This window comes from Phalacrocorax carbo, chromosome 21, assembly GCF_963921805.1.
Source record: "Phalacrocorax carbo chromosome 21, bPhaCar2.1, whole genome shotgun sequence".
Classification (NCBI taxonomy): Eukaryota; Metazoa; Chordata; class Aves; order Suliformes; family Phalacrocoracidae; genus Phalacrocorax; species Phalacrocorax carbo.
The window spans coordinates 4,536,501-4,679,898 of NC_087533.1; the positions used below are offsets into that span (position 1 = coordinate 4,536,501).

At 44.4% G+C, this 143,398-nt stretch overlaps 3 protein-coding genes across 3 annotated transcripts; all 3 read right to left on the reverse strand.

The window, feature by feature from the left end:
- Positions 1-7,616: 7,616 nt before the first annotated feature.
- JHY (junctional cadherin complex regulator) lies at positions 7,617-27,418 on the reverse strand. The gene is made up of 9 exons (XM_064470892.1): positions 27,215-27,418; positions 26,299-26,725; positions 22,875-23,373; positions 18,810-18,920; positions 15,571-16,187; positions 14,465-14,750; positions 12,472-12,552; positions 11,099-11,224; positions 7,617-8,711 (listed from the first exon to the last, which is right to left on the reverse strand). Exons 2-9 carry the CDS (start codon positions 26,691-26,693, stop codon positions 8,508-8,510), a joined length of 2,319 nt encoding a protein of 772 aa, XP_064326962.1. The 5' UTR covers positions 26,694-26,725; positions 27,215-27,418; the 3' UTR covers positions 7,617-8,507.
- An 811-nt stretch (positions 27,419-28,229) lies between these two features.
- On the reverse strand, positions 28,230-43,053 carry CRTAM (cytotoxic and regulatory T cell molecule). The gene is made up of 11 exons (XM_064470706.1): positions 43,005-43,053; positions 39,626-39,772; positions 36,893-37,045; positions 36,550-36,681; positions 33,397-33,567; positions 32,785-32,856; positions 32,248-32,400; positions 30,854-30,958; positions 30,300-30,446; positions 29,845-29,928; positions 28,230-29,103 (listed from the first exon to the last, which is right to left on the reverse strand). The coding sequence occupies exons 1-11, from the start codon at positions 43,051-43,053 to the stop codon at positions 28,973-28,975; spliced, it is 1,344 nt and encodes a 447-aa protein (XP_064326776.1). The 3' UTR covers positions 28,230-28,972.
- Positions 43,054-45,014: 1,961 nt separating this feature from the next.
- Positions 45,015-120,712, reverse strand: UBASH3B (ubiquitin associated and SH3 domain containing B). Its single transcript, XM_064470732.1, has 14 exons — positions 120,300-120,712; positions 71,949-72,002; positions 71,175-71,361; positions 70,450-70,648; positions 68,035-68,204; positions 65,601-65,809; positions 59,575-59,710; positions 59,051-59,171; positions 57,976-58,098; positions 55,891-55,983; positions 54,989-55,133; positions 52,137-52,243; positions 51,080-51,189; positions 45,015-50,200 (listed from the first exon to the last, which is right to left on the reverse strand). Exons 1-14 carry the CDS (start codon positions 120,458-120,460, stop codon positions 50,063-50,065), a joined length of 1,953 nt encoding a protein of 650 aa, XP_064326802.1. The 5' UTR covers positions 120,461-120,712; the 3' UTR covers positions 45,015-50,062.
- Between the last annotated feature and the right edge of the window lie 22,686 nt (positions 120,713-143,398).

The following is a 143,398-nucleotide window of genomic DNA, read 5'->3' on the forward strand; positions in this document are numbered from 1 at the left end:
TCAGTGCCCCAGCGAGCGGTGCGGGAGGTCGGGTTTGATCCGGGGCAGAGCTTCCAGGGCATGCATGTACTAAAAAAAACCCCAAAACAACAACAAAAAAAACCGTCCTCCCAAGAAACAGGTAAGACCAAAATTACCGTTTATTTAATTCCGGGAAGGGAAGGGAAGGGGGGAGCGTCACGAATAACTCGATCCTGCCGGAGCTGCTCGGAGCAAAGGCAATCCCAGCGAGAAAAGAGATTTTTCTACAGCTTGGAGAACCACCTGCAATCGGCAGCGTGATTCCTTCACGGCTCCCAGGTGTGAATCACCCTCCGGATACTTTTCTTTTCCTCTCAAAGGGCCCCAGACCCGGTCCCACGTTTGCCTCCTGTTCCCCTCACCCCCGCCTGCAGCTGCCCCAGTGCGTCCCAGAGCTCCCTGTTGCCGTCAGATAGAGCAGTCACCGTCCGTGCTCGCTTTGCCTTTATCTTCCTGCCAAGGAAATGGTTTTAATTTCCAGGTAAATTAAGATTTTTTTTTTTTTCATTTTTGCTTTTCCTCTGGGGTGAGCTGCTGGCTGGTAAATGCGCTGCGAGAGCGGCGGAGGCTCCGCATCTCCAGGGAAGGGCTGGGGCTTTCCTGGGTAAAAACCTGGAGGAGAGGCTGTGCTTGCTCAGATGGTGCCTGTGCAGCCCCCGCTGCACCAGCAACCCGGTAGCATGTCGGTGTCTCGATAGGTTTTTTTAATTTATTTTTTCCTTATGTATTCTTTTTAACGGGAAGTTAATTTGGTTGTCTGGTGCCGTTAGCACTTCGAGGGCATTTTTGGACTACAGGACATGCGGTTTTGTGAGGGAAAATGTGTCCCTGTTTAATATATAAAATATAGATGATTGAAATGTCTGTTTGCTTCCTTTTCGTGGGTTTCCCTTTACATTTTTAACACGTAAAATAATAAAGATCACGCGCTGGGGGGCGGGGGGAAACAGCCAACACCTAACAATTCGTCCAGAAAATGGCTAGTTGTCTTTTACAGGGTGTTTATAAACAATTCCCGGGCAATTATTTTCACCAACAAATTTTGCTAAAAGGCCACCCACCTCCCTAAAAACGTACGATTCAGAGGGCAAACCGACCGCTTTCCTCCTGACGCCTTGGTGCCATTGGAAGCGCGGGGGAGAGCCAAGGGTACAGCAGGTCACTTCGCGGTGCCACGCCGCTGGCTGGAGGCGCTTTTCCCAGCTCCGTGGCTCTTCCCCTCTCTCAGCACCTACCTGGCCGTAGGCAGGGGGGCGATGGAAACTCTCTCAAAAACCTTCCTCCTCGGTGCCGCCGTTCATTTCCGTCCGTACTCAGTCGCCCACTGGTGTTTTGTTCAATTCGCTCTGTGCTGATTGTCAGCCTGCCCCTGAGCACGCATTTCATTAGGAACTATTAAAAGTGACATAAAAGAGAAGCTCTACCGTGATATTTACACGATAGTTTGGTTTTGGTTTTTTTTTTTTTCTGAGCCTGTCTGCTGCTGCTGCTGTTGCCGGGCTGGGCGCTGCGCACCGCGGCGTGCGGTGCGGTGCGGTGCGGTGCGGACGCCGGTCTCGGAGCCAGCCGGGCGAGTCGCGCTCTGCTGCGGGGGTCCGTGACTTCACACCAGTCACTCAGGTGGACTTGCCTTCGGTAATAGGATTGGGCAGCAGGGCATTCAGAGAAACGCACGAGAAATCCTTTTAGTTTAGTGAGAGAGAATATTAGGAGCAAGTATAAAGACGCAATCGTTAAAAAAACTTGCACCCGAATGAAAAGGGGTATTAAAAATCCCGTTTCTTTACTTTTGTGTGTGTTTCCTTTTATTTGTGCAAAGAATTGTTCATTCTTTCCTATTATTATTTCTAAAGACAAAGGCAGGTAAAAATACTCTGAGCTGGAAAGGACAGAAAGAAAAAAGGCGGGAGAAAGTAAAAGCAGGAGATTAAGGTGCACAAATGACAAGTGTTGGGGTTCAGACATGCAAAAGCAACTCTGTGCATTTATGCCGCTCTTTCGCGAGGCATCCGGTAGACGTCAAGCAAATGGTGGTGTCATCCAGTGGGCACTGCCAGGCTCTGCCCTCCCAACACAGAGCGAGGACTGTGACCAGATGCTGTGTGACCAAGTAGGTTCCCTCTGCACCAAACACCCCGAAAGCTCCTGTTCATCTCCGTTGCAGTAGCAGGGCCTGGGGCATTTGCACACCCATGGGCTGGCGATATTTATAGTCTGGTGGTGGTTCTTGATGGAGGGAAGGATCCTGGGATTCAGGTGCAGGCACTGGGAGTATGTCCAGGAAGAAGTTCTGCAGCACAGGACCTTTACTGTGCCACAAGCCAGGCAGCGCTGCAGGTGACAGCTAGTGAGGTCGGGGCAGCTAAAACCCACGTGAATCCTCACCTCAGTCCCCTGGGCAGGGCTGTTTGTGGGACCCCCTTAGCAGCGAGGTGCCACAGTTTCTCTGAGGCACAGAGGTGTGACAAAGAGCCCGTTCCCCTTTCTGCTACTGGCATTATCACGCTGGGGACATGCCAGGTTGATGAGGAAGGCTCAGAATATGAATCAAATAACACGCCAGTTTCTGCTGCCTCTCCCCTGCCACTATAGGAACATCCTTCTTCACAAAGTATTTATGCTAATCAATAAAAAAAATCCACGAACGCCCACCTACCTTCACCTCTGCGGTTCTAGGCAACTTGGGTAACATTTAAAACTACAGAGATGGTTAAAACCAAAGCCACTAATTGCTAGCAACCTCAGGGACAAGCACATGCAGAATGTGAACCACCCAACGCCAGGGAAGTCCCCATCCCAGCCCGGGCACCGCAGCGGTGTGCGCAGAGGCTTGCAGGCGGCAGGAGGCGGCTTTGGGAACAGGCTGCTTATCCCGGGAAGTTTGGTGCAACACGTGCAAAACCCCCTGAGACTGAGACAGAGGAAGGAAATAGTCGCTACCCAAGACATCCCCTCCCTCGCCAGCCAGCTCCTTCCAGGCTGGGAAGCAATGCCTGCCAGGCTGGTGACGGGAGGCTGCAGTTGCTGGACCATCAAGGCAAGCTCTTGGGAAGAGGTTGTCCTGTGTTTGGGGAGTAGAGAAGAAGGAGGGGCTGGGGAGGCGTTTTGTTTGTTTATTTCAGAGATTTTTCTCTTTTAAAAAATGATATGAGTTTTTATTCCTGGGCCCTGACCTATTCAGTGACAACTGCTGACTTTTTCATGCTCTCCCCAAGAAGCTTGGGGAGTAGGGGAGAGATTGTTTACAGCTGCCTTTTTTTTTTAAATATTTATGCATTTGTTTGGGAAATGCTGCGGAGGAAATGGCTTGCAGGAAATAATTGCTGGAAATAGGAAATCTTGGTGGATTTCCTATTTTTCAAGAAATCCACTGAAGTATTGATTTTCATTAAAATTCTTGGTTTTTGAAATGAAATTGTTTCCTGTTAATTTAACACTTAAGGGGTTGCTTTCATTAGAGAAAATAAAAAAAAAAAGGTCTATAAAATCCTTCCATGAACCTTTGCTTCCTGTTTTGGTTTTGAGCATTTTCCTGTCTGCTGCCCTTATCATTTTTAACTTTTATGGGACTGGAAAGCAGTTCCAGCCCAAGTTTTTTTTCCTTCTGTGGCCAGAGCTATGTAAAAGCCGATCAGACAGACAGGCAGGCAGTATGGGCACTTATAGAGCAAATCAGGTGCAAACTCTTGCTATTACACACATGTGTAGCGTCAGCCCTGCAAGTACCATGGGCTTCACTTGGTGAGGGTGTAAATAACCTACGGCCAGGCCCAGCAAGCGATCCAGGCACTGCGTGCGCTACGTAAAATCCTTTCTACAGCTTCCTCTTGTTGTTTCTCCCTGCTGGCTGATGTTTTTCTGAAGTGAAGTTCCTGCAGGCGTGGGCCTTGCTGAGGAGCAGAGTAGAGAGGAGGCTGACCACAGCACTGCAAGCTCCTGAGCGTTGTCGCCTCCTTGACTTCTAGTCGCAGTAACAAACAGCAGCACCTTAATTTACGGCAAACTGCTGCTCAGGTGGTCTTACTCGGCTTAAAAAGTGGCTTATTTCTGTCTTGGATTTGTCTTGTTTCTATAGCATAATAAGCTTAGATGAAACACTTCTAGCTCCACTGCTAGAAGTGCCTTGGGGTGGCTACAGCTACTGACATAGTCTGTATCCATGCAGCAGCAGCAGCACGTTGCACTTGGTGGTAAAGGCAGGTGGGTGTAAAGTTCACCCTTAGGAAAAGAAAGGGTGATCCCCCAGCAGACTGCAGTGCTTATTCTACCTGTTAGGGTACAGACAGTCTTTCAAGGAAGAAGTTGGTTTTAACTCACAGTAATGAGGTAACTCTATGATGCGGGTTTCTGAAATGCCAGGAGCAAAGGCAAACTGACCAAATTTTGTGACTCACTTCGTTCAGCTATTGCTGAGACCGCTCAGCTTGCTCTCCTGAAGTAAAGACTCAGTACTCTCGAGTGTTGTGTATCTTGTTGGCTTTGCTGTGACTGCTGGAACAGACCCTTCAGTGCTCCTACGACACAGGAACGACTAGCCCCGTGGTATTACCTGCAGCTGCCCGCTCTGCGCTCACGATTATGCAAAGCTCTTGCTGAGCTGCTGGATGCTTCTTTAGCATCTGCTCTATCCAGGTTTTTGGCTCAGTATCACTTCTGTTCAAAGCAGCCTCTTCTGTAAGGCAGGCTGCTTTAACTCACCCTTGCCAGCTGTCACCAGTGGAGATTCACTGCCTTTACCTATCGCTGGGGCTTTGTGCATCTAGAGCCCTTTCTCACACCACGCAGGCGGTCACCAGCGTTGGTCCTTTCTTCACACGCCTGCTTTTTCTCACGCAGGAAGCACTTAGGTTTGGGCAACGTGCAAAATAATAATAATAAAAAGCATATTCTTTGTGGTATTATCATTTACTGTAGAGTTGATCCCTAACAGGAGATGTCAACCATCAAAAGCTTGGCTCGTGGGCTGTTTGGAGGTGGTAGCTTGCTCATGCCTATTTGAAGTATTCACTGACTACAGGAGTTAGACATAATCTCATCTGGTTTACAGTCCTCATCTTTGACAGTTTGTCTTTAGAGAAGTAATGCTAGAACATGGCTTTTAGGCTCTGCCTTATTTAATGTTTTTAGCAGCTAAACCAGTATGTTTTTTGCCAGAGCCAGCAGCCTGTGAACCCACCTGTTGATACCTTCCCTGAGATGGTGGGGGGAAGCTGACTTCACTTATCTTCCAAAGAAACGTGATGGTGATGTTATTGGGCAGCATTGCTCCTAAGCAGAACTGACCCCAGGTCTTTGACCACTGGAGGACATCTCAGCTTCTACAGTTCCTGAATCCAAAATATTAAGAAGTGGTGGCACTAGAATGGGCCCGCCAAGCAAATGTTGAGAAGTTCTGTTGGGGGGTGTACACAAATACATTTCCACCCCTGTGAAGGCAGCCTGTGCTCATGGTGAGTAACACTGCGCTCTGTGATAGCTGTGTTGGAGCCGTGGGACTAAGCCAGGCAGGTTCTACTCCAGCTCAATCTCTCCCTGAATGCTTAATGCAAAATTCAAGGCCTATTTCTTATTTAAATTCCTTGCCTTCCTAATTTGAAAGACATTAAGTTTTGGCCTTTGCTTTTAAGCAGATGGATGCTCATCATTCACTTGTACGGCTCCTTTTTGTGCCATCATATCTGTTAGGTGCAGGAAAAATTTGCATTAGTATTGAGGTAGATCAAAAGATTTTCTTTCCACGTATGCTGCAAATAATGTCTTTTTCTGGGAGGAAAAAAAAAACAACCCAGGCCTTTCCAAATAGTTTGTGAGATGATCATGACCAGTGTTTTTAAAAAATATCTATCCCCCTGCCCCACGATGCAGCATCATCTAAGTATAGAAGGCTTCTAGTTTAGCATGGGTTTAGTATTTAAATGTTTCCTAAAAGTTCATTGTTTTACTGAAAAAAAAGCCCCAAACAAAACACACCACCCACCCAGACAGACCACCCTAATTTACGGGAGCTCTAAAAGGTAGCAGGATGACAGATAGGGAGGAAGGTGATCAATTAAGACATTAAGCATTTTGCACCACATGGACGCATCTGCATGTCAGCCAAATAATAAGGCCATCAGCTCATTTTCAGGGGGCTGTTGCCTACTTCAACTCAATCCTCAGATCAAAGAGAAAATGTCTGCTTGCATTTTCTAATCAGAAAAGGGATGCTAATTTAGGTTCCTTAATGTGTGGTGGTAAGAGACTTCTTCAATTAACTGAATTCTATAGCTCAGAAAATAAAAAAGGGGGATACAAAGGGAGTCAGGCTGGAAAGGCAGAAGTTCTCATTAAATCAAAGGTCCAATATTCATTACCTCCAGCATCTGGGGCTAAGCACTAAACATGGAGATCATCAAAGGGGGTTTAATGGGTTAAATTGAGAATATAATCTAATTAAAATATTAGATACGAGTAAATAGCTCTTTGATATTCATCTGAAGGTTTCATTAAAATAGGTACTTGAGGTTTGTATTAAGGGGGGATTATCACTTTTAAGCAGAAACAACAAGTTGAGGTTCCCTAATCAGAAATGCTTCAAAGTGTTACCATTCGGTTTAAAAATAAAAGTAGACAAGCAGCAACTGGCAGAGCATGGAGACATTTACCCAGCCCAGCTTGATGGATCATACCACAGGCATGCACCTTCTACAAAGAGGGGGCAAATGCAGTTCCCAAAGGCGAGGAGAAAGGAGGCTGAGGCAGAGGACGGTCCCATTGCAGAAGGCGCAGTGGACTTCTGAAGACATCCACAGCTGCACTTTGATATGCAAAACATTTCCCCTGCAACCTGACCCATGCAACACGAACCATGCCCTCACTGGAAGACACGTCTTCCACCAACTTTCCCACAGGGATTGTGTACGTCACAAACTTCTACCTGCGAAGTCCAATTCAGCACATGTGGCGGGAAGCAACCGACAGGGTGGAGAGCTTCCTACCTCTCAGGTGGGCCAGGAGGGCTTTAAAGAAAGGAACATGCCCTTTTTCCACGATGGAGAGATGCAGTATGGTGATCAGTTTTTCCCACATTAGCTTGGGAGCCTGACTGGAGATCCTGCAGGGTGTATTTCAGCAACTAACCCACTTTCAGGAGGACTGAGGCATCCTGAGGACTGTAGGTTCTAGGTCAAACTCCCCCAGGAGTCTATAAAATGAAAGGGATAGGACTTTTCCAGCAATATATGTCATATGTCCGATGCCTTAACTTCACTGTACACCTACTGGAAAAATTACCTTTCCTGTGAGACATCCAGTGAATGAAACGTTAACTCAGAAATGTGTTAAGTCTTACACATTCTACCTTTAACAAATCTATTCTATCTTTAACATATCTATATTCTTTAACAACAGGTGCGTCTAGAAAAAAAAAAGAGCCATTTCAGAGATACTCTCTCTTTTATTCCCCACCTTACCTTTCCATTATTAGCCTCCTTCAAGGAGACTCAAACCCTTTTTTTTGCCCAAAGTCTAATTCTCTCTCTTCTCCCACACAAAAAGGGACCTAATACATTGGATAAAGCAATTACACATAATCACAAGGTTGTTGTGGGTTTTTTTCCTTTTAACTACCCTATTTTTGAAGAGATTATAGTGTGTTTTCTTCAAAATTCCCTTGCTGTGTGTTCTAATCACATTTCATATGCTGACTTAAATCATAATTTACTAAGTTAAAGAAACGGAACCATCGTAAGAAACCCATCTGTTTGTTGTTATTTTTATAGATTTAATCTGTTAAAAGCTGTCTCCTCTCAAACATGTAGCTCTCAATTATCCTTAGTTACTCAATATATTTTCCAACTGCTTCTGGCTAATAACAGATTGTCTGCATGATCAGCCAAGACTTGTTTGGAATTTTCTTGTCCCAGATGAAGCTTCAAAATTTTGGTCTTGATGAGACAACTATTCACCAACAGATAACAGACTAACATTCGAATAATTAGCGTTGTACCATTACCAACTGCAATGTTCGGTGCACATTTTTGTTCTCTTTCTTACCAGCAATGGATTATTTTTGGCTTTATTTCTGGACAGTCTGCCAAAGTCTCCTCTGCACTTCAAAAAGAGAAACATTGCTGGTATTAAGATCATCAGATGAAACGGATGTTTATTTTTAATGTTTTGTAGATATGCCCATGTTGGACGTGTCTAAAAATGATCCAGCTGTGACAAGCCAACAGCTGATTAGTCTGGAAGACGCAACTGCTAGATCAGTCAGCTGACTTCAGAGAAACAACAACAGAGATGGCCATACTTAAAATGCTACATATGAAACTGTTTACATTTTTAAAATTAGGGACAGTAGAATTGGTTCTAAAATTTAACAATGATTAAACTTAAGCCACTTTATATTTCAATGGAATGGTAAATCAATATGTGATGGTCATAGCTCATAATTAAATAGTTCGGACACTTTTGCCTTGAAGACATCCCTAATAATTTCAAGATACTTATAAGATATGAAGGGTTCTGAAAGCAGCAACAACTTGCTTCTCCTTCTCGTGTCTATTTTGCAAAGTTTCCAAGGATGCAATTTCAGGTAAACTGTCTCCATTTAAAGTCTGTGGCAGAACTCTTTCCTCTTTTACCTCTTCATCTGATGGTCTTGCTGTGAAAGTCTTTGGTCTAGGAATCTTCTTAGCATATTCCAGTGCCTAAAAACATGAAAATTGGGGTAACTGATTAAGAGAAAACCTGACCAATATTTCTCAGAGAATGTAGGTGTTTCGATGTTGAGTCAAATTAATAGTTCTCCTAATTCCTGATCTTGTTTCTGACAGTGTTCAATACTAGATGCTTCAGTGCCAACTGCAAGAAACCTCCGCAGTGGGCAAAATAACCCATCTCAAGGAGATTTGCTTTCTGATACTTACCACTGGAGGCCACCTTAAATACAGAAGCAGTGTCTTTTTCTTTAAGAAAGAAAAAGCAGCATGAGTCTATTAAGTTTATAAACTTTTTTTTTCGGTCTCATTAAGTTCTTGTCCTCAGTCATATCTTATAGCAGGGAGTTCTGCAGGTTAGTATGACAAGGATGGAAACTGAGCCCTCCTGTGACAAATTCTAAGGAACTGATGTATTGAAAGCCCTAAAATGTTAAAACAAGTTTTGAAGGGAAGTCTAGGTAATTGTTTTAAATTCTCTGGAACCTGATTTAATATAACCCCATGCCACATTCCTTTCTTGTTATTTTCAAAGCTAACACAGTTCTGAACAAGAAAAGATTCCAGAAGAAGTGAGGATGGTATTAGAGATGCCAACCCTTAACAGAGAACTGTTTCAGAGTAAAGAAAGAATTGCCTCTCACAGAATTCTGTTACAACCATGCATATTCTGTTGTGACTGGAAACGTCTTTACCAGTAACACCCAGTCGGCACAGAACCCACACATACTATACTGTGGGTATGAACATGAATATAAACAGCAGCATGAAATATATCACCATTCCAATTCTTTTCTGCTTCAGACACTCTGAATGTGTCTATACTGAACAAATATGCCGTGAAGCAGAGAGAAAGGAGGGCAGTAACGGAACACTGACAAGGAAAGCGTATTTTGAAGAACTGTACCTCCCACACTGGTCGAGTGTTTGCTTTTATGCTGTGTTTTTCCAAGTATGTATTTCTGTAGCAGGATGTAGGTAAACTTGCACGTGTGAATGTGAGACATAGGTAAAGACTATATTGCACGAACCAGAAGTACTTAAGTTCTGTTTAACTGGGCTTAGGTCCTACTGCGTGATAGGCTTAACTATCAAAATTAAAAAGAAAAATGGGAAGCTGTTGTTCTAGATCTGACGTGTCTCACTGAAGCTGAGCAGGGCCATGCTGAAAAAGGAATGCCAAGCACATACCTGCAAGAGTGTCAAATGGTATGGAATGACGTATGGAACCTGGAAGGCTGTCTTGCAGGGGGAATGGAAACAGTATTACAGAAATCCTGAAACTGAGAGTGCCCTGCTTTAACCTGGGACATTTTTTGGTGTCTGTGTTTCAGTCGCATGTATTTGGAAACACCTGTTATTCTCAAGTGGAAGTTGCATTATCTCACGTTCTTGGTGAAAGAGTGTCTGGGAAGTCTTCTGAAGGAATCCAAAGCCCTTTTGACATCCAAAGAATGCAGTGTCATCTCTGTGGTTTATGTGAGGTTTTGAAATAAATGCAAGTAACTGAGGAATTCAACTGATATTAAACTCCAAAACTTTCTTCCTGAAGCATGCAGCTCTCATTCATCACCTTGGAGTAATACCTGTTAGCATGCTTTCAGCACCAGGCAGGTGAGCTCCTGCAGAACTGATTGGATAAAATACATGCTATTTCCAGAGCTTTATTACTTCCTGCAACAGGGAAAAGGTGCTCCCTTTGTTTGTTTATGTATGCCACTGTCATGTAGTCAGTCGTTGCTCATTTGGGCTATTTTTGACGGCCAGTGAAGGCTAAAGTGATGTTGTATGGGCTTGAAAAATAAGACCAATTACTGTAGCTATGCAACTGAAGTGAAAAGAGTTTGTGAGTGAGACTGACAGGCAGGTGGATAATAGACTAACAAGAGGATATCTGTGGTCCATTAGATGAGTGCACTCTGCAGTAGTGTGGCCTCTACCGCTGATGTGAAGCAGAGCATGTGCTGCACTGGGTAATGTTCCTAGGTGGGTCCCACTCTCCATTATTCCCACCCTTTCTGCAGGAAAACATCACTAGCTGTTTAAGCCAAGTTGAGTGCTGGTAGCTTGGATGGCGTACTGCTCCGTTTCCACTCGGTACACTGCCATGAAGAGCAAGGCAGATGCATGGACTGAAGACTGCTGTTGGCAAAGAAACGAGCAACTCTTGACATACATCTACAGCCATAACAGAATAGATGCACAGATGAGCACTTGCCAGGATCCCATGAAAGCAGGAGTCCTGAGAGTTGTTAAAAGGAAAATCAAAATGCAGAAACTATTTTAGCCTACTGTGAGTTATATTTATGCTTTTCCCTTTCTTTGTGCAAAGTCCAGAATCTCTCCCTGCATGCATTTTAAAGGGACTCTGCTCTTACCTTCTGTCTTGAGACTGAAGATATGACCTGGGGTTTTGTAGGTAACCTCTGAACCGAAGCAATGCTTTTCATATTGTGTTCCTTAATTTGCCTTGCATATTCCTTTTGTTGCTTTAACTTTTCTTTCTGACAAAAGCAAAAAAGTGTATGGTTAATTTAATGTCTCAGTGGATCCATCAATGAAACACTTTTTCCACCAGAGTCTTCCATTTTCACCTTTGTTGCTGTTTAACCTGGCTACGCTATTGATCATTCCTCAGCAGAACACAACAGGAAATCCTGATAAGTGGCACAGCTTTTTTCGTCACTCTTCATTTTTAAGAGCTTTTTCTTGGACCGTATTGAGGATAGAGCTCAACTTAAATGCAACAGATGCATCTTTATTCTGAATGTTTCAATATATCTGTTCAGTTCTACAATGGCTGTGCTAATTTCTGTCAGCTTTTGCAATGACTTTTAAAACCTCTGCACTACTTTTAAGGCCCTGAATGATGTGCTTCATTACTTAACTGATATTCTGTGTCTTTACATTTCCAGCAATGCATTATGCTCAAATTCAGCAGTATGCTCTACCTTGCCCCTGTATTCAGCCAATGTCAATTATTTCCATTCAATGCAATGATAGCCCAGTGGCACGCCCGGTTCCAGAAGTGCTATGATGGTGTTAAAAACACAGAGTCCTGGGCTATGCACCACTCTGTCCATTCCAACTTCAGATCTCTGATCTGTTTCATTTATGGCACGGAGGAAGGAAATACAGGGGCTTCTCGACGACTCCAAAGGGATGATCATTTTACCATTTTCCTTCCTGCTCTCCTGCACTGTTTCTATAAAGAACGCCATATAAAGCACCTGTTGTCAGATTAATAGGGTCTCAAAGCATGCAGGATGGAGTTTGCAGCACCTTAGACATGCATCTGCTACCAGACCCTCATTATCAGCAGAGAACAGGTCAAACGATACCGATTGTTCAGATACTTGTTCTGTCTCCATTTCAACAGGGTAATGTGCATCCAGCTATTCTCTTCTTGTGTTTACACAACTTCCTCTTTTACTTCCACTTTGAAGGTTAGGAAAACCTTCTATACTGGGAATCACAAGGCAACTGTCACATGAGTGTATAGTTTACTGAGGTACAATTAGCGCTGTTGAATTCTGTGAACTGCTCCCTGTTTCTGGAACTACAAAATTAGAGGGATAAAATTATCCACACTACAATTGTCTTTCCTTCTATTTGAATCTCCCCTTAGAATCTCAAGGTAGACCTAGAGTCAAGGACACCAAGTACCAGCCAGGGAGTTCTTGGCCATTCCCCCCTGCCTAAGTTCCCTTTGCACAACTGAAAAGTAGATCACGTAATAGGGACCACTTACTTTCTCTTTGATTGCTTCATAGTCAGGTCCAAGGCCTCCAAGCTTCACATTCAGATTTATGTAGGCTTTTGAGCTGCACGGCTGGAAAACAAACAGCAGTGACAGATTTTCCTTTACGTGATTTCACAGAGAGCATAATTAAAGCAAGTCTTGTAGCGGACACCCAAGATAAGAGCAGGGTTCAACTTGCAGTCTCAGTCTTACCTTTGGCATGTCTCCTTTAAGGATTGTAAGTGACCAAAAGATTGAGTTAATTGCACAAGTCAAATAACACTGTATTTCCTTTGAATCTAGGTGGGTAATTGCCAATCATCCAAATCACAAAGCAATACTTTCTCAATGTCAAAAATGATCTTTTGTAAGCTTTACTTTTAAACAGCTTGAAGTGACCTGTTTGATTTTTGTTAGAATGAAACTCCAAAGAAACTGTTATAAGAGAAGCAGATAAAAGTACCTCATTTTGGTGGTAAAAAAATTAGGCAGTAGTAACCTTTCTTTGTTCTCAAAATGGCAATGTAAAATTGTTCACAAAGAGTTGAAGAATACGTGCCTCGCAGCACAGCAAAAGCTTTACAAGTGCATAGGGAAGACGGGTGATGAGTGATGTGTGATGCCATTTCAATACATTGTAACATTACTACAAAGACCCCAATACTTCCAGAATCTTTTAAATCTCTTTCAAGGACACTAGATTTATTTTTAGAAGTGGACTACGTTTTAAAAACTTGTCAGTGGAAACACATTATGATCAGCTCTGTAGTAATTTCAATCACAGAGTAATGCAGAAACACCAAGAAACCTGTATATGCAAATAAAATGTGCATTACTTCAAGGGGCACGTTCAAATTAAACTCAACTGCAGAGACACTAATACTATGCACCCAATTTTCTATTTGATGTTTCTTTGTGTCAGTTATCCCTATATTCTTTGGTGATATACTTACACCTAGTTTTTAATTTAAGGTACTGTAAAGAGTTAATCATTTAGCTGCCTACAGTAAAATCAGGGTTTTCTCACTTCATGCGATGAGTATGACTGCACTTGTTTATTAGGAAAAGCTGGATTTTTCTGTGCGATATAAACAGTCTTATTCTTTCGGCATTCCTTACATACGAAGCATGAGAAAGCTACTGAAAATACAGGACAGAAACAATGGTTTGAACTCAGGGCAACAGAAAGGGAAGGAAATCTGCCCTTCAGTTACTATCATAATCCAGATAATTCTTCTTAGAGGCATTCGAGCAGCAATACACAAACTGCCTCCTAGATGAAACCCATGAGTAATTATTCCAGCTTAGTTTGTCTGCCCTGAGACTTGGAGCTGGCTTCTTAAACATTTAATTTGTCATGGACACACAGGGATATCAATATGCTATTCCACTGCATCTGTGTTAACTGGTTACAGTATGCAAGTGGACACACAGGGAAGACAAAAAGAACCAAGTTTTAATAAGGACCGAAATGGGATCATCAGGAGACTTGTACTAGTGTTTACGCCGTTACCTTTACAAATCCTCTAAGTTTGTTGTTGTTCAGTTTGATTCCCTTGGAAACCAAGAGATTTGAGTTGGATACCAAATGAGCATGACCAGGATAATGGTTTGCTCAGATCTGAGGTCTGGCTACCTGCTGCTTTATACAAACAGCTTTATTCTAAATCATTTTATCACTGGATAACTTAAAGGACAAACACTGCTCTGTGTGTTCTTAGAGCTAATCAGGACTGAAAGTGACAGAGGGAGAGGTGGCGGTGAACCGCCTTGCTCTTTAGACTAAAATGATTTTAGTGTCTGCTTCCACCTTTGTTCCTTGGTTTTTAATGCTCTGGGCAAGTCTGTGTGTGTCAGCGTGCTCTCCGTAACAATGAAATATTTCTCAGTCCCCATTCCTTTTTTTTTTTTTGTGAAGATCTTTGGATTATTAAGAAAAAATATATTAATCAGAGGGGGAAATAGAAATGTAAAACCATCCAATCCACATCTACTTGCCTACCTTCTTGCTGATTTTAGGCTGTTTTTGCTTTTCCATTTGCATGAGATATCCTTCTGAGTAGCTTCGGCTTATTTTCTCTCGGTTTCCTTCACCATTCTCTGGATCTACATCTGAACGACTTTCTACCTGTGGGATTATAGGTGGAAGTAGGCTGAACACGTGCCTGTCAGCTAAGTGAGCTTCTGTCAGATGAGTGATGTCTTGGTGATATCGCTCCATCATTTGTGTAAATTGGGAGGCTCTACAAGGGGCTGTTGGTGAACTGTGAACAGAAGATTGAGAAGACCTCAAAAAAGAAAGAGGGGGGGGAAAAAAAGAATTTATTTGATATAGCAGATAGCTCAACAAGCAGTCTGTATATGGAATGGTTCTTGCTCACAGAATATACTGGGAACATGAAGAGGGAAAGACGGATAATTCACAATGACTGACTTTGTCTGCACCGGAGTGTATGGAAACTGTTTAAAATAAATTGAAAAAATATAGATAGGGAAACTCTCAGTCCGATGCAAAGCTAGCTTAAGCCAATGAAAACTGCCTTTAAACAGCTTTGGATCGGGCCTGCTGAGTACTGAAAGAATTAAATGTCTATGTGAAATAAAACCTTCGTTTTTATCAAGGCAGGTGAAATTCTACATAACTAAGGATGTTCATGCCCTTCCCCATGTACAGCGAGCCAGAACTGGCACTGGAATGACTCTGGGTATTCATCCTGCAAGGCAAGTTTTGATAGGACTCGATGCAGCTAGCAGTAGACTGTTTATTCACAGTGCTCTCTGCTATTTATTTTTTCACAGAATCAAAGAATCATTTTAAACCTCTCCTCCTAGCCTTTCAGAAGGAAACTTTCAGTTGTGGAAAATTCTATAGGCAAAAGAGCCTGGAGTACAGAACTGCTCTTTTCCAACACCATATTTAAAAATCAATAGTTATAATGAATCCTAAGTTAGTAGTAATCTATAGTGGCAAGTTTGTAGTAAAATCATTTTATACTATGGACTTTAAAACATTTTCTTGGCCTTTTATATTTTTTCTGGGCACCATAGTGTTATGATAATACTGTTTTATATCCTTACAATAAACTACTGAGAGCACAGTTCTGATACCTTTTATCTGCATACATGTGTCTCTCACAATCCTGAAGTGATACTTGATCCTTCACCAAGTCTTGAAAAATTGCATTAAAAATACATGAAATATTCCTCTGATTTGGATGTGCTTGACCATTGGTCCCGTTACCTCTTGCAAAAAGCTTCACAGTGTTGTATAAATGTTGCTGGTCATGTGGAAGTCCATTCAGAGAATCATCCTGATATTTCTTGTTCTTCTTGCTGGTATGTGCTGGAGATACAGCCTCTGCTGGGTTAAATCTGTGTGATGTTGGATGAAAGGGATAGGTAGATGTGGTAAAATCCTGATTAACAAAATGTCTTGAATTTGGGAAATTATTTAAGCAAGTATCTGAATTTGCTTCTGTATTAGTGTCAGGGCCAAGAGAAGGACTTGGATACAGCCATTTCTGCAGCGCGCTGCTGTTGCCTTGCTCCACTGCCTGCATGGGAGCAGTCTGAAATTCCGATGTTTGGTGGTGCCTGTGGTGCCACAGCTTTGGTTCTGCTGGTCCTCCTGGCGGTTGTTTGCTACCATTCCTTAGGAAAGCTTTCCCTTTGAGGGTCAGGTTGGATTTTATTTTATTCCTCTGGGAGGACTTATTTTGGTGATCCTAAAATGAGTTATCAAAAGTGAGGTGAATTTCAGTGGTTGCTACTTTTTATATTCATTAAGATCAACAATATACAACTGTTTGGGTAAGTTTGCCTGTTACAATGCCTTTCGTGTAGCTATTTCTTAGAATTCTACAAATTAACTGATGTTTTGACTAGATTACCTCATGTCCTATGATTCTAATTCAGGACAATGTTCTTATTTAGACAGCCCTTAAATAGCTGCGCAGGTTACAATGAGGCTGAGTTCTGAACATGTACTGAACTTTGAACATGTGTTGATGTGGTGCCTTGAACAGGCCTGAACAGGCTGGAGTGCATCATCATTCGTCCCTTTAAAAACCAGGGAGGTATGGAGCCAGCCACCCCTGTTTAATGCACACTCACAACTAGAAAAGGGTTATAGCAATGTTTTATACGGCTGAATGAGTATCGTGATGGAAATTAGTTCTAAAAGTGAGCTCTTAGCAGACAGTGAAGTGTAAAAGGAAAAGCATCTGTGTTCTGAGGTCTAGTATGATAGGGAGACCAGTCTTCCTTTGTGGCGTTTGTAAGGCTTTGAGTTTGGGGTTCTTGAATTAACAAAACATGTCCTGATAGAAGGGCCCTTAAAGAGACCTAGGTATGGTGTCGGTCCTTCACAACTATGCCAGCAGTTTTTTAACATACTGATAATGAGACAGCCCAGTTTGCATAAGTTTGATTAGACCCATTAAAACCACTCCGTGCTGCTTGTACCTAACGCTGAGTCAGTAAGTTATGCTCGTCGCTAGACCAGGTGATGGCCTGGCTAGACTTAATTAAAAATTAAAATATGTAGGAACCCCTAGCCGAGAACAGAAGCACAGATGTCATTTAGGTGTTGCACAGACCATGCATAATACTGCATCAAAACTTTCCTTAATGGCCTGAGACACATTCTGAAGCAGAATGCTATAAAAATGGCTCCTTATAGATGCAGACCATATCTAAGAAAAGATGCTGTGGTAAATATGGAATGAGGGAGTTTTATCTGAATGAGATGCAAAAATAGGTGCCCTTAAATGCACAGGACTACTTGTTTCTAATCCTGTAGACAAGTGGTAGCTCACTGTCAACCATCTGGGGAAAATGCTTTGAAAATCAAATCAGTTCCTACCCTCTAACGGACGTAAACTGGACTAAATTTCAGGAAAAGATGGCTATGTACACACTATTAGACTGGTCCACAGTAGAAACAGACTCATGTCAATGATTTAAATGATTTAATTTCTAAACTAGCACTCTCCCCTGCCCTGTATCCTGCAAAACATTATCCGAATGCTAAGAAACAATTTCAGAATTTAAGCACACCAGGACTACTGTCTTGAGCTAAACTGACATACTCGAAATCTGGAGTTTATTTAAGATTTATTGCTTTCCAATTACAGCATCAGGTGTTGCCCATTTTAAGGAAAGACATGGCTTTCCTTCTAGGGAATATACAAATCCATTCGCAGTCCATTTAATCTTTGTCAGCGCTAAAATCCTCCGTTTCATCCCCCTGTCTCTCTAGGGTTCTTTTGTTAGCAACACTTGCAATCACTACATAGTATATGCACTCAGAATAACTACTTAATGGTAGGTATTAAATCCACATATAGAGCAGAATGTTTTGGCGAAAGCTTTAGCACTGGGGAATCCTGACTCCTGGTGCCAAGATGATGATTTGTTAGCTCGACCTCTGCTGTAACGATTAATGTTCTGGCATACTGTGCCACTGGTGGAAAGCATGAACTGCTGCCAAACTGGGACCAGGCCAGTACTTTTCCCATTTAAACAGAATGAGCAGCCCTGTAAAATACCTCCTTCCTTCTGAAATTCCATACATAAAGCACATTGCTCACAATGAATAGCAGCGTAACATCGTGTTTCTCCTTTACAGAAGTGCAGCTTCCAGTCTTAAGTGAACAGCAGGGAATTTAAACAGTCTGCGTGAATTACTTCAAATACTTGTAAAACAGAGAGTAGTAACTCAGTTACTACTAAGTTTGCCAATAACAGTTCCAGTTGGCTTGAAGTTCTGGTTCTGAAGTTCTTGGTTTTTCACCAGTGGTGATAACCTGGTCTCTTTTATTGCTCCAGAGACTATCCCACAGCATTGGTTTGAAAGGCCAGCATAAAACAGATCTATAGACTTATGGGTATGGAGGAGGTCAGTGCAACTTTCCCTGCTTGTAACATTTTCTGTTTCATGGTAACCCCTTGATGTTCACAGGGATTTTAGGGGACAAGTAATGCAACAGCAGTTAAGTTCTAGCTCAGAATCCTCATGAACCATCGAACACAACCCTGTGCTAGTTTGCGCTGTTACAACATTATCAACCAAATAAGGTCCTAAATAGATAAGATTCTTTGAGCTCAGCATTTCTTGGGATTTGGGATCCATTTGGGATTTGGGATCTAAATTTTGATTTTAAATAATTCAGTATATAAAGCAGCATATGCATTAAATTTTGGTGATTAGCTACTTATATACATCTCTCTAAGGATTTATTGTCAGTAATTGGTAATTTAAAAGTAATGAGGTTACAGCTTTAAATATTCAGACTTCAATGCTTTCACATATATATTTCAATTATCATGTTCTGTTGAAAAGGGACCTTGAGCTGCTGTGCTTTCAGGTACCATTTGTCTTCAGGCTCTGTTTTCACAGTCTGGAATGGTAGGGCACTCTGAACTGGTTCCTCATGGACAGTTTTAGGATCTGCAACCTAAAAACCGAGAATGTTTATGGCCACAGTCCAGACAAATGAAAGGATTTAGAAATCTTGGGGAAAGAATGAGAAATTATTTGCCTCCTATTAAAGCTAAAATGCTAAAGTTAGGCATTTTATAACAGATACCAAGAAAATGAATGGCTAAAAGAGAAAAGGAAAAAGGAAGCAAAAAACCAACTAACAGTGGTGTGGTGGTACAGGGTATTCCTTCTACTTTTATGAAGAAGGGAGGAAAAGAAAGTTGCAGGAAGTATGCACACAGAAACCTACTTGTAACCCTCAAATGTCTGGCCTTCTCCATTTATATGAGAGCTAGCGGATATATACTTAGTAGCAGAAAAGCAACTAGACAATCATCGCTGTCCAAGCAATCAGCCAGTGTACCAAGATATTGATGGATGACACACACCGCAGCAAGGTCTTGAACAAGGGAGTCATGCAGAAAAAGATGGCAAAACACAGTAACATTGCTAGAAACGTACAAGGAGTAGCTGCAGAAATAAAACATCTAATACACATAGCCTGGCAACAGTATCAAACAGCTTGTGCAAAACAGCAAGCCCACAAACAAGAACATCAACTTCACGTGGCCACACTCATGGTAGCACGATGGCTGGAAATAAAATTTCAGCGATTTTTTGAGGGTGGCTGCTGGCATTACAGATTTCAAAGCCAAGAGATATCCTTATAAATAGAGCAATAATGAAATTTTTTCTTGAAAGGACCAAACTTTTTTTCCCAATCTTCACACAAAAAAACCCTTTTAAATTTTTTTTATTTACACTTGTATTGTCCCAAACTGTCCCGTTAAGTACTGTAGCAGGTGTGACCTCAACTAAGTGTGCAGTTAGGCAGCCTCACCATACAGAGGCTACGTGCTGGGCTCACGCTGGTGGCAGAAGTACCTACGCACCACTGCAGACACTGGCTAACGCAGGAGAACTTGCACTGAGAAGGTATTTGTGACCAAGAGAATTATTAATGGAAAATCATAATGGTGAAAACAGTGTGAAGGAAGTGTTACATCCTCCTGGGGAGCTGAGCCTCTCGTCTTTGGGGGTGAGAGATTAGGACAACTAGGAAAAGGTAGGTAGGGTCTGTTGCTGAGTTTTCAGGTGATCCCATTGCTCCAAAGGGCGATGCAGATTCTGTCGGTTATGACTAGAAAAGTTCACAAATTAAGTTACTGCACAGGTTTCCTGAACTGTGGATAGATACAGCTTTGCAGTCAGTAAGATGTTTTTCGTGGAACCAACGGACTCACTGTATTGATAGTTTACTGGGCAGGTAAAGCATACTTCTACATTATCTCTTTGAAAGAGGAACAGGACACAACCTCTGCCAGCATTTTTTGTGAACTATTCTATTAATACCAATCAAATTGAGAAAATGATCAAATGAAATTGCATTTTGAGCATCATAAGCTGTGTAATGCCTATTCTGTTAAATTGAGGCCCATAATTGCTTCTCTACTGAAAAGATACAACAAAGACAGCAATCATGGCATGTCATTATCCCAGACTAGAAAACCGGCCTTTGCAGTGAGGACTTCAAAGGCTTGTGGTTCTCGAATTGCATTCGGCTGCTATTGTTGAAGCGCAGGCAATCTTGATTAGGTGTTTACACTGAGGTAAGGCGCAGTGCACAGAGAGTCTGAGTGCCTTGGTCTAGAGCCATTAAAAAATTGTACATTATGTTCCTTGCTTTGAAGTAAGGGGCTTGTAGGTAGGAAAGCAACTCATATTGAGTACAGCTGAGCTAGATTGGGCCACTACTACTCTCTCTTTCTCTCTCTCTCTCTCAAAGAAAGTCATCATCAGGTTCTTAAAGAATCAGGCAACACTGCAAAGAACTTGATGCTTTATAAAATGCCATATAAATTAGTAAATATACAGATCAACACACATTTATTATATGTTTTGGTACATACAGCCTGCTGTCTGTATGCAGAGAGATAACAGCTGTAAATTGTGCAAGAACGAGGCTGCAAATATTTTATTGTTATGTCAGTTGAAAAAAGCTGTATACAAAGTAATTACTGTAGTGCAAATGCTATTTCACCACCAATGTACCTGACAGCCAACAGTGATCGTATCAATAAAAACAGCTTCAACATTCTGCAAAACTCAAAATAATCCAGTTTAGGCAAATATAGGATTCAGAACATGTTTGATTGCTCCAGCAGAAGACATGTGGCTTGTTTGCTTCTTCGTGCGGTTGGTGCTTTTGCACTTTTGATACAGTTTCCCAGGTGAGGTGACCAAAGTTGGCTCATGGACCACCTCTGGTCAACAAAATGCTCCCGTTAGGCCTTCTTTCACCCCCTCCAACAGGATGGAGCAATGGATGTCTTGATTAAGAACAAGAGAGGTAAGTACTTCTGCCTATGCCTATCTGCAGCACACACAAAGCTAGCTGACAGTGGGTGGTGATGCTGTTGAGGCGGTATCAACTTGTGGAGGAAAAAAACCACGCCTTTCTACACACACACCACCTGGATCCTGCTGTGTCACAGCTCTGCTGTCCCCATGGCTACTTCAGCAAGGTAATCTCAGAACATAGCCCTGATTTCAACAGATATTTCATTTTCTGTTACATATCTTTGAATAGTGTCTACACAATGAAGTCCTGATCCCTGGCTCCATTACTTACATATGAAACATTTTCAGAATTCCCCAAATAGTAAACATAATCATATCAACACAGCTTTAATTAGGATCAATCTACACTAATTATTTTTACCATCAACCAAATTATAACTGAAAAAACCAAGTGCTCTTAATAGCTCTGCTAGAAAAAAGCTCGTGCACCGTTACACTCATGGTAACGCAGTCAGCAGATGCCCTCTAGTGTTGTGTCAACTCTTCATTAGCCTTGGAAAATGTGTCACTTGAAGCAGAAAGTCTCTGTAGTTTTTGGAAGTTAAGAATTTTCTACGGTACAACTCGTGGAGTGATCCAATGACTCCCACCTTCCTATTATGCATAGTAAGTAGCAAGTAAAAGCAACAAACTAATGTATAATCGTTCATTAGGAACTGCAATTACATTTCCACTTAAACCTTAACACAAGTTGACTGACATTTCACAGTCAGTCATAAGAAAGCTAGGCCTTCAAATCCAAGTATTGTACATGACTCGTATCTGCTGACTGATTTCAAATATAAGGTTTGGTCTGGCTGAGAAAGCAATTAGGGGGAAAGGGTTGTCTGAGCACCCAAATCTGCCACATATTTCTTGGGTATTCCTACAGGTGTGGCCCTAAATGACAGTGATAAGCAAGACCGTGCACAGCCCTTGAAAGCAGTGTGACCACAACATGTTTTCCCGTTCTCAAACTCAATTGTAACTTCACATATACTTTTTTGTTATCGTCAGTGCAGGTGAAAGAACACTAATGCAGCTTTCTAGGCCACATAGTGACATCAAGGTTTCCTACTGCAGTTAAAAAATTTTGAGTGTTCTGCTATTAGAAGCAATTTGCATTTGCTGCATTGAGCAAAACTGGGAATATGGTATTCGCAGGGATGATCACTACCAAATTCATGTTGGCCAAGCACAGAAAAATCAGAGGCATTAAAAAAAGAACCACTGTTAAGGTGCAAAGAAGATTCCATAGGAAGGAAGACAGCATTTCTTCCGCATCAGAATTAAAAACTAGTGAGAGATCACTTCTGTGACCATGCAGACATGCTTCAGGGCCAAGAATAGGTGCAGCTTAACTAGGCTTGTACAAGGCCATCACTGGGGCTGTAACTGAGGACTTGTCAATTATTCCACAAAAGATGAACAAGAGTCTCACTGGAAATCCTAGGTTATCAGTTGCATGATAGATTGTAAATCTACTTACCTCCTCTGCAAACCTGATCATGCAGCTATTCCATTTTAACACTAGACAGTCCTCACTTTATACCAATTAGAAAACACGTAATAGCAACTGGAAACCTACCTGCTCTTGAAGAACTTCTTGCTTTTTATTGTGTAATAGAAGATAGGAATTTATCTTCTCTGAACGTAATCCTAGAGTCCGTTTATTTTTTTCCACAAAGTCTTTTTTTTCTCTTTGTGGTCGATCTTCTTGCATCTGAAGAGAAAAAGCACTGCCATATGTACCGGGACTATCTTTGAAATGACAGCCATCTGCAGATTCCTCCCCTTTGGTATGTAGCCTAAAAGGTTCACTGCTGACCATGGCATTTTGTTCATGAAAGCTCAGTAATTCTGTACCAAACTCTGAGAATGAATCTTGCGACTTTGCCTCCTGTTGATTCCTTTCTTCTGGGGAGCCATTGGAATGCAGGTAAAATGAATCTTGTGAAAAGTTCACACTGCTTCCTCCAGCAACTTGACACACTCTTTCTGCCTCAGAAAATTCTGCTACCTCTTTTGCGTTCTTCCAGTTAGGATTGTATCTTAGGCTGAAATATTTGTCCACAGACTGTTGTTTCCTATTTAAAAAAGAAACACAAAGTTATTTATGTATAAATTGTATAAATTCTATACTATTTCAGCATGCACTGTGAGCCAACAAATGTCCTGCAAATATGCTCAACTGAATTATTTCAGTGCACACAGTATGGCCATTTGTGGGATCGGGAACAGAATAGTTTTATCAAACATTTTTTTTAGTAGAAAATTCAGGCAGGGCCTCCTCATCTTTCATTGTCATTATCATTGAATGATAAATTGGCCTAACATTCAGATAACAGTAGAATACTGTCTTTATCCTAAATCTAGCATAGAAATCATAAGCACTAGTAGAATCAACTAAAAGATGAAATTATAACATACTGCTTCTGTTGTTTTCTTTAAAATGATGTAGCCTACAAATACAGTATGTGTTGCTCATGCTTCAGAGACTCTGCTGTATGAAAGAAGAGTCATATTCCTGGTAAAACCCCTCTCAAATATCAGTAGAACTGGCTGACGGAGCAAGAACAGCCTACAGCTCTCTACAAAAGATTTAAAGTAACTTCTCATTAAAACACAGGCTGTAATTGAGATAAAAGTAGAAAAACATAAATCAGGAAAACGTAAATCAGAAAGGTTTGTGGGTTTGGCATTTGTGGTTGGTTGTGTTTTGTTTTGTTTTGTTTTGTTAAAAACCAGCGTCCAAATCATTGCTCTGAACTACATTGGTCATAAAGCAAAGATGGTCTGAATTTAAAAAAACCCACAACTGATTTTGTTTATGATTTATGCTCTGATCCAACAGGAGGAAAACCAACTGCAGGAGACAAATACATACAAACTGACTTCCACGAGACATGAGGGCAGTGGCAGGAGTAAGAAACATTGGGGAAAAACACTTTAAACACTTTTTTCTGAACTGAACATGCAGTATAGTCCTGGTTTCTCAGACACTGGCAAACAGTGAGCCCTTCAAAGGGACATTTATAGGCACGGAAACCTGGTTGACTCTTCAGCCCCCATTTAAAGAAATGGACTGATCTGCTGGATTCTCCAAACTGTGGCATAGTTAATTATATTAAAATTACCACAAATCATTTATTCATCCTTTCTAAATTAGTTACAGGCCTATGCCTGTATTTCAGGCGGCTCCTAATAATAAAATTATCTGTTTCTCTAGCAATGGTTTTCATTTCAGGTAAGCAGCATTACTGCCGTGGTATCCTGTATGCTAGAGATAGATGACTTCCATCAGTGAAAACATCATTATTCCTAGTTGTCATATACCGCAGGTAACCAGAAATAGGTGACCATATTTTGAAATGAGTACAGAAATATGTGATATAATTGCAATGATTCAAATAACAGAGTATAATGCTAAAGAGTTCTATTGTGCTGAAATGTGTGCACAGCAGCTCAATTGTATTATGCAGGCCAGGTCACTGCACGGGAACAAAATGAGTGTGAAGAGCTCCTTCATCTCTCATCATCTGCAGACAAAAAGTGCACCTTTTATTCCTCCCCCCAACTTGATATAAAGGTTAGATGGACTCTGTGCTCATCAACAAAAGTGTTGTATGTAGACAACAGATGCAGCATTTCCTCTTCAAATTCCGAGGTTAGTAATGGATGTAGAGAGGGGGTTTCATATGTATATGCTGTGATATTTGCTCCGGTTAATGGACTGTATTTGAGTACTTACTAGGCTAAGTTCAAACAAAATAAAATCAAATTTCCATTTAATGAAGAGCCTCACATTCAGCATAGTATTCAGTCAAAAAAATTACTAAAAATTAGAGCATGTTTCTAGTACAATTAACATCATTTGCACTCACAATAAAATATTCAATAACTGGCCATTTTGCCTGTTGAGGAGGTGAATAAAAGCATGCTATTAATCATTTAGCCTTCATTTGTTTGCCATTTTATTTTAAGTAGACAATTAAATTGAAACTGCACATTATTATTACTTCATGTTTAATTTAATCCCTTTAAACTTGAGAATTATTCCCAATTTATACAATGTTAAAGCTTTTATGCATATGACGACAAATTTTATGTACCGAGTTAACGCTTTCTAAAGAATGTTTAAAGGTGACAGTAACCCTTGAAATTTTAATTTTAGATTTATTCATCTATCGGGACAAAACTGCATTCACTCAACCCACCAATTTTTGCCTCTAAGTTTTGTTACAGGAAGTGGCTTGGTTTGCTCAGCACAGGTCTTCCTGTAAGGGATGAAGAGAGAATGTGTTGGTACCGGTCCTTGTTTTCTCTCTGGTCTTTTTTCACAGCTCAGCTCCAGAAACCCTCTAGCCCATGATCTCGGAGCTGCTGCACCATCTGAAGGTCTGACCGTTACACGGCAGTGGCTGCCTGTTTGAGATGGTGGCCAGCATGTACTGTTGAATATTGTAGTGCCTGGTCCGCAGCCCATCACAGTTATGGGACTGCTTCCACCGACTGCAGCTCTGATCAAGTAGACAGGAGCGAGAGGGGATCTACATTTAACAGGCCCTTACCAGAAGCTCCCCTAATAACTTACCCAGAAATGTTTAAGAGTAGGGGTTAGCATATATCTGTTCACCACTTCCTACCTTCTTGCCTGCCTGTTTTAGAGGCACCTAAATAGACATGTAGTGTTTGCCTCTGTGTGCAGTGTCTAGAACCAGCACATGCGGAGCCTGTAACGTCTGTGAGGGATGTTTTCTTTTCCATCTTACCCTCCTACACTGCTGTTTTAACTAATAAACAGTTGAGGCTATGCTGAGAAATGGGCATAATGATTATGAATGTGGGTAAGATGAAACAATACGTCTTTGTGTGCAACTAAGACCTTAGGCGCTCTTTGTATCACTTTGGCAATATAAATTGGCTTCAAATATGTAACGTATATTCTGAGGAGCGTAAGGTTTTAAAGTGTCAGAACTATTCTACTCATCTACTAAAATCCTATGCCTTACCTTATATTACCATCATTCTTTTGTATTCCATTTGTATATTGATTTGTGTCACACTCGGCTCCTCCTCGTTCTTCTAAACTCGTCTCCTCCAGGCTATCTTCTTCTAAGCTGTCATTCTCCAGCTCCTCAGAATACACTCCTACCAGCTCTTCGTTTTCACAGATCCGTTGCTGGAGTTCTAACTGATACCGTCTCTCCTGAGCAAGGCTTTCAGAATCAGACTCTTGGGAGTCAAGCGGACTTGAGGCAAAGCCCCCTTCGTTTACAGATGGCCTTTTCCAGTTTGCAGGCTGAAAATCTGGTTGCATGAGTATGCCTTGGGGAAAACGTTTGTTACTCATGTCGCAAGTGTGTGGAGAAGAAACTGAAATATACTTTGTATGTGAAGGATTCATTCTGTGTTTTGCATGGATGGTATACACCAGTCCTGTATTTTGAAAACATGCGAGTAAACATAAAAAGGTTGTTCACTGTACGATAATGATTACAGTTGTTAAAAGCTGGAATTGTGGGTAGTAGCACTGGCTTGGGCTCAGAATTTGATATACTGTGGTTAAAACAATTCTTTCATCTCTTACACCGATTTTCTTTTAAGCGGTTAATATCAAGGTCCCTACACAACAGATGCATGACTTATTACTATGAAACCTACCATAAGCTATTAGTGGTAATAAAGCTAATCATGTATAAACAGCTTCTGAAAATTAAGAGAAAGCAACCAAACTGTATCTGTTATCTTCTGAGAGGTAAAAGAAATTTTATGTGTTTTCTTCATTCAACTTTATACCATCTTGACAAGTTATCAGCAAGAAAGCATGTGCGGCAGAGAAGAACGCAGTGAGAAGAACCGGAGCACTTCTTACACCGTTTGATTCCATTTCAATGCCCGTAAGTCACTGCACCACCGGATACTTACAGGGCAAAGCGTCTGGGAGGAAGGGAAAAGGCAGCGTTTTGTGAAGAAAGCTGCATAAGTCAGTTACAGTGCACACAGCGGGTCGGTTTACAGGTACGTAGTTTCACTTTAGCACGCGAGCGACTGGTAAGGTACGGACACGCGCAGTGTAACGGCTGCTTCAGGGTTAGCACAGCCTGCCACACGCCGCTTCCCGCCCCGGGAGGCCCCGCTCCCCCTGCAGCCCGCACCCCAAAGCCTGGCCCCGGCAAGGAGCCTTTCGCTGGAAAATGCCTCTCGGTGAGCAGCCTCCGCAGCGCGCCCGCGAGGCCTCGCCGGCACCCCCGCCCCAGAGCCTCTCCCCGGCCTGCAGGGAGGCCTTCACCCCCTCAGGGAAGCCTGCGCCCCCCCGCCCCAAGCCCCCTTCCCCTCACCCCAAGCCCCCTTCCCCTCACCCCGGCTCTGCCCCCAGGCCTCCTCCTCAGCCCCGCCCTCGCACCGCCCCGTCGCCATGGCTACGCCGGCGGACGCCGCGCCTACCAAGCGCCGGGGCGGCGGGGGGAGCGCGTCTGTGTGCTGGCCCCCCCCGCGGAACAGTGGTAGCGCCCGGGCCGGGCCTGCGGAGCGGCGCCGCTCGCACCGAAAGTTATTCCCAGCAGTCACGTGACGGGCTTTGATGTAATGCTAAATTCTTCAGCATTTTTCTTACATCTAGCGAGAAATGGTCACCTCTAACGAGAAAAATTAATGCAGCTTTCTGTTGCAATGTAAATTTCCTTTATTTTCCGCATTCAGATCTATCTTTCTGCACCAGAAAAGCTTGCCGGTGATGGCATCACGAGGCTTTGCAGACATAATCCCAGAATCCCAGGTTGGAAGGGACCTCAGGGATCATCTAGTCCAACCTTTCTAGGAAGAGCACAGCCTAGACAAGATGGCCCAGCACCCTGTCCAGCTGATTCTTGAAGGTGATGCCTCGATGGTTCTCCGAGCTGGCAGGCGAGCGGCTCTGTCCCTGCTTTGGGGGGTGCCATGGGTACCACTGCCCTTCCGCTTCGCCTTTGGCAGCCCCTCGTTTGAAGGCGTCCCTGTTCCCAGTGACACCCCTGGCAGCTCACGCGACGTGGCAGCTGTAACTCCCCAAACGCTTTGGTGTCGGAGCCCCTCGCAGACCGGCGCTGATGCAGCCGTGCACAGCAGAGAGTGATGTTATTGTTGTGCAGGTGAGAAACGGAGGCTGAAGCCCTAGCAAGGGGGACAACCCCTTTTTTTGTGCGTGCCTTGGACACGGTGTTTTTTTTCTTGGCTAAATACAGCTGGCTGTCCAGTTCTGGGGTCAGAATGAAGTAAGACATGTCCCGGCTGGGTTGCACCTCCCAGGGTTTCCCACTCAGTCCCATGCTTGCAGAGGAGGTGGCCGAAGCATTACATGAAAACCTTCACACCCTGCGGTCCTTGGGGCTAATTGCACGTTCCCTTGCCAGGACTCTAACTGCTGATAGGACCTGAGGTGGGGTCGATGAACTCTCTTTCTGGGAGTGGTTAATTAAATCCTCTGAGGATTACAGGTAAATCGGAGTGTTCATTGCTAACAGGTTCTAGGAGCACCGGTCCCATCTACCTGTCCCACTGTTTACGGAAAAGCAGTCTAAATTGGCTTTTGGATTGAGGGTAGCTGTTTGTACTTCTGCTCCTTGAAATCATATTGACATCTGAATGCTGTAATATAAATATCAGGAAAGAGTGGTGTTCCTGCACATTGTACAGATTTGCACATCGCTATACATCCGTTTCCCGTCCACATCCAAAGAGTTTCTCACTTATTGCAATGCTTTTGTCTCTTGGGGTCTTCTGCGTTTTTTCCACATATCCTTCTGTTATGTATTGCATGTTGGACTTCTGACTGACAGCTGAAAGATAAACACACATTTATTACTAATGTTGTAAAGGGAGGGGGTGTACCTGCATTGTTTAAGTGTTTTTTATTTAAAAATATTTGAAAAAGAAGGAAAGTGTAAAAACAATTTTGACAATAATTACAAGCCATTCTCTCTTTTAATGCAGTTTGGGTGCTGCAATAAACTCATGTTGAAAGACGCTGGCAAAGTTCCCTCATTTTTGCCATGTGGGCTTATTCACCTGCTGAAAGCTGCCTTTCTTTAGACAAAAGTCCAAGCATGGAGCAGAAATATCCCAGCTGAGGAGGCTGAAAGACCTGCCTCCATCTGTAGTCACTGGCAGAGGACAGGAGTGATGAAGCACTGATGTTTTGTTGGTGGTGAAATCAGATAAGAGCCACTCAGGACAGTTTAACAGTAGTAGCATTCCTGGTACATACCATGCATACTGTTTTTAATAGTATTTTAGTAGATTATATTTAGAAATTAGATAAACCCATTTTGATTATCCAGTCTAACCTATCAAATAAAAAGCAATGGTTTTAATTTTGTACGGTTCTGCATCACTCTTGCTGAAGCTATAATATCTGTGGTGGACCTCCGGGTATGAAAGGTTTAGGTTTAGAATATCCAGGTTTAAAACATGCAATTTGCAAATATCTCTGTATAGTAAGATTGACTGCAATCTGCTCTGGCTGTGGTCAGCAGCAATGCTCTAAGAGGAATTAGTTTATATTGGTTAAAGCTTTTTACCGTGTCCATTCTTCTCGTGGCCCGGACTGTCTTCATTACATTTGGATTTATAACTCTCCAGCGTCTGCTCTGAAACATCAGTTTCTGTGCAGAAAAAAATATAATTCAGATGAGCTTTCTCCATGACTCTTCCTCACTCTCTGCCTTGCATATAAAAATCCTGAGAAACTACTTAAAAAAGGGGGGTTCAATCATCCTAGCCATCTAGGAGATATGCTTAAGACAACAATTTTGTTGGTTTTTGTGGCATCTTGTGTCAGTTGAAGCGTGGCTGTCAGTTACAGGGACTTTTCAATAGTTGTTTGCAACTAGTGACAGTCACTGTCTATGGGAGAAGGACATTTAATCGGTGGCTGGAGGAGCCGTGTCTTGTCTCTGCTTAACAGGCTCCTCAGCTCTCCAGCCCCTCCGCACAAAGCAGCGTCAGCAGTTGCTCAGACAGGCCCGTCACTCACCTCTCTTCCACACTGCATGAGCTTTTTTCAGCTTCCTCATAAAAAGCAGGACAATGATGAGCAGCACGAAAATCAGAGCAGCCACCAAGATTGGCAGCAAGAGATTATTCTCCTTCTTTCTGATGTCTTCAGGTTTCAGCTTTTGCTCTGTGAAAGAGGCAGGTGAATGTTTGTGTTGTTAAATAGCTTCCTGTGAGCCTCTGGTAGTTAAGACAGGAACGATATATCCTGGACCAGGCCAGAAGAACATGGTGGGAGAGCATAAGTCACCTTATTGGACTTAAGTTTAGGACATGAGGTCAAATTTTTTCTTCTTGTATGAACAAGAAAAACTGATTGAAATTAGCAGTCTTGTGCACAATGAACAGTAAAATGTAGCTTTTTTCTAGACGATAAAAATGGCTGTGTTTCTGTGGTCTCCCCCCAGGACTGCAAGGCAGCATTACCCTACTGAACTGACAAAAGGTTTAGAGGTGAAAACGTGGTCAGAGAGAACCAGCTTGGTGAAAGAAAGCTCATTGCATCTTTGGAAGCTGTCATTAAAGAGTTCGTACCGAAGGTGACGATGGAAATCACAGTTACATTTTCACTTGGTAGTGGGGCTTCTGTTCTGGGAAGTTCCTCTTCTGTGACATTGCCACTGAATGCTGTTTCAGTCCCTGGAGGAATGGAAAGGAGAATAGACTTTCTCTGATGGGCAAAAGGACGCTTAAGAAATGTGTATTTTCCCAGCAGCTTTGAAGTCCAGGGCACCTGGTCCTGCAGCAGAAAGGGGTTTCTGGAGCCCATGACTTAAAGCTCTGTGCTCACTTCCTTAATGCTGTATTTCATTTTAATCTAAAGACCACCTAAGCTTTATGAACATAAAATCCTCACTCTCTTACACATTGTTGAATTCAATGGTTCCCATTCACAGCCAAATTAAAACAAAGCTGAGCTTTGACTCTTCGGTCATTTTTGGCTCTCCTTGTCCATCAGTTTTGCTTTGCTTACTTGCAAAACTAGGAATGAGCATGTATCCTTTTCTTTAAAGCAGCTATTTCTTTTGGTAGTCATATCCCTGACCATTCTTTTGCTGTCTTCACAGCTCCCAGCAGTGCAATCACTCAGTGTGCGAATCCCCATCCTTTGCCACCCCACCCATGTCTGATGAGGCAAGGTCATACCGTTGGGGACATGGTAACCCGAGGAACCAGCCAATTCTTCCTTTCCTGCAGCAGCTGGCGTTACTTCGGACCCTGTGCAAACAGAAGTGAGCTGTGACATTCTTGCACACACAGACAATAGAACTTTGTATAATCAACAGTGATTTGTAAAACTAAAATGATAATGTGTGCTGTGTCTACCAAAACTTTACATTCGTAAGAGATTTTCTTCCTTATCAGATATGTAATTGCACCTAGTGAAAGTCCTGTTAGAAGATTCAAGCTTTCAATGTATGTTTGTCAACATATGTAGGAACTGTATATCAGGAGGAAGCCATTCTGTGACATTTGTAATCACTGATGTAATCGCAGCCAATAGATTTTTCACTGCAGGCGTGTGTGCCCACCTTGGTGGGTTTTGGCCAACGGATTTGGGCAGTGGAACTCCTTCCGTAAACAGGTCCTGAGTTCAATAACTGCAACCTGCAGACCACTATATGCACAGATAATCGTTGTTGCACAGTGCCACCTAGTGCAACCGTCCAGAGAGGTCCCAGCCTGGGCTCATGGCATGCTGCGACACTGGCCTGTCTGGCTGCTGCTGCTGCTAATGCTGATGTTATTGTTCATCTCACGAGAGAGACTTTGTCTGCCTTCCTGGCTGTAGAATTGAGGGCTCCCTGCACAAGCAAGAAATGTTGTGTTTTGTGTTATGCGCTTGTTTGTAACAGGGAATGTCACGCTGTTCTCGCTAGCATTTCTGTCCTGGTTTGGTAAATTCATGTAGCCAAGACCAAACTTACAAGTAGATGTGACATCTGGTTGGAGGTTTTGCTGGGTTGGTGTTGATGTTGAGCTGGTGACTACTGGATCCTCTGGTACTGCAGAAGGGACGGTTGGTTGTTTGGATCCTAAAGAAACCCCCCCCAAACACAAGACAAAAATCAGAAGACACACTTAGCCATTGAACTAATCCTTGTAAACCAAAACCTGCCCTGTGTGGTCCATGCTCCAGACTGTTTGGGTGGTCTATCTGACCAGTGGTTAGAATTACAGTCCTACCCTCCCACCTTCAGCACCCCTGTCTTCTGAGTATATTTAACACTATTAAATGAGGAAAAAACCAAAAGTGAAACCCTTACCAGTATGCTGTGGGTAGCTTGGAGCGGAGGCTGTGCTGCTGTGCAGATCTGACACTGCTGCAGTCACTGGGGGAAAAAACCGAAGTGGTTCTGAGGGCTGTGCAAAATGTCCCTCAGTGCTGATAGCAACTGGAGATAGATGCTGTGTTTATCTGACCTGTGCATCAGTTGCAAAGAAGCCACCCAGTTAATGCCTACCTGTAGATTGCTCATTCTCAGAGACACGTGTCTCCACCTCTAGTGCAGTTGGTGCAGGATTTGGTTTTGTTGCTGAAAAAAACCCAATAACAGTACAACTTTCAGAACAGTTTATAAGCACTTGTTGACTTAAGAATAATTAGATCCATACTAGAGATGGGTAAAGAGGCGGAAGGCAAACTGAGAATTATTAGACAAGGAGCTTCAGTGCAGATTTACAATATTTACACCCTGCTAGCTTTCCAGGTGGATGTGTCTAATACACAGAAGGTAGAGGAAGCTCACAGCTTCCTGAGAATATAAACTTTGAGTTATCTTTAAAGCTTTAGGAAAAAAATCACCTGAATTCTAGCAGCAGCACTGGGGAACTGACCTGCCTGGGCTGCTGCGGCTTAATGTTTAATGAATTTTAAAGTAGTTAAGAAGTAAGAAAAAGCCCCAAAATCTTCGTTTAGAGTTCTTCCTTTGCCCCAGGTAGCCCTCTCATTTAAAAATAGATTCCACACAGGGGGGCAGTAGACTATGGGCTCAGCTTTGCATAAGTATCCGCATAGCTTTCACCACTTCAGGGTGGTAAAACAGGATAGCCTCTGCTGAAGGAGCCTGCAGTACCTGTCCTAGGGAGGTCCTCAAACCGGAACGACTCCATCAGCTTCTCTCCTCCTAAAGCTTGGTGGCGCACGATGCAGCTGGCTGTTGAATTGGGCCCATAGGCGAGGATTGTCAGCGTGCTGGTTGTGGTCCATTTCTTCCCATCAGCTTCTAGCTTGTGCTTAGTGTCACCTGTACACCCATTGGAAGAAAACATTTAAGTGCTTTCTAGTCAAGAGCAATTTAATGAAAAACCTTCCAGGCGCAATCTGCATTACTTTGCTGTGCTAAAGCAGTACCTGATTACTGTGCACAAGTGGCTCATTGTGTAAATGGATTACACAGGAGCCCAAAGGCAGCAAGGTCATGTTTTCTTCCTTGGCAGTTGTTTAAGTGCAGACCTCGCTGCACCTCCTGCGCTCAACCCAAAGCCTTTGCTCGGTTTCATGACTTAAGCTGGGAAATTCCCCTGCAGCACCCTGCAGGACCATGGCAAAATGTCCAAATGCCCACTGGAACTTTTGATCCTTGCTGAACTGAATAGATGTGCTTATTTATTGACACACAATAAAGGGCGGGCAGTGAGGAGCCTCAGGGCAAGGACCTGCCCTTCTGCAGCACCACCAAGACCTAAAAAAGTTCTTGTGCTGCTATGTGATATCCAAGGGCATTGGTTTTGTGTCTTAGTAGCTGTGGATTTGTTACCCCAAACATAAAAAGATGTTGTTAAATTTGTATTGATGTGCAATACTTAAATTTGTAATAAATAAACATCGGTACAACTCTATTAAATCCTGTACAAGTCCTCCATCATCCCTACAATGCAGGTTTGACTCGTCTCCTTTTGCAGCTGGGGGAAGTTCAACACAGATTAATTGCCTTGCCATCACGAATTAGAGAAAGCCATGCAACTTGTCCGATTCCTCTAGGTAATACTGACTTCTATTCATTTATACGCTATGGAAAAATAAAGATGTATTTCATGTGACACAAAGAGAGCTGTTTGAATAGCTCTGGTGGAGAGGGAGGTTTTTTCAGATGTTTACCTTAAATGCCCACAGTGGCACAATAATTTCTACTGTCTGTTTATAACGTAGAGGTTCTCTGGAAACAAACTGATGCTTTCTTTTGATCTGTTACCCTTGGTAACACCCTTGTCTCTTAAGGGAAAGAAATTCCTTGTTTCGAAATTAGCCTTTACAGATAACTTGCTGTATCGCATAGAACAGTATTTCTCAACCCTCTTTTCCATCCCCAGCAGGGTCACATAAGAGCTCAAAATTATTTCAAAGCTAGGCAGGAAATAATCTTTGTCAGCACCAGCTCCATAATTACACCTGGTTCACCCCTGCTGAGCCCTGGTGGAACCGAGGTGCCGCCAGTAATTAGGATGTATTAGGTATTTTATAATTAGTATAAATATTTGCAGTAAGTGATTAAAGCTGAGAAGGGGGTGGGGGGGGGAAGAAGTGTTACTCAGTTACCTGCAAAAAAAAAAGGCACATGCAGAAAGTTTGACAAACACTGAATTAGGACAGTTATTTTTTCTTTCAAACATTTTGTGTCTGCCACAAGCAAGCCACCTCTTCATGCAAATATTCCTTCCTCTGCAAACCAGCCACAGCTGAAACCAAGCAAACAGACCCAGCACAGGCTCTGCGGTGCTTAACTGTGTTCCCAGGTGCCTGTGGGGTGTGAGGTGGATGGTCAGGTATTTGCCCCTGGTATGGCTTGCTCTAATGGCTGACTGGGTTAGTGCTACGAGAGTAAGGAGGAGATAAAGGTAAGCATAGGTTTTTGTTAAAATAAGTATGGTTGGCTTTATGTCTTGTGGGAGGTGTTTAGTGTCTGTGTTGTCATGTTACAAGTAATATATCAGGCGAGAATTGAGGTTGTTTCAAGTGTAAGGAAACCCCTGTTTTCAGAAGTACACTGGGGAAAAAAGTGTATAAAAACTTAGAGGTGATGTATTGCTTCCTTGAGCTCTGCATATGTGCACAGGCAGTGTTGCCCCAAGCCCTTACAGTCACCTGCAGCCCAGCTCTTCCCAAAGACATGCGGGATTTTAGAATCTGCTTTTTCCAAGACCCATGCGCTGCTCTAGAGCGACTTTCCCCCTGCAATTGTAAAGAGCCCTCCACCCTGGCTTTCATGTGGCTCGCGTACCAGCTATGCCACTTCCCCTGAGTGCAGTCCCTTTAAGCGCAGGGCTCTAAGCGGTTGCATTAATGCCTGTGTATCTGGCAGTCTGGAGTTCTTGCTTTAGTTTTGATTTCTAGCTATATCCAGGCCAGCACACTTCTCTTTTACTTTCTAGAGCTCTTCCTTAAAAAAAGCCACCTTGGGGGTGGGGAAGATTACAGGCTGAGCTTTGAATGAGTTGCCTGATGATACGAAATACAAGTAACAGCTTGTTAATACCTGAACGAAAATACATTTGCATCTATAGGTATCTTCTTACACCTTGATACTGATGTGTATTTTGTCTCTACTGTGCTACAGTTACAGCTAACAAGGTAGTTATTTTTGGAACATGGCCTTCAAAGCAGCTATTTATATAGCTAAACTAAGCTATGTGGTGGCTCTGTTCCTCCTCGCGTGTGTCCACCCAGACGCGTGCAGACCTCTCACTGGGGAGAGCCTCACGGGGTGGTGTGGCCTGTGTTTCCTGAGCTCTCTTCTTGCTTCTGCAAGCGAGCTGCCTGGCTCTGAACAGATTAATGAGAGAAAAAGGCTCTGGGGTGCGTATGAGCTGCTCAGTGAAGTTGTGGAAAATCTGTCCATTGGTCATGACGTGGAAACAGTTATAATGGATTTGTTAACTGACTTGATGCTCGGGCTTTGAAAATTGTGCCTCCAGAGTTTTGGTTTCACTTCATTTCAGTGGAATTTCACTCCAGACTCTCAAGGGGTTTTGGTGTCAAGTGCTGTTGTCCTGCAGTGAACGTGAGCAAAGCAGATGAGCCCTCTCCCTTGCACAGATACTGGAATTTAGTGCTGACTTTGCTCCAAACCAGCACCACGGGGGCCAAATTGTACTAAATGGGTTGTGGATGAGTGGCAGTCCTGGTTGATGTGTTGCAGAAGGTGTTTCACCTTCCAGTATTTTTAAACGTGTCCAAGGCTGATAAGAAGAAATTGTTAGTACTCAATCCCTGGTCCTTTAACACTTACCAGGGAGCTCTATCCCGTTGTCCAACAGCCAGGTAATCTGGGGCTGTGGTTTACATCCTTGGGTATAGCAAGACAGTGTAATGCTTCTTTCTGTGTCTCTGGATGCTTCCAGTACTGGATTAGAAGGAGCAGCTGCAGCAAGAAGATTTAGAATCAGTTATAGTAGCTCTTCCTACATAGTTTTATGAGTGGCTGCATATACACATTATCTGGGGGGACTGACCTCAGACCAGGATTATCTTGCCTTAAGCACTGTACAATTACGTGTGGAAATGCAGGTCTGGAGTTGGGGCGCTAGCCTAGTTGTTCTGCTCCTCTGAGCAAAGCAGGTGAAGGAACTTACCTAATACCTCAACAGTCATCGTCTTGCTTTTGAGTGGTTTGCTGTAGTAGAAGCATTTGTATACGCCTTCATCATGCACTGTTATGTTAGGCAGTTGGATGGATAATTCATCCTTTGAATAATGGATAAGCTTGTACCGCTGATCTCTCAAAGCTGTAAAGAAAACAAAACCCCACATGCTATGCGTATTGGTACATAAGAGGAAGACAGATAATCAAAGCAGTAATGAATGAGGATAGTTTTCTTTCCTGCATTTTTTTTTAAATTCATCAACACTTGACGTAAGGGAGCATTCCTGGCTGGTGCTGTGCAAGTACAGAAGCAGCAGTAAACTGAAGAAGGGGATGTGTGCTGCTAGCAGGGAAGGCGTCGTGGCTTCCCTTGCTTTTATTTTCAGGGGGTCTTACTCCTGTGTTCCCAGGTATTACAGCAATTTGGGTTTTTTAAGTATCTAGATGGATAAACATAAGCAAACAATGGGATGTGAGCACATGATGTGGTCAGAAAAGTAATATGATCTTTGACTATAGAGCATAGATGCATGAACTGAGGACCTTTCCCTTCCCCATTCCCCAAGCCTTTATTTGGCCTTGAAAAAATCACTTCTCCTCTTTGGGTGTATTTTGTGATATATAAATGGTCAGCACACACACCTCTTTATTGACTGGTTTGCTTCTCTTATCGTTGTCTAATTACCTTGATTTTAATGAGACCATTTCATAGGCTATCTGCACTCTGCTGTATGGTCCCCTTTCTCTCTCTTGACTTTCTAGTCTTTGCTCCATTCCTCCTGCTGGTTGACCCATGGGAGTCCTCAGGGTCTGGGCAGTAAGTCACATGAACTTTTCCCACAGTTGCAGCACAGAAAGTGTAACTTTCTGCCCTTAAATTGAACTGAAACTGGGGATGTGTATCAGTCATTAGGAAGAAAAAGACCTCCAAAACTGTAACTTTATTTTCTATTTTTTTAGCTAAGGTCTTGGAAAAACACAGAGTTGGGAGAAAATCACAGCACTACTGTAATTTATGGAAGTTATTAAATATTAAAGGCTTTTGAAATCAACACAATGTAAGACTTGTAGCTGGCTTGTCATATTTTTAGCTACAATGAGACTGGAGGGAACTGATTCACGAAGTGGTTTGTTAGAGAAGCAATGTGACAGAGATTCACAGCAGTGATTCGGAATAAAAAAGAAAATGTCCGTGTATAATGTAAAGCTTGGTTTCTCTCTAAATGAGGACTATTTTCTGCAGTGTTGTAAAAGGAAAAAAAGTCAGTGTGTCTGACTTATCAAGGATCCAAATGCTTTGCAGAGTCTGCTTCTTCTGGGTGTTATGTCATGCATCTTACTGAATTGTGGAATGTGATTAAAGGCAGATACTGTTCTGCTCACTCAGGTGAGTCTGCTCCTACAGATATCAGTGGATGTGTTCTTTCCTTAACCCTATTAAATTGCTGTGTCAACTTAGCAAAAATTTAAGCATCAAAAGGGCTAGAGCCATTAAAAGATGGAGATGCCATAGAGAACTCACATAAATGAAGGGAACCTTGCTACTGTCATATACCTCTACAGCGTAAAATACTGAGAACGTACATATATGTCAAAAATAGAGATAACTGATGGAGAGGGGTCTTGCAGTTCTTGGGTGTGACTGGACTAATAGACTGCAACAGGACAGAGGTACCCCTGCCATAGCATGCAGTGGTTTTTGGAAGCCCGGATGTCAAAGCAGCGGAGAGCACATAGCAATAGCCCTGTTTCCCATATTGATTAGCTGTTGGTAGCTCAGCACTGAGGTTTTTTGGATCCCATTTGAAGCTAATGGTTCATATGCATTACACTGAGAGTATTGAACGTGGGATCCTGGATTCCACAGGAAACAGTTCCTAATGTATACATGTGTGAGTCATTTAAAATTACTAATGAACACTTCTCCCGCTTGCTCCTCTTACTGAGTAAATAGGAGCAACAGTTACTCATGACCTAATATTTCCCGCAAGTATTGCCAATATTCCTAAATGGAAAAGTAGGCTGGTTTGATGCCGGTGGCAAGACCTAGTGGCTGGGATTCGCAGAGCTCCTGAGAAGGACACTCACTTTCTGTGCGGTTTCAATGGCAGATGGGTACCCAGTGTCATTTGGATAAGTCTCAGTCGCTATTATCATTAAAGCGTAATGGCTTTAACGAGCAGGGATGCTGAGTAGGTACTGTGCAAATGGGGAGGGCTAAGGCTGTCCTCATCTTGCAGAGCTGTCAAATTCGGACCAACAGGAGAAGCAATAAGGACAGAGAGACATGAGGTGTACAGGGTGGAAGCGAACACAATAAGTGTAACTTTGGCTTTGTCAGCACATATTAGGAATCGCTGCTTGTTTTCTAGAAATTTCCTCCTGATATGCTACATCAAACTCCCTGATGAGCAGAAGAGTACCCAGGGCTTTCAGGCACACCCACTCCTGTCTCTCTTTTAAGGCAAGAGTGGGGTTTTGTACTAATCTCTTGGTGCTGGTGATAACTGCAGTTCAGTGCTAAAAGCTCTAGTGCCTGACCACTCTTGTGGGGGTTTCCATTTCATCAGCTTCCTGCCAGAAAGGAGCTGAAAGTAAAACCATCATGAGCGGCTGGGTAGCAGATGAGTCAGACTGACCACGGGTCGGAGCTGGGAAAGCTCACTTCTGAGTGACCCGCCAGCCCCACGTGGAAAGTTCTGCATTCAGTTTTCACACTTACCCCGCTGGTCGTTCAGAAACAGTGTAAACCCCCGAGGGTTTAACCACCCCCAGGCAGAATTGCCGTCACTGCTGAGGGTGCAGCGGAGATTTAGGTCCTCTCCTTCCTTTAGGGTTACGGTTTCACTGCCAGCTCCTGGAAAATCCACTGCCCAAGGCAAGGGGAAAAAACAAGTATTAAAACCTGACATAAAGCGACCATGTTTTGTACACAGTAACGTGTCAACTTTCCTTCTTTTCAAGGGTGTAAAGGTTTTTCTACATTAGGAAGCTTGCCAGTGTGATTGTACTGATAATAAATAAATGACAGTTATCAGATGGGTCATCACAGTCGCTAGGTTAGACTTGTACCAAAGGTTTGTGATCTTCACCTGCCAGCACAACCAGATTTAGTTATTGGATGTTATTCCATACAAGCCATTGAAGAATTGATAGCAGACCCTTCTAATGTACGTCCTCCCTGTATGTTACCCCAAACATTAGTTTTCATTATTCCATGTTCCATTCTGGAGCTGTTGAACCTGATTGAGCAGCGAATGATCTGCACCCCTGAAAAATGAAGCTTTTTAATTTGGAGAGTGTAATGCTGCAGCTGCTTTGAACTGGCTTGAAACTTCTTTCACAGGCAGGCTCTGCAAACCTGGCCTGGCGCACAGGTTACTAAAATGAAATTTCATTCTCTGTCTTCCCAGTTCATTTTACAGACGGGCAGTAAAGTGCATTTTTCTCTCCAGACATTCTAAAATATAGAATACACTTTGTGAAAATATTTGGTGACCTGGAATGAATTGCCTTCTCCAGAAAAATCATGCCCTGGAGAAATTGCTAAGAGCAGTGCCTGGGTCAGAGTTAAGTAAATAGGCAGTAAGAGGGTTTTATTTTTCATTCCTGTTTTTTGTGTTTTGATTTTATTTTCCAGGAGGCTGTCTGCTGCAAGTTCCTACTGCCTGTATGAGCACTGCAGTTTGGGGCAATCAGTCTTTCTGGGCTTCAGCAAAGCTTTTCATTTTCTTAGCTTCATTTCTGGTCTGTTTTAAAATGTTTTTATCATAGGGCATTCATGCTGGACTTGATCTTTTACCACTAAAATCAGAGGAAGGACTTGTGTCCCTGTAAGAGAGTAGTTTCCCATGGGGATCTGTTGCCATGCCTCACCCTTGAGTTGAGCACACATGACATTTCCTGGGCGAGAGGTGGCACGAAAAATGGTCAGTTATGTAGCTTGGGGCTTCACAAATAGCAAATACACCATGGAGCTTTTATCTTTCTTTACTACCTAATGTCTGGAGTCCACAAGCTATTTCCTTGTAATATCTAATATTTTTACTTCCAAATTTGTAAGTATGGTGTATGCTGCTATAGCTAAGAAGAAAATGCAATACAGATCTGCTGTCTATCCTTACTGCACAGTGCCAGGAGACACCACAGGCCAGGTTTGACCAAATCGCTGTACACCAGCGAAGTCCTGTTGAACTTAGAGTGGCCGTAACTGATTTACCATCGCATACGGCACATCAATGAATTCAGCTGGTGTTTCCTCATGATTGTGCCTCAGTTTCCTATCATTAGCATCTCAGCAGGTTTCTCAGGGCTTGTGCCATGGGGGGTCATTTGCAGAGGATCAGTAGAAAAGGAAAACCTCCTTGCATGGAAGACCTGTACCAGGAGGTGCATGTTAAGGCAGCAGAGAGGGATTTGCCTGTGGTTTTCCACAGGGCCCTTTTGTGTTTTTTTTCATAGTGACAGTTTCCTGTTGCTAACAGCAGTGTGGGGTCTTTCAAGTCACACCTTTTGAGGTGAGAACAGCAAGACTGAGCAACAAAAGGTGGGGGTGTTCTTTGCTTTTCTAAAACAGAGAAAATTATCCCCCAGAACACAGCATATATGTAATTTCCATGAGAGGCCATGGCTTCATTCAGACAATGACTCACAGGTCAAATTTCCGTCCTTGTGTAGGGGGCAGTTTGACATGGCTTGTGGTCTTCAAGCTGCTGTAGCCCACCACAGCACAGCCACTGGGACATGGGAGAGGCTCCTGTGCCAGCTCCAGAGGACAGAGGTTCTTATACCATGTGGATACCAGCTGCCCCAGCTACCTGGAGAAATTAGCCTGGCATCAAGTACAGTGATATATCCACCTTCTTGGCAAGAAAGGGCAACAATTTATTGCCAGAAATTGCAGGATGCACCTGAGCAGAATGGTTCATGCCTCTGGTTGCTATTATTTTAGCCATCAGAAAGTGCACAGAGAATGTGTTGTGGTGATAGACGCTCAATGCATCATTTCAGAGTTATCTTTAACACTGTAGCCCATAGAGACATCCTGTTCAATGACTTATTTTTGACCTGTGGCTGCCAGCCTGCAGGTGGGAGTCTGGATTAATTCTGATGGCCAAGAGCGGCTAAAGTTGTCAGCGGGTGCAAATTCATGCGGGAGTCTGGCAATATTGGGCGAAGAGGGGTTGTACGCTTGGAGTGGAGGCTTCTGATTTGGAGCAAGTCTAGGGGCACTGCAAGTGCTAGTTCAGCTAGAATATATAGTTCCTTAAGGCCTAGCTTCTGTTAAACACAATCAATGGTAATAAAATATCCTAAGCGTATGGCATTACAGAATGCTTTGTTGCTGTTTGGACACTGAGATTCGATGTGGCCTCTGTTAACAACACCTTTGTGTGTGAGAGTATTAGCAAAGTGTCAGCAATAGCACAACTGTGGTTTCTGCCCCACCGTTTGTTAAGAAGGGAGCGGGGCTATTGCATTGGCCAGCACCAGGCTGTGCGTGCATTCCTCCTGCAAAGGTCAGGAGTGAAGCCTGCAAACATCTTGAGCTGTAGATACCTGTCTTGCTGCTTTCCTTACTTAAATCTTTTCCCTATTTGACATGGTCAAATATGAATCTCTCACGTTCTTTTGTGTATAAAGACAGGAGATTAGCAAAGTAGGTATAAGCTACATCCTCTAGTATTTTTCATTTTCAGAAGCACTTTGCATTGCTTTCTAAATTACTCTGACTTCTTCTATTAGCTTCTTTTAACGAAACACATGAACAGAGGCATACACGGATATCCAAGCTATGGAAAGTAAGCAGTGATCCACTGTCCAAATGTAAGGGAAAATCTTTCGATTTCCCAATGCTTTGCCCTCAGGCATGCCACCAGCTGCTAGGAGGTGAGTCAGTCTCATTGATAAGGGGTTTAAGAGTCAGCTGGAATTCGGCAGCAGTGCGCTTTGGAAATTGGGTGACAGCACAGCATTGTCAACAACAGAACAACAATAGCAAAGCTGCCTTGCGCGTGGTGTGCTGAAACGCTGGAAATCAAGTTCTCCAAGCTAGACTGCATGCAAAGGGGAGATTGTGTAAGACAATGCGTATCGCTTACCTTGCACCATGAACAGAGCCGCGATGTGTAGCACACCGGTGAAAGTCATGTTGTGGTGTGGGCGCAGGCGGTCTGTGCTCACTTCCTCTGTCTGCTGGGGCTGCCGTGCAGTCAGTCCCTTTTCAGCACAAGGGGGGAAGCAGATTTACCATGACTTCATCACTGCCAGGGTCTTTGCCTCCTTTCCTTCTCTCTGCTGTTCCACTCTCTTCTGCCCCCGTCTCACGTTTCGCATGTGTTGGCGACTGCTGAGAAATCAGTGACCTCATGGGTCGTTAAAATGGAACTGGTGGGCGACAGGACTGGGGGCACTTCACCTTGCACCCCCTCCATCTCTGCCTGGCTCAGCGTCTGTGCTGGGGAGAGAGGGAGAGGCGTACGCAGGGGGAAGCAGGTAAAGGTTAAGAGAATCGTGGGCCTGGGGTAATCCCACTGGAGACCCTTGCTGCAGTGATCCGCCAGGTGCACTCGGTAGGATTTAATTCCCCAAGATGGGGAGGCACTCAGGAGGGCAGAGCATATTTGGTGGACACTGCTCTGGTGCAGTAAGTGGCAGGGTCGCGTAAATCCCTGGAAAAATAGTCTTGTGTCACTCTGCGTCTTGTACTGCCGCATGCGCAGGAGGCTTGCGTTGCTCCGCTTGCGCGGATCCTGGCAAAACAAATCACGAGGGAAAGGTAATTCACTGTGTGTGGTTTGTAGCTCTCTGGGGGTTGAAGAAAATTGGTAAAGTGGCTGTGAAAGGTTCGCTGAGCGCCAAAGCACGGGGCAGGGTGGTGACTGCATCAAGGAGGTCCCAGAGGACCAGTGGCAGAACCTGGGTTTCCCACGTCCCCTTGCAGGCCTGATTATTTCAGGAGCAGTCTGGGGCGTAGCAAAGCTTTTTGTGCCTCCTGGGTGCCTGATGTCGGTAACGTCACAAGATATATCCAAGCCTGTTGTAGGCAGAGCCTCTTTTCGTGATGTAGCCGTGTGTGCTGACTTCCAAAAAGACTTTGGCAGATCCTCTTCTGGCACTTCTTTGCAACTGGCCAACATTTAGTGCAAATGGCTAATACTGGCAAAATGAGCTGACTTTAATAAGATAAGAAATATGGTTTAAAAACTGAGTGGATTTGCAGAACATGGGTTTGAGTGAACTGGACAAGATGGTTAATTATAAATAAGTTATACATTTAACTTCTAATTATTAGAACCTGTTTCCATTAATCTTTCAGGTGCCTGGAAGTGTGTAATTCTATTACTGTATCTTTGTTTGATAAAAGCTATATTACATTTAACATAAAAGCCATAATTGATTTTACTGGAAAACAGAGCTGTAGGCGATAAAGTTTAATGTAGGTAGTTGGTTTAAAAGGAAAGAGTCTCACTGGCTGAGTCTCACTGGCTGATAAAACTACTGCTGGATTAAACAATCCAGATCATGTGTTGTAAAGGTGAGCATTGCTTTGGTTTAAAAGTCGTGCTTCCAGTTCCACGCACCTAAACCCGACAGTAAAATAACTCTGCGGGAAAAAGGCCATCAAGGACTAGAGACACTGAAGACACCTGCCTCCAACCCACAGGGAAAATTCCGTCCTTGTACAGTAGAAGGAAAACCAGACATGAGATGGTTTTGTGCCATCTGCTGTCAAATAAGTGAACTTCATCTTCAGTGGAGGGAAGGAAAATATAGCTCAAATTCTGCTCTCTCCTTGATGCTTCTGGCGCTTACGCCCCATCTGGGGGGGTGTCCCGACATGGGAGGTGGTGAGGGCAGCATTGCAACCCCAGCTGAGAAACAGTCCTGACTCCCGTTTCGTTTCAAGGTCCCAGTTCTCTGTGCGTGCGCCCAGCACAGGCGTTTTTCCTACCTGCATCTTGCTGGAGCCACTGAAAATATTGCTTAGGTGCCCCCTAGCAATGCACGGGCCCCTCTGAAGGGGCACTTCATTGAAGGTTGGTATCAGAATATTCACCCTGGCAAAGGCCAACATGCCCGAGAGGAAAATTTAAATAGGAAGGGCAAGGTGTGGGTGCGTTGCATCTTTATTAAATCATCTACGAGACGTTTTTGTCTGACTTCCGAGAAATCCATTTAATGTCATAAGCAAATTAAAATGCAGTGGTTGTTTTAACAGTTGTTAGCACTTGAAACTGAGATTAAAAACAACAAACCAACCCCCCTCCCCAAAATAAAAAAATACAGATGTCACAGGTAATTACAGCTATTTTTGGCAATACAATTATTGGGTTTTTTCAACAGCAAACATTTTTCTCAAATAAATACAGTCTGCTCACACTAAAAAACATAATAAACAGAATGATACAACAGGTTTAAAATTTAAAAAAGTATCTATTGATAACATCAAGTTTTAAGAGATGTCCACAGAGAGAAACTTCAGAAAATACATTTAATGGGAAGTAATAGAAAGGAACTGGCTGTGTATTTTCTGTTATGTAGCGTGTATGGTTCATGAATATTCCCCAGGGAACAAATATTTGAGAAAGTGGTGAGAAGTAAGTAGCGACTTAGTGAATGCAACCAATCACACTTACTGCTTCATTTTTTTTTTTTTTGTTCATTCATTCACCGTTTTAAGCATGTCTGTTACCACCATCATTTCATGTGTATTTCTAAAGTTCAAATAATTTCCTCTATGCTAAGGTTTGTTTTTTTTTAAAACAAACCAAACCTATTAAGGTTCCCTTTCTAAACAATAGTTTTCATAGGGAATTTCAATACGCTTTAAGTTTTGAAGCATGGATTGCAAATTTCCAGCTCTGGGTTTAAATGAGGGTTAGTTGACTACAGCCTAACTCAGCTATCTTGTGTCCCTCTTTATGAAACGAATGCGAATATAATCAGACTCTAAATCTCACCCTACTTCTGCATGCGTTTCTTAAATCAGGACTGCAGGGCTCAGCCCGCACAGATATGAGTCCTCCAAATTCCTCATTAAGTCAGCGGCAGGTGGAGGAGAGCAGCCTGTGGCAGGACCGGGCTTTGCACAGCTTCATCCCAAGCCTGAGGAAACGATGAGAAATCTTCCTCTTTGTTTCCCTGGGCTATGGATCAGGCATATGTAAGGACCCAGGGGGAAAAGTTTGCAGCCCTTCACACCCAGGGCAGCACCCAGGAGCTAAGTAGAGGGGCTGAGTTTCTCTCAGTGCTGTATACAACCCCTTCCCCGTCCTGTGACCCTTTTTCCCAAGAGCTGCAGTTAGTGCACAAAGATGACAGCACTCAGGTCCCAAGATATTGCTACCTGGGTTGCTCAGGGCTGTGGATACAAAACAATATGCTGGGAAATAGCGCTCTAGCATTCCTCCTACCCTCTTTGTTTTGCAGAATTACTGCTTGCGTTGCCTTCACTAAAGACAATTCCTGCTGAATTCTTGTAAACACCCACTTATTCAGTGATATAAATAGTTACTTTCATAATAACGTTGACACTAGAAGTGAACCCCAGAGGAGAGGAGGAGGCTCCTACCATCAGCTGACTTCTTTCTGAAACTGTTCAGACTGAGCGAAAAGGGAAATATGTTTTTTTCCTGAAGTTACAGCCTGGATCCTCAGTTCGCATAAACAAGCAAAGCTCTGTTGATTTGATTATACAGTGTCAATTTACACTCATGGAGAACCTGGCTTCATGCTCAGAGGATTTAAATATTTGGCTGTAGCTGCCACTGCACTAAATCTAAGGGAAATGCATGAACCTTTAGACCTGGCACCTGCGTTAAACTGGAAGGGTATCCCCAGGCAGAGCTCAGGCCTTGGGGCTGGGACATGTGGCAGCTCCCTCCCATCCACTTCAGCAGGGGGAGATGTAAAGTCCAGTGATAGGGACAAAAAATTGATCAAACCTGAACTTTTTTGAATACCCTGGTTTTGACCTTCTGGTGCCGAGTGTCATCCAGTCAGCTGCTGCTGTGCTAGAATTTGATTCTGCACTTTGGTTCTTGTATTTTTATAGCCCAACCCTTAAGTTGCAGTCTCTGAAAATACTGGACCAACAACTTATTCTTGGCAGATTTCCAGCTTTACTCCCTAACTGGGAAGAGAAGGAAAAATCTAAGAACTGCTATTTGACTCCTATACCCTTATTAAACTGTTGATCTGATGCAGCTCACAGTGAAGGCAAGGAAAAGACTTGCACCTACTTTAGATAGATCAAGTCTAATGTTCTTCTGGGGCAAAACACCAAAGTGACGTTAAATACACATTCATGAGCAGCAATGGAGTGAAAGTGAAGCAGCAATTATTCTGTACTCTTAACATCTCAATTAAAAGTTTAAAAGGAGCATCCTTTTTATTATTCCTTTTTTCCCCCCACTAAGCCTTATCAACGTAAGACTACTTAACACAAAACCCCTATGAGAAATCAAAATACTAGAAGAAAGTAAGATTTTTCTTTGAGATTCTTGACACCTGAAATATCTGATTTAAGACTACAATTGTCAAAATACTTTCCCAAACATCCAAAAATATACTTTTTTTTTTTTAAAGAAAAGCGTATTTTAACATCTACCTTCTCAAACAGAACACTCTTCTATATTACTATATGTAAAGATCAGCTAGTACAATATTCAAATTGTGCATTCAGGTTTTGTTCCCTCTCTGTTTCATAATTCTGTCAAAACAAACTCCTTGTAATGTTGCTTCACTGCACTAGGACCTGAGCAGCCTCCACTGTTTTGTACTGGCAATTTCTGTTGCCTCAAATTACGTCTTGCTGGCCCATAGCATGAAACGAAAAGCAGCCTGGAGAATTACACATGCCGCAGTACCATATTAATTTTGGTGTGATTGTCATCTATTTAGTTCTAAACTCTTTGCAAATTTGCAGTGAATAAGCATTGAGGAAAACAAGCCAGAAATGCTCTTCAGAATGTCTGTATACAGCCAAAAATAGTTTAAACTACAGTTAAAAAGGAAAGCGACAGCAGTATAACTGCACAGGAGCAGTTTCTCCTGTCATCTCATAAGTTACCTCCCTGGCTTTTCAGTGTACATCTCAGGTGTAATAATGTACTTATGAATGGCATACCGTGTATTTCATAGTCATAAATGTTTAAATAATGGACTCTCATTACGGGTCATGACAAAGTACATAATGAGCTCTCTGCTGACTCAAAATCTGCACAGAATCTGGTGTACTCTCCCTGGCAAGCTCAATAAAACCCAGCAACAAAGCCAAGCTAAAACCCCTTAAGATTTGTTACATCGCAGTTGCTGAGCGTTTTGCCTCATTTAAGAAGAGGAGATTGCAGTTACTCCTTATTTGTTCTGACTGCTGAAAGTGCAGCTCAGTCATGTTCTACTTCAGTCCTCCTGAAGGCTTGATAGCTTAAAAGAAACCAATGCAAAATCAAACTTTGATCTGGCTGTGAATAATAAGCCTTTGTCAAAGTTGGCCAGCATAAACTTCTGTGCCGTACAAATGTTTCAAATGAGGACACTAACACTTTCGGCAGAGGGAAAGCTGGACAGAAGAGGCGTTCCTAGGATGCCAGAATTTTGTTCTTGGTACTTCTGAGTTTGCTTTTGATGGTATTTATGAGAATACTCAGACTTCTGGCCCAAACCAAGAAAGGAGTATGCCTAAATCTCCTTCATCCCATTTAAGCACGTTTTGAAGTACCTTCTCAAAGTGAGCCTACACTGATAAGACCTGTACAAATGTCTGCAGGAACGCATTGACCCAAGGCTGATGACTTAATATTAATCTAAAAGAAACCTCCTCTGAAGCCAGTTTATATTATAAACTACCCACTGTGGCGTATTTTGCATTTTCCTGTGAAGCAGCTGGTATTGGGAACTTGCAGGTTGTTGCACTAAGAGGACCTTCTTGTGATTTCAAAGACTTGAAACACAAAACATAACCCTTCCCCCACCAGATAAATAGCATCTTAATAGGCCAAAGCATGTTGCTCCTAAATTTAAGTGTACTGTTTTTTCAGCTCTGCTTTGTCTTTATGATAGATGGCACTTAGGAATTAAGGAAAAGGAAGCAAAGCATGCAGTGGAGGCTTCTTTTTGAATTCCTCATTACCTGCTGAAGAAAGCTGCTTACTGCAGAACTTCACCAGGGCTGATGGAAAAGCTCACAAGGGACAGAAAGCCACCACTGTGTAAATGACCAGCACAAAATCTCAGTATAAAAAGGAAAACCCTTTTTCAGGGTCTTCTGAGGGGAATTTAAATGACACAAACACTTTAGGCTGGGTCTGTGCACAAGGGTGGATTTCAATAACCTAAATCAAGGAAAAAAAATAAAAAGCCCCCAACTTTCTAAATTCTTCAGGTTTGCTTGAAAAAAGCTTATTTCATCTCCTCTTAAAAGAAACTGCACCCAGTCTTTGCTCACAATTGTGCTGTCTTTTGATGTGCAAACTTCATCTGTAACTGAGGTGAAATCCAGAATTTTCTTCTGACACGGATCAGCACCAATCAGTCTTCGCATCCACGGTGTGCCCGACACAACCCCTAACACAGTGCTCAAATAGAGGAGAGGAATAATTTCATGCTGCCTGCAGAGGCAATGCTGGACTCTCATGTCCAGCTGGTGGTGATACGCTTTATAGAAGGTGCAGAGAATTTGGGGTTGTGAGTGTGTGTGTGGTCTCAACGTATCCTCCTGAACAAGCTTGCTAATGCTTTGCAAAAATAGTAGTGAAAAAAACACCCCGGCATCCCGAATGCTCGACTTTTACACAGTGCTAGTTGTTTCTAATGCGATGCAGAAGGCAGTGAAAGTTACTGGTGTTACCAGAGCTCCATTCAAGGTGGGAAAACGTACCCGAGCTACTGACTAAACAGAGACTCCCTGCGGTGTGAGAGTTTCAATGCGTATTGTAGTATTTTGTCCTTCAAATCACTTCCTTTTGTATTTGCCTAGTTGTATATGAGAATTTTTGCATGACTGTGGCTGTGTGAGAGATATGCTAGAACAGCTGTTTGTGTGATCCACTGAACATATTATGACTATTTTTCCACTGTCAATAAACACAAAGAAGAAGAGACATTCTCCAACGCTTAGAAAGGCCATGGGTTTTCCTTGCTCATGTAGCTTTGCCTATTCTTGTAGTAAGGTTTCTCTCCAGTTAAAGCCTCCAGTTGGTCCGTGTGTGAGAGGGAGGATGGGGGGGTCCGTAAGCTGCCAAACACCTGTATCTCCCAGTTCTTCGCATGAACAAAACCCCAGGTATGGAATCTGTGTGAAGAGAGATGGAAATAAAGGCAATGAGCAGGGATTGGGCTGTGCAAGGGGGGAACTCCCCTACAGGCTGAAGTCCTGCTGTGCTGCTGAAGCTTTTCACTGTCTTCTCTCACTTTCCCTCTCCCCAAAGTCCATTTTCGAAAGATGATTGTAGGACTCGGGTGTGGCAGCCAGGCTTTCTGCACCACTGTATGTGCAAGAACACTGGGAAAGACAGATTACACCCTTGTAGCATGGTTTAAATATGGGCCAGTTCAAACCAAAGATGTCCTGTTGGCTGACATGGGGCCAAACCGTGAAGGCCAGCACAACTATGGAGGAGAAATATGGATGCTACTGTGGCTCAGGTGTCCTCAGATCAAGTATCAGCTATGGATATCCCAGAGGGTGTCTGCAAGGCTAGCAGAGGCCAATGCCATCTCCTTAGCCAGGGAGTAAAGCAATGAAGGCAGAAGACCCCATTATAATTTTCAGGCCTTTCCCCTGACCGTTAAAAGCTCTTTAGAGTGAAATGGGAAGGGGAAATGTCATAGGGCAGAAGTCCCCTGTTAACTGTGGTTAGGGTGTTTTCGGCACTGGAGGGCACTGTGGGAGTCTCTGTACAGCCCCGGTATCTACAAGCGTAAAGCAGAGTCACTGCAAGCCCGTTTGTAGGTGGGCACCTGATCCCATGCTATCTGTTACAGAAGTGAGACGTTAAGCTAAGCCTCTTAAACCAATGTGCTTTGCCCTCATGACTTCTGAAATGGATGAAGCTCAGTAACGGGCAAAACACTCAGATGGGAGGAACAACGTGCCCTCCTCCTGGGCAAGCAGATTGCAAATTTCCTTTTGTAACGCCAGCGAGCTTTACTCCTTGCTGGTGGTAATTACCTTTCGGACCATCTGTACAAAGTCCTTGGAGTTCTGCGGCGAGAGCCCTTGGAGCTGGCAGGTACAAGCCTCCAGGGAGGACGCGTGTGCCACTATCAGGATGTTATTTCCTGAAATAAAGTGAGAAATGCAGGCTGAGGAGTTGGATGAAGCCAGCATTAGGGACTGGTGCCCAAGATCAAGACAACCATTTAAAATGTTCAAAATGGCTTCAGCTTATCATATAACAACATATTAAACTACGTGTACATGGGGGGAAAATCCTGGTTTAGTAACATATTTAGAGCATTTCTCAATTTTCAGGGTAATGCTTAACTTAGTGCTACTTAGTTCTAAAATGGCTTTCTGAAGAAAACAAGAATTCCACTGAGATTTCAGCTTCTTGTGAAGCAAATACTTTTCTTTTATCCCAAAATTCATTCTGATTAAAACAACACTTTAACTTCAGTTGCTGGTTTTCCACAGCAATTGCTTCAGATTTCTATTTCCAAGATCCTTTACAACCAATATCACACTGTGCTATCCAGGTTTGTGGGTAAACTATTAAAAGGTTTAGAATGTAGAGATGGGTCAGGGAAATGAAATTAGCGAAACCACCAGAACTTAGAAACATCCTATTCCTATACTGTGAATGAAAAATAGAAGCTACAGATTTTTATTTCAATATTATGTCTGGAGAAATGTTCTACAGTCTGTATGGGTAGGTATTTCAGAAGAGTAGCTCAGAGAGGGGACGGAAGATGCCCCATCTGATGCTGGTAACAGACAGCAGAGTGCAAATGGCTTATTTGTTCCCTTGAGAAGGAGATAGCTTGCATCGGGTAGGAATCCCTAAAATACTTCTGCTACTAAATTTTATTGACCTTTCTCGTAAGCTGAGTGTATCTTAACTCGTATTTCTGACACATACAGGAGTTTCCAACGTCTCTGGGCGAGGGGATGAGAGACTCAAGTATGGGGATTCACCTCCTTGAAGAGGGAAAGCCTGGTCAGGAATGTTGGCATTGACACCCCAGAGAGCCTGTCTTTTTTTTTTCACCCCCCTTGTCGCACTTACCTTTGCCTTTACATTCACTGATGATTTCTTTTGTTACTTGGTAGCTTCTACTTATGTACGTATCATAAGATTCAGAAACCACTAACTTGCTGACAGGAATATGAGGTCTGTGAGCAGAAAAACAAGTATGGTAAATTGAAAGAAGCCATGAAGTTTTAAGTGCAAGTTATGATTCATCTGAGAGCTCTGTTTCTTTAACTGTTCTAATTCCCCAAATCCCCAGAAGTGTGTCTTGTATCAGGACCACTATGATGATTTTTAAACTTGAGGACCGAGATGTTTACCATTTCTGCATTGGCTGGGAAAAATGGTAACCGCTTCCTCTAATGCGGACCAGTTAGCGGAGGCAGCACACGACAGGCTGACCTTGCGTTACTTTTGCAATAGCACGCAGCAATAGCGATGCCACTTTGCATTTATTTAGGCGTGCGTCCTTTGACTAGGAGATTTCAGGGCTCACCCACCCACATAAAGTTAGCGAGTGGCGGGAGAACAAAATCTGCACGCGGCAGGAGTGGGTGAGCAGGGAGGGACGGGGGCCCTGGGCTACCACGGCTTCCCGCTTAGAGGGTGGGCTGGCAACATCTGTCTCTGTCTAAGGAGACCAGGCAGGTAGAGGGAGAAACGTGGAGCGTGGAGAAGGCAGATGCTGGCTCTTTTCACTGCTCACGCTTTGACGGTGAAGGGCAGAGGCACGCTGCTGCTTTGGCCATCTGTAAAGCCGCACGGCTGGGAAATGCCTGGAATTAGCTGGGCCCCTCCTGGGCCAGGGCGTTTCAGTGAATTGCCTGGCCAGTTGTAGCAGCTGGAGTAGGTTGATGTGCACGGAGAAGCAAGGGGTGCGAAGCAGAAGGCTGTATGTTTGTCCTGTGGTGCAAGGAAAAGACCTAACTTTTCCCTCCATCCAGTGGTCTGAGATATCTACAGGAATTACCCCTGTGAGAGGAGACAGAGCGCACCAGGAGGGCTGTCTCCCAGTCCCCCACCTAACCAGCTGGCCACACAAGGGCAGGCTCTTTTCTTGCGCTGAGAATATTCGTTATGGTCTTCCCAGGAGGCATGTATTTTCTGAAGCAGAGACGCTCCTGTGGTCCAGCTGCTCCACTGAGTGTTAGCCATGTGATACCCTTTCGGGGATAAATACAGCGTAAGGACTTTTATTTAGATGCCCTCAGAGTGTTGGAATTTTAGCTGCAGACCAAAAGGACACCACACAAGTCGTTTATGGTATAATTAGGTATGAAAAAAATCAGGGTTTTTTTTTTCTTTACATTTTCTTTCTTGTTTTTCTTTTTAATGTTTCAGCTGCTTATTCCATTTGAGGGTTCTTGAACAAAGGGGTGCACTGGGACACCGGGAAACACCAGCGTTTCTGGTGATACCATAAACCACAAAAGCCCAGCCACAACATATTTGTCACAAAGCCCATGTAGGTGGAACTCCTGTGTATGTATACTATGTGTGTATCATAAATGTTTTGTTTTTATCTGAGATTGCTCAGATGATCCGTCTCACACTAGACAGAAAGGGCTTGTCTCTGCAAGTCATAGCGATAGGGATATTTCAGCAGTGAGGTGCGGTGGAAGATGGGAACCATATGACCTTTCTGGAGTTTCCTTCTTTGTGGGAGCTCTTTGAGTCTGGGTTGTATAAATGAATCATAAATTTGAGAGTAGGAAGCCTGAACAGATCATCTTGTCTATTCTTTCCCACATGACTATTTCTGCTGGGTTTTATTTAGCCTTTCTCTCTGCAGCTTAGAGTAAAAAGCATTTGTGTGTTAGCCCGAAGGGCACCGCGGCTACGGTGCTTCACTGGGAAGTCAGAAGAGTTTCCCTCCAGACTCAGGCTGCAGGTCTCTCCCAGCAGCCCTGCGGTGTTTGCTGCCAGTGATATTAGGAACGGCCATGTGGCTGGATAAAGGGAAAGCAGCAAGGGCTTGAGTTTGGGATATGGAGCCTAAGCAGGCAGCAGGACTGATCTGTGCAGCCGCAGGGGTGGCTGGCAAAAATAGGAGCTCTGGGAAGGTCAGCTCCGCGCTTTCGGAGAGGCTCTGTCAGGCCCCCTGAAAGCTGAGTGAATTATCTCTGTGTTTCCCTTTTCTGCAAAGAGGGAGGAAAGATCAGTGGTGCTTATCCATTTGCCATTCAAATGTGTTTTAACCAGATGTTTGCTTTGTTTGCTTTCACCAACTGTTTTTGGGTTGAATACCATGAAAACCTGAGTCAGAAGCCTACAATTTTTTCCACTAAAGACATTTCAGATGTAATTGCTAAGAAGTGATAAATGCTTAGGGTTTAGCTCTTTGATAGAAAACCTCTGAATTTTGATATCACAAGAGACCCTGAACTCCTGACAGATGTAAACATGATCCCCAGGGTGTTGCAAAATCTGCAGTTAAGATCCATCACCACATTAATCATAATAGAAAGGCAGACAAGATTTTTCCTCTGGGGAACGGAAGGGCAGGTGTGAAGGAGTCCAGGATCCAGTTCAGTTTGTGAACATGGTGGTCAGGAAACTGAGTCAGCAACACTAGTTCTGTTAGCTGAGCCCAAACTCCTAAGATTTAGGAAAAGGATTAAAACAAACAGAAATACTTTGAGGGTGCCCAGGATGGAAGGAGTACTGAAAAGAGGACCTCCATGATCAGCAATATAGCTGGACCTTGCCAGTGATCTGGAAAATTTGGTTTATAATAAGCCATTCTCAAGCCTGCCCTAAGTTTATTCTGGGAGCCTCAGCAGCTCTTCCAGTCACTGCTTAAATTTAAAAACTTGGCAGAGCATTACTTTTCAAAAAACAAAGCCAAAAAGCAATGCAAGACCCTTTCAGCCCCCCTTTTCTGCTACCTGTAGGTTGTATCAACGCTTAGAGTAGCTGCAGCTAAATCCACGGGGGGTATCCAGGCAGGTAGTGTGTTCCCAGAGACCCACTTGGTCCATTCAAACAAGCCTGGTTCTATTCGAATTTTCAGGTTGTTCTCCTGTTGCATACCTGGAAAAAGGAGAAAGGAGACCAGGTATCAGTGAAAGTAGCTGGGGAGGAAGGCAGCAAGACTTTGCAGCTTTAATACTTCAGTTTGATTGTAAATTTTTTTTTTCTCTAAGTAGTCAGTTGATTAATAGCAGGTATGAAAGATGAGGTATTTAATATATGTACTTGGCGTATGATGTGCCAGGGAACGTAAACCTCTGGCTGGCAGCTACACGCAATATGCTGAACCTAGGCATGACTGTGTTTTGGAGCTGTTTTTTGACTGTTTCCAATGCCAGGGCATCTCATGCCTTTATCACTGTTTCCCTTCCCAGTTTCTGTGGTAAATTATTCTTACTGGGGGTAGCAAGTGTCTTGGGGGTAGCAATCGCTGTGGGAGCACGCAGCAGAGAGCAGCTGCAGGAGTGTGAGCAGGCAAGGGTGCAGGGCCTGCTGAGCTGGACGTGGCCACCCATCGTGAACGCACCTCTGGTTCCCGCCGGGGGGCCGATAAACCCAACCCTGACCGGCAGCTGGCGTTAGGGCCAGCACACCGCTTGCCTAAGCACTTGTCGCACTATGCAATGAGAAAAGGGCTCCTTAGAGTTGCGCTAATGGGACGTAAACTCTCACGGAAATAATCCTCATCCCAAATTACCAGTTACTCGGGTCTCCCGTGCCAGGCTCCCTCCCGTGCCAGGCTCCCTTTTACCTCGTTGGCAGTGTTTTTCCCAGAAAGCGAGGAGAATGCAGCCTTTCCTGCTCGGTGGGTTCTTACCTTTCAAGATGTTGTGTGCTGTCTGTACGCACCGCAGGGATGGGGAACTGTAGATGTAGTCTACAATGGTATTAGTTTCTAGCAAGGCTTCACCTGCAAGCAAGGTGCAACACCCGTGAATAAAACCAGACAAATGGCATTGTAACAGCGACAGTGGCGTGCAGGGTATCTGCCACCCAGCAAGGGGCTAAAGCAGCTTCCCAGCTGCACTGCTTGTGTTTTGGGAAATATGCGTACCCATCGCATTTTATTTCAGAGGTGTGTTGGCCACTGTGATGTGCACAGCTGTGGGGCCGGGAGGCGTTCTTCCGTGTGTGCTGCTCCACATGCAGCTTATGTTTCCAATGCCAGGGCATCTCATGCCTCTATAACTGTTTCCCTTCCCAGTTTCTGCAGTAAATAATTCTTACTGGGGGTAGCAAGCTTCTTGGTTGTAGCAATTGCTGTGGGAGCACACAGCAACAGGCAGCTGCAGGAGCGTGATACTTAATGTGCATACCTAGCCAGTATGCAAAGAAGGCACAGCAGCTTTTGCTCAGTTTCTGCTTCTCTTAGATTTAGCCAAAAAGCAAACAGTGTGCTAAGAAAAACTGTAGAGAGCTTGAATTTAATTTAATTTCATTTATAAGCCGTAAATCAGAATGATTCAACTTAACTCAAACCCAACTTAATTCAATTGGCTTGATTCTTTGCTAGTATAAATTACCATTTCATTACACAGGTGGAAGATCACTGAAAATGAGATAAAAATCAACTCCACTATTAGGGTTATTAATATTCTTGCAATGCCTAAGGGAACCAAATGAGAATAGGAATCTGCTCAGCATTGCACAGACTTGTAGTAAGAAAGAGTTATATTTGTGTTATATTTGAAGAGGCAGGACAAAAGAAGTGGGAGCAAGAAGGGGTTATTAACCTTGACTTCATATGTTTAATGATGGCTGTAACCATGTCAAACCAATCTATAAATCTCTTGAGAGAAGTGGGGTAATTTAGAAGGAGCGGCACATCTAACAGCCCTCCGTCACGGGGAAGCTGCTCGTTTGCTTTAGTCGTCAGAGGACTCACGGCTCCGGCAATTGTCAAGGTCGAGCCTGTGCCGCTGCAGCGGGGAGCGGTTGCCTGCAGATGGCTGGCACGCTGCAGCCGCGCTGCCAGGTTGATGGCGTCTGGGTCACGTACGCTGCTGCCTGCTCGGACCCATTTAATGATACCAGCAAAGCGTGCTGTGATTGCGCACAGATTCGCCCTCTGTTATGTGCATGTTGCAAACCCTGATGCCATGTGGCCGGGAGTCTGAGCATCCTGCTGTTGTACAGTGATTTATTTTTGTTTAGAAAGCAAGTATAATTTTAGCTGCCCTAGTTTGAATGTGACCAACGCGAAGTACTGTAAAGGATCTGAATTTGAGAAAATGCTAAGTACTGCTCTCTGAAGCTCATGTCTTTAAGGGGCTGGGCTGGGCTCTCCTAATCAAAATGCTCAATACGTGCTCTTTGACTACCAAATAATATTCTGTGTGCACACAAACCAACAGGCTCAGAAGTCGGGGACTAGGGTGGGGGGTGGGAGGACACTGGAAATAATTTGGTCTATGTTTTTGCCACATAAACATAAAGCCAGACAGGCTGATAGAAGTATATTGGTGTAGCAAACCACAGGTCAAATTTAAGATTGTCAAAGCCAAGGAAAAAGCATATTTTGCATAAGGTCACTGTCACACTGCTGAATTTCCCACCAATGTTGGTAATAAACAGCACCTTCCAGTGTGGCATGTTTGCAGGCGGCAGTGAATGCTCTGCAACCGCACTGCTGATGGCTCTGATATCACACCATGTCCTAGATTTTGTGCTTGTCTTTCCTTCGGCTGCAGTGGCTGAAGGAGACACGGTTTCCTTTGAAAGAGAGGGCTTTCTGGGGAAGGTGAAGGGACTTTACAAAGGTTCTTGAAATGTCTAAATCCCGTTAGTTCAGGGTATGCGATTCTTTTTTTTCTGCCTTGCACTTTCTCTTTCTCTGGCTGGGTGTGTGGGAGGAAGATAGCAAAGCTCCTAGACAAGCTCTTGTCTGCTGAGGACAACTTACCAACAAGCCTTGCCTGGGTACAGCCCAGCACAGTGATTGGCGCATCTTTTTCATAATCCCTGAAACCGCCGCTTCTTTGAGGTAAGCTGTGAGGCATATTCAGGTTACTACGCATATACCTTCCTGTGAAGGAAAGGTTAGAAGCAGTTGCTGGAATTATGCAATTGGAGAGAGGCAGAGAGCATCATGCCTTTTTCTACCCTCTTTCACCACAATGTCTGCACCTTGCAGGTGCTGCCTAGCCCTGGCTGTCGAGCAGTTTTCCCGTGTAAAACTATTAAGGATCTAGCAAAATTAAGTATCAGTTCAAAATCGGCAGAGAATGTGGCTAATGTTTTTAAGGTTATCCTTAGGACAGATTTAATTCGCCCCAAAGGAAAGTAATTTTCATCCCACAACAAATAAAACCTCAAATGTTATACTTTTACAGGAGGATAAAATGTTAGGGCTGTTCAAACATGATTTAGACAGAAGGTAGCTGAAAAAATCATCCTTTTTTCCAATGATTTTGATTACAAGATATTGGAATTTTTTTAGCAGAAGAAAGACTTTTGATACAGTTCTGATCAGCTCTAACACTAACAGAGCCTGAAGGTGTAGTCTCTTAACTATAGGCTGAAAGTCAAGCATAGCACTGGGTTGCAAACTCCAGTTTGTGCCCCAAAAGGCACTCTGAGCTGTAGCTGTAGTGGTGTTATTTAAGACTGACAGCCCACCGTGCAAAAGGTTTTCCTCATGGTAGTAAATGTTTGCACTGGACACTGACTACTAATATATGACTTAATTTCCAAGTGGAAATGCTCTTTGGCAATGTTACTTTAATGTAATCTTTCCTGCAATAGTTTCCCAAATATTAGCAAATGTAATATTTACTCCCTGGCTTGTGTTTCTGCTTCTGACTGCAGCCCTACCATTGCAGAACTCTGCACTGAGGTGCTTTGCCACTCATGACTGCTCAAAGCTATGTTTGGTGTTGGGAAACCTCAGCTTCCATCCAAGCTTTGCCCCAGGCAGTTGTCGCTCTCCTTCCTTCATCTAAACCTAGAGCCTGAGACACCCACGGGAGCCGACTCACCTTTGGCATCAAAACACTGTGACAGCCAGTATTTCCCAAAAACAACATCCATCCTTTCTCCGTGTCTGCAGACAAACAGGCAGCGTTTCTGAGGCCCTGGCTGGCTGGTTATTCTCAGGGGCTGGAAGAAAAATTACAGGATGTTTGACCTTCATGAAAGTGCAAGGGTTTTTCTAAGATCTGATTTATGAATGGGAGTCAGGACCAGGCACCTCTTGCTTTACTCTAGTGCAAATGCGGGTACAGGAAACTATTCTGAAGTTGGTAAATTTATGCTGGTATAAAACTGCTAACGTGAGCAGAAGATGGGGTTCTGCCGTCCCATGCTAAGAGCAGGTTTGGGGACAGTGATGTCTTCTGTGCCTGTGATTAATCGTGTCATTCAAAAGCTTGTAGAGAACTTTAACTTGTAATGCCTGATGCAGGCAGTGAAAGGAGACCAGAGGATAAGTTGTTGGGGAAAACCCAGTGCTGGAAACCTGCCACTAAAACTGCGTGTGATTTATGTGTGTGTGTGTCCCTACCTGCACGTTCTGGCAGATGATAGTGAGTGGCCCTGTGTCCCCGGGCCCTTGGTCTTCCTGCTGTCTTCTTTCCAGAGCTCCGTCAGTGAAGGCTTGAAGGGATGGGGAAGACGTAGTATTCAGAATTGAGTAGGACCTGCCAAAAATGGAAAGATGTTGGCTTTGGGAATGCTTTGGACTTTGTGTGCTCAGGCGGCAGTAAGGACATTTCTCTAGTCTTCAGGAACTGATGATAATTACTGTTGTCATGTTATGACGTTATTATTGTATTTTAGTGCTGCCTAGAGAGCACCTTGCTAGGTGATGTACACACATGGAGCGACAAATCCCATCTCAACAGGCTGTTTCCTTAGAAACAGTTTAACAGAACACCAGTTCTCAAACTTTGGTCTGCAAGGCTCTGTCAGCCCTCAAATATTCTCATAGAAAATGCCAAGACCTTCCTCAGAGCCACAGGATGCTCGCTAACATCATCTGGGAACCAGCTGCACATCACTTGCTGTGGTCTTATGGACCGAAGCTTGGCAACTAATGGCTACAGAGAGTTTTCACACACCTTTGTAGCATCAGCTTCTGCTTCAGTAGAAAGCTGGAGCACAGCCCTGCCTCTCATGCCGGGCAGTCTTCAGGGTTCCTGCACACAAAATGGCTTGTATCCTCTGGTAGGGACATGGCACACTCTGTCTGGGTTGTTGTTTCTACATTTTTCTGTGCTGTCTATTCTGTGGGAATTTATTCTCACCAGTGTTTCCCATTAAGTGTAGCCAAAGGGATATAAGAGCTCCCATACTCCCTCAAGGGATTTATCTAATGATGGTCCCTCTGAATAAAGCTCTTATGCCCAGACATTCAAGGACTTAGACCAAGGGCCTTGGGAGAAAACTCTTGAGAGGTAATTACAGAAGCTGCGGTGTCCCTCTGCTGATTTGGTTACATTTGTATGGGTTACATTTGCTTAGTCATTAAAAGTTGTCAGTTAATGTAGATGGTCATTTACTTTGACAGAAATAGTTGCCTTTGCTTGCACTTTTCAGTGCCCTATATATGTCAGAAGTTGCTTGCTGACTAGCACCTAGTTAGGACAAAATCTCAGAGGGGCTTCATAGCTGTTAAAATAACACCAACTGCCTCTACCAATGGAACAAAAATAGGTCATCTGTATCTTTGTAAAGAATTGATCTGTGAGATCATATGCTTCGCACCAGTTTAAAGGAGAAAAAAAATGCCACACTGCTGGTCCTGATGTTGGACCCTTGTCTGGTGGAATTAGGGTGCAAGGATGAGATCGAGCTACTGACTTATTCAGTCAGGTGAAGGTGCCACGCGGAGAAGCGCTGGCAGGCAAGGGGAGTGGGAGGTGGGGACCAGCCGTGCTGGGGAGAGCACTGTTGATCCCCATCCAACAGTATGAAGCAGCAGCCACCATGGGCACAGCCCTCAGGCAGCAGATAACCTCTCCAGCCTCCCGCTCTTACTCTTTCAGACCTGACCTTCTAGGTTCACAGATTCTTATAACTGTATTTTCTTCATGGTGAGTTCTCAGCAAGGTCTGGGCTTGCTCCAAGGAACTGTTCCTCTCTTAGGGGCTCACTGCCCAACTGCAGATAGAGCATCAGGTCAGGGCAGCAAACACCTCTGAGTTAGGCACGGTACGACTCTGAGGTGCAACAGGGGTGGTGAATCTTGAAGAGGAGTTGAATTTAGGCACCTACTAAAAGGCCACAGACACTGTGCTATCTATTTATAAATGCTAGGATTCACTGTGAATGATGAGGCAAAGGCATACTATCTCGCTGTGTCTGGCGGAGAGCCACCCGCCTGACTTCACTGGTATCTCCTTGATGTTGCTGGAAAACAGAAACCACTGAGGCTATTTCAGCTTAGTCATTGTCTAAGCATAGGTCATTGTTTGGAAGCTTTTCCCAAAGGCTTGTGGTTCCTCTGCTTGGCAAACAGAGACTGGAGGCAGACAACATCATCTACTGTCTAATGGATGATGCTTTGCCTTCGCTGTTCTGTCAGTGATACTGTTGTGTCCCTAGAGGCAATGTCCTCCCAGTCAGGAAAGGCCCCTTGAAAAATGGAGACGGTGCAGCAGAGGATGGAGAGAGGTTCTCTGTCATGGCACGACAGCGCTAGCCCTCAGCTCTGTGTAGGATGAGCCGCATCACTCATCATTATCTAGAGGAGAGGGATCCCCAGGGAAAATGAACCAGCCATTGTTGCAGAACGGGAGGAAGACAGAGTGGAAAAAAACCTACTGAGGCCCAAATATAGCTTGAAAAATTAGGGCTGGTTTTCCTCCCCCTGCTACTTGTGCCAAGTCTGATTTCTCAGGCTTATTAAAGGGGCAAGGAATAGTTTTGGCATCTACGGGGAGCTGAAATAGACTGCTGTGTAATATCTACAGCATTTCTCTCCATTTTGGGGCAGAGGAGGTGACTATTTCTGGCTTTGCTGGTAATGGAAAAGCAGTGCGAATTTCAGCTTTTGTGGGGTGCTGGGTCCACAGATACAAAGATAGCGCACACGCTTCTGTCATATGCCTTTACGTGCATATGCAAGAGAGCCCCATGGTCTTGAACACTTGGTTTTTGTGGCTTCTGTGGGGCAAGTAAATTGTTGTACCTTTGCTGGGCTTCCCACTTCCTCTGGGCTCTGTGTGCTGAGGGTGGAGAGTTTCTTCTTTTGACTTCGCAGACCACTAGTTTTCAGGCATGAAAGGCAACTTAGAAAATACCCTGCAAGCAGTTTGCTGGGTAGTTCTTTAGATAGATATACATATGTATCTTTAATACTGGGTCTGTTGTTTGGATTCATTCAAAGTCGTTTCAGCTCACCAGTTTCTGCCTCTAGCGGGAGAGGATTTCCGCCTTGATACAGACAGGGGAAAAAAGTATTTTGTTTTTTACACACCTATGGCCAGGTCCTCTCCTAGGCTCAGTCAGAACATTTCTCCTGACACTGATACAAACACAGCGGGTTCCTCCCCAAAGGAGAGTCCAGTGCTTGTTTCAGAAAGGTTATTTTTCACTCACGTACCCTTACGAAGGGCACAGCAAGAATGGGTTACACGGACTTAGGATGCGAGTTGTGTTATGTGGGGCACTGAAGCAATTTGTCTTATAGCACTGATCAGAGACCAAATGTTTCTCCTCACTGTCCCCAGCAGGTCTAGTCCTTGGCATGAGAAGAAATCATGCAGGGATGCACCACAGCCAGCAAAGAAATGTAGTTTAGGTGTACAGAAGACCCTTGGGGTTTGCAGAATAGAAGTGATACCATTCCTATTTTTAGTAGGCAGAGAAAGGATTCGGACCTGGAGTCTCTCAAGACACAACCTGGTTTCATGGGCAGTAACTGCCCTGAAGGCAAAGCCTGTTCTCCCTTATTAAATAGTTCACCAAGCTTGTCTTCTTAGTGTGGCAGCCTGTTGGTCTGCAGCTGAGGTACAGACCTTCCTACAGGGCAGGGACATCTTTCTGTGTTACGTTTGTACAGTGCGAGCCAGAAAGGTCTGTGTGCCGGGCAGAGCTCTTGAGGCACCATTTGGACACTAGCAATAAACCCCATGTCCTGCAAGGGCCACAATTCAGCTTCTGCCTCACTTGAGCAGTGCAACAGGGAAACCTTTTTCAGGTGAAATGTGCTAGTAATCTAATTTTGCTGTATTAGAGATTTGATCAAATATCCCAGAATAGCATTTTCCCTGTCATATCTCTTGCGTGGTATAGCCAGGGTGCTGCAGCCCAGAGTAGGCTGTATTTTCGTGATGATCTCAATAATACATGATTTTCACTTGAAGAATGCAGTCTCTTGTGACTAGGAGGGAAAGCTCCATGGCTGTTATTTCTTTCTTCCTCTGCAGGGATGAAACAAGACGTGGCTGTGTACACACAGACAACACAAACCAGCCCTCAGGATCACAGCATCGCTCGCTAACAGCAGCCTTGGTCTCAACACCGTGAACTGGGTCCGATCTGTACCACAGCAGTTCTCCTGCAGTCCTGGTGAGTGCTGCCATGCTTACTTTCATGTCTACAAAATGAAGGTATCTGTGCCATGCCTCTTTTACGACAAGGATCCTACCGCGAAGACTGTGGCCTAGATGGCAATGGGGCTTAGGTTGTCCTTAGCCTGCTGTATTGTTTTGACCAAATGACACTCTGTAACCTAATATTCCCTGCAGGAAGCTGTTGTGTAAAATGAGACTGTTTCCCGGTATGTAATATCGTTTTTGATAAATGCTCCATATTGCATGCTCCAATTCATGATTTATAGTCTTTAGCAGTAATCAGGGAAGGGGCATTTCCTTTCTTTGCTTCTCTGGAGGCAGAGGTGCTGGAGTTACAAAACGTTTAGGTTTCCTTTTAGTTGCTGCTGCAAGAGTAATTCTTTCCCATGCTAGTCCCCAGGCCTCGAAACCCTTCCAGGCACTGTAAGAAAAAAGAGCAGAATCCACTAGAGCAGGCTGCTGCAGTGTATGTGGGCCGGAGACCATTTTAGCTGGCAAATTTTAGGGGAAGAAAGGATGGTCTTGCCGGATTGCAGAGTGGCGGGTCTGGATTAAGTCCTGTCTTCGTGCAAACTCTGATTGACTTTGCCCATGTGTCCTGAATTTCATTTCTTTAAGCCCTGGTTACTGCAGATCTTTTCTTTCCTTGTAATGAAAGACGAGTCGGAGTTTGGTGGTGACAGACTCAGTATAGATAGGTTTCTTCTGTTTGGCTAACATACGGATGAAAGCCCTTTATTAGTGGTGTTCATTTCTCAGAGGGCAGGCAAGAAAAGAAGAGACGGTTTTGTCAAGAGGGGTAAAGCTTCCTATGCTTGTCCCTGCCTGCCCAGCTTCTAGGTTGGGGAGGACTCGGGGCTGAGCCAGTGCTGTCTTATAAGGGCAGTGGTCGGTGGCATCACATCTGGAAGCCAGTCTGCAAGCTGTGATTGCCCTGTGCCTGCTCCCCGTCTGTCTTTTGCCATGCTGCACATGTTAAGCCTGAAAAGTCACAGGCAAAGAAAAAGACTTCTTGCCCTGTTTGCTCTTTTGTTTCCGGCGTTTTGCTTGATTTGAGGAGGAGTTGGATCAGGTTCTGTTAAGTGCGAGTTAGGTCGGTTCCTCTGGCTGTCCTGTGCTGCCATGGGTTACCGAATGCTTTCCCTTTATGCTCAGAGACAGTGTGCCACAGGTCATGTTTTCCCACTGAAATTTGACATATAAACTGTGTTTTGTTCTGTATCTCCATCCCTTCCCTTTGTAACTAGCCCGCTCACTGGTGTGATGATAACCAAACTTCTGCACCCGCATGGTGCTTAGCAGGTGGCAGCAGGCAGGAACGTGCCTCTCCTTGTCCTCTTATGCTCTTACCTACAAACTCCTCCCTATGCTCCAGATTTGTCAAAGGTGTTTGGGTGCTTAGAGATGAAGAAGACAGCCTTGCAGGAGTGCCCAGGCCCACCCCTTAAGCACTAGTTTTTTATTGCTGTTTAACTAATGCTCATCAAAATCAAGAGGCATAAGGCATAACCTTATTCAAAACGTAAGGTCTGCATTCTCACTGAAGCCAACAGCAGGCAGGCAACTAACTGCTGAAAATCTTGCTACTATCTTAAGAAACCTTGCTGATCCCAATTCCTTTTCCCTGGGGAATTATACACAGCAGATCTCGCTTCCCAAATTAATGCTCAAATTTAAACCTTCCTTATCCTAGCCCCACTACAGAGGTGTCTACACAGCAGTGGCTCTACAGCGGCCATCTGCTCCGTCTCCATTAACCAGAAGCACCGATCCTATGAGTAATAGTTGCTGTAACATCTTAGCTAAATAAATCACATCGTCCTCTAATCCCTTGCACAGGGATAGCATCTGGTCTTCCTTTGCTTATGAGATGGGGCTTTGTGTGCCAGTACTTTTCCCCCAAGTGACCTTCTCAGCAGCCCTGGGAGACTCTTTGCTTACCCAGGTGAAATGCCAGCCACTGAGCCCCCTTTTCACAGCAACAGAAGCTGGACTGAGCAGCTTTACGTACCCGTGAAACACCCAGGTCCCACATTCATCCGCCTTCGTGATGTAATTTTCCGGCAGTAGCCCAGAACAGCCAGTTGCAAGGGAAATGCCATAAATCCAGCCCTCACTTGTACTGGTTTGTTCCACTGGGGACATGAAAATAAAATCCCCCGGGACCAGCTCCAGTTCATCATCATTCTGAGGGGTGTAAGGATAGATCACTTGCAGAGTCTGGGGGAGAAACAGAAGCACAAATCAATGAAAGGACTGTTAATGAAAGAAGCCCTTTAGCAGAGTGGGGCAGGAGCACCCCCCATACTCTACCTTTAACCTTAGGAAGGCGTGAACAGCTCTCCTTCTAATGCATCACTTTGCCCTTTATCCAGGAAAGCTTTACCTTCAGGGAATTCCTGCCACTTCCCACTCTTTGCAGTTAGAAGGCTTTTCTTGGTATTTACTACTCCTTTCCTCTTTGATTCCAGTCCCGTCTTTGATAACCAGGAGGAATAGGGGAGGATGATTTTTTAGAGTGAGCAAAAACATGACCGTGTGCTTAAATCTAAGCTCCCTGTTAGAAATGGAACTGAATTCTTATTGGGACATAGAATTTAGACAGCTTCAGTGGTCAGTGACCATTTTTGGTTTACCTACTCATGCTTAAGCTGAAAGAGCAGTTCTCCTTGGTGCTGTTGCTTTTGAAGACAAGGCAGAGACACTGTTGGGACACTAACAGATTTGAATCTGTGACACCCTGCCCTCAAAACTGTCCATGAGAACACACAGTTAAAAAACACAGGTGGTAAGAAATACTGGGAGGTGGGCACATTGTTTTCTTCGTATTTCCTAATGTGAACAGGATTAAGTTAAAAGGTGGGGGAAAGATCAATAAGAATAATTCTGTGATCTCCTCTTCACTGGAGCATGAGGAATCCATACGTATTAAATGCCTATCAGTAACTTTCCTCGGAAATGGCTACAGCAGTCCCCCATTTAAAAGGAGAACAAACATGTTATTGTCCCTGGGCAAACCGAACTTCTGCAACGGCATCACACAAAGAAAAACCATAGTCTGCTGAGCAGCTCTGATCTCCTGATGGTGTCAGCCCGTTTGCTCACTTATCCTCCTAGACTATTTGAGATATCTTCAAAGGAAGATGGAAACTAGTCTCCGCCACCTGATACCACAAGGCCAAAACTTTCACACATGGCTGCCTGAAGTTAGATATGCAAAGATGTGAGCTGGTTTTCATCAGCGGCTCCCTTTGCAATCAGTGATAGTGTTGACTACTTGCAGCTTGTAAAGGACAAGATGACTCTCTGGATAGGAAAGGAGGCTGTCACGTATGGGAAGGATGGCCTGGGCTGGGTCAGAGCACTGTGCACGAGAGACTTCAGCTCTCCAGGAGCCTTGGTGTCGGTTTACTCTGTGGTGTATCATGTGCTGGACTAAAATAACCTGCTCCCTCTCTGCCACAGGTTTTGTGTGTTTCATTCTGGACAATGCACTTCAGTGGGGTTCATCACCCCAACCTCAGGAGTCTAGTTAGCTGCCTAAGCCTGAGCAGGCACCTTCTGGAGGTTCCCTCCTCCAGAAGTTGACTCATCTCATCCTGAGATAGACATCTTGGATGGGTCAGATGACTCACTTTCTGGAGGTGCCTGTTTCTCTGCACCGAGCCCAGTACAAAGGGAGCTGCAGACTGAGCCAGACTTAAGAGGCCTGACTTGGTGATATTTACAGGGAGGTGAGATGAATCTCATGCGTTGTTCCTCTGTGCCCAAGATCCCAATCTACAAATGGGAAACAATATGGTTTTCTTCTGTATATTGTGTTGGAAAACAACATTATTAAGAAAATGATGTTAAGACACTTGGATACTGCAGTTACAGAATCCATATGAGTAACTGAAATATATAGGCCACGAGGGTAAACATTTCTTAAATGATGAAACTAAATGCTGCGATTAATAATACTGTCAAGTCTGTACAGAAGAAATGGATAGTGGCCAGGTTAAGATACTGGCCTGGTTCTTGAGAGACCAGACCAGCTTACATTGAGCTAACAGGAGAGACATTGTTAGAATTAATTAATCTAGCAGGACATGGTTCCCACAAGGAGCAAGAAATGAGGTGGGTGAAATAGCAAGTCTAGACAGTATGACTAAAAAGCAAAAAAAGGGCAAGATAGTCTGTTTGTTAAGATGGCTGGGTAATGTGGGAGATCTATGTTCTGGGTGTCCTTGTGGGACCTGAGGCAAATTCCTTAATGTCTGTAGAGTCTGCGCTGTGTATCCGTGCAGCTCTCAGCAGCAGACATGGGAGTCCTCATTCATCTCGCAGCTTGTGACCACTCGCCAGCTGCAAACACAGCTAATACAGCCTGCGACTCTGCTAGGTCCTCTTTTTTTTTTTTTTTTTTTTAAATTTTTGGACTGAAACAAGCTCCAAAAATTTACCTCATGATTAACGAAGCGTATGTCTCGGGAGAATATCGCGGCAACCCAGTCACAGCCCAGCTTGACATCGATGTTCTGTGCTAACTTCTCCAGTGTGGGCAGGTGGCTGGTCTGGAAGTGATAGGCCAGCGTCACGTGGAGCTGCTTCTTGTGGGGCTCCACGTGAACGTCTGCAACGAGAAGATGTCAGTTAGCAACAAGTGACTGCCAAGATCAGCAGCTTTTTGAAGCTGTAAAAGTGTCTATCGCCACTGAACAGGAGCTGGGAGCCAAACTTTTAAAGAAAGCTCAAGCGGAACAAATTGTAGGGCAGTTTCTGAAAAGGTTTTGGGGAAGTCAAACGTGAGTTCCCTATGTATGTTGCACCTTGGATCAAATTATTAGAGATTTGTGGCCTGATCCAGTCCTGAGTTACACCAGGGTGGTAGACAAGGCATCCTTGCCAGACTGCCAAAACTCATTTGCATTCAGAAAACAATGGGCTTCTGGATGGCGTGATAATAATTATTGTAATTTTGAAGCCACTGGGTTTTCTGCCAAAAAAAGATACTTTTCCAGGAAAGGGGTGTCCTTTCTTTCATTAGCAGATGAGGATGTCTCCAAAATAAGGAAGTTAAAAGTAATAATTTTTACTTTCCCTCCTCTGTTTGCTCTCTTACAGTAGAAATTACAAATCCATGGAATTTACAGGTTCATGTGAGTGGATTAAATCTTTTCCCTGGACATTAGCTGGATTACCAGTTTGCCCACTGAAGGTGAGGTATTGCAAAATAGTGGAAACAGACGTTGATATGATAATGATTCAAAATGATCCTGCAGAAAAAGAACCTTTATTAGGAAAAGATTCCAGGCAGCAGAAAGGTGAAAGTACGTGAAATACTGGGACTCTTCCATTAGATGTGGAAATCATAGGATACATTGTTTGCATGTAATTTATTCTTGCTTATTCAACCAAAAATTGCAATTAAATTTGACTGATTATTTAGTCAGAATTGCAGCTATTGAGAGACTTGGCTCCAAGTGCCAGCCCACGGTAGCTTTGCAAGCTCATCCATCTTCTTTTTTTTTTTTTTTTTTTTTGATCAGCAAGAAAAAATATGCTCTGGATCTCTGAAAAAGCCCCAGAGACTTTAATGTGATAACCTGACCGAGCTGTGGACTGCAATGCAGCAATCAGCTTCCCCTAAGAAAGAACCAGCTTGTCTAAATTGGAGCAGTCGCAGGGGTAGAAGCTTGCTGGGAGCCATTGGTGCTTCCTTCTTCTGGGTCAGTGTTTTTGGGGTAAGATCTGCTGTTCTGACTGTGTTGGTTTGGAGGGTACGTCTACGCTATGCAGGGGAACATGTGTACGATTCTGACGTGGCTGCAGCAGTCTTTGGACTCGCCTAAAGTCTCTGCTTGTTGCTGCCTTCCAAAATGTGCATTTGTAAAGGTAACAGCCATTTCCGCCCTCTTCTAAAGGGAAGACAAGTTCTAGGTCACCGTCAGGTGAAAGCAATGCAATTCAGAGGTGTGATGAACCTACAACACATCTGTATCTCTTCCTCTGAACCAGGGACAGGCACTTCTAGGCGTTCTGCTTGGTGTTACGGTGTGCCTGCCTAGCATGGAAACAGCCCAGGGACTCAGAAGTTGCCATGTCTTGATGCACTTAACCTCCAGGATAAGCCTGTGGTAATGAAGGACTAAACCGGTTTTGTTGCCAGGCTGAGCACTACGGCGACAGAGGGTGGGAGGATTAGTCAGGGAGCTATTATAGTGCTCCAATGCTGTTCTGACTTCCAAGTTTGGAGGTAATCAGAGGACACCCAGAGAGCCTGTTCAGTAGCAGAGACTGTCAGAGTACGGGATGCTCTGGCTGTCTCCCCACTCCTGGCTGCTGATGGGTTTCCCCATCCAGAAGCAGTAGAGGACCAGGCAACGGAGCCAGCCATGTCAGCACTGAGCTAGGGCTATTTGAAAAGGTTCCCTCCTAGGTTGCCAGGGTGCTTGAGGACTTGTCACATAGCCCTCTCTGCATCTCAGAAATGCAGAAAAAAACCAAAAAGAGCCCCTACATGGCTGAAGAAAGTTTTGTGACAGTGGCTTGAGGTAGCGTGCGGAGCAGGAAATGCTCAGCCTTGCAGACAGAGCGGTTATTTGAAAGGTTAAGGAACCACCAAAATGTCAACTTCCCTTTCAAGAGATAACACTTGAGACTAAGTGTGAGGTGATCTTTCAACTGAAAAAGCACTGAAACCCATAGCACCTGATGGGGTGTTCCTCTTGGGCTCTTAGTCTTCAAGCCACTTTTAAAAATCAGGCATTGGTTTAATGAGCTTAATTTTCTTCATACCATCAAAACTTTGGTTTCTGAAAATGCACAAGCCTTGAGCAAGCTGTGGGTTCTTGGTAGCTGCCAGCATAGTCACTCACCTGCTTTAGAAGCAGCCTCTGCAGCGAAGTCTGCAGCAAACTTCTTGAGCACCTCAGCACTTTCTTCCTTGACAAAAAGCCCAATGAAGTTTGAGGACGTGTAGAGCTCCAAAGGCAGAGGGGCAGGGAATTTGCATTTCCACCGCATCACGGTGGCCTGCAGAGCTTCAGTGAGAGCATCGACCTTGCTGTCCTCGCACTGCCAAAGGAAACGGCACAAGCATTTCTCAGGCGGAGAATCATTCCTTACGCCTGTGCTTAGCTCTCCAGTGCACTCGGCAGAGAAAGGAAAGGCTTGCGTGGGTGGGCGTGAATGGTCTACCTTTGCTGTTACGCAGTGAGAGAAGCACAGGGTCATAGAAGAAGGTATGTTTAGAAATCACTTGCCCCTCCCTTGGCCTCAAAGCAGGATCAGCTATCCCCAAGTAACCTTCATAACCTCACCCCACACACCCCCCATCTATTCTCATGTTAATGATCACTTGAGATATGAAAATTTAATCTTCTGCTGCTGCTCTTCCCCCTAAAAAAACCACTTAAAAACACCAATTACCTCCTCAACAAGCCCAGGCGTCAGGCGGTTCTGGTAACAACCCCCCCGAACTCCCTAGCACAAACCCTTCTGCAGCGACTGAATGAAGCGTGTAATGTCTCCAGTCTGGACCTGGCAAGGGCTGCTCATGAATGCATGCATAAAGGCAATGGAAAGAGGAGCTCTGGTTTACCATAAAGAACTGGCAAAGGGTGATATGTGGGAAAATGTTGTGAGCTTTGTTCTTCCCACAGATCTGCTTTGATTGCTGCCAGAACTCAGACAGCTTCTGAGCCAGGGGGCCGGTGGGGCGCAGGTAGAGGACGTACTCCCGAGGCAGGGTGTCATCGAGGAATGGGTCACCCACATGGGAGAACAGCCTGAGAGGGAGAAAGAAATGTTAGATTGACAGGTAAAGACATTTTTTTTTTTTCCTGCGAGATTAGCTTCCTGTCCTCACTCCCTTTTGTTCTCCCTTTATGGGAAAAATCAGCCCTGGCAGGTCAGGCAGAGGCGCGTGCTGTCTCACTTGCAGCCCATTACCACTACTAAGTAATACAGAAAATTGGTTTTGAGTTTCAGACTGAGGCTCTGAAGATCTAACCTGGGTCACTGCTTCTGCCTCTCTGACTTGAGGTGTACAAAACACAGGGAGGAGAGCACTAGAAATTGCTCAACATCTTTGAAAAGGCAGCTCTCAGTTTTCCGTTTAGATGCTAGGGTGGAGAGACTAGCGGTTCCTTTCTCTCACCTTTTTTTCCTATTACTCGAGATCACAAACTCTCTCAAACAAGGCTTGTTTCTGGATTGCTTATTTACAGCACTTAAATAATGTCTCACTAATTTGGCAAGTGCTTTTCAGATAAGGCCCCTGTTTAAACATTCCACATTCTAATGGCTAAAACCTTAAACATTAAATCCACTACTTCCTTTTACTACTTTTTAACATTTATTACTTCATACCAACCAGTCGCATGCTGCTTGAACGCTTCTTCCGCCTGTTGATGCCAGTGCTTTTTGTCTGAAGAGAGAACAAAACAAAAAGAATATTTCAGTGATGCTGGAATACATGGCTATAGTCGCATCTGTTGCTTGAGCCTGGGGTCCTTGCTGGGGAAGGGCTGTAACCATGTGTTTAGAAACCTGTGGGATATGCTTCCCAGACTGATTCCCTCAGACCTGGGGCTGTCTTTCAGATGTGCCGCCTGTCAAATCGCCATACTCTGTTTGAGGGGCAAAATCATGCAGCCTGTTCAAAGTATAAGACGTGGACCTCTGGGTTTTCCCTGCTTGGCCTGATGTTTTTCTGAATAGTGAAGCACCAGCTGTTGGCATTAAATGGCCTCTTTGCTAGTCATTTGCTCAGCACAAAAATCAAAAGATTTGGGTCTGGAAGCGCAGTTATTGCAATAGCACCGAGGACAAGAAAAATTCAACTGCCACCAGGGGGCACAAACCAGAGCTTTTTCCAGGTTACAATAACCTGCCAAAATTTGCTAGCTCCCTTCAGTCCTTGCTACGTTGAACATGCTCTTTTGCTTATTTCCCTTCAGGAAATAATAATAAATCACTTTTCACTCCAGCTAGGAAGACCCAAGTCGTCTATTCAGCAAGTTTTCCAGTTGCAGAAGAAACCAGCACAGTGCTGGTAGATGTGTAACAGTGTTTTCCAAATGCTTGACATCAGCATTGAAATGCAGCTGTGGATCAGCTCAGCTTTGTAATGCTAGAGACTGCCAGAATGAGGAATTCACCCAGAATCCAAATGGCATAAATATTTAGGAAAAATTATGAATGAAAGAGGCAGAAAAGGATAGAAACGTTAGGGTTGTGGGGCAGAAGTCAGGCCCTCAGGTCTCAGGAGGCAAATTCACCATCAATAGGTGATTTCAGAGCTTCCTACTTAAGGGAAAAATGGCAGTATTGCTCTCAAACAAGTGCTACAGGTGTGGTAGGACAGAGGCAAAAATGAATGGGATGCTGGTTTCATCTAATTAACCAGCACATGCTCATGCAAAATGGTGTGGAGGAAGGTCTGAAGAGCAAGAAGCCCTCACAGAAGGCAAGAGTGGGATCTCCAGGCAGCTGTCCCCTGCCACCAGGGAAGGGACAGGGATCCTGCAGATGGGCAGTGCCAGAAAAGGCTCTCCATCCTACGGGCCCACTGCACTAGGCTGGTAGACAGAGGTGTCTTCCCCAGCGTTAGACAACACGTAATGCATCCAGGCACCAGCGCAGCTCCCACCAAAGGTAAAGCCCCGCTCGGTGTGTGGCGTGCAAGCAGGGGTACAGCCCGGGGGCTGACGAAGGTGACAGCCAGTTGTATTCTCCAGTTGTTAATTTGGCTGACGCAGCTGCCTCCCTTTTGGTCTGTGGGTTATACGCCGTGTCTCAGAGCTGCCTGCTGTTAGTGACAGAAAATTTGACTGAGGACAGGAAAACTTCTAGTTTACACCAGCTGGCCTCAAGCCGTAACCTAATCTTACTAAATATGGTATGTAACAGCTTGATAATAATGCAAAAGACTTGCTGACATCTTTAAGCTAGAGGCGATGTGTCTGACCAAAGGGACAAGATCAATGAACTATACACCCTGTGTTATCTGCTGTGAGAAGATGCTGCTGGTTGGTTACAGGAAGCGGGTCCAAGTGAGGGAGAAGCATCATGACCCAGGGTCCAACCCGTAGCTCTAGGATTAGGGCAGCTGGGACCCTCCAGCATTTCTTGTTTCTGCCCATAGGGCTGTGTAGGATGTTTACTGCGCTTCTGTTGCCCTTTCTGCCTGCAGTGATGACTTTTGAAAGCGCTCTGATAACCATGCAGGAATATGCAGTCTTACCCACCAGCCCGTAGACATGTGTTGTTGACTCAGCTGTGTTTCAGCTCTGCCCTTGGCTTCCCCACCCCTTGAATATACATATTTTTGTTCATTTTGAGAGTAAGAGGAAGGCAGAAAGATAATGCTGCAGAAAAGGGCTGTGTTGCAAATGTGTGATTATGAAAATACTTCCTCATGAAGCATTTTGCTGCCCTTATCTGCCAGCATTCATTTGAGATCAGCAGAGTGCTAGTCCAAGCACCTGCCTTCTGGAAGGATGTATCTTGTGCGGTCAACATCATAGTTCGGTCTGTTCTATCTTGCTGACATTTTCCTGGTCTGGCTCAGATGCACTATGCAAAACAGCCACTGCTTTGCTTTGAAAAGTAGTTCAGACAAGACCAAAGAGCAAAGCCCTCTCCCCTTGCACAGGCTGGGAACTTTTCAGGGAGGCTGCTCCTTGAGCAGAGCAATGCCCAGCTGCCTCAGATGGTGGCCATGGATCTTCACTCTCTTGGTTTTCTGTACAAAGGCAACATTCCTGTATGATGCCTTTGCTCGGTTCACCTCCCCTCTTGTTGTTTATGCTCTTTAAAACACAACTAATATTTGACTCTCCTAACCATAGATCTTGCCACTGAAGTGTGTCTGTCTGCACTGAATCCCATGCAGTGAATTACAAACGCCCTCCCAGTAAAGCTCTGGCTTTGAAGTGAGCAGTTTCTCCTCTTGCAAAGTGAAGGCAGACAAGCTGGCTCTCACTCGTTATTTACTCTCTCCAGACCCCAGAGCAGATCTCTGAAGGAGTCATGCACAATCTAGCAGGACAGACGGTTCTGCCACCCACCCTTGTTGACTTGTTCGCTTAATGAATTGATGTTTCCTTGGAACAAATCGCACAATAGAGCTCTGCTGGAATTGACTGCAGCTCCTTCTCCGTTGCCTTTGTGCTCCTGAGACCCCAAAGGGCATTAGAAAACATTAGGCTGGGCCCCACATGCTTTTGTTCATGCGTGATTTCAAAAGGTGCCTATCTCTTCCATGAGGACAATAAACTCCCTTTTCAATTTAATTTTCAGTGCAAGGAGGAAATACTGCATAAGGCAAACAAAAGCCAAGGTATATTTTTATCATGGGACCTGAAGCTGAGAGACTCTTTTTTTTTTTTTTTTCCTTTTCTTTTCTTTTTTTTTTTTAATTTGATGCTGGGAATGGTGATGATGACTGATAGCCTCTGGTTAGTCACAAACCAGGGCATGCACTGCGTCCCTCCCAAACACCCTCCTCCCTAGCCACCAGCCAGAACCTGGACAGGACCCATCCTTCGGGTGCTCCAGCTCCCAGGCCCTGTCAAAATCAACTTTTTACAAGTTGAGTACCCAAAAGTAGTCACAGCTATGTTTGGCCACTTATAAAAGTGGCCTGGTTTTCACAACCGCTGAGTGCAGTGGGGGCTGGAAGACATATTCTGCTCCTGAGAAAATCGGGTCATGTAATTAGGTAACTAGCTATGGCTTAGGTGTTCACATTTATTCACACTGGTTAGCAAGTGTTGGCTGTAGTATTGTACCTAGTGGTAAGAAGTGGTTTTGTGACACAGATGCATCAGAAAAGAAAAAAAAGCCAGAAAAGATTTTATTTTTCAGAATCTACCAAACCGGCATCACACAGTAACCATTTCTGGTCATGCAAAAATTGCAGCTCCATTCAGATAGGAGGTGATAAGCTTTGTGCAGCAAATTGGGTGTCCCTCGAGCCACCCAATTCCTCCATCTCTTAACTTCTGCTGCCTCTGAGACAAAGCATGGGAAAATCATTTAACAATGCACAGCAACATGTAATAGCAATTTTGAACAAAGAACAAGGGAAATGCTATGTCCAACTGCACGTCTGGAGATGGAGGATTTAGGGAAGGGGAAAGAAGATCTTAATAGCAGTGTCTTCCAAAAGCACTGCAGGTATTTTAGCCACCACAGAGAATCAGATTTTTTTGATTCTTCAAACTCAAAGCCCTCCCGGTGACACTCTTCAATGTCAAGTCACAAGGAAAGTCTTCCTCTACTCAATCACTGATTAAACCGTATCAAAATATTGCTAGGAAGCATCCTAGCTAAACAGTTGACCCCTTAGCCTGAAACATTAAAGCAGAACCGGTGTTGCTGCTCTGGAATATGTATTAATGTGTAAACGGTGCCTATTTTAACCCCAGCGCACGGAATGGGAGAGCACACAGTTCTGCACGCTACAGAACTTAATTCATTACTCTTCAAGGATTTTTGGCTTCCTGCAATTTCAGGGTAGAAAAAAGAAGGCAACAGGGGAATGTCAATTCAGCTAGGAAATATATATCAATAAACATTAAGTATAATGGCAAATTCCCATTTACTTCAGAGGAAATGGCCGTAACGGGGAATGATGCATTAACCATAAAGAGAACCTTCAGTCTCAGAAGCATCACACAGAAATCCTTCCTCTGTAAGCGCTCAGCTTTCTTGTTCTAGTCCAGTTTAAAAAAGGAGGGTATGTCTGGCTGCCAGTGGTGCCGTAGTGCACGGGGCAACGAAATGCCAGGCGGGAAAGTTCATGCAAATAGTGCAAAAGCAAGGGACAGGGATGAACTATTTTGAGTTAGTTCTTTGTCTGTTCTTTGTCTGCATTATGTTTTATCACTAAAAGATATGCAAACTTTGGGGTGCTGATGCCCGCAGCAGAGATCGGCTGACAGGCAAGGTGCTGTGCTGGGGTGGGGAAGATGACTGTGTTTGTGCACCGTGGCCGCGCAGGGTCCCCAGCCTCCATCGCGGCCGGGCTGCAGGGGCTGAGACGCTCCCACCCTTGGTGCTGGCCCTGCAGGCACGTACAGCGCAGAGGCCGCTGCAGGCAACCTCCTCTCACCAAGGCTGAGTCACGCAGCTGTTTTGAACCCTTGGGTCCAGAGAGCCTGTTTGCTCTCCAGAAGCAACGTCTAATTCATATAAAGTTGGCCCCTCTGGCTACTGATTAAGACTGAATTTCCCCGTTTCCACTGGCTCTCCCTTTGCTCTAATAAGCAGAGATTCTGCCGTCAGCAGAGCTGACCTCTGTTTGTAAGAGAGAGCTTGCTCTGCTGCATGCTACTGCTCGCAGAGGCAGGAGAAAACGCTAGCAGCAGCCTCTACCTCAGATCCACCTACGAGCTGCCTGCCTACAGTGGCACCAAGGGATTTGTGAATGAGCAATGGAAGGATGGAGGCAGCCTGTAAAAGAAAGGGAATGACTAAATCTTCCATTTCAGTATGTGCCTCAAGCCTAGACAAACTTCTTATCCATAAACAAAACCCCTTGGAGGGACGAATTCATAATGTCAAGTAGCCCTGAATCTTTGGCCCATAAAATATTTAGCTGTGTAAATAAAAAATTTTGGAAACTGCGCATGGTGCATTATGAAAGTACTTGGCTCTCCTCATGATTAGGTTCAGTTCGAAGGACTGCCTGACATGATAAGATAGGAATTAGGGATCGTAATTTACGCTAAATGAGTTTGAAAGAAGAATGCTGTCAAATAGAACATTTTGGTTAGGATTATAAAATAAGCACATTTATTTTTGCGTGTGTGTGTATAAAATATGTGTTTATGTAAACATATATTCAAATAGGTATATGTATCTATTTAAAGCATGACTTTTTTTCAGTCTATGTTGGTTTATGGTAAAAGAATAGAAAACAAAACGCTGGCTGGCTCCAGGAAATGACAAAAAATAGCCCTTTTCTCAATGTGGCTGTAGTTGCTGTTTGGCGCACGCCTGTCGGGCCAGGTACAGGTCAGAAGCCTAATAGTTAATTCCCCCTTAGCTTACATGTCAAGCTCAGTCATGGTGCCGGAGGGTCTGCATTCCAGCCCTGCTGTACAGCAATACGTATAGGGAAGCAGTTATAAAGTCTTTGCAAACAGTAAAATTCCCAGCTTTTTGTGTGTGTGTGTTTACAAATTTCCCATCAAGAGACCTTTACAGATTCCTTAATTTTTGCAGTTTTCATCGTTTATACCATTAACAGTACAATAGTGGAAACGTGTCTATGTTAGACTGTCAATAAACAATTGCCTGTTGAAGAACAGTTTTGCAGACAAAATTTCTGTTTATCTAATGACTTGATTATTTGATGTAGGCAAAGATGCCCAAATTCCAAATAACTGACTGCGTGTCTCACAAATTGCTTAGTTGTTCTTCACGCAAAAAATGGCCACAGCGAAGTGTTCTTTCCAAATGGTTTTTGGGGTCGGTTATTCAAATGTGTTCCTCTGAATTCTGAATATGCAGAGTTCAGTTGGTCACCAAAAATCATATGATATTGTTTCTGTTCTTATTTGGGTGACCTTACTGCTATAAATAGGAATGGGACAGGAAGATATCACTAGGGATCAAGTTCCTGTTCAGGGTAGGGGGTGGGTAGGTTCCTTTTCTGCAGTTTGTTAAGAATGATACCCCCCAAAACTGGGTGTCTTTGCAAGACAGGAATGACTCTAACATAAGTGCATGGCAGAAGAATTACTTTTTTCTTCCCTTCACTGAGCTCTCGCTCAATCCTTCAAGCATTACCTTAGCTTATCCTTCTGTTGCCTTCCGCACATGATGGAGGACATAAAGTCCTCCTCACGTTTACTGAGTGACTCTAATTGCAGCCACATCCTCCGCAAAATGCGAGTTCATTGCTATACGCCCAGATCCCCTCAGGAACACGCTGTTCGGTACAACACCCCCAGTTTAGGTCAGCGAATGCCGTAAGCAGATCCCCGCGATGTGAAGACCCAGGTCTTGCCTGAAATACAGGAACTTTCAGAGGAGGACGGGGAACTGCCTGACTGCACAGTGGCTATGGAGCTGCAAGATTTCAAACTGTGCTATATCCTGTAGGTCACATAAATATTTATAGAAGGTGCCTGACAGCATGATAGGGCTCGGTAGTTCCCTTCCTCCTCCTTCCCAAGAGGTGGCTGGCTGCTTACTCCCAGCTATTGAATACCAAGCTCTGGTAATAGGAAAGAGAGGGAAATGGGCAATGCTGTCAGAAATAAGTTTGGGAAACATGCTGCAACGTATTTCTACTTTCCGTAATTTAAAATGTTCATTTTTTTCAGGGGACGGTCCAGCTGGCAAACTGCAGTCTGGCCACATAATGATGATTATTTTTAAGTGCAAAGAGTGAGGGCCTGGGCGTGTGTCTCTGTTTTATGTGTTTATTTTTCTTTAAGTTATGTAAGATTTTGAAGGCGGATTTTTCCCCCCCTTCTTCAGCACATGTGCACTAAGTCATTCCCCTAATCCTCTGCTTAGCCAGCTTGTTAAGCAGAAGAAGAGGGAAGTACAGACTCATAAAAATTGTCCGGGATAAAGGCAGGAATGCAGCAGCCATTTAACATTTTTAAAGAGATACACAGTTTAAAAAGGAAACAGGATATTAATTTCTTTAGAACAATAACAGTGCAGCTTTTCATGAGGCATGGGATTAGATGTGAAAGCCCTGAGCTCGCAGTTGCCAGCCGCTCCACCAGGTCCCCACGTGACAGAGGAGGAACGTGGCGCATGTGTTTTGGCTGATTTGAAGTGGTTGCACACCATCAAGATTTGTCTGTCCTTTCATTCTCCCCTTCAGCTTCAGGTGCGAAAACCTGTCATTAGTTTTGCTTACGATCATGATATTGTTTTTCTGTTTAGTTTTTTTGTTTGGATTTCCTAGTTCACTTCCTTAAGTTTTTCTCCCTGTGTGCGAATCTAGCAAGGTACTGCCACTCAAACAAAGAGCAGCAGTCTCTGAAAATAACAGGAGTCTTGAATCTGGAGATTTCAGAAAGTGATGTCTCACAATTCCCTAATAAAACCATAACAGTTGGCAGCACCTCAGCTGGCTGATTCAGAGGGGCTCAAAACTTCGATGCAGAGCAATTGCTGGAAAAGGGTGACAGGGTTAGGGAAGACGGGTGATAACTGCTGCTGTTACAGGGTTTGCAGAATTCTGAATATTAGCAAAAAAGCCAAATACAGATAATACAAATAAATTAAAATAGAAGGTGTTTATAATTGGCGCATACTCAGCAGAGGCTCATCCTCTTTAAATGCCTAACTTTAATACTAGCCAGAATGCCGCAGAATGACCAAGATTTCATTATTCAAATAGCGCAGTGCAGGAGAGCAGGAGCTTTCATCCCAATACTATTAATACATTTTTAGCTAACCAGGAAGACAATGTCTTTGCAAGGAGCCAAGTTAGAGGTTTAAGTACGCTCAAATGTACCATCTGGAGTTTCAGTGATAGCCAGGAAAGGAAGCAGTTGTCATGCTGATTGGAAATAAGTACGTTCCCTCGCAGCGTTCAAGACAAGCACGATGCTTTCTTCTTTCTAATTGCTCTTCTTCCCATACAGCAATGAGCCGGGTTGGAACAGGGATTTGCCGTATCTCTGTTTTCTGTATCAAGGCCCTCTTATCGCTAGGGCCTCTTTTTCCCATCACGGGTGGGTTTTAGGCAGAGTGTGGATCTGCCGCACGGTTTGGCCAGAGCGGGAAGCCGGGCCAGGTGGCTGCTCGTGGCACGTGGTGCCTGGTGAGCGCTGCTCGGCACGTGAGTTGCAGTTGCCTTGCTGCCACTTCATGACCACCTTCCTCTCCATCTGTCACTTTGCCTCTTACTCCAACTGGCGCCACTCGCCTTTGGCGACCGCCGTTTGAGCAGGTGTCCACAGTGCCCGGCACAGCTCAGCTGGAAGCACCAGGACCTGCTGCCGAAAAGCTTACCAATAGCCACAGCAATGGGGCACGCCCCATCCACCCTAATTCAGAGAGGGCGAGATGGGAGGTGGAGAGACAGCGAGCTACCTATTGTCACACAGGTCATGGAAAAGGGGATGGTTTTGCTATGGATGCTCTGCTGTGCCTGGCTTGGGGTTCCCTGGAGAGACACGCGCTTGCTTTTCTGCCCCCGGTTCCTTAAGGCAGCCCCACTTTACTTCTTTGTATGTAGAATTTTTTTCATATCATGTAGATCTTTAGGAAGAAGAAGAAAAAGAAAAAGCCACGACTAGCACTTTAAAGTGCTAACATTAGTGTTAACATTTTCCAGCTTCTTGGGGTTTCAAAACAGGAAGTTTGGGGGCGGTGCAGTTGCACAATTTGCCAGAAAGCTGCTGTTCTGTGAAGTCAGTGACACTGGGCTGTACCAGGAACTTGAGTCCTGCAAGCCACCAAGGCCTTCATTTTCTGGGACAAATTTTCAGTGCGATGTGAGGAGGTTTTGATGTGCTGCTCCTATTAGTAGGAACCCTGTGGTTTTAGGTCCTCTTGACTGCCAGTGGAGAGTTGACCTGTTCTCCAGAGACAAAGTAACCCCAGAGCTAAGGGGAAGTTTTCCCAGCCTGACAGAGAGGAAGCGGGTAGAGATAACATAGACCAACGTCAACATGGTATAGCTAAACACTGAAAACAAAGCATTGAGCTACTCGGTTTGGATCTTGTGATGAAACTTGCGATGCTAACTTCCTTCTAGGTTAGAGTCCAGGTCTTTGTATCATGCACATCCTCAGAGAGAGAGTTTGATTGTTTGTCTGAACTTGCTCTGACTTGACAGCAATGAGATTTGGACTCTAACGTCCCCTTACAGGCAAACAACAAGTACCCCGAAGTTTTGTTCAAAGGCGGTGAAGCATCAGGTTGGGGCCTGCATAGCCAAATCCATTCCCTGTTTCAGTCCCTTTCCATCTAGTAGCGTGAAGGGAATATCTCACAGCTAAATCCCACTGTGGGCTCCACAGTAATGCTTCATGGGCCTATCTGGAATTTAATATTGAAGTTGGTCAGTGCAGGGGAGAGAACAACTTTCTACCAAGAACAAAGGCCATGGTTAATATCAAAGCAATGATATTTTGTGGTTAGTGTGAATATCTGTTTGCCACAGATGGAAGAGTTAAGACACCCACGTCTCCTGACAGCTGGACTTGGCAAGCTTAGTTTGGTATTCTTTGCACTAGTCAGTTTTTGCATTATTTCCTGCATTTGGAAGAGCCTAGCTGTGTTCATTCTGACACCTTATTTTCTAACAAGTAGCTAATTTCTCTTCTTTATGGGCAATGTCTGTTTATCGTGAGGAATGTTACATGTTGTATGTACTAACGGACTCACAACTTTGCTGAAAAGGCAAACTCCAGAGACAGAAAATGGGAAGCAAATGCCTAGCAAGAAGCCAACCACTATCTCACACCTAAAATAGACTCACGCAAAGCAACAAGAAGGAAGTCTAAGAACTTAAGGAAGGTGGAAGGAAGAAGGGTGGAGTGCTGAGATAGTTGGGTTAAAGGCAAAGAGGGATACTCAAAATAGTCTCCTGCTCTAGACAGCTCTGTTCAGGAAATTTTTTAAGCCTTGCTGTTTTCCATAATGCAAATATTTCAAATAATGATTCCTCGCTTACTGTCCCTTGCCATCTAGCTAGGACCAAGTTATGTCAAGATTCGTATGGAAGACCTGGGCAAGAACCCCAGAGTGCTGTAGGAGATGTGGGAATGGAGGGTTAATGCAGCAGATGACGAGGCACACTTGCCACTGACTTAAGGCTAAATCACCCCCCCGAACAGTGTTGGGGTTGGGAGCGCCATGGTACTAGAAGCTCCATCTTGGGGTGAGAAATCGCACAGAGGTCTCACTCTCTTGCCTTGGAGATTTTGAAGTGTGTGGTTAAACCAGTAAAAGCTAATGTCAGAGTTTCCATTGGGGGGGGGGGGGGGGAGAGAAAAAGTTAGTTAGCAAGCTCTGGTCTGAATTTCAGTTTGGGTAACTGTATTTGGTCTCTTTCGGATTGCTCTGTAGTCCTCAGCTGACAAAAGTCTTCGTTAGTTGTGGTGTACTCTCTAAAGTAATCCCACAGACTAGGGCATCAGGAAAACTCCAGTCAAATGAAGCTGTAACAAAAAACTTTGGTGGAGGTCTTGAAGTTAGCTCAGCTTTGGCTTGCCTCTTCTACTACACATTGCAGGAGGAGAAAATTTAGGTAAATGTGGATGTTTTTGAGAGTCCTGTACTCTCATTAAGGTGAGATATCCAAACTGAAATGAAGTATTACTGCATTAATATCTGTCCTTTACCAGCCTCAAGTGGCAGAAGCTGTAAAAATGCACAGTACAATTATTTTGTTGTTATAACACTAGTAACAATGAGAAGTCATAAATTCTTGGCCAGACTTTAAACTCTAATGCCAGATTACGCATTAAAAATGTCCTTGTAGGGTCTGGTTAATTATCTGGAATTTGTACCTAAGGTCTAGCCAAGAGTCTCTGAAAGGTTTAAATACTAACTATGGAAGGGTTAAAAGAGCCACATTAAAAATATATATATTTGAAGTCTAAAAGGGAACAGGAAATTAAGAATTGTGATAAACTGAGAAACAATGAGATAAAGAAGGATCTGAGAATGTGATGAGAACACTTTGCCACAGACTGGGAATATTTCCCTGCATACTTTTCTGATTTTCTTATGGCCCATCAGTTCTAAATGTGCAGTCTTTATTCCTGTATCTGATCATATTCTTGCAGAACAAATCAGTGAATTACAAAAAAAAAGAAAATAGGAAGACCTTAATGAGACCTGCATTTAGTAATTATCCTTATACCAGCGAGTGCTTATGCGTATATTTAACTTCAAGCACGCACTTATAGACTTCAGCGAGGCATATGCACATGCCAACTGCTCTTCTGCAAAGCATGTGCTGAAAGGTTACTGCAAATTAAGGCTTCGGGCCTGTTCTTTCTTCCAGCAGAATTTCTAAGGATTTTAAAGCAAGTGCTTGCCATGATAAAAGTAACTTTTTTCAGTTCACTGGAATCCTGGGGATTTGATGCTAGCAACAAATGGATGTGTGTTTGCTGGAGCAGGACTGTACTTAGCACGCCCACCCCCTCCCAAAAACCCCAAAGCAGCATACCTGACCAAACCTTCAGCACAGCACAGCACCCGCACGGTCCCGCTCTGTCCCCTCACCATGGGATTCTCCTTGACCTGCTTCACAGCCTTCAATTAAGGGCTCCCAAATCTAGCGGGTATCGTGATGCACTGGTTGCTCTACCGCTCAGTTCTTATGTTTGTGGAGGAGTAACTTCACCTTTCTGTGCTCCAAGGTGTCTGTTTAATGGCATAAAATGCTCTCTGCAGCTCTAGCACTCTCCAGTGCCTGGCACAATAGGGCTCAGAAACCTCAGTAGGGCACAACCTCAGTATGGATCATAAAACATCAGCTCAGCGGGTCCCTCCCCCAATCATTTCAGTCTCCTATGAGCCATCTCAGTAAATGTGAGCAGCATTAGGTCTTAAAAAGTGCTCAGCGCTGTTTCATCCAGCCACGAGGGATGGGAATTCCCAGGGGCTAAGCACTGCTGAAACCCTGCAAACTTTACACCGCTGACCACAGAGGTGATCAACCCCCATTCTGTGTTTTGCACATCAAGAACCGATGTGAAGCGGGTCCCACAGTCTAGTTACGTCTCCCTCCTTCCCCTTCTCTCAGCATTATAATTTTAATTTCTGACACCTAAGAAATCAGGTACTGGGAGCAATGGACTGGGAATAAGGAAGAAGATAGTCCTTACTCCTTTTGCCTGAGAAAACCTCATTGTGCATGTGTATGAGGATCAGAGACATAACTTGGCCTGGCCTCTGCCTCCTCTATTCATATGCTTGGCTGATATGACTACTGATGTTTTGTGATTGCTTGGGTACCTAAATGGCGGGAGATTTGGGACTTTCCTTTATTTAAGAGGTTTGGCCATAAGGATTCTCAGATGAGATGTGTTATAAAGTGTTTTTTTTCGCATGATTTTTCCTTTGCCAGTCACCAAAGGCACCTAGCACCTCGCCTTAGCACTTTACGAGAAACATCTCCCATGTGGAAGCACACTTCATCCTATTGCCAGGGTTGTGTAGGAGGCCGAGTCTTGGATGCTTGCCTTGAAGACCTTGTTATCCAGATTGGTCTTTTCAGGCAGGTATTGTTAGACAGACAGACACACACACACTACCATCACCTCATTTCCATAGCGTAGCTCTCCCCCGCACTGGAGTATAAGTACTGATGTGGGGGTGTATTTCTAAAATTATTCACGATGCAAATCTTTTACAACTGATCCCCGTCTTATCTGTTTTGCATGTGTGTCTGATATCTTGAAAGCATACTAAGAAGTGCATTTTTTTTCTTAAATGCAGAAGGAATGGTAATAATATTGCAGCCTTTCTTTCCGTCACTCTGACGAGGCAGCCTGTCCTGTGCTGTATGTCACTGATCCACTTAAGCCTTTGCTAGCCAGACAGCCGTCACTAACAGCAGCATTAGCAAGTGCGGCACGTCAGCAGCGGTACTCAGGTCGAGCACCTTGCAGCATCAGTACTGCAAAATAATAGGTGTGCTTACAGCAAGACCCCCTCTCTCTGCCCTGTCAGAGTGGGCTCTTGGGAGATGAAATAAGAAACAGCTATAAATTAAATGAATGACAGGTGCTTAGTGTGGATAAGGATCAGTTATAAAGTTCCCTTGGTTTTTAAAGAGTACTTTGTTACGCAGGCTCCTGTGATTATGGTAGAGGACATAGACTGACATGAGCTTCTTTCTTGGTAAATGCTTAAGAGCTGCTTTGTGAAAAGTAGGCAAGAAAGGAGAATACTAGATATCAGTTCAGAATAATTCTTTGCAGTAAATTTCAGAGGCTAATAGCAAAGCATGTATGGTAAATTGTGCATGTAAGTGTGCCGTAAGAGGTGGGTGAGCCCTTCTGGACTCCAGAATCCCGTTATTCCAGGAGACAAACTCATTCCAGTGGGTTTCACAGAAGAGAAAGCTGCAGCCCTGCTTTTATCCTTGCCCAGCATTGCCTTCTGAATGCAAACGCATTCAGGGTGTCACTGCCCATTTGAGCCGCTGCCCTACGGTCTGCAGCCCAAGTCAGCTGCAGGCTTGCCATCACCACGTCAGGAGACAGGCTGAGAGATCCTCAGATTAAGGCAAAAAGAGAAAACCCAAAATTTTAAGTTGAAGGAGTTAAAAAAATGGAATCCACTTCTCAAAAATATTGAAAAGGAAGACATTGTGATTTCTTCTTGCATTTTTATTAGGTTTTGAAATTTGAGGTTATCCTGGGAACACATTTCAAGCTTTCCTCTCTAGTGAGGCCCTTCTTTAGCCTGGTTCTCAAAGGGGCTGAGGCATATAGGACTGTGCTGCATCCGTGTGTGTCTGCAGGCCTCTCCAACATCCTACAGTAACTTCTGAACCTACTCAGTTTAAACCCAGCGTGACAGAGACATAGAGCTATCAGGGATATTTCATGTCTTGCAGCTTCTGTAAAAATAGTTTCTTGGATAGCTGTAAGCCACCTCAGGAGTGCACCAGCTGGAAAATATTCAGAGGTGAGCTGACTTGTTACTAGACATCAGAGAATCCTCACAGAAGTGAGCCCTAAGAAACGCTGCAGTCATAAGAAAAGCATCAACCATCAGAACGACACGTGCACAAAGTGAGGCTTTGTCAGTTCTGGCATTCCTGGAGCTGGTTGTCCAAAGGCAGTGAAGGTTCAAAGGCAGCTGCGACACACTCTGCACATTTTTCTGCTGTAGATTCATCAGGGTAGGCAGGGCTTTTGTGCAGACAGTGAAAGTCCGAGCAAGATCAGGACTGTACAGGAGTTCAGATCTGAAGGTGCACAAACTTCACCAACACAAGCACTTTTATACTGCCACAGTTGCAGATATTGGGAAAGTTTTGCAGAAATTACTATCCTGGGAAAGCTGAAAGAGCAGAATTTGTGTTTCAACAAGACATACGCGTCTGGGGGATCCCACAGCTACAGGAGCTGAGGCTTAGAGAAAGTCAACGAATATTGCAGGGTAAACGGCCTCCCAGCTGCAGATCTGCAGGCTCCCGTGCTCCCAGTGCTGGCGGCTACCATTTCACGTGCCCGAAGGCACGTGAGATAATGTAACCTTTCCTCAGTCCTTCCCCGTTCTCTGAACAGACCTGCTTTTACTAGACTCTCACTGCTCCTACGGCTCTCCACCATTTCTCAAAACATGCTTGGGAAGCACAGATAAGGAGGTTCCATGAAATATGAATTACTGTGTGCACGCAGCTATCTTCTTGCTCTCCCCGTGTCCCTTTCAACTGTGGCAATACATGATTTCAGGCTGCAGCTGAAAAAAAGACCTTTCTCGGTGCATTCCTGTTCGCCCCTTTTGCAGTTTAGCACTTAATGCTCTATCTCCGCAAAGCACGTTGGCAGACACGTGTCTACTCAGGGTGCAAATAAATCGCATGGAGTGAGGCTGAAGTGAATATCATGGCAAATTCTATTGGTAGGAGACAGACCTCGGTACTATTTGCTGCTGCCCAACACTTACTCTTTCCTGCATTAAGGTTTTGGGATGTTTGTGGATGCTAAGCCCAGTTCTGCATGGTTTCGTGTGTGGACAGACTGATCTGCATAGAAATTACTCCATCCTGCAAGACAGATAAACATGCAGTGCGCTAAACTGCATCAAGACCGTGAGGTTTTTCAGAAGAGCTCAGCATTAGCCTAATTTTGTTCCCAGTGGTATTGAATGAGGCAGAATTAGGCTAGAGCTGAGCTTCTGAAAGCTGTACCCTATCTTCCTCTTGCTGTACTTGTCTAAAAATAAGGAGTCCAATTAAATCAACAGCAGTACAAAGTATGAGGGAATGTATAATTAATTAAAAAAATCAAAGGTTGTCTTACAGCACTGATCAGCATTTAGCAATCCTGCCACCAGCTCTTACTCCTTTCATTCTTCCTTTTTAATCAGTGATTATTGTTGTGTCTCCTTACATTACAATCGCATATTCTGGTAGTATTTCAATGTGACTGTGTTCCCTGGGAGCAGTAAACCTAGTTGCAAGAGGAAAATAGGAAACTGCATTAAAAGAGGAAGGGAAAAATCTGTTACCAGCTCCAGCCCTGGTCCTGACACCTAACTGGAGCCCTGATATTGGTGAAGGATAAAAATTTCCTCACTGTGATAGCCAAGGCCTTCGTTTGCAACACAGCCCTGACGAGAAACTGAAGCCTGAGAGATAAAAATTTGCATGTCGAAAGACATCTCTCCCGTAGCTTTGTGGGAAGGGGAGTAAGAGGAGGTGTACTAGCTCAGAGCTTTTGCTTTCCCTATTGCTACTGTTTTGTTTCTAGTGCTCCCCCCTCCAAAATGTCTTTTTTTTTTTGGTCTACCAAGAGAGCACAGGGCTTTGTCACCTCCCAAACAAGTGTTTCACACTTTTACTCTTGCAGTGCAGCGTGAAGGGAGCTGGAGAGGATGTGCTCTTCTCAGTTATCCTGGCAGGAATCCCCAGAAACTGTGCTGGATTCACAGCAAATCTGGAGTGACTCCATCTGGGTCGCTGGGAGCAGAATCTGGCTTATATTTTGAGTGCCAGCTGTTAGTGGGAAACAGTAAGACAACACGTAAGGAGAATCTGTATCATGCCATTCTGGTGGTTCTTCAACATTTTATGCCTAGATTTCTCCACCTTTCCTTTGCCTAGTCGAATTTTAGGTTGAATCTGTTCCTTTCTGGCAGTAAATGTGGACAGTTAAAAAGCCTCGTGATATGGCAGTGGTGCAAGGACGGACTTTTGCCTCGAGGAAAGGCTGAGGGGGATTCGCTCCATTAAAGAGCAGTGGTGGCACCAATTGCTCCCTTTGTGGGTAGTTTCAGTGAAGTGAATTAATCTTGCGGTGGTGGCATCCTTTCTTTTAAATGTAGTTACTCATATTGTAGATGCCCGCGTCTGGACTTCTCTTTACAGTCAATGGAGGCACTTGTAGGGCATGTTTACTTTTGGTGAGGGTAGGCATTTAAAATAGGTCAGATGACTCATGCTCTGTAAGTGCCTGTTTCTCCCCATTGCCTGGAAAAAGAGTGAGATGACTAGTCCAGACATGGACATCACCTACTGACATGTACGGTTATGTGCAAGTGCTCCTGCGCTCTATTTTTCTGTGCCTGTTCTCTGTCTCTTCTTGGTGCGCTCTATCCTTCTCTCCTGTATATTTAGATCACAAATTCCCCTCAGCGCCGTGAACTCCTGTAATGCGTGACATCGGTGTGACGGTATCTCGGGATCTTTCAGCAGTATCGTCACAAAAATAACAGTACAACTCTTTCCAATTAGTACATACAGACAGAAAAAAAAAAAAATCAGTTGTGAGAAACAAACTATTCATAGCATGGTCTCTAGGCTATCAAAAGAGCTGAGGGGGAAGTTCTTTTACCTTAAGGCATGCAAGCAGCTTTTATGTATGACTCACAGTTTCTTTATCCGCAACTAAATACCCCTTGTAAGAAGCCTGACAGAAATTATTAGTAAAAGATCACCCATCTCTAGGTTTCAGTGAAGTTTAGTAGGAAGTTATATCCCTGCTGTAGACTGGGGTAGGAGAGCTCAAGGAGGACTAAAAGGGATCGTACTCCTGCAGCGCTCTCTGAGATTTCAAAGCGGTGGCTTTACAACTCATATTTGTATGAATGTCTGTTTCACAGTGGTGTGTCTGTTAAACAGAAGGGACTCTTCTTGGTTTGAAATATAATTCCAGATAGTTCCTGCATTGTTGATTTGCAATGCCCTTTTGGATATCCAGTCACATACGAGGGAAGAGGTCAGTACTGCAAACCTACCTGTCTGCCCTGCACGCAAGACCCGCTTGTCCAGCTGGTATACTCTGTTTCTGAAGGATCACCCCTTCTGTTAAGTCCTTCAAATACATTCAGGATTCCAGGATACAGCCCTGCTGCCAGATTTAAAAATAAAGATCCCAACCTGGGTTTTTTTAATTTGGAGAAGAGTGAAATTTTTGCTCCTCTGCTGCCTTTGCTGACCGGGCACTCGTTTCCAGCTATAGGCTGCTGCTCTGAACTATGCATTTGAAGTTATTTTTGAAAAGCATTATCACCCTGAAGTTGCATCTCTCCCTCTTTGATGCATAATTTAGATTTTAGCCTTTTATAAATTACATGCCTAAGGAACTGCTGATGCTTCTGGGGAAAAACAACAATAATAAAACTGTACAAAGTATTCTTTGTGGAGACTGTTCTGGATATAAACACATTTATACTTCTCTGAGTTTTCCCCGGTTTTGTCTGTGGGGTGTTTACATGAATACAGAACCTCTATTGTTTGGTAGTTCACCAATACCGATGAGATCGCATGAATTCCTGCTGCACATCATCCATGTCATGAAATCAACAGTTCTTTGTGGTACCCGGATGGATGGATGGATGGATGGATGGATGGATGGATGGATGGATGGATGGATGGATGGATGGATGGATGGATGGATGGATGGATGGATGGACTAGGGGTGGAAGAGAAATTAGAAGTAGCTTTTTTTCTAATGGAGGAACTTCTTCATTGCAAAAATGAAGGCCAAGCAAAACTCAGGGAGAAACATCACTATTAAAGTCATGAGGGGGCTTGAGCAGCTCGATCAAGTACTGGATTTGGTTCTCTTTTGCTGGTTGATGTTGACAAATCTATTTCTGGGCTCATTTTATACTGTGCCCAAAATAGAGGTAGTGAGGTCCCTGGCTGCTGCTGCTATTCTTTGTTACCATAGATTTCTTCCAAAGTCTGCTGAAGTCCACAGAAGAAAATCCCAGTGGCTTACAAAAGCCTTTGGGACCTCTATATAAATTGGTCTGCCTCTTTCAGGGTGGGCGAAAGGATTGTTTTATGTGCGTGCTCCAGTTCAACACGGCTACACGGAGGGAGGGAGCTGCTTCTTCCCATTTGGTTTCAGCATCTGTAAGGTGGAGGAGGGTTTTATAAGCTGTGGGCTGCACAAGGCACTGTGAATTTTGATTATTTGGGCAAAAATTTCAAATGTCAGTCACTGAGGTCAGGCACCTCAAAAGGAACCTACACAAAATTGCCTTGGTTTTCAAATGTGTTGTTAAAATCTGTCACTCTGTGGATCAGCAGGCACTCTAATTTTGTCAAACCGGGTTGCTTTTGTTTTGCTTTATATAGATGTTGCTGCTTAACTTAACAAACCCAAGCCTGAATATTTTTGGCTTTAATATTTCTAATTAAAGGTATAGGCATTTTGGATAAGATGCCGCAGTATATGAAATGCCACTGCTCCCTAATGAACTTGGCTTAAAATTAGTAATACCAAATCCAAAGTTAATCAAAATCGCAGAAAATAAACTTTCTGTTGAAAAACAACTAGAAGGACTGAAGACTTAAGATGGCTCTGCATTGTACGTGACAGCTAGTTGTAACTGAGTTCATCTGTGCTGCTCCTGAGGTTAAAAAAACATATGCCTGAAAGTATCTATCGAAGTAAAACTGAGATATAGTGGGGTTGGAAAAAAAGTCTAAAATGGGATGTTTTTCTAAGTATTGGAGGCAACATCAGCAGGTTTTTAAGTGTGTAATTTATAGGGGAAGTGACTCAAATGAAATTATGCACTTTAAAAAATCAGCAAAGTGTTGAGGGCATAATAACGTTTGAAGAATTTTAAAAGCCCTTTCATATTTGTATTATTAGAGTTCCTCAATCCTCTAATTTTACTTCCTTTTTTTTTTTTTTTTTTTTAATGGCACAGCTCCTAATATCAAGTGATTATTTCAGAATCAATGAGTTTCATTAGAAAAAGCAAAGTCAGTCCATGTCCTTCCTGGCTGGGGAGAAAAGCTTAAGAAAACAACTTAAGTGTATTCTAAAACCTTAGAGACCATGAAGAAAAAAACCTCAGGTTTTAATATTCTGGTTATTAAATCTCACTGCCTTTAAGCCAATCTCATGAGCCTCTGTCCTTAGTCGTAAGCCCTAAATTTTGCAGTCCTCTATTGGAGTAGGTGGAAGATTAGAGAGAAAAAGGGGTCAGAAACCCCAATTCTTCCATCCCTCAAACTTTGTGGCACTTCCCCACAGGAACTAAAAATATATGGCAGTTTATGGTGAGTTTATAGCCAGTTATGTGGTTAATTTTCTGTATCCCTCCGTCCCATTAATAGACCAGCCAGAGCATTTTTTGGGGCAGTCCACTACCATTTAAAAATCTACTCGCTGTATTAAAATCCCCGTCATTTTATCTTCTCTCACATCAAGGTGGCTTGAATTAATTCAGACATTACACATACAGAAAAGGCAAAAAAGTCTGTACTTGCTGAAAAAACCTTCTCTGTGAACATTCTAATCCACTGTTGATTTTTTTATTTTATTGCAGTATTTGACACTTGTTCTTTGTGATACTTGAGAAGTGTTATATTAGATCAGATAAAAGGCCCATGCAGACCATTATTTTTTCCTGTTCTGTGGCCAGCAGTGAGTACTTAAAACCAGTATAAAAGCGGGCACGCAGAAGTTATCTTCCTCTGTCCATGCCTTAGCACCTTCCCAGAATTCAGCAACTGGCAACTGCAGTACTTCTTGAGCCAAAACGTACACCTGAACGACTGTGACAGACAATCCTGAACCCGTGTTCGCTTTCCCCCTTCACAACACCCTGACTCTGTGACTTCCACACTGTAGTTATTTTCTGCGTGAAATATTCTTCCCTGAGCTTGTTTTAAGCCTTTTGCTTCCTGCACCAGTTGTAGGACCCGGGGAGCCTCTTACGTTGCTCGTGGCCAAAGGATGTGTAAAATGGTAACTGAGAGGGTCGGTATAATACACTAGGGAGCTACAGACCAAGTGATGGAGGACCTTTAGCAAGACCAGAACACACGGTCCTGGGTAAAAGCCAAATAAGTGACGGCCTCACACCTTGTCCATTTCCACGAGGATTAAGCATTTTATGCAGCCTGAAAATCAACTTTTTTTTGCTGTCTGAGAACTACATTTGGAAACAAAACATGCATTTTTCATCATTGTTGAAAAAAGTGGAAAATGTTCTAATTTCAAACTTGGATTTAGTTTTAGGGAGTGAGTTTTCTGATGAAAGTAAGAAAATGCTGATAAACTCTTCTACGTCTTTGCCTTTGTGATGGAAATTATGATTTGGTAGGGGTTTCTGAAGGGTCACCTGGAGGCAGGTTGGTTTTCTTATCCTCCAGACTATCTCTGGTGGAGTGAAAGGTAACACCACTAAATAAACTCCCTTCTGCCTTTGACCCAAAGATTGCAAACACCCTTCACAAAGGGGCTGGAATTCGCTTCAAAAGGAATCAAACAATAACCTTTCAATGGATTCCATCACTTCCGTAATAAACAAAACATGATTCCCTTTCAAGCTTATCTTTGTGCCAAGTTCTGTGGTTAGAGCACAATAGCTGTATTGTTCTTGTATGCTGCAGGCTAAAATGTATTTTGGTAACTGCTGCTCTTTGTAACACAATTGTCTGATGACAGTTATTTTAGCAATCCATTAACTCCTTCGGTCCAAGAGGACCTCTTCCAAGCAGGCTGGATAATCCTCAAGAAGTCGATTTCTCCCACTAAGCATTGAATAGAACAGAAAGTAACATAAACTTGGGAGTCTCAGTGTTAGATAACATGTAAATGATGGTGACTCATAGTGGAAAATCATAGATAAAAATGACACAAAGACTTATTTAACCACCATCTTATGATTTTTTCCCTGTACATGAGTGTGTGAGATATACTCACACATACTTCAGAATAATGCTACTATTTGTCCATCCCCCCTGCCCTGCAGCTGTCTTGGAAGATATGAGATACAGAATCAAAATGTACATGCATATTCATATTCACGTCACATTCCCCACTGAGGCATGAATGAACCCGAAACAGTTTTAATCACTGGTACATTTGTGACAAATATGCTAATTACCACAGTTACGCTCTCATGAAAAAGCTTGCTGATTTTTGCTAGAGTGCCTGGGTTACTAATGGAATATTCCCATTTTACAGTTTGGAAAACAGGCACAGGAAAAAAACAAGAAGTTAGTGGGTGATCCTAAGCAGCGAGAAGATGAGACAGATTCAAAGTGATGGTTTCCCAGCCTTCCCTCCTTGAACTAAACTACAAGAACCACACAAGCCTACAAGAGCTGCTTGGAAAGAAGGCCAGAATAGGCAGAATATCTGACACTTCATGGCAGGAAACATTGAGAACAAGGGGGTTTTTCTCAGTGTGTACATGCGGTATTTTTGTAATTCAAGCTCAAGTCACAGCCAAACTCTGAAAACAAACCAAAAAGAAGAGCCAAATACGTTAACATGAGTTGGAGACCAATTCCAGCTGTGACTGAGAGTTTAACGATAGGAGATATTCCTTTCTCCTGACTCAGTAAAGCCCGTGCTAGCATCCTAAACTATGCAAAGAAAATATGTCAGCAAGGAGAGAAAAAACAGCTTGGCAAAAACGACAAATATATTTTAATTTCTGAAGGACACGGGTTCATAAATAAGTGTCAGAAACTGTGGCTGGATTTCTAGACAAAGGCTGAAAAAGTGCGTTACATTGTAGAGGAGGAGTTTCCACATTACTCATCCTGCCCTTCTCCCAGACAGCACAGAATTGTTCCCGGTAGTATCGTCTCATTTGCTTTCTTCAGCTCAGTAGTCAGAGGCCCAAGGAACGAGGCCAGCCAACCTTACAATTAGAAATGTTCTTCCTAATATTCCACCATAATTTGTCTTTGCTCGTTTTCATGCATTAGCCTTTATGAACTGTATGAGGCAACCTTAATTGCATTCCCTTCTGGCTGCTTAGGGAATGGGTTTTTTTTTGCATGGATTGAAGGCAGGGTTTAAAGCCAGGGTCCTCAGAGCCAGAGCACAGAGCTTTGGCAGCCACATCATGGCAGTGTGTCCACTAACTGGTAACAGCACTGGGATGTTACTCCTACATACCAACCACTTTGCCAGCACATGATGCTCCAGCAAGGGCATGAGATTCACATCCCTGTCACTCAGCCAACGTATGTTTTATCCCTTCCATTCATTTGTTGCAGCTTTTCTTTGAATTTCCTTGCTTCATCGATGGCTCCCTGCTGTAGATACTTCAGCAGAACAAAGTCTTTGATGATATTTTTTCTTCCTGTGCATTCTGGAGCTGGGATTTTTTTTCTGGCATGCTGAAGTGTGTGCCTCCCAAAACAACTTTGGTTTTAAAAATCACCTTCTCTTGCAAAGATCTAAATTGCTTAACTCCTTTATCCTCCTCTGAAAACCCCATCCCTGAAAGACTTTGTAGGTTAGAGCTCATGTATAATGTCCATGCTGTGCATGCTGAAACATAGCTCAGTGTGCGGTCAGTGACTTGCAGAGGGAAATGAATCTCATTACACATACATGGTATGTTAAAAGGGATAATGTTTTGTCTTTCTAGGAAGCTCTCTGGGTAGACAACTTGCAGGCCTGCACTCCCATTTGCCACGCAAAGCCCATCTCAACAGCGGGCAGATCTCCTGTGCTACAGACCCCATCTTTCCTTGCATTTTCCCTGTCTGTATCCACATGATGTTACCCTTCCATTACTTAGGTGGAGCTTTTTGTAGTAAAGGGCATCAATATATGTATGAACAGTGCTTACTAGCTTGTGACCTTAATGTCAGGAGGAGGCTTTTTGGTTCTACCAGCATATGCATTATTAATGCAAATACCATAACAACTAGTTGTGAGGAACCAGAATTTTCTTCCTTTGTACATTGGTATATAAAGGTCTGTGAGGATAGATCAAGCGGCTTCATTTGTATTTGCTGCGTCTAAGCTAGAGCTCCTTAAAAACACTGGCATTTTCAAAACTTCAATAGATTTTTCTTATTAACTTGAGAAATTGTTTTTTAAATGGTGAGCATTTTTATGTCCAGTCAACAAAGTCTGGCTGAGGTCATGCCGTATGGGGACTAGCAGATTATAGCTGTGGAGAAAGACAGAAAATGTATGCTAGGCTCATACACAGGTTTCAGGGACGCAATTCATGAACAAATACACATTAAAAGCCATTTACTGTGGCTTTCAAAGTGTCAGTGTATGTCTCTGTCCTCAGTGCATGAGTCTCTGTAGTTCCTTCTCAATCCAGATCTAAGTCAACTGCAACTGTATTTTTTGATCTTGTAAGAACTTTTTGGATCAGGTTTTTTCAGAGAATCATCACTTTTCATCTATTTTCCTGCTTCTCTCTGAAACTAAATCCTATTCATACTAAATTCATTCCCTGAAGTTTTTTTTTTTTCTTTTTCTTGTTAAGAAGAAAAAGGCCAATTTGTCTGTTAAGAATTTTTCCTAACCAACAATTTTTATGAGAGGACAGAAGTGTGGCAAAAGGGAGAAGTCAGTACTGAGGTTTATGCAATTTGCTCCATCTCCTGCAGCGGGAACGTTTGTACCTGGGTACCACAGTGATTCGACATGTGGTAGGTGGGGAGAGAAATTGGCATTGAATTTTGTGTTCATTAAGGAACATTCACAGGGCTGTAATTCAGGTTTAGGAATGATTTTTGAGTTTTGGTTATAGACAGATGAAGTTTAATGAAAAAAGCCACTAGAATCCCATGGAAATGGCATGTTTTAATCCTTAGATAAAAAGTATAGAAGCCAAGGGTCTGACAAGCCTTCTGAAGCGTGAGGAGTCCTTCCTGGCCTCTCATCGTGTCACCGATGGGACAGTGTGAAGCTGCTTTTGTATCTTGCAAACCGCCATTTTCAAGGTGCATAAATAGGCCTGAGAAAACTGCAGAATTAGAATAAACTCTCACAACCCCCAGAAAGTTTGATCAAAGCCAGCTCAATTGTCTGCATCAGACAGAGGAGTTAAAAAGACAACAACAACAAAAAAATGCTCATGCAAAAATGGGGAGAAATGTAAAGGCTAAAGGCTGCTCTAACCACTAAGTATCAACTTCATCACCCACCCACCTCCCACATACAACTAGAAATAACTTTAAATAATTTATTTAAGTGTGTCTGTATTGCAGTTACATATTTAATGACTTAAAGGGACAGTGTTTCACTTAGGAATAAATTTGAATTTTCCATAATTTGAAGGTAAGCATTACTCCTGCCCCTTATTTTGTGCAAATTTCAGAATGCTTTACAATGCTCAGTGGATTAAACTCTATGCTGCCATCTCAGGTAGTCATTACCCTTATTAACAGAGAGAAAACCACAGCACAAATGGATTTAGTAGCTAAACTTAGAACACGGTAATTCAGTGAAAGAACAAGAACGTCCGTTGGCTGAACGTTAGAAGAAAAAAGTGTAACTCATCTTTCTTCTGCTCCTATTGTTTGTTGCCTCAAGAATTGTCTTTTCATAGATAATAATATATGCAGGGACTTAAGGGCAAAAAGTTAAGCAGGGATGTTAGTGGCAGAACGATGGGGACACAGTTTATAAAGGAAGAAAAAGGGAAGCATATACAGTAAAACTTCGTATTGGAATTACCTAAGCTCATTAGAGATTAAAACATCTGAGTCATGTTATATATTTTATTAATAATGGTGAATAGTTCCCATCTCTGGAATTGTCTATCCTTTTTTGCAGAGACCATTGCCTCGATAACAGCCATGGTTTGGTCCAGCTACTTCCAGAAAATTCTGATTTTCATGCGTTGAGCACATCAGTACATTTGTAGAAATTAATTTGGGTTTTATCAGCATAGGAATAATCCTGAATGTGGGTTTTTTAATGGGCTCCCCATCATTTTGACCTTGCAAATGGGCAGAAGAGCTGACAAAACCAAGTTCTGGCATGCTTGCTTTTTTACCACACCATGCTGACTGATTTGGAAGAGAGAAAAAAAACCAAAAGACCCTACAAGCTTTTTGGTCATTTCTGTGCTTACAGCTTGCTAGGGACAGTACACCCCCAGAAAAGGAAGAAGACTTAAATTTAAACTTCTGGCACCATTTTCCCCATCCCCCTGAAAGAGCTCAGTGCCCTTATGGTAGGATACTGCATTCCAGCGCAATGAGGCACCGCAGAGATATCGAAGAACAGATAACGCCCCAGTGCAGTGCCACAGATGTGTCCTTCAGTCTCCAGCTACGGCTGGAATTTGGCAACCCTCTATGGAAATACCGAAAAGAATCACAGTCTAAATGCACAGCTATTTATAAATTCATGCAAAGACCCTCAAGTCCTATGAAATTCCTCTCTCCTTTATCCAAACGCTGTCCCTGCTCACACTAGTCCCTTTGCATGACTTCACAGAGACCAAAGTATCTCTTCTTTCTGCCAGCAGTGAATCCATCTGACTTGTATAATACCACCGGTTCTTGCTCCCTTCTGCCTCCATGCTCGAATTAAGACCATTATGGAATAGGCACTGCCCTTGTCTGTAGGCTGGGATTTATTGTGAGTGTCCCTGTATGAATATAATTTCCCCCAGCCTTTTGGTCTGGACCGAGACAGTGACATTTGGGGAGTCTTGCCTTGGTGGGTACTTCCTTCTTGTAGTTGTCTAGGAAATACTCAGAGAACCACTTCCTGTGCTATCGATGGGGTGAGATGAACAGTACTGCTAGTTTTGCATTCATCTGAGCCCTGAAAGACTCAGCAAAGAGCAAACAGCATGTGGTACAACCATTTTGTTAACAGAGGGAAAATCATGATCTTTAAAGCACCGTTTTCCCCTGTATAAATACATGGTACAGAAAAAGCTAATTATAGCCCCGAGGCTGACAACTATCAATGACAAACACAAACCCCAAACAAACCCAACAGTTTCTCACTTTCAAGAAGTTATAGAATTGCTCTTTTAATGGCACAACACCTGAACTACATGTCAGCTTTCTTTTCTGCTGATGCTTACCTAGAACGAATCACTGCTTAGAGGGAAAGCAGAAAGCAAGGAGGCAGTCAAACCCTGGCAGCCGTCTGAATCTCAGGCGTCTTGCTTTAATTTCCCTTTCTTGGTGGCAGATGGTAGCTTTGCAGGGGTGTTAAATCTGCTCATAACTAATAGGGTGTTGTTTCTTTGAATGCTCCATCTATTTCCACAGGAACAAACCATCAGTTCTCACTATAACATGGCGCAACCCAATAATCAAGAAACTACGATGTGACTGGGGAAAAAAAAAATCACACCACCTACATCCCCAAACCCCTATCAAATAAACAGTAATAACCCAGCGTTGTTTACTATACGTTCTCCCATCTCATGTATTCTGCTAGTTTAAGAGCCGTTCCCCACAGCCTTCACAGGCAGGCTCCTCAGGCATGCTAAAATATGCAAGCTGAGAGAGAGGCTTTAACGTCCTTCAGGCCCGGAGCTGCTGCTTGTTCAAAGGATAAGACACAATCCCTGCCCTGAAGTACTCAGAGCTTAAGCAGAGAAGACAGAGAATGGAGTAAACAGTAGTATATCATGCTCGGGACCTCCTAGCATCAAAGAGGGAGCAGGTCAGATGTCTTGCGTAGGTCTCAGCCCTCGTTTTACTAAGCTTTTCTTTCACAATGCAGAGCAATTTCTGCAGTAGCACTATCACTTCGGTTACTCCCCTTCCCTTGTTCAGCTGCCCAACAAGCCAACAAGTAGGTAAATCTGAAATGGCTCAAGTTGCTGCAAGGAATTGAAAGCAAAGCTTGAACAAGGAGCTTGCAGCACTCTCACAGACAGGCCGCAGCCGGGGTCTCGAGAAAGCAGCTCCTCTGCCTGGAAAACAGCTTTCACGCAGGACATCCCACTCTGCACGCACAGGGTGGACCCCCGCCACCCCTCTCATGCCGCACTGTAAAATGCTCTGAGGCTCTTGCATAAAAGACTCTTGTGCCAGAGGAATCACCTACTCTTAACAACAGGTAGAGGGGCTTGATGTGGTAAATACTGTGATTTATCACCTCTCAGCACAAACATCCAAGAAAGTGAACTATGTGATGCTGTAATCTATAGTTTGAGCTGGAGGCTGTAACAGAAGCCAATAGGCTAATTCTCTCCCTTAAGCATTTCCCCAAATTGTAATCCTGTAGACTTTAGCAATGCCGCCCCCCCCCCCCCCCCCCAGTCTAAGATGCGTACAGGATGTGTGATTGTGGTGGGGGGGAGCCAGTGGTTATAAAACTGCCCAATACTTGGTCATTCACATGACTCTCAGCTTCGCTCCAGAACTGAAAAGTGACCTGTTCGTGTGAAGCTTTTTCCATCCCGTCAGCAGCTGAATCTCCCGTCAGCTACAACTGTTGCACCTGCTAAGAGCCGAACCACCAGAGATCACAGCAAAGTAGCTTTGAAATGCTGCTGAGCTTTGAAGTGGCCCGTGTTTAGATTTTATTCTGCCTTCCTAGGACCGTAGGGAAAAGTTTCAGTTTTAATCCTGGCATCTGGTGTGCATTTGCTTGCAGAATAAAGGCTCATTTATGCTACACATGCAGATTCAGTCTTCACTGTCAAAGTGCTTCCACCCAAACTCATCTGGGTAGAGTCCTTATCCTGGTAGCCCTGCAATTGCCCCTGAACCTTTTGGCCTTGCTTTGCCAAGGATCGTCTCTTTCTTGCAAACTGTACTCAGGGAAAATCCTCCTGCAACTGAAGTGACCTGTTCTGAAGAAAGAGGGGTAAAAGTGCAGCTAGTATGAAGTCACTGGTGGTCACAGCGTGATTTCATGACCTTCGTTGTGCTCACCTGTGCGTCCAGCTGAGGGTCGGCACACTGCCTGCTGCTCAGGTTACAAGCCACAGCTTTTAGAGCAAGGTCTGTTATCGAGTGTCCAGGATGAATGAATAGACAAAAGAGACACCAAATAGAAGTAAGGTGTTTTCCCACCCACATAGCAGATACTGTGACACCTTCTTCTGCTACCAAAAGATAGGCCAGCTGTTCATTAGTCTTAGTCACTTTTTAAAATGCAGAAGCTGTGACCCTCCCATTCAGGTCGAAGGAAACTGAATGGCAGGGATCCCGGTGATTTCACAATTTGGCTCTTGTTCAGACTGTAGACTATGTTAACTGCAGGACAAATTCTGAGGTCCTTTCAGTTTCTTGGTTGTGCAAACATAAGCTCACTTGGGGGTACTTTCTTTTGGACAAACTGCACAGACCAAAGGGGCAGACTTTGCTTCCAACTATTCCTGTATTGTTTCCCCCCACGTTCAATTAACCTTTGTCATCCATCCAATAATAAGCTCAGCTAAGAATCAAAGGAATTAGGTGCCGGGATTTGCTTATATCACTGGTTTATAATTCTGTAAACTGGTTTATAATTCTGTTCATCCCGGCGCTGGCTCAGAGAAGAAACACGACCGCTTTGCCTGGTAATGGCTCGCTCCTGTTCTTGCTGACAACTTCCTGGGGCGTTCAACCTAGGCTGAGTTCAGAATATTTTAATACTGAAGTATTACACAGTCCTCATTGCAAACTGGAGAATAGGGGAATCCCAAGCAGCAGGGAGGAGACAAGATTCTCACACTGAAACTTTAAGCTCATTTTTTTATCTAAAAGGGAGAAGGGGGATTTCCCACTTCTACTGGATGCCTTTTTGCTTCCCATTAAAAGAGAATGAAGCTAAGTAATAGCCACGGATCTCTGTTTGCTTGGACTATTGCAGTAACTTACGTCCTCAGGTTCTCTCAATTTCCTTCAAAAATCAATAAGATTGGACTTCTAAACTGCATTCACTATGCTTTGATTACAAGTGAGAACTGTGCTGCCATTGATTTTCATGTGGCTTTGCAGTATTGTCTTTGAAACCTCTCCATAATGGCCTCAGCATAGTACTTGATGGAGTTACAGCAGGCAGATGCCCAGCCCACATGAACTACGGATTTGTTAATACCCACTGAAGGCCAGGATTAAAATGTATCCAATCTAATACTTTCTGTGCTGTCAAAACTTAGATTAATAATTAAGTTTTGTCAAATTCATTTCAAAGAACTAAGGGCATGCCATGTCCATGCTTTTTCCCAGGTCTACCAATTTTAAGTGTGTACAAGCAGCACCCACATGAATGGCTGAGGAATAAAGGGCTTGGGTATCTTTGGGGAGAGTCGGAAGGCAGATGTTTACCTTTTTTTACTAGTAAAATTCAGTCCTCTTGGCTGAATCTTGTTTGCTAAACTCAGGTTTGGATGCTTCTCACTTAACCAGCTATGTTTAACTGAGCCGCCTAAAATAAAAGCTTAGGAACCGTGGGCACCCTCTGGAGATGGTTTAAATGGTTATTCAGGCAACCTGAGATCTGAGCTTAAAAGAGTCAAGGTCTTTTGTGCCTAAAAACATAAGCAATCTCAAATACTTTTCAGATAATCCATTACTGAGTGGTAGAAATTACTGGCACATGGTGTCGTGGAGGGTAAAGTACAAACGCATTATGAAAAGGAAATATAAATTAAGATTGGCTTAGTGATGGCTTTCAAGCGTTTTGGGCCAAATGCAAAGTTTGCCTAAGGAAATTTTCAAGTTGCTGATTGGCACAGACTAAGAACAGAGCTGCTTGTGGAATATTAAGCTAAATGAACCTTTCATCTAACGGGCTGTGCAAGCCTTATATTTTTATGCACGCACATTAGGGGAAGGGCAAGCCATTATTCTTTATAGCATGGACGAATGATTTCTGACATCTCTTATATCATAGCAGGCCAGGACTGATCACTGCGTTCAGTGTGATAGCTGTGGTAGAGCCCCACTGGCAGCAGGGGATTTGGACTGCTCATTTATCACTGTACAAACGTGATCAGAATTAAGCCCATTCATTTCCTGAAACCACTGGCTCACATCCTGTAAGTGTTCAACCATGCAATGGTGTGCATCTCTTAGATGAAACCACAGAAAATGAGGCCTTGCAAGACAATATATACACACCACTTTCCCCAAAGCACTGATCACCTCAATAAGGGTCTAAGGGTGATTTGCTGAGTGTCCTGTTCTTTTTAAGCCCTGTCCTATATATTGTTTGACAACAGCCTGCTGTTAATCCAGGCCACAACTTGCAAAGCACGGGTGAAGTAGTAACGTAATATGTTGTGCAAACCTAAGATGTTATTAATCGGGCATCAAGTTCCTATGAGTGTGGTCAGGAAGACATTCCTCATCAGAACAAGTATGTCGTAGGACAGGTTTGTGTTTCTAGTGCCGGCCCTTGCACATACTTGACTTGTGGTCTGAATGCAGACCCTCGGCAATAGTTTGCTCTCTGTTTGGGATGCGCTGTTCAGCTTTTGTAAGTGGTGTTTGCCATCAGTCTCCAGGTTCCCTTCTGAACCATCAAGCCCTCCTGGCTTCTACTCCTAATTTGGATGGTTTGGTTTGTATTGTAGAGAGGAAAAAAGAAAAATTAAAGAAAACCACACACTGGCCACAAATTGCTGCCTAACTTCAACTGTACATACCCTGCATACTTCATTGTGTATATTGTAGGAACATATGCTTGTGTACGAGTATATACGTGTGTGCATATGCCTGTATATATATATAGTTAGTAGGTCTGTTGCAGTGTATTTTTACAGCTACTAGCCCTAAGTAATCTCAGGGATTTTCAGCACTGTAGATATGTTGTATTTGAATAGATGTGCAACTGCTTTAAGATGTTTTGGGTGAGCTATATAGTTGCAGAAGGTGGCAGAGATGGAAGAAGCCCTTTCTTTCTCAGATGCAGAAGTACACAGGAGACAAACTGCCCCTGTGTTGTGTCACGACAAGCTCCCCAGGATGGTAGGGGGGGCAGAGCAAGGAGCAAACCCAAGTACCAGTGTTTGGGTGGAGGAAGGGGCCTCCACTATCTCCTAGATACTCTGTGCTTCTGTTGTGGCTTGTAAAGATTATGGAAATGGGCTCCAGGGGCTGCCCTGGCCTTGGCAAGAAACCAGAAAAATATGACTTATAAGAAGTCATAGCAGACTGAAAACTTGCAGAGTTCAGGGGTGAAAATTATTGTTTCTCTCCTTTGAATGCGTCATAAAGAGGGGAGAGGAAGACACAAAAATTCTGTATTTCAACATTTCTTTCACCTAAGGTGGGCCAGAGAAATCACCTTTCATCAGTGTATATTTCTGCAACCAGAGCTAAAACCAGAAATGGCCACTGGTGGCAGATTTACAGCTCCAGATTTCTGACCTTTGTTTCCGCCCAGAGCACGGGCAGTTGCGTGCTGCGCTCTGTCTGCCGCGCTCCTGGGAGAGGGAAGGGTTGGAAAGGAAGCCAGGGACTGTGTTTCTGGGACACGTTCAACGCTGCTTTGCTGTGAGCTATCACACCATGGGAATATGAGATTCCGCAAAAGCAGAGACCCCGAGAAGGGAAGAAATACGCACAATAGCCCTGGCAAAAGCTGCTGTGGAGCATGCCTGGAAAGCGTTAGCGCAACGGGGAGGGAAGGTTTGCCACGTGTTTACACTAATGCTGAACGACCTCTGCGGGGAGGGAAGGCGGTGAGGGATACGCTCTGCAGCTGGACGGGAGGTCACGATGGCCACGGCCCTCTCCACATCTGCTCTTCTTGTTACCCCAAACGTCGCTCGCAGAGACAAACCTCTGCAAACGTGTCAGCTGGCACTGACATGCTTGTGGGGCGAAAATGGCACAGAGCTGGGTGCTCACGGTGACTCAGAAGCCTCCCCAGAGTCAAACCCTCTGGTTACTTCAGTGCTTTCTGAAAACTTTAACCAGTATCGGTAAAGCACACTGCTCTCTGAAACCCGGAGGGTTGGGTTTCCTACTGCCATTTGCTCTGTGCAGCCATTTTGAAGACATGCAAAGCAGGGAAACGACTCCTGTTGTGACAGGCTGTGCTTAGCTTGCACAGGGAGGGAGACAGCAAAACATTTCTCTACCTCAGTCCATCCCATTCACTGACATCAATGGGAGGTAAACATGTGTTTAGGGCTTCCTTGAGTGAGAACCTAAACGTCCTTCTCTGCAGGTCTTAACAGTGTCCCATTCATCCATCAGCACAGAAGATTCATTGTCACCAATTATCGCAAGCATTTACACCTTCTCTGGTCTTCTGACCTGCTGAAGCCATGCCAGCCTTGCTGGCCAGGCTGATCACATTTCCTGGCTCAAGCTAGTTTATAGATGACTTGGATACCACTAGCACACGAGTGAGGGAGGAAAATCAATGCTTACAACCCAATTCAAAGGCTGCTGAATCCGAGGGAATGATTCCTTTTCAAGTCAGCATGCTCTGAATGAGGGTAGACAAAAGAAGGCTTTGACAGCGATTGATTTTTGAGGGAAAGGAGCTGCGTCTTTTGCTGGGTTTGAAAATGAGTTGTTTAAAAGTAAAGGCAAAATCCATGCTGGCTTGGGGAAGGTGACTGTGGCTGTGCAGAGGTTGCGATGATGACGGGCAGGCAGGCTCCAGTCTCAAATGAAGAGAATTGAGAGGGGCTGTGCTGGATATACAGAAGTACTCTATTGTGAGAAATGAGACGGTGAGAACTGATAATGAGAATGAAGAACTTCCTTTGATTATTGCTTCTCATTTCCTATAATGCAAGCTACATCTTTAAAGAAAGCTATTCTGTTAGATGTTACATCCCCTTGCCTCCTCCGTGTGGTTAGAAGATCTTAAGCACTAGTATTGAAAAAGAAAAGTTAACCTGAATAAGGTAGAATACAAGCCTCTTTTTCTTCCAACTTATATGCCGCATTAATGCAATGTAACACCACAGGTATGAGTGGAGCGATTTCAGATGTACAGCAAAATCTGGCAGGCAGGAAAGTGCAGAACGGTACGTGGTAGCAGCCAAGATGGTGCATAGGGAATTGCTGAGAATGAACAGGAGGTGATGCCTGAACCCATCCTGGGTTGGCCCTGGATTTCAAATGGGGACCAGGGCAGGACTGTACATGCGTTTTCTTTTAAAAAAATATAGTTGGAAACATGATAGAATTGTTGTGTGTCTAGATGCCTAAATACTTTTGAAAATCTAGCCCCAAATCACGTTTGAAAACAGCTATTGAATTTGTAGAGTATGTTAGACCTGTCATGCCAGGTTGTATATGCGAATTGGACTGGTAGTTTGGCTTTGGACAAATTACACAGACTCAGTTTGTCAAAAGCAGGTGCTGATTTTGAATGCTTCCATTTCAGTTGTGCAAGGATTTTAAAAGATGGAGAGTGTGATGCATCTGGGATTGGATCTGTGAGTGCTCACACATCCCTTTTTTTTACGTGCTTAAAACAAAAAGATTGAAAGCCAGTTTTGAACAGAAGTTTAATCCTTCTGTACTTGCAGTTTCCATATCTGTGAAATGGGGATGGCAATAACACGTATCACCCTGCTGATGGCAAAGAAAGATGCCGGAAATTTCTCTGCCTTCCTTACACTGCAGTGGGCGGCAGAACGTTCAGAGTTATTACAGGGCAATGTCTGTACTTGAAACCCTGCTCCTTGACAAGTAGCAGAACATAGGCAACAGCATGGGCAGCAGGTACAGCAATAATTAGAGCCAAATAATGGAATTGCATGTTTCAGAACAAACAGGATGCGCATATGCACATATACACATAAGAGAAAAAACCTTCTTGATTAACACCCAAGAGGAAATGAAATTAGAGACACTAATCCAGATAACTAAATTATGCAGTTCTAATGTGGGATGGCAGTTAGCTAATGCTAACAACAGCAAAGGACTATCAGCAGAACTCCACCCTGCGCCACACTATTTAGAAACAAAATTGTTTCAGAGGCCACAAGCTAGCCGTGCGTTTACGCGCCTGAGTATTCTCGATTAAACCCAATGGAACTATTTCTGTGTTTGAACTTGAGCAACACGCTTGAATCCTTTGCCAGATTGGCACCTAAATTCATCCCAGTTACCTCCTTGAACGTGGGGCCAGGCGGGGTTGCCTCTGGAAACCTGTGCGGTTCCTCAGAGCGCGCCGTTCAAAGGATGATGTTCTCGCTGCCTAGGGTGCTGCTGCAAAGCTCGACTTCACCTTAAACTTCAAAAGCTGCAGGGATGTTTGTACACTAGTCATACCTTAAATTACTCTTCAGCAGTGGAAACAACTCTGCCCAGACCTTGCAGGGTGTAGATGGGATGCTGCGAGGATTTGCCGATTGTTTTCAAACCGACCACTGATAACAATAACATAAAAGCTGTAGCTCTAAGAAATTTTCATTTCAACCGAAAACTTGTGTTGGCTTTGACGCGTACCTTGAAGCAAAGGGGCAATTATCTAGTCACAACATTCAATCCCATTTGCATAATCTCATCTAAATTGTTCAACTGCTTCAAACACTTTTGTGATTAGAAAGATACTCCACAAATAAACTGACTGCATGTTCCTGACACTCAAAACCAATGTCTTGCAAGTAAGGGAAAGATAAAGCAGCATGGAAAAAGGATTCCTTTTTCCTTACCATTCCTTCCGTACCATTACTTACGCCCAACCTATGAAACCACAAAATTTCATGTCTATTACTGAAATGAAAGTCACATCATCAAAGGTCCTGTAAAACTTGGGGATATGCTGCAGCAAAATTGAAATAATATTTAGTAGGTGGAGAGTTGAGCTGGATGCCTGGAACAGTATCTAATTGCCACATAAGAGTACGTTTTTGTGTTATTTATGGCCTGATGGCAAATCCAAATTACCGAGATCTAACCCAGTACTGCAAGAGACTCTCTTTGTGTCCTCAGGCAAATACCTTATAATGCTTTCATGCTTGTTGGGAGGTGTTTAATTTGCAGAGACATTGAGCATCAGTTAGCAAAAATTTTCCAAAGTGGTTGCTGACTTGAGGTAATCCATTTTGGACCTCTGAAAAGGGCTTGGTTTCCAGACACAGCAAAGCACTCAGGTTTCATATTTAAGTTTCTTTCGGTGAATCAACTCTTATCTGCAAGGAAAAAATCCCCAAAACCCAACAATACGACTTTCTCCTGTGTGCTGCTAAGTAATTTGGTTTGGTTTTGGTTTTTTTTTTTGCTTTTGGTGATCCTGGGGAGGAATCATGCCCTTTTTATGGTCTATATACAACCCCTGTGCTCCATCACTATCAGAGCTTGCACCTTTATATTCCCAATCTTTAATGTATTTATCCTCTGAAACACCTGTGAGACAGGGAGTTACTGTAGTCCTCCACCAATGGGCACCTGAAGCCAAAAGAAAGAGGCACCTTGCCCTTGAAGCTGGCTGTGGTGCAAGGAACCGAGGCAGATTTTTCTCCTCCTAAGCCTGCAGCCGGTCCGCTGGGCAGGCTGCTCCGCAGCGGCTCTTGCTGCATTGCTCACTTGAGCTTCCTGTTAGATCTGACAAGGTTTTCCCCTGACCTTTAGGTGTCAGAAAGGATGATAAACAGGCCCTGGTGACTGTGTCCTCCCTCCTGCCCCTCACTGCCATAGAAGTAAGAGAGGGTGTTCGGTGCTGAGCTTGGGTTGCATGCTCTGGCATACACTGCCCTCACCCCTTCCCATTTCTGCATGAGCCCACTGGCCATCAGGAAGGACTGAAATGTCGTCTCTGCCATCCTTCTCCCCTAGAACAAGCTAGTGACAGCAAGTATGTAAAATTCTTCAGCTGTCATCCCGGGAAATCCTACGACACCTCAGCAAGCTCCTAGTTCTACGGTTGAAAAGAGGCAGTGGCAGCAACAACAACGGGAGAATTTTATCTCGGTTTGTCATGCAGGCTGGTGGAGCAGAGGTGGGGGGCGAATGGAGGAAGGAAAGATCATTAAGACACAGCAGTCCTGTTCCCATGCAAAGGATCTCTAAGCCCAAAGGATCCCAGTACCTCCTTCCAAACATAGTTCTGCCAGTCTGGCCTCAGGCTCTTGCAGCCTGTTTCTGCATCATCCTAAAAGACCTATTCATTTTTTCCTGCCCGTTGCCACATTTTAGCTGGGCAGCCTTGGCTCTACCCTTTTGAAGTTCACTTTGCAGCAGATGGGCCTATCTAAACACCAGGCACAAGCAAAGAAATCAGCAGCTGGTCACAGGAGTTTCCTAGGAGAACATGAAAAGGATCGCAGCAGGCTGCCCAGCGCCCTTGGTTAGGCTGACTCACGCAAGAAGCCTGGCAAGACACGTTTCTTGGCCTCTCGAGTCGCTAAGACACAGCCTAGGCTGAAATTACAGGGGTGATGCACTAGCAGAAGTCTCTCTCTGTGCGATGCACTTTCGGAGGAGTTAAAGGTTGTGTGAATGATGGTTGTTGGTAGGCATATGGGAATCAAACAAAACCCCAGTCACATCATACACCTCTTACATGCCATTCTCTCCCTTAGAGTTCCCAAGGGCTTAAAGTCATTTGATCCCGATGAGGATCAGCAGCTTTGGGGAGGAACTGGCAGAAGTTGGAAAGATACATTGACCCCCAAAGTCAGGGTCTTCATAGGGAGTTAATTCCTGTCTCAGAGATGGCATCTGATGACCTCCTTTGGAAAGCTGGATGATGAAATGGAGAATTCTTATAAAGGCCAACCTTCCCATTTGCAAGTAGAAAATTTTACCTTAGGGAGAAGAAAGGAAATACCACGGGGGAGTGGGTAATCCCCCCCACCCCCCAACTGCACTATTTTTATAAAATCAAAGTGAGGCTTAAATTACCCCTATACAGGTGGTTTCAGGTCGGTGTAAGAGGTTCCAGTTGTGCAACCCACCCCACACAGGAGGCACCTTGTACACTTCAGGGCTAACTCTGAGAAGAGAGGGGGTTAAACAGCATAGAGGATGGATGTTCGTGGAGCAGCGAACCTGTAATCGCTGTAGTACTGGAAGGAAACAGCATCAGCTCTCCTGCGCCATCACAGCACAAGCTATCTGCCTGCTGCGGAGAGCGTGCGTGATTCGGCTCTCCGTGGACCCATCCTGACTCATCCTCTCCCCAGCCTGCCGCGCTTGGCTGACGTGTTTCAGCCCCAGATAATCAGGGTACCTGGGGAGCCAGCTGCACCCGTGCTGCCTGGGAAAACATTACTACGTGCACCAGCTCTGGAAAGCGCTCCCTGAGCACACAGCAGCTGGGCAGCGAGTAGCGGTGCTGTGGTGCAGAGCTGGAGTCACTATTTATAAAAGACTCTGGCCCCAGCATATAAATGCACCGTGAATAGGCAAGAGACACCCGAGGCTTACGTTTTTCGCCCAGAGGCTTTGGTACTGATTCTTATTTACACACAGGCTCTTTGCATTACCTGAATGGTGTAAAAAGCTATTTCTCTAAAGGATGCTTTCACAGCAGAGAAAGTCAGGTTATTTCTGGGTACGATCCTCAGCTGGTGTGCATTAGTACCACTACAACAAAGTAAATGGTGCTGGGCTGATTTACACTACCAGAGGCTTTGCCCTTTAGAACATAAACGCATTTATGATACAGCTACACTATGGGAGAGGTTCGGAGAGGGGAATATAAATGTGTCTTGTAAGGTGCAGCTGTAAGTTACATTTATTCCAAGGCTTGTTTCCGTTGCCCACGGACTAGTGTGAATACGAACCAGATCCAATTCTTGGTTAGTTTGGGATTTCTTTGAGCGGTGTCTGGGAGAACTGACTGCAGCTTATCCATGGGTAATATATTGTGATTTGACACTTGCTAGGACTTGGCAGCTACTCTCAGAAAGAAATATTGATTGCGAAGAATAAATTCAATATAACAGTAGAACAAGAGAGCAGGACATCATTGACACCATTTACAGCTTGCAGCTCTGGAGCGCCCTTTGTCTCGAGCGGATGGCAAATGTTAATTAAGGTGCCCTCTCTGGCATCCAGCAACTTGATGTATTGTCTTATTTTAAATTTTTCTGTCTGTAAAATGGGAATGATACTTATTTCAAAGTAGCTGTTCATAACAGTGCCATTCTCATGCAGCTGTGAATTCCACCCATCAATCTAACTCACTGTAACTATGGGTAACGGCTGGGAGTAAAGGATTTTGGAAGCGATGCTGGGATCACTGCTTGTCAGCGGGAGATGATACCGTCTGCTTCCTCGCGTGGCCTCTCCCTATCCTCCTCTCTAGAGACATTTGCTCTTTCTGGCTCCTATTTACATTGCCAGCTCTTGGAGCAGGGATGATGTTTTCCTTTTCTGTTTGTACAGCCCCCAGCACAACAGGGTTGTGGTGCATAAAAATCAGACTTCTACTCAGTGGTGCCATACAAGGGAAAAACGATACTAGTGTTTCATGTCAGCACAAACTCAGGGCTTGAAATTTGTGTCATGAAACTGATTCAATCGCTCTCAATAAAATGAGGAACAGCTTAGAAGAAAAACAGTACCACTTCACCTATTTCAGGTATTTCCAATGCCATTTAACGCACCCCCCTTCATGCTCAGTAGAAACGTATTGAAGATCTTGATCTCAAGAGACGTACGTGCTCAAGGGCTTTGCTGACTCGGGGCATTAATGAGTTTGTGTCGTGTAAGAACTTGCTATATTTCATTAGGTGGAAGGGAAAGAAAGTAGTCATTTTTACAAATCAGGAGATGAAAAATCTCTCTGAAACACACCCACCTCTACGCTGGCAATTATTTCACAGTCACCGACCGCAAATGATTAATTCTGCACTATCATGAACTGCAGAGGCTAGCTAATACTACACGAAGGGGAAAAAAGTGGCACTTGCTTTGCATTTGATAATAACAGAGGGGTGATGGGTGCGAGTGAAATGCAGTTAAAACCTCTTTCAGTGTGAGGCTATGAAAGGCCAGGGTGGTTATCAGTTACCTATCTTTGGGTATGCCTCTGCATTTCTAGCACCGAAGACAGATATCCCAACGTTTACTCCAGGCTGCTGTTTGCTCAGCCATGTGCATAACCTTTTGCTGGCATTTTCATGCTAATCTCCTGCTGACAGGGCCTGGCCCGCAAGGTATTCCTGCTGGCAGTGACAGGAGGCTTCTGTCCCAAGGACTTGAATTTGGTGTCTGGGGAAAGCAAAGACATCAAACACATCTCCTGTCACTCATTCCGGGTTCTGGTTTGTAATTGCTTGATTGATGTTTAAATTTTAGGCTGCTGCTTGGTGGGTGACAGAACCCACTCTGGTCCTGACAATACCTGTCAGGATATTGTCATATACATGCAACTCTGCTCTCCATGCCTATCTTTACTCTTTTGGGAATGCTTTTAAAAAACAAAAAGGAAGGCTGAGGCTTCCCGAGGAATGGCGGAGCGAGGTGCGAGATTGACAGCGCTCAGCTGCATACTGAGAGTTGCGGTTATTTCAGGAGTACCTCAAAAAGTGCCTTTTGCTGCTGGGACTTCTCAAAGCTGCAGGAGAAATATTGGGAGAGTGGAGTTGAAAGGGCAGCATCTGTGTCTTATGAACACAGACAAGAGGTACAAGATGTCTAAAACACTGTTTATGTAGGTTGTCGGCTGCTTTGTTGCGGCGACTTTAGCAATTCCCTCAACCCATGCTATTATTTCTCGCTGCTGTTGTTTCCCCTCACTTTACGTTGCTCTCTAGATTCAGTCTTTGTGCACAACCAGGCAGCATAGGATATGGTCGGGACAGAATAATGCCAAGCAAAGCCAAGGCCTATTCTTTTCAGGTCTGTTTATATAGGGGGTGAGTAAGACACAGGCGCCGTGGCGCACCCCATTGTAATGCACAAAGCCTGCAGCGAGTCTTGGTGATGGAATCCAAAATGCTGTCAGCTGCTAAACTACAGCTCTTTTGATGACTCTGCTTGTTGAGGATAATTAGACTGGTGCAGTACAGACGCACACACGGATGTCTCTATTCTTTTAGCAATTGCAGAGCACATGCTGTGAATCCACTATGAGCGCCAGTTAAAACCTAGGGCGATGTGTTCAAGTGTGAGCAAGACTTTGGCGTCTAAGATTCACTTTCAACGGTGACTTAAAAACACAAGTCTCATCAGGAGCCAGGAGCCAGCAGGGTTAGCACTCGACATTTAAAAGTACCAAGTTTTCATTTTTTTTTTAACTTTTGCTCATGATCTTTCAAAGAGCGGAATTCCCCCGACTTCTGTCAGTGTATTTATTGAGGAGATCCCGAGGGCAGGCAGCACCCTTCGAGCATGGGCTCTTGCGTTGCAGAGTGGCAACAGTAATCCCAGGGTTAACTTCCTAGGCTTTATGAGAAAGCGCTGCAGAATTCTGCAGAAATGGGCCAACATACTGCCACTGTCACCAAGCCTTCAAGCAGGAAGAATAATCAGCATTTTATGCAAACAAGGCTCCATTCAAGTAGTCCATGCTGGATATCTGAAATCATGTGTTTCTCTAGCAAGTCTTTGTCTTGAGAATCTCATCAGTAAACTTACACTGGCTCCTGACAGTAGTATCAGGTCTGTGAAGTAAGACAGAAAAAGGGACAGAAAAGCAAAAGATAACACTGGTATCTGTATCACTCGAAACTGATACATAGCTTAAAAGGGAATTGCATACTAAGGAGCACGTTATTAACTGCTCGGGTTTTTGACACAGAAGGCACAAAGTAATTTTTCAGGCTCTGTCCGTGACGTGTGGGCTCTGGGTTGCACTTTCTGAAGCTCCTCTCCTTCCTAGTGCAGAGGGTAGGACCAAGTTCAGGCCCTTTGCTCCACGACAAAAAAATCATCAGAGAGACAGAAGCACAAGGAAATGTTTTCTTGTCACCATGCCATTTTCATACCAAAATGAACTAAGTCCTCAGGGACCAGGAAACTTTCTGACATCGCTTACAGTGTTTGCCAAAGTTAGACAGCCCTGAAAAACACATCTCAGAAATCCAGGGATTGCTGTCTTCTGGGTGATTTAGCACTGAATCAGGAACTCACTGCATATGGTGATGCTACTTAGACATTTAAATATGAGATCCCAATGAGGCATGGTGTGTGAAGGCACTATGAAGGTGGGGATTTTTCCTCCCGTGAACACGTGCAAGCTTGCTTTGTGGGCAGCTACCACTTATGCAGCAAATATTGCGGTGCCTCACTGACCTTGGCTCTACTGCGAGCAGTCTTTGCATAGGGGTGCACTGTCCTTAAACAATTTTCTTGATGTTTGTGGCAGAAGCATTTTCTTTGTCAATATTTGACCCGAATATCTGATTGTTCCACTTCTCCTAACTATCAGATACGATTAATGGCAGTTAGGTATACAGTATCCTAAATCACTGAGGTAATATGGAGTGCTACTGCTGCCATTATCGTTTTAGAGTATGATCTTATCACAGGAATGACTCATTCAGCCTCTGTTAAAAGGAGGACTCTCTCCATTTGAAAATTTTATACAATGTCATGGAAATAGATGTTCTACTCAGACCAGATATCTAAGTCCTGTTATTATGCTAACAGACTGAAATGCTACAGATTTAGGTGCAAGTGCCAGCCTAACTACAGATTTGATGTATATATCCAAGCTTCTCTGTCCCTCAGTTTCCAGACTATACGGTGGAAATAAAGAGCCCTCTATGTTTTATCACTTTAGACCTTTAAAGTAAGGAACTGTCTGACAAAGATCTTCCCCACACCAAACAGAATGGAGCTGCTGGCACCTAACAGTCTGAATACTGCAGTAATCATCCCTCAGTCCCCCAGCAGAAATCTGCAGTAAAGCCAATGGAAAAAAACCCATATGCAGAGGAGCCACGGGACTCAGTCCCAAACGTGTGTTTGCTCAAGCCTTTCTCCAGTGCACCTTCCTGGCAGCTGCTAACTCCATCGCAGTATCCATGTTCCACTGCGCAGTGCAGACCTGTTGGATCCCTTCCAGCACAGATGTACGAAATTGTTGAGAGGCCTCCGTGCTGAACCTAGGAATTGCAATACATGAACTAGACCAGTTAATTGCTCAAACCGTTGCTCAAGTTGCAATGCAGAATCTCATCCGTTAAACCCCAGTGTGGGCGAAGAGCTGCCTGCCCCACTGCTACTCACACACGCTTTGGCAGGCATGAAGAAGGGGAGGGCACAGTAGGGGAAGCAGGCCTTCTCCAAGTGATCTGCCAAAGGGTGCACCTCCAGCAAGCTCTTCCTGTTTTGCTATTTGTGGAGAGTAAACAGGTCACAAATACTTCCTACCAAGCCCCTGCTTAAAAACGTCCATCGGCCTGATGGCTGATATGCAGCACTGGCAGTATTTTGGTTAGACGGTTTCTCTACTGCGTCAAAATGTGGCTCTATCCAAGCCTGAAACCCACTGTCTTGAACGATGGGCACAGACAGAGCAGTAGGGGAAGCTTTTGCCTAAGCCCTTGCAGCTACACCACCTGGACTTTCTATTCAGCAGCTGAAGATTCCCTCCAGTGCTGTTAACAAACTTGGAAATCCACATCCAACATACCCTTCTACACTGTTGCTTCTAGACACATTTCTATCCACCAGCTTCTTCACTTGCGATGGGGTTTCCCGCCACACCCCGAGCCGACACAAGTCGCTGTGAATCCTGACAAGCCTGCTAAAGCTTGGGCTTAAGTGGGACTTAGGGGGTGCCTACGTTTTGGGCATACCTTTGTAGCACGATGAATTTCAGGCAGGAGTATTTGCAGAAAACTAGTACCCTGAAAGCAAGGCCGCGAAGGAACAGAAACCACTTCAAAATCGAAAGATTATCTGCAGCGCTTTTTTTCCATGCAGTATTTTCCCAAATCCAGCTCAAACCCTAGAGGAATGAGAGACTTCACAGCCTTTCTGTGCTGAAATACTGCTATGTTGCTAAGTCTGTTACTAGGCAAAACATGTTTTAGCAGCCTAGAAAACATTTTCAAAACACAGGAGAAGATTTTACTGTTTGTAAACTGGATCTGAACTTCTTTTCTTTGAGAATAATGAAACTCCTAATACTCCTAAATTCTTATCGTTACTGAGAAAGCAACTCAAAATCAGACTTGCTTGGTTCTATTCAGGTCCAGGGGAAATGTGGAACAGCTTTATGAATTAACTCCATGCCCATGAACACAGAGTTAAACCCAGGTGGTCTTTTGAGGGAGGGAGGGAGGAAGGAGGAAAAGTGTAGTATAGGGGAAGTGGTGCAGTTGATTCGTGGTAAACTGTACAATATTCCTGTCTATCCCATTTTTATGAGGGGGAAGTGCTTTGCCATTATGTCTAGCATCAGCAGATCCATGCAGGAGCACAGCATTACACATTGAACCAACATTATGGACCTGTCTGCAGAAAGCGGCCCCAATTTTTCAGGCTTTGGTGATGGGAAGGAACATCAGTTTAGTTTTGGAAAGCTTTGCCACCTGTGTCAAGAAGAGCGCTCATCTCTTACACTTGTCAGAGCATGGCAACAAAAAAAGCATGATGCCTCTAACTTAAGTGTTCTGTTAGTGATTTACCCAGTTTGAGTAATGACAGGGGCCAGAGAATTATCTTCATTTTTCTAGGTCTGGATCTCTTCTGAAACAGTACCTCAGGGCTGTGGCTTGAATTCAGAGCTGCATGCACAAACCCAAGTAAAATTTTAAATTTTTTATATTTATATATTCATGCACTTGTGCGCACCCAGAATTAAAACAAAGAAAGCAGAATTTTTTCTCAACTAGAATTTTAACTTTCTGTTTTTGAGGATATTAAATTCTGATGTGAAACTTTTAAAAATGTGAATCACTGAACTCTCAGATTCTGGAGCCATGCTGATTTCTGCACCAAGCAGGCTGGAGGATTTCAACTGCTTATCCCTGTATTAGTTCCAATAATGTAAGTTTGATCAAAGGCCTTTTTCCATCCTGAAAGAAACTGCAGTCCATCACTAAATTTTCCTATATTTAGCATTTTACAGAGATACATGCTACACACAGGATTTTTTTTAATTGCTTGCACATGCGTAGTCGTTTTAAGTGATCCCCTATAGGTTCAGTGGCCTGTAAACTACATCGTGCTTCCCCTTCTATTTACTGTCGGGAAGACTATCAACACCTATATAGGGATTATCACACAATAATGAGAGGTGCTGGCAGTCAGATCAGATCTGCTGGTGCAACCACCGACAGCAGGTCCATAACGAGATGAGGTACAGTATTTCAGAACAACACGGAAATACCAGTTGTGCGAAATCTCTTTCTAGAGGAAGCCTGTTGTTGTGTTTAGGGTCTTGAGACACTGGGGATCTGGTCAGACTTTTGCGTGACGCTGGGTAAGATTCTTGCCTTGGTGCCCAAATTGCAAAATGACAATCATAACACCGCGTTTGCCTTCTTTCCTTCCTCGTTTAAATCAGAAACTACTTGGGATAGGGACAGCCTCCTCTTGTTTGACTAGACAGTACGTAATATAATGGGCTAATTGCAAAATAAAAAAATAATGATTGTGTGCTGACAAAAAAAAAAAAGGAATACAACAGCTCTTCATGGTAATAGTCCAAAGCAATGACATACTACAGTGGTTTGAGAAATTGCCATCCCCAGGTAAACGCATCCAAAGGTGGTTTGTACATCACTGCCTCACCACGTAATTTAGAGTAGCCCAGCTGAACTGAAGCTGTTGCTCAGCAGGAGGAAAAGAGACAGACACCTGTCGAGGAGCACACAACAGAGCTGCTCTTCTGCCTGTGCTGGCAAGGCCTTTGGCAGGGGAGTGGGGAAAACCTCTGGGGTCTCAGTCTGTGTTGTGGGACGCTGACATCAGTGGAGCTCCGTTCATTTCAATACCTGCTCTCAATTTATCTTAGTTCAGAAAGGAAGGACATGTCCTTCTTTGAAGGACCCTTTATCCACAGTCCCCCATAAACCACATGCCAGATGAACAAATAAAGACTTATTTAATAATGCCTCGATTTGAACAAAAGATGCACGGCAGTTTTGCATTCGATACCTGAAGCGTAAATGCCTATGGCATCCTCTCTCGCTTTCAGCCTGGCTCATACAATTTTCTACCCTTCACTGAGCTAGTCTATACTAACCATCCAGGAATACCTGGAAATCATATTTAGTCTTTCACCTTTGATTATTTTAGCATACATAGGGTAGAAGTGGCTTGTCCAAAGTAACATGAAACCAGGAAAAAAAATGAACGCAACAATCCCGTCAGCAGTCCAAGCCCAGGATCACCCTGGCCACCTGAGCTTTTATTGCTGTTATAAACTGAAAGTATTATAAAATAATTAATGATTTCTGTTTTGGGAAGACAAAAGCTGACCTGCCCATCGGTAGGGGTGTGAGGTACATGAAGTTATTTGAGCTGAATTAGAAGCTGAAAGTTAGGCAATGTGAGTACTCCCCAGGATCTCGGTACTGCCTCACGACCGCATCTGAAAACAGTGCCCCTGGGATCTCCAGGTAGCTCCTGTGTCTCTTACCCCGCCTTCAGTGGTCTTCTCTGTCCCCTGCCCCAATCAATTCCCCTGGTTCTAACAAGAAGCCGGGAGGCCACTGATGCCAACAGCAGTGGCATTTTGTGACGTGCCTGATAGACTCGCCTGACAACTTGGAGCTTTATTTCACATAAGCCATCCAAACAGATGGTCACCACTTTTAAGTATCCGCCTGGCTTGTATTTGTATGCTGGATCTACAGGCACAGATCTGAAATCCCCCGTTTGGCTGAATTCTCTGTCTCCTGTTGTAACTGTGGCTTTGGGGTAGAAAACAGGGATGGGAAAGTTTTGGGAGATGACTCAGAAGGACTTTAAGGCTACTTCTCAATAACGTCCTTGGGAGACAAGGTGCTTTTACCTCCTTGGCAACTTGGTAATCTCTTTCATTCACATTTGCAGAGCTGGGAGTTAAAAAGCAGCTTCTGGGAAGCAGCGACCTTTAGGGAATGTCTTTTGTGGTCCTGCCTCTCACGCTTCCGAACGCATGTGCCATTCCATAGCGTGCCCTTGGTGCCAGTGCTTAATGGTTCGGTTTTATTTCTTTTGCTTCTTATCTGAATTTTAATGATGAATTATTTGTGGTATTTCCAGCAGGCTGGAATAGGGGCACTAATTGCTGCTTCAGGTCAGGAAAGTGGTCCCCTTCCCAGCAGACAGCTGAGTTGTCAAACAGTTATATTGCAGCATCTCGAACTTAGTATCAAGACAGTTTTACCCGTCTCACTGGTTACATTTGCAATAAGTACTCTTTGCAGTTGGGAATATTTTACCCCTTTCTCTGGCTCGCTCTGTCTTTATCTCGTATGATGAAGCTTTGGGTCCATTTCTGTCAAAAGTTATCATTTTCTTGGGCACGAATATGAACCACAAACAGTTCCTCAGCTAACTGTTAGGTAAGACCAGGGCCGACTGTCAGCCTTGATGGCACTGTTGTATAGGTAATAACTAGTTTCATTCATAGTATCAAGCTGCTTTTTTCTCTAGCTGCACTGAAAGATGCACATCTGTTTTTCCAAAGGAGCAGAGCGTGAAGTCACCGGTCTCCTACTATCTCCATATGCAGGCACTGTATATAAATGCTGTATGTTGATTTCAACAGATAACTGTAGATCGCTGATAGACGTAAGGAGCGTAAGTAGGACAATGGAGAACACAACAGATTTTCTGTACATGCTAGCAGATCCATGACAATCTCCTGACATATGTCCTTAAGACCACGTGTGTATCTTTATATTTATAAAAAACTGCACAAAGACAGGCTGCAAAACCACTGAGTTCTAATTGGTATCATCAACAAAAGGAAAACTTAAGCAGATCAAGGAATCATCCAAATCCCCATTGGTTTCATCTGCAGCCTGAAGTGGCCAGTCCCACTTCAGGAGTCGCTATGTTTAAAACAGGAGAGTCATTATGAAGTTATCATTAGGTTGCTGCCTAATTAATTTAAAGCATCAGCACATGCAGGGAGATTATACCAGGGCATTGCTAAATCGGGCAAGAAAAACCTACCACTTTGGACTACAAAAATTTTCTTCTATTGCTCCGTTCCTTTTTGGTTGACTTGTACGCAGTTTAAAGAAAATCTCCCGGGGTGACCAAGGCAGCGAAAGCGATTGCACCCAGGGCTCCTTAATTTCAAAGCAGAGGAACGATGGGCTCTGATTTCAACGGGGGGTGCACAAAACTGCCTCCCTGCCCATCCCAAACTTTCCAGCGATGCCTGCCGGGCGGTGCAGGTGGGCTGCCCCGGGCAGTGCGGAGGCCCTTCAGCACCCCACGTTCCCACGGGCGGCGGGGACGGGACACGGTCAGCCCCGGGACGGCACCTGCAGCGCGCCCGGTACCTTGCGGCGTCCCTCGCCCTCCGAAGCCGGGCCGGCCGCCGGGAGATGCGACCCAGGGCGTCCTTCGGCCCGTTAAGTATCCCCGGGTCCCTCCGGGAGCGCATCCCCCGGCCGCTGCCCCGCGTCCCCGGGCCCCTCCGGCAGCGCATCCCCCGGCCGCTGCCCCGCATCCCCGGGCCGCCCCGGCAGCGCATCCCCCGGCCGCTGCCCCGCATCCCCGGGCCGCCCCGGCAGCGCATCCCCCGGCCGCTGCCCCGCGTCCCCGGGCCGCCCCGGCAGCGCGTCCCCCGGCCGCTGCCCCGCATCCCCGGGCCGCCCCGGCAGCGCATCCCCCGGCCGCTGCCCCGCGTCCCCGGGCCGCCCCGGCAGCGCATCCCCCGGCCGCTGCCCCGCGTCCCCGGCGGCCGGGGCTCCCTGCGCCGGCTCCGCGCCGCCCGCCTGTCGCGGTCTGGAGCAGCGAAGCAGAAAGGCGCCCGTCGCTTCTCGCCGCCGTAAAACGAAAGGAGAGGGAGGCGGGGAGGGGGGGGAAGAGCCGCGGGGAAAAAGGGGCCGCGCGGCGACTTACGCCCGGGCTTTGGGGAAGCCCATTGACAGCAGGATCTCCAGCGACGAGCCATGTTTGATGGTCCCCGCGCGGTGCTGCCGGTTCCGCCGGGGGATGACTTTGCTGTACAGCTCCTCTTTGGCAGCCATGGCGTGCGGTGCGGGCTGCCCGCGCTGGGCCATCACGCAGCCATCGCCGCCCACGCAGGGCCATGCACACCCGCAGCGCCCAGCGCCCCGCCGGGGCAGGGCCCTCCTCCGCCGCCGCCGGCCCGGCCCGCCGCTCGGCGCGCCCACCCGCGGCCCCGGCCGCCCGCCGCACGTGCGCGCCCCGCGCGACCCACGCCGCCACCGGCGACTCGGCGAGGGACCGGCGGGCGGCGAGAAGAAACCCGCCCGCCCCCACGGCTCTTAAAGCCGCCCTCCGGGCGGGCGGGCGCAGCCCCACGCCGTCCCCGGGGGCTCGGGGCGCCCACCCGCCGCGGGGGCTGCCGTGGGGCTGACCCACGGGGGGAGGCGCCGGCGGGGGGTGGGGGGATGCGCTGGGCAGGAGCGCTGCTGGAGCAGACGGCAGAATGAAGGCTTGCTGCAAAAAAAACAAAAGCACGTGCACAAACAGTTATTTTGGGTGGGTTTTTTGTGTTTGTTTTTTTTTTTATTATTTTTTTTTATTTTTTTTTATTTTTGTTTTTTAACGAAAAGCTCTGCACGAATTCGACCTAACTCTGCGGGAGAGAGAGCAGAGGGGAGGTAGGGTGCCCTGCACAACACCGGGGCTCCAGGGGCTCTGTCCGCCCCACGGCACGGCTTGGATGTGGCAACACTAGTGGTTAAAGTCGATGTCGTTAAAGGTAAAAGAGTTGTGCTCCAAAATTTCCACCCTAGTCTTGCGTTTTTGCATCTTTCTCGGCCCTCTCCAGGCCATCGCTTGGCATCCATGGCCTCAGAGCGTGTGGGTTCCAGGGCTGGGACTGCGCTTCCCGGCATAAGGTCTGCTGTGGCACAGAGCTCTGCTCCTCTCCCCTGCTCGCTGCCCACGCAAAAGCTGCACGTTCCTATGGGCCGGGTGGGACAAATATTGCTGCTTTCTTCCCAGTGGTATTTCAGTTCGGACCTCGGTTTGGTATGTTTGGGGTGGAAACCAAGGGGTTTAGATGTGGCAAGAGGCATCCTCCTTCTCCGTTGTCTGTTTTCTGACGTCCTTTCTTCCCTCCTTAACCACATACCCCACAGCCTCCCTGCTTTCCCCTCCACTGTTAAAGACAAGCAGATATTGCTACTGACCTTCCCAGGGCAGGCCCAGCTCGTAGGGCCATGGAGAACAACATGAAATCGCAACCTTGCAAATACATAAAAAACCATTAAGAGGCATTTTTTTAAAAGTACAGTAGTTCATGTTGAGGAAGGAGAGCGATGTTGGCAATGACAAATCTATCACTGCAGTTATTATTATTAGCATTAAGGGAAACAGCCCATTTCCATTTTATTGTATCAATGAAGCCAGAGAAGGCAAAAAAATTCCTTCCCAACTATCCGCTCGTTCTCCTCCCATGCCAGTTTATTTTTCTGCCGCTTTATCCAAAGGCGTGATGAGAAGCGTCCGCGTGCTGCAGGCAGCACTCACCCCGTGCTACACTGGGGTCTGTGTTCCCCCAGGGACAGCAGGCCGGCAAGTCATCCTCTCGCTGGCTGAACCAGCGCCATGAAAATTAAAGCTCCAGTAGGACGTTGCACAAAGCGCTACTTGTTTGTTCCTTGAAGTCACTTTTAACTCCTTTGATGTTGCTGAGGCACTGATTCTTTCGTTTACCCCCACTATTAATTGGCGAGCACTTCATTAGAGTCAGTGAGTGAAACCAAGAAGCATTTAGTCATGGATTTCACCCATTTTAGATATTTTGCAACCGTGAAATCAGGATCCGGCACCAATCTATTCCGTTTTAACAGAGGAGGAGAGTTAAGGATTATTAATAACAATATTTGCACTGAAACATATTGCCAGAGCTGCCAGAAGTGTTCGTCACCGACGGACTCATACCCAGCCATGCCAGGAGCACCGCAAAGATACAGCCAGTTCTGGACCTGTGAAAGGGGAAGATGAAAATCCCAAATTAACACTGACCCCACCCTCCCGCTTTCCAAGCGAGCACTTGCAGGCAATTCCCAGGAGAATCGGATCAATGTGCAGGGATTTGCAGCCAACGGAACTCTGTGAGGATTGTTGTGTTTTGACTTAACTCCATGTGCTTCACTCATGCATGTTTTCTTGCTCCGGCTGTATTACTCAATCAAGAAATAAAAATAAAAATGTAATTTGCTATGGAAGTAGCTCCCAGGGACTTTGCCCAGATGAGAATCTCTCTCCTCTAGCTGTGAGAGATTCACATGCTCAATTAAAAAATAAAATCCACATTATAGAAGTTATAATATTGAAGTTTTGTTGGTTGGATGAATCGCTGCAACTAACTCCACTGGAAGCATCAAAGATGTTACAACAAACAAGAAGGAACAGAAATAGGATGTTTACACATCTAGGCTAGCTGAGTGTATAATTCCTAGTCCATCAGTGAAACTGGCTGCGTACTGGCTTGAAATGATTTTGCAGGCCTGCTAAGAGAAACGCCTCGTGCCCTTGTAACTTTAGGAAGCGCCTCTGCATTTGATCTGGCTGTGCTTTCTTACCTTCAAATCTTTTCATTGGGAAGCAGTCCTTTTTTTTTTTTTTTAACAATTAAATATGTGCCTTGAAATAATGCTTCCTCCCACCTTTTTTTTTGATTGAAAGCTGAAAATGGAAGCTGTCTTAGTGATCAGATAGGAAAAGGAAAGAATATCAAAGTAGAAAGCAAATTTTTTAAAAAGCAAACACCCAGAAAACTGTGTTTCCGTCCCCCAGATTAACAACACTTTTAGTGAAAAAATGGAAATCTATGAAAGATTGTGCCTGTATGGAACCTGTGATACGTAGTATATTTAAAAATGCTATCAGATTTTCACATAAAACCTTTCTCACTTTTTTTTCACGTGGCCTTCCCTCTGCCGGCCTGATCCTAGAAATTTATATGCCTGCTTAACTTATTGCTGCTGATCATTTTCCTGACTTCAGCGCAACAGCTTCCGGGTGCACGAAGCCAGGCAAGTGTGAGAGTTCCTGCAGCAACAGCCTTGTGAGTGTCCTCTGTGCTCTTCTACTGTTTTCCTGAGTGAAACTCAAATATTATCCTTTTACCTACAGGAAAAATGCGTTCTTAGGGAATTATTTATGTCACTTCCTTCAGTGCAACACAGAATTAATGGGGGGGGGGGGGTAGTGTTTAAAAATGCCACACTGGACAGTGAGTGGGCGTGTTGCTATATACTTCAATAAGAAGAGGTCAGGCTCCTAAGGAATTTGAGCCAAATTTAGTCGTCTTCCCAGCCTGATGCTACGGCCTCATGTTCACATGCGAAGGGTTTACTCTAACAATGGAAATATTCTGAAATAAACAGCACAACAGCAGGAAACAGAGCAGGGGTTTTGCTTTCCTCCTTCCTAACTTCCCTCCCTTAAAAAAAAGGGGTCAGATGCGCTCAGAAAGTCCTTGTTCAAGACTCTGTTTTTGAATTATTACCGATTGAATTGTGCTGTTGCCCCGGAGGGGAGGGAGGGACAGGGACAGGACGCGGAGCTTCTCCTGGGCCAGCACCTCCTTTGTAGGAACAGCAAAGAAAAGACTGTCCCTTCTCACTCCCGCTCCCAGAGAAGTCTGCTGTAAGGCAAACATTGAGCAAAAGCTGAACAATGAAGGACACAGCAAGATCGCTGTTTCCTAGACGTTGAGCCTCATCCTGCAATGATTTGCATGCTTAAGCCATTTTACACACACAGATATTCCACATGGCCCATTGGCAGCTGGGGGGGAAGGAGGGCTATAGCCTTCCCCCTTACTTTGCCTTGGCAAGTCCATCCTTTGATTATTTGCCTGCATGTTGAAGTGGTGTCAACACGCCTTTGAGGCTGAGCATCTGAATGCGCTAAATAATTAAAAATAAAATTAAGTCTACCCTCAACACTTTTTCCCCTCTTTTTTATTTTTTTTGTGTCCCAAGTTGCCAAATGTCAAGAAACAGTGATTTATCACTGAGAAAAATGAACAGCTGCCTCACACTTGATTCAAAGCAGCATGAATATTGAGTCAAAATTATTAGTCAGAGTTTTTACAAAGCTAAGACCAAAGTCAGCAGACTTCAGCCCATTTCCTATGTAGTTGGTGGTTCCTCTGTGGGCAGTGTTTTGTGACTGCTTGGGCTTTGTGTTGTAACACCCATCTGAGCATGTTTGGAACAACTACTGCACCTTGGTGAAAGTGGAAGAACAGCATTCCTGAAAGCAGCTTAGTCTTAAAGCCTAAAACACCTTTGTCCAGATATTTTACCTGTTTGGGCTTCGATAATTGAGCTGGAATGAGCGTTTATTTGTGGCTCTGTCCTGCAGGGATAGTTTGCTTCCTTTGCTAAGCATCCATCTGCCTAGGTACTTACACGAGCCTCCTCTTCTCTCATCACCACAATATTTGAATCCCTCCAGAGTATTTAAAAATAGAAAGAGCAGCTGGTTTATAGGAGAACAGGATTCTGTATTTTGTCCAGAAGGCTGTGAAAGGACTTTCTCACCCTTCACCGTATCTACCTCACCTCAAACCTCTGCCATGAGATTTGGGCTCTGGGAGGATTCATTAGGGCTGCAGAGCACTCCCTAATGACCAGGGATTTTTTATCCATCTCCAGCTTTTATTGCCTTGAGGCTGTAACTCCAAACTCTGCTGCAGACGTGGAGGTGTGGGGGTGGATTTGGGTCCAGGGCTGGTCACAGCACTATTGGCTTCATTAGAGAGCAGCTGGGGTTTGGGCCTGGAGGATCCAAGCTGGCCACAGGCACAGGAGAATTTGCTTTTCTAGCTTGGATTTCCTTCAAATTTGGAGTGTATTTTCCTCATTACAAACAAAATCCACTTTAATTTCATCATAATCCCTTCATTTGTGCGTAGAGCTCTGGAGTCAAGCAGGACCTTCACATATGAGCCAAGAGTCGAAGTGTCCTTCAGATATTGCACTTAGAGAGTAGGGGGTGGGAGGTGACATCTAGTGCAGTTTGCCTAACTTTCAATCCCTGTTCTCAGTGTAAAAAAAAAATAATATGTATTTTAAAATGCTCTGAGCTATTTTTGGTTAAAAGGCAACAGGGGATTCTGTGTGAGGAAGGTCTGGATATGCATAGGAAATGATTTACTGTGCCAGCTCTTCTCTGGAGCCCAGGTCTCTCGGTTTGGTGGCCCCGTGGAGTTAGGGTACTCAGGGTACTCGAGAGGAAAATTTGCCTGCAGGGAGGGATGGCAGATTCATTTGGCAGCCTTTGCAGAATGGCCTTTCATGGGTCATTAAAAAACGAACAAACCATGGGGGTAGGAGTAGCGAGTAGCTGAGGCTTTGCAAAGACGGGCTTCACCCTCTCTCTCTTAACCTATGCAGTACCTAGTTCTTTCATTTATACGGCAAATAGTTGCATGCAGCCAATCTTCCTTTTAATTTCTCCTTGCAGACTTGCTTGCTGCAGCAGCGCAGCCGACCGGCGCAAGCGCACGCACAGTGTGCTGAGAAAAACGCTCGCGGACTCTGTTCGGTAACATAGGTGGGATTTTCTAAGGGAACTGAAGCCACCGGTAAATTAGCATAGTGGTATGAAATCCACTTACGCTGGGCTTGAGAAGCATGGTTAGCTAGTTCCTGCCATGGTCTGCTCTCTTTAATGCTGGCCTCTCTTAGTGGAAGAGCAGTTGAGCAAACAAAAGATTAATAGGCTCCCTACTTCTAGCCCATGTGCAAGAAACATCTTGAGCATTGGCTACCTTATCTACTGGATTTAATGTCTGTTTCTGCTACACTTGTATGAATCTAGTTTATTACAATGATTATTTATTTGCTTGGGAATGAGCCAAGAAATAACGAGATACAATAGAAAGCTGCTGGGATTTCCCCAACTCCCACACAGTAAAATATGCTGAACTGCAGGAGGTTGTACAAAGTCTGCAGCACTTCTGCAAAGGCCTCTCTTTCTGACTTTTGCTTTTGTTGTAATTATTATTTTTGCTTGGAATTTGTTTAGCTGCATTCCTGTATCGTTAACGGGGCCTTTGTCAGATTACTTCAAAAAGAATGAATTTGTTTGATATAATATTGCAGAGGAGGGGAAGAGGGTGTTTATGGTCACTTGAAATCTTCCAAATTTTTGTGTAGAATTGTTTGAAAAGAGATGACGATCGGTGATTTGGTATAGTCTCAAAGACAGGCAATAACAAACTAAAAGCAGTTGAGTGACACTGAAGATTGCTTTGGTTCCTTTTCTCATTTTTCTTTAGTTGTTTTTGCTTTTTACCTTTCCTCTCTTTGGATACGGCAACAACCTTTGAATGGAAAAGAGAGTGAAAGTGCTTACAAGCAAAAGTGAAAATGGTTAATCAAGTTTCACAAAGGTCATTGAAACAAATAATAGAACAGCAATAAAGCAGGAATGGTAGAGAAAAACAAAGTTTGAAAAAACATTTCTAATGTAGTCATCAAACTTGCTTAGGAGCACGAGGGACGAATTTTTAATGTTTATGATAAGAATTTTGTCTGGAAAACAGCACTTTAATAATACACGTTTTTATTACAGATGATTTTTACATGTACGTGTACGTCCATTACAGATACATTTATGTAGTTTGAGAGTAACTTAAAGATGTAATTTCAATATGAATGAACATCATCCAACATTCTGCTTCAGCTGCAAAGGTTTGCAATTTATTTCATATTTAAATCTTCGTTATACAAATGGCTAAAAGATAGAGGCTGTTCTCTGTAGGTTAAATTCCACCGTATGTGGCTCCATGTGTAACTCTTTGCAACCATTTACTAAAATGGTGCATTCATACTTAGAGCATACATTTCCATGGTGCTTTGATTTCAGCTGCTACTGTCTTTATCTGAACGATGCAGCAAATTAAATACGCACTGTTCCCTCAGTCAGAACTCTAATCTCTACTAATAATACTTAGCATAAACCTTGCTCTTGTCATCCGCAAAAAGAGTAATTAAGATTTACTGGTTAAGGTCACAGTCCTAGAAGCGTACACATATGTTTAACTTTACTGCTCAGCATAGCCTTGTACTCCCAGCAATGAAATTAAGTCCATGCATCAGCGTCTGCTGGACTGGGGCCCAAGGTAAGGCTTGATGCCTTACCCAACACATCACATAAAAATAAATGCGTTGCTTTGTCAGTGCTTTGTAGTTTTGTTTATCCAGCTCGGCTAGTATGAAGTAGCTTGGAGTCGTATTATCCTACTTGTGTTTCTTGTTAGGATTTTGAGGGGTAAACAAAACAAGGCAAGCAAACAAGGAAAGAAAAGAGTTCCTGTTTGCAAATAATTTCCCATCTGTTTCTCATTCTGTTTGACTCCAGGGAACATTTCCACACTGTATACATCTCATTTTAAAGAACACAAAGTCTGGATGAACACTTTGAGCTTCCTACTTCTGAACTGGGTTCCTATTTCACTCGGGTCTGTGTAAATGGCCCATGGCTCTGCAGGAATCCTTGGTGTTACGCTGGGCTAAAAGCAACCCCGGAGTAATTACAACTGAGCTCCAAGCTGCTGCCTAATAGAGGAGATAGTCCCTGGTGCAGGGGCTGACACGTACCGCACACCTAGTGAAGCATAGGCTTGCTCAGGAATGGGAAAGAGTAGAAAATGGAGATGTGGCTGCAGCAGGGCTTGGCGGCCAGATCAGCAGCCTGGGGCAGAGGAGAGCTCAGGGGCTGCTGAGGAACACGCGCCAGAGCCGCTGGCACTGCTGCTCAGGAGCTTTCAGCCCCTCAGGCTCATCAGCTGTTGCCCCTTCATTTCTGTCTGTTCAGACACTGTGCTATTTCAGTGCAAATGTGGAAATGAAGCATGAGGGGCTTTCATCTCAGAGAAGGGGCCTGCAGAGAACTGCCAGAGTTCCTGGAGAAGACTTCTCTGGGTTTTCTGGAAATGCAAAAGGATCCTGCAGTAATTTTTTGTACAATTTAAAAATAGCAACAAAAATATTACAAGTTTTTTTTGGACAAAGTGTTTTTGAATCACTCTGTTCCATCATTAAAATGGAGAATTGTTGTGACTGTGTTCAAAGTACAGTCTGAAAACTCCCTATTTGTATCAAATCTGGTAGGATCTCCTGTATCAACCTCCTAAATACTGAAGACAAAGTCGTGAGTGACTGGGTTCAGGTTCGTGCTCTAGGGTCTAATAACATAGTCTTTTTAGAGGCATTCTGTCGGAGAGCGGTAGATGAAATAGTTGAATTTAGACAAGCAAAAATATGGAGAATTGCAAATGTACTTTCAAACAGAGCTTGCGGTCCAGCTGAATTTAACATTGGGCTTCAATGACAGCATTTGCTTAAGGAGTTGGAGACGGTGGCTACGTCGCGTCTCGCGCTCAGCCTGAGCTTGCCACGCTGTTCGCTGAAACGGCCTCCCTGAAGCCGCGGAAAGGCAACGGGATTTTTCGTGGGTTCAGGCGTCAGTACAAGGGGAAGAGGCTCCGCCGTGAAATGACCCACCTTTTGTACCACTGTGCCCCAGAGTGTGAGCACAAACCTTTAAGCTGAGGCTGGAAGCCTGTTGCTCTTTGCCCGCAACAGGCTGGATTTTGGTGCTGCGCTTCCCTCTTGCGTTTGCTGATAATACTGTATTTGCTCCCTGCCTGCGGAGCCGTGTGCTTGCAAGCGCGCAGGGAGCCTCGCACTCCCCACAAGTGTCCCCCAATCCCGCTGAATGGCAAGCGGCTTTTGTTTACCCTTCCTAGACTTTCTTCGTTCCTAAGAGTCGTTGGAATAATTGAATAATTCCCCACACCTTTTTTGATTTTTTTTTTTTTTTCCTGAGGCGGGAGCCCTGTTTTTGTGCACTGAATATAGCATGAGATAATTCTGAGCAGCTTGTATACCATATGGCTGAGGTCACAAGAATAGGAGTTGCCCTGGAACAGTGGCATTTTGCCTTTTTTTTATGAAAGAATATCCATGTAAGGGAACACTGATTTCTCCCGAGAGGGCAAGGTCCTGACTACCCTTTCACACTCCAGTCCATGGAGTTTAAACCAGCCTGTAAACAATGGCAAAACCAGGGTCCAGTCCCAGAGCTATTAAGTATGCCCTTTTTTAAAGCAAGAGATGAAGCGATGAGGTTTTCTACCAGCAGTTTTGTTCCAGCACATTTTTCTGATTTTTGCTTTAAAGAAAAATCATGTCGTAGTGAAAACCCCAAACTATAGTGACTCCAGTAAATTATTTCTCACGAGGATGAATAAGGAGGTTGGAGCTGCTTAATTACAGTGTGACTAACAGTGGCTTTTTTCCTGGTTTTGCTATTGCTAAACTATTTGCCAGAGGTTAAAGTCTCAGACCACCAGTGTTCCCACAGAGGTATTTGAAAGGGGGGAGCTACCATGGCATATGTGGAAATTCTGCTTTATTTCTAAAAGATTTCACTGCATTCTGCACAATATTTGGGCACTTTTTTTGACAAATTAAAAAACCCCAACAAATCCAAACACATAGTTTTGCAGCAGATGGGGCGCGCAAGATCAGGCATCCTTACAGTATATACAGACAGATGCCTGTCTTACTCCTTCAGCTCTGGATTTGACACCATAAGGAAGGCAGACATATGAGTTGGGATCAGCTTCCCTTACTTAACTATGCTGAAAGGGACTTCTAACACTGAATATTGTATAGAAATATTTTCCAGTCATGTCTTCAGAAGACTGGGAGTTGCTCTGCTGAAATTTATGTCTGTGTGGTGAGATGCAGTTACCTGTTTGGCAAAAGTTCCCCATGGGCATTTATGTATGGACTTTCTTTCTATTCTTCCCATACAAAGTAGGTTTGCTTGATGCTATTTAGCGTGCACCATGCTGCTCTCAGCTATTGATTTGGAGCAGGGCCGAAGAGGAAGTTTCCAGCAGGTCAGGTAAAGAGAGATGAGAGCACTTGATTTTAATGCAGGCCTCAAATGACTTGTTTCCATTTATCCTCCTCCTTGAAAGCCTGACAATTATTTATTACAAAACAAGGAGGGGAAAAAAATGAATCGAGGTACAGTCTCTGCAGGCCAAGCGTGTGATTGAAGATGAGGTTTTCAGACATGACGTGAGACCTTTAATGGGACTGCATTAGTATGTTTAGCTAGAATGGGATCGTGAGCCACATGCTGCCTCTCAGAGTACTGCACGGTGCTTCGGTAGCGGTGGAGGAAGGGTTGTGGCTTGTTAGCGATGAATTGCCATCCTTGGAGGTACATGAGAGCTTTCAGCATAGAAATAATAAACCCAAGCCAGTCTGAGCCACAGGCAAGGCAAACTAAATTAACTGGCTTCATTCATTCATACCCACTCTGATTCAGTCTGGGAGGCAGCATTCAGCCTGTTCGTCAGTCCCACTGAGTTTGGTCTGCAGATTTCTTATTCCCTGCCTTAAGCTCACCCCTGTTAAAATGTTAGCGTTGTTCTGAGCAGGAGCAGCTGCATTTTGATAGTGAGACGTACAGGATTACAGCGAGTCAACTCATTCTGGTTTGGGTGCTGAATCAGGCTTTTGTGTGAACGGGTCGTTTTCAAGAAGTCTGTTGGAAGTGATGAGTCACTGCAGGAGGGGCACGAAGGCACGAAGCAAAAAGTTAACTTCTGTACCAGGTTTTGCACAGGTGTCTGGTATAACAAGAAATGGGCAATCAGGCACCCAGCAGAGACCACACCTGTGCTATAAAAAGAGCTACAGGGACACAGCAACTCTTTTGGTGAATCAGATCTTCCTGCCTTCAGAGAGTGGAACTTCACAGTAACTCAAACTGAGGTTTTGTTTGGTTTTGTTCGTGGAGCTTCGCCAAGTTTTATTTAATTTCTTGTGACGTGGTCTCATTAAAGCATAAAGAAGAAAAGAAGCCTTTTGAGGTGGGAAAATTTCATTGATCAGCTGGTAATTCTGGGTGTGGGGTTGATGGCCTTTCTGTTGGAGAGGCGACTGTGGTGTTCAGAAAGCTCATTTGTAGTATGTGGTTATAGCAAATACTGACATTATTTTGTTACGGGCAGGCTGGGGTCTAATGCCCACTCCAGTTGTTGCAGGAATTGCTAGGAGGAGAGATATGGGATGAGTGTGCCTGTAAATCCTTGGTTTCTGGGTGCTGAAGAAGCTACTGGTCTGGGATGGTGGGGTTTGGAATTACAGTGCAACTGGTAATTGGATTTCAGCCTGCAGAACCTACCTGATACCTGAACTTCACCCTCCAAGTGTTTTCCAGGAAGATTTTGGGAAAGGACTCTCCCAGTGTGTCAGCAACCTTGAATTTCTTTCTGGATAGGCCATGGGAGATCAGTGGAAGCTGCTCCACAGTTCTTACTCATTGCTAATGGGCTTTGGATCAGAATTCTGCGCTCTGTGTTTGTTGCCTCATCAAGTCAATGCATCATTTGCTAACATTGTGTGTAAATTCCTGCATCCTAGAAGCAAAAACACTGGAGGAGGTTGTTTGCTTTGGCAGCTTGTTAATGCAGTACTAGTGAATATGTGTAATTCGTTCCTATTCTGTACCTGAAATTGCTCTGGTTAGAGTATCATGCTCATCCTGTGAAAGGCAAATACTGGACACAGTTGTGATGCTGAAGGGGGAGAAATGCAGCTTCCAGAGCAATTGCTTCTGAAGCAGATGTCCTGATCTCCCCTGCAGGGTCATCGGTTTGAAGCAGGTATAATTCCCCGGGGGGTGAATGCAGTTACTCCATATGCAGTGCAGCTGAGTGCAGAGCCCAGCCTAAAAACAATTCCGAACACCAACGCTGTCTAGACAAAAGGCTCTCGTATGACCAAAGCAGCAGGGCCTTAAATGAAGGCAACAGTCCAAGCTCAGCAAATGGTTTGGCGCATTAAGCTGTGTAAAACGTTTGTGCAGGAGGGAAATTTTTGGCAGGGGAAGAGTTAAGGTCCTTTTGTTTCCTCTATCTACTTTCAGCTTCTTTGGAGTTGAGGGTTTGCGTGGGGTTCGTAGCACTTACAGCACGCTGAGCTGTCAGTCGGGGCAGCTCTGTGTCATGGACATACCTTCAAAGGATCGTGTCCTTTCTGCCTCTGCAACGTCACGGCTGTGCAAAGGAGCCCCTGCACATCAGCCTCATCAGAGGATCCTTTCCCAAGTGGCAGCTTTGACAGGGAGGCTAGGTTTGGCTGGGTTATTTAATCCCTGGCTGTAGTAACTCAGGCCTGGCAAGTCAGTGTATATGTGGGGAACACGGGAGCGCAGCCAAGGCGCTGGGCTGCTCCAGCCTGGAGCAGTTTTAGAGGTGAAAAAAGCACTTTAGGACCCACAGCTCTTTCTGCTCTGGCCTTCTCCCTAGTGCTATGGGCCAGGTAGTGAAAGGAGCACCTGGACAGCTGCTGCGTGGTTTTTGTGTGGGTTTTTGTGGTTTTTTTTTTTTTTTTTAAACAGAATATAGCTTTTTGCCCCATCTAGTGGATACACTATGTATTGAGCCTGGAGTTGGCAGTAGGATTTTAATTCCAGCATTCAACTTACCTAACACAGCTCTCAGTCCCCGATTATAGTTTTGCCTTCTGGCTGTTTGAGCAATACTTACACATGTTAAATACACAGATAGAGTTAGTTCTCACACAGAGAAATAGCTCAAGTATTAGTTATTGAAAGGAAGCGGTGAGTGAAGAGGGCACATTTTTTGGCAGAATGAGATTACGAGAAGAACAGCTTGGAAAATGTCAGGGTTATCTAGGTGAGGGTATGGGCTTAAAAGGATGGATGTTCAGAACTGGGAAGAAAAACAAAACTAAAGGACACTTAGAGAATACAAAACCTGCTCCTCTGAAACCCAACATGTTTCAGAGGATGAGTTCTGTCAGGTGGATGTTTTAATCGAGAATGTTCAAATGACAAATGCTTGGTGGCTCTGGCTGTAACCTTGCCGGGGTGGCGACACTCTGGTGTGTACCACATTTGTTTGTGCTCTGCTTTTGAAGAAATAAGGGTTTGGTGTGCCTCAGAGTGAAAGGCGGCCAAGGTGGGGAATGCAGGGACTTACTGTAGACATGGAAAGTGTATTATAGGTCTTTCCCTGCCCGCCTACTTGCAGGGAAGAGGAGAATTGGGACTGCGAAGCCCAGACACCTGTTTTGTGGTCAAGAGAGTGTTTGAGCAGGGTGTGCGCGAGCCTTTCTGTGTCGCTGACCTCTGCCCAGCTGTGACCAAAGTGCAGCTGAGCTCTGATGCTGCCTCGCCTTGGCAGAGGTCGCGCGTGACGTGACTGTCCTGTTTGCTTACTTTGAGCGTGTGGCCTGTTGAGGAGGAACTGGTAAGTCCCAGGAGACCCTACTGGGGGACAGAAGGGGGAGAGGACGAGTTGGTCACGTCCACTGGAGGCGGCTAGGATGGGGTAGCTGTTCCTGGGCGGATGCTTTTGTACCCTGGTTTTTGTATCTCGTGCGATGGGTTGGGGAGTTCTTTCCCTTTCCTCGCCCCTCTTCCAGAACAGCTATTTCTCACATGAAGAAGGTCTCTCCTTTAGAAAGCTAATGCTAAGGGCTTATTCATGTTGCAGTTTTAAATGATGCAAGGGGCCTCTTCAGTATGTGATGAGGCTATTCTTGGCTTTTATGAGAATAAATAAGAATAAAATAGTTTTTTAAATTGTTAAGCAAATCCACTTGGATCTAGGATAAAGTATTAAAATGCTGGCACAAAATTAACCTTGCTTTCTTGGGGATGCCTTAAGTGTGCTTAATGTCTGAAACACCCTATCTGACCTCAACATCATTTGCTATTTTGCGATGCTATTATGGAACTGACATCCAAGATCTGAAGGCTCCTCCCCATCTTCCTGTGCATCACTGAGTCCCTCCAAACTTCTCTGTGAATCCCATAATGGCCCTGTGCTCCAGAAAACCCCTGGCAGGGCCAGCCTGTAGCGGTGCCAAGATGCGAATTGTATGGCAGCTCTGCCATCTGCCAGGAGGGAGAAATCATTTTCAGACCTCAGCAGAGAGAAGGATGTTTCTTGGAAGAAATTTTAACATGCTTAGCTCCTGGCCAAAAAGGTCAGTTTGTACTAAAAGGCCATCTGGCTTGAGGATTTTAGATGGAAGAAACTGCATAATCAATGTGGTGCAAGTGTTGAGGGTGGTGGCTGTGTGTTAGGAGTACAGCTTCGCTTCCAAATGCATGCGAAGGGCCCCAATATCACTGGAAAGTAACATGAACTTGCAAGGTCTGGAGACAAGTCTGAGAAGAGAACTGAAGCCTCTAGTTCAGTTGTGTGCTTTCCAGAGCTGCGCTGCTCTGCTAGTGACCGAGTATCACTTGCAAATCAGGCGTATTTCCTACCCAGCAGAGTGCACGGAGGCTGTAGTACTGTGTACAGTGGCCGATTCTTTGTCTCTTGATTCCACCAAGTGGGAATATTTCCTACCTTATAGAGATTGAGTCTTAATTTAATACGTGTAAAATATTATTACAGTTCTTGGATACAAGGTCAGAATGGTAAGGGAACAATTATTATTTAATTCACTCTAATATGCTAAAACAGATAGTCTTCTTTCAGGCATAATTTTAATCTGGTTAAGTACTGGACACAATACACCAAAAGGGTAATAAAAGTGTTTCAAGTAGGAAAGAACTAGAGGAATGAGGACTTACCATTATGAAGTGCAGTAACTCTGAATTTGTTCTGGTTATGTTAATCTTCCGTTGCTGCTTGTGTCACCACCTCCTCATCTTTAGTAAGCCGCAATTTTGCTGACAATAGTCTGGGGTAAGGGTAGTATTTTCAATTGTTGCCTAAAGGAATGGGGAACCAAAACAACAATGTTAGATCTTTAGAGGATGAGACAAATTTATACATAGACTCTGGACATGCCCTGCCTCATCCTCCTCAGATCCCGCGCTCAATTTTCAGTAGCCCAAAGGTTCATTATTGGGAAGGCACGCTGAGCATATAGCCAGAGTGTCCCTACTCAGCACAAAAGCGGCATAAAACTTGCGCAGCATCCAGCTTTCTGGTCCATAGAGTAGCGAGTGGGATCAGGATGGAAGGAGGGGTGGGCAGCAGAGAGGGAGCTGTTGTGTTTCACAAGGACCTGAGGAGCAGCCTTGGAAAACTGTTCTCGTGGATGCTGGAGGTCGGACCGTGCGCGGAGCTCCTCCAGCCTGGAGGCGGAACACACGCCTCCCATTGCGCTGTTAGTCAGCAGCCGAGTAAAGGCGAATGGGGCTGTTCCCATTTGACTGGGAATATAGTTTATTGCTTGGTGAGCGGGACTCTGTCAGACTTGCTGTGTGCGCTGTGGTGACTGCGCCGTGTGTTTCCTGTGCATCTCCAGGCACGTACAAAGTAACTGTACTTTGCACCTTGGTTACCTGCCTTGCAGGGGTCTGAGAGCAATCATTAATAAGTGATTGCAAAGTGCTTTGAGGTCTCTGGACAGAAGGAGCTATAGAAATGCAAACTATTATTATTTGCTAGGTCAGGGGAAGAAAGCAATTACTTGTAGACCAGTAATTTTCTATTTTATCCTTGCAAAGGAATGTGGATAGAGGACAGCAGCAATTACACTGATGGGATGGAAAAAGGCTTTCCAACTTCTCTTGGACTATCTGTTATTTTTATTTTGTATTCTCTATGAATTTCCTTTGAGGTGGCAAGTTTACTTTTAACCTGGTGTAACCTGTGTCTGAGAAAATACCTAAAATGCCTGTGTCCAAGGCTGGAAAGACAGAGCATGGAAAGATCTTCATGCACATATCCTGCTCCTGTATTCTTCCCTAGCACCATGGCGATACAGGATACACGGACTAGATGGGCTATTGCTCCTCTGTGCAGTCTCCTCTCCATGCACACCCACGCTTGCCTGCATTGTGTCTCTTGACACAATGAACAGGATTCAGCATCTGATCTGGGCTGCCTTCAGATGAAACAACCGTAACTCTTTGGTGGGATATCCTCCATGCAAACCTAACTATTTTCCGGTACTGGAAGTTTGAGGAGGGGCAGAACATTTTGTCCTGTCTTAAGATTATTCAGCAGTAGCTGCTGGTCTCTGTGTGTTCAGATGTGTTAATAAACTGTTCACATGTGGGTGGAATTGCAAGCCATCATCTATTGGAAAAAGTGATAAACATCTATGGTTGGCTGGAATTCAAGAATGACAGGTTGCTTAAAAAAGCCTGAGTTTTTTATCACTTTCTTCCATCCAGATGTGAGGCTAAGCTGTGATTTTTTTTTTCTGAAAAATTTCATAGGGAAATGAGACTCCTTGAATAGAGCAGCTGCTGGCCCAGTGGGCCAGGTTCTCACCTGGGATGTGGAAGGCTCCCATCCAAGTCTGAGTCAGAAAGCAGATCTCAACCTAAGCATGCCATGTTCCAAATAACAGACTCAATCGCAAGGGTGTTTGGCTGGATAGGGGTCAGTGTCTCCCTGAGACTATAATCCGTCCTGTGGTTTGGTCCCAACAGAGAATATCTGACTCAACATCCTTCACAACTTTTTTTTTGTTCTGACAAACTAGTATTTCCTCAGTGAAAGTTGTAATAAAAAAATTCAGACCAGCTGTGATAGCTACTGCCAACCACTAATTGCCTTGCTAGTTTTGATGATAGGGACACAGCTGCTAACAGGAAAAAAAAAAAAATCCAGCAAGGGAAATGAGGCTTGACTGTTGGTTTGCGTTTAGCTGGAGTCTGGAAGAGTCATTCTGGATTTGGTCCAGTTCTTATATGTTGGTGGACAGTGGGATTCAGGGCACTAGAGATATCTGTTAGGATTTACCAAGTATTTGGTGTGTCTTTTTTCCTCCTCAGACATCCTTGTGGATCTGGGCCATTGCTTCCAGCAGTTGCAGGGGGCACGAAACCAGATAGCAAAGAAGGTTACAATAATAATAACAACAAAACCCTTTCCGTTTCATGATCTAATAAAACATACAAGGCTCAAGGGATCTCCTTGGTCAAAGTTCAGTTCCTCACACTTACAGTCAACTCTGGGACAGAGGTGTAGTTCAGAGGGCTCCACAGAACATCTGGTTCATTCTTCATCAGTCACAAAATACCCAGTAACAAACTGAAGAGCTGCAGTAAAGACGTGAAAAGTCACGATCATAAAGCACTGCATAAAAAAAAGGGGGGGGGTGGAAGGGGAAATCAATGCTATTGCCAGTGTCCAGGGTCTTTCTATTGATGGTATGTGCTTTAAATAAAGTCCCCAGATTATCACAAGAACTGGAGCATGGCCTGAGATGGAGAGATGTCACTAGCACATTAACATAGTACTGGAATACCATACCTCTTGTCTGTCCAAGCAGCTATATTGAAACCCTGCAAACTTGAAGAAAACAACAGAAACAGTGGAAAGGAAATTAATTCTCTGCCTCAGAGCACGACAGATGGGTCACCTCTGTTGTAGGTCATTTCTCATATTCGTGGCCAGCATGAAGCAGACTTAGAAATGTCAGAGTGAGGTAATGGCAAAACTGTTGCATGCAACCACAAATTTTTTTTTGTCACAAACGTTAGAGGTTTTCATTCTGTCTGTCAACTGAGATTGGAGAGCCATTGTAACAGGTTTTCTTGCAGGGTATAACAAGAGCTACTGACTGTTCTTAGGAAGTTGAATATAAATAGCTCAGAGAGTGGTAGGCACAGCAGAAGCAATAGCCTTCGGTTACTGGTGGATAGACGAGGAACACAGAGGTGGCAAAGGGTTGCTACTTGAAAGATTTAACTGTAGATACATTCAAAGCATGGTGCTCTGGGATTTATTCAAGGTCATGCAAGGAGTTTTTAGCAGAGCCAGGGCCTGCATCCAGGTCTGCTGCCTCTCGGTGTGATGCCTTAAGAATAAAGGCTATCTTTCATCTAAATTAAACCCCCACACTTTTATAGAAGCTTCAGGGCCTCTGTCTAATCTATTCACACAGCATTCCTCACCATGGCATCTAGGTGCCACTCTCCTCATCTCCTAACCTTGCCAGAGTCTATCATGAATATTCTGATCATCTAGATGGGTTTCCAAATGAAAGGAACACGCTTTTCCGCTTTCTGCCTCAACTTTCACTTTGCCCAGCCAGGCTGTATATCTGGTAAACAACCCTATCTGTTACAGCCTCAGAAAGAAAAAAAAAAAAAAGACAAAACACCAAGAGGATGTCCAATTAGCAAGTATTGCACTTAGCCATATTTTGGAGCGTCTCTTCCCCCCTCCCCATTAGAACTTATGCACTATAACAACATGGCCTGTCACTGTGCAGCCTGCCAGCTGCATAAAATCAAGGCATCAGGCTTTATTAATTGAATGCATAATGAGTTGACTGGCAGGTTTAATTAACAAAACTCATCCTGTGTATGCACCTGGAGGTGAAAATAAGTTTAATCAAGAGGAGTTGGCAAGTGCCAACAGCTCTGTCATGTTTGGTTCCCCCCCGCCTTATTTTGGTTTGTTTCAACCAGGCTTTGTATTTGCAAAAATGGCTCTGGGTGCTGATTAATTATCTTTGCCCAAGGTTGATGAGTTGTTGCAGCCTGCCTTGTAATGAGAACTACCGCTTCTGGAAAAGCTGCACAGAAAGCTTTAATAATCAGTACTTATGGCAAACACTCAAAGAGCCTGAACATGGTCCTATTGCGGTAACCTTTGAGGACCTCATTCACATCAGGAAAACATGTTCTTAAAATGCGTTGGCTGACATATTATCGCTAAGAGAAAGCAGATTCCTACTGAAGACGGTGGTGTGCACCTTCCTCACAAGTGACAAGACTGAGGCATAAACCATGAGACATCTAGCTACTTAGGTTGAATTACTTCTGTTTTGCAAAAGCAACTATAGCATCTTCGGTGAGACCTCTGTGTTGGTTAACAGTCATAGCTAGAAGGTAAGAGAATGCCTCCTCCTGAAGACAAGGCTGGAGGGTATATTCTCATGTGTAAGGTCTACCTGTGCTATCATTCCCTCTGTCTACAAGATAGGACGCTCACGCTATTTCAGACATCCATTTTGGCCCTTCCGAATCCAGGCTAAAAAGTGCAAATTGGGAGGGTGGAGATAGAGATGCACCCCAGAGGTGACTATGGGCAAATGCATCTCCCCTGGACAGCTGAGGCCTTGGGGTGTGCCTGCGACAGAGCTGCTGGGGTGCCCCGCTCCTCGCCCGGCACGTGGGTGATATCTACCAAGCCAAGTTCTAGCAAAGGTTGGGGGCGTTCTACCGGGAGGTTAATGCATTCAAGCTGTCAAAATATTCTTCCTGCTATTCACCCAGTTAACATGCCCTCTCTTTCTTTTGCCTGAAAAGCCATTTGCTATGGTATTCTAATACGTGGTCTGTGTTCAAGATGTTAGTGACAGCTGTTGTATGACTACAGGAAGGAAATTATGACTCCCTAATGATAACATGTCACGGCATGTCTCTTTGCTTTTCTTTTCCTTTAGATGTACATTTCTTCTGCCAATGTCTCCGTCATTGCACACATGCAGTTAATTGTGTATCAATGACATGTATACCATGTGTTGAGAACAGGGCTTTAAAAAAGAATCTTCTGAATGCTTTTACCTTGTCTTTAAATAATGTGGAGCTGGCAGTGAAGATGCCCCATGTGGTAACCTGATCTTTTGTACTTTGGGATGCTTCATATCCGAACATCAATATTGCCATCCGACTTTCCTTAGGGGTGATAGAGCTACAATATGCTCAGTTAAGGATCAAGCATTCAGGGTAATGAATGTGTGCGCTCAGGTAGACTGTCAGTTTAATCTCTTACGTGACTTTTATGGCTTTACCCTGATAAATTCTGGAAGGGCTGATAGCTGTTAGAGTATGAGCCTGTTAAACACATGGAGGTGGCTGTCCGGATGGGCCACGACAAGCCCTTCTCTGCTGTGTTTCAGCTGTGATCTAACACCTCCAGCCTTTGCAGGGAATCTTGTCACAAAACTGTAATTAGAAGTGACCAAAAAAAGTCTTTTGCATCTGCTTTAAGGAACTTACTGGAGTGATAAATATGCTTAACCTAGTTTTTAATTCCCTCAATATGGGAAAGTTTCTGTGCCCAGGCAGAAGGCCCAGAAGGGTTATGCATCATTTACAACCCAGTGTTCAAAATGAGGGGCAGGCTGGGGGCAGGTGGGAGTGAAAACGTAGGTTTATAATTCTCAGCTCAGCAGGAGCCACTGCTCTGCACAGGGGCAAAAACCAACTGATTAACAGCTTCTGGCAAGGGCAACGGTTCTTGGTTCCCTCTTGTTTCCTGCGGGCACGGCACAGAAAGTGTTCTTTCGCTATGGCAGGTTACCACTATCAGCCGAGCATGCCCTCTCTGCAGCTTCCAAGCCATATCTGCAGGACCGTGTCATGTTTTGGTGGCACCCAGGGCAGCCCAACAGGTATAAATTTGCTCTGTGAGACACAGTGGCCCCTGCTGATTTCCCGCTGCATCTAGGAGGCAACTGTTTGCTTTTGAATGGTGTGTTGCTGCTTGTCAGTATAAAAGTCTCCTAATGCCAGGCTGTTTTAAAGAGGGTCCTAAAAAGTTTGAAACAAGGCGGGAACAGCAACAACAAAAGGTGTCTGGTGATATCTGGAGATAGTACGCTCTGTGGATAGTCAAACTTTGGTTCCTGGGAACATGTGTGTGGCTCCTGTGAGCGTGGGAGTCGGGCAGTACAGGGCTGGGTGCTGCTGAGCATCCCAGAGGGTATCTGAGAGTGTGGCTGAGGCCAGCATCGTCTGCTTGTGCGTGGCTCAGTTGTGTAGCCAGGCTTACCATAGTCCTGAATGGAGAAATTCCTTGGGGGATCTGCTGTCATCTTCCTCCTGCAAGGTGATCCCAGAGCCCTCTTCATCTTGGGCTCTTAGAGAGTGGAGGCATGTGTTTTGGGACTGTTGTATGGGGTTATTAGTCTGCTGCCAAGAGGCTCTCCTCACTCCCAACATGCTCTGTGGTGGTGCCGGCAAGAAAACAGAGCTCCTGAGGAACAAAGGTTGCTTGCAAAATTAAGGCAGGTAATGCCGTGAATGCAGGCCAGGCATTTTTTGAGTAGGGCTTAGGTTTTGAAAGTTTTTACCATGGTGACCTTTTAAAAGCACTTTGATTTGCTGTGGGGTTCCTTGCTTCTGTGATCTCTGAGCCATATGGCAGGTCAGCATGATTTCTCAGGTGGAAACTCATGGACAGTCTACATTTGTCTCGTAGAAGGGATTTTCATATTGCTTGTGGTAAAAGAGCATAAGCTTGCAGGAAGAGAAAACACACTGTGGAAGTTGTTTCAAGACCTGGTAGCTGTGACAACCATAAGAACCCGAACAAGCTGCCTTCCCACTCTGTTGCTCAGAAGAGCAGCGTCTATGGGAATGACCGTACATCCTGGCTTCCCTGAGACACCCTTCTGACACAGGCAAGATGCCATTTCAGTTTCAATTCAGGCAGCCATGAGAAAAAAACAGAAATGGCTTTAACATTGCCACTGAACTATGGGTGGAGTTCATCTGTTTGTAGATGACTTCACAAGGGCCCTGAACAGTGCAAGCCGGATTTTGTAGAAATACATGTCTCTGTCCCTTGGTCAGGGACGAGCCTTGTCTCCTAAAGGTAGGTTTTCTTTTGGGAGTGATGCCAAGAGTTGAGGAAAGGCAAGCTTTTCTTCATCTTCTTTGAGGTGACAGATGCATGGAAGATGACACAAGATGACATGTGCATAGAGGGAGTTTTTCAGCCCTTTTGCCCAGGTAGAGTAAATAATCAGCTGGCCGGGGGAGAAGGGAAGAGCTCGCTGCTCTGGGTCGTGTCTGAGGAGCGGCAGCCACAGGAGGTCAGTGTTGCACTGTGGATATGGCTGCAAAAAGGCAGCATGGCCTTGGAGGAAAACTTGACCCAGAAGGGAGGGTTCATTCGTCTCGGGCACTTCTGGGTAGTTTGCCACCCTGGTTTAGTTCTGTGTTCAGCGAAACCAGGGTGCTAGTGAGGAGCTCCTTCCTGGAAGGAACAGGGATTTGCTGCAAGCGTGAAAGGAAAACTGCAGGATGTGTGGCGGTCTGGATTTCACGCCTTTGCGGAGGCAGGGGGCTGGGAACAGACGCTAGATGGCTCAGGTCTGAGTTGGTCCAGGGAGCTGCAGACTCTCACCTCCAAATCATTGCCTTGGTTTTGGCCCAAGTGTTTCCTTGCAGCCGCAGACAGCTGTTTGGTGGAGGTGAAGCGGTTTGGCAGACGTGGGCCAGCTGGAGCGGAGGGTGTCCAACATCCCAGCGTACGCGGCTGCTGCGCAGGTGGCCTGCTTGTTGGCAGCTTCGCTCCAGTTATCAAGGCTGAAAAGCCCTCTATGCCTGATCTCAATTCCTCTGCCTGCAATTTATCCTTCCAGGGTGGTCTGGGGGCAGGTTGGTGCAGGAGGCACGGGGGATGCTTGCGTGGCTACTGTCAGGGTCGTCTCTGGTTGCTGAAAGAATATTTTCATTCCAGGAGCATCCAGCCACTGCGTTCCCCCAGGGCTCAGAGCTCTGAAACATGTTTTAAGGCCTGTTCCTAGGGAGCTCTGGCAGCTATTTGATGTGGTTGCAGTGCTTTTAGAGAATGGCTGGGACAATGACAGAAGTGAAACTCAAATATTCTCCAGTAGGCTCTGTGGTTCCTTCATTAAAAACAGACAGATAAACAAACAAATTACAGCCCATTATGAGCATGTCCTTCAGTTCCTCTTCAAGCAGCTTTTTGCTGTTTTAAAAAGCCTTAAATAAGGACACAGCCTCCTGAGTCTTGGCCATAAACTGTTGGATTTAAGCTTTCCTTGTGCCTCTAGGTCCGTTGCCTTTGCGGTCTTCTAACTGTCTGATGTGAGCTTTTCATTCGTTTGGCTTTTCCTGGTGAGAGGCTTCAGAACAAGATTCCTTGTGTGCAGTCTTTGATGTTACACCACAAAGAATCTCCCCTTTTTCCTAATGCTCTGCTGAACCCCCATTAAAAAAAAAAAAGTTTTATGTAACTAGGTTGAGAGGAAGTGGGGTGACCC

Bases quoted from the DNA above. Each gene is read 5' to 3' on its own strand.
- UBASH3B (XM_064470732.1), bottom strand. From the start codon at position 120,460: ATGGCCCAGCGCGGGCAGCCCGCACCGCACGCCATGGCTGCCAAAGAG. The intron at 58,099-59,050 runs GTGAGTCGGCTC...TTTCCTTCACAG, and splicing joins ACAGTGTTTTGATGCCAAAG to GAAGGTATATGCGTAGTAAC. The intron at 51,190-52,136 runs GTAAGTGCGACA...ACTTTATTTCAG, and splicing joins CAGTGAATGTAAAGGCAAAG to GAAATAACATCCTGATAGTG.
- CRTAM (XM_064470706.1), bottom strand. From the start codon at position 43,053: ATGACTTTCACCGGTGTGCTACACATCGCGGCTCTGTTCATGGTGCAA. The intron at 33,568-36,549 runs GTAAGTGTTAAA...ATGGGTGTACAG, and splicing joins CAACGGGATAGAGCTCCCTG to GTGACACTAAGCACAAGCTA. The intron at 29,104-29,844 runs GTAAAAAGCTTT...TTTATCTTTCAG, and splicing joins CCACGAGAAGAATGGACACG to CTGTCAGTCAGAAGTCCAAC.
- JHY (XM_064470892.1), bottom strand. From the start codon at position 26,693: ATGAATCCTTCACATACAAAGTATATTTCAGTTTCTTCTCCACACACT. The intron at 23,374-26,298 runs GTAAGGCATAGG...TTTTTTAAATAG, and splicing joins AAGAATGATGGTAATATAAG to GAAACAACAGTCTGTGGACA. The intron at 14,751-15,570 runs GTATCAGAACTG...TTCTTTTTTGAG, and splicing joins CACATGTATGCAGATAAAAG to GTCTTCTCAATCTTCTGTTC.